Source organism: Phytophthora infestans, genomic scaffold, assembly GCF_000142945.1.
Source record: "Phytophthora infestans T30-4 supercont1.6 genomic scaffold, whole genome shotgun sequence".
Taxonomy (NCBI): Eukaryota; Oomycota; class Peronosporomycetes; order Peronosporales; family Peronosporaceae; genus Phytophthora; species Phytophthora infestans.
The window spans coordinates 3411474-3545954 of NW_003303753.1; the positions used below are offsets into that span (position 1 = coordinate 3411474).

Here is a 134481-nt window from a genome sequence, read left to right on the forward strand (position 1 = left end):
TGATGTGGACATAGATCAGAATTATGTAAACTAGGTCAGATTGCTGTGGATTGAGATCGATTTAATGTGAAAGTCAATTTAAAGTGGATATAGGTCAGATTGTTGTGAAGTGGGTCTGATTTAACGTGGACATAGGTCAGCTTATTGTGAGATCGGCTAGATTAATGTGGACATAGGTCAGATTAATGTGAACATAATCCTCGGTCCGGTTAGCGGGCGGTCCGATTCAAATTGTTCGATGCTGGTCAAATCAAATGGACCATTTACTGCTAAGAGACTCTCTTTGTTAAATACCCCCTCTTGCTCGACATGGGGGCTAAGACAACAATAAAGGAGTAGTGGGAAAAGATACAGTAATAGAAGCAGCACCCCGAATGAAGCGTCAAGGATGCGGTGAAATATCTTTAAGTTAAGAAGCCTACACTACTCAGCTGGAAAAAGAGGGACTGGGATATGGACGCCCCATCGCCTGAAATGGGGGATCGCTTTCGTACACCAGGAGGGGGGCGCCCGTTGAATATGCAGTCATACGAGTATGATGTGTTGGAATAGCACGACAGCTGTTTTTGAGAAGACGGAAAAGTTATATTCGATGATATTATGACGTACTCTCTTACCGAGCCCGAATTCGCAACAAAAAAATCTAGTACAAGACGCACCCGTGTTAGGCGCTTTATGAAGCGATTCAAGCCGAATCCTGCTAGTGCAGCTGCAGAAGGTGATCAAGACCCCGAAAGTGCTGGTCAAAATAGGCCAGTCATGACAGAGGCCACCAACACCACTGTCGTCGACACGAGCGTCGAAGAAATCACGGTGCAGGAAGATTGACAGGGCGATATACACGATTATTGCAGTTCTGAAGCTGAATGCATTGCTGATCTGGCGGTAAACACGACGAGGTGCAAGAGCGTGTCCGTGCCGACCTAACCATCAAATCGTGTAAGTTTTGCTTGCGAAAAACCCCGATATACGCGGCAGCAGATGTTCTTAAAGGATTCCATCTTTATCAGCTTGGCCGTGCAATCAAGATCAAAGCTTACCTGAGCAAAACGTTACCAAGTGAGTCTGTACTTGCTGCCAGCAAAGTCACTCAGTAACCCCTTTGCTTATAATTCGAACCTGCTATTCCAGGGTGTATGCGCTGCAAAAGAGAGAAAAAACGTTTCTGAGAAAGAGATCGCAGTTGAAATTAGCGGACTAGGGATTTTTCCGACATCGACTACCAGGATTATGACGCGGTGACACAAGGCGACCGATGTGGTTAACTTACTGGAGTCGACATTTTCGTTAATCTCATGGACCGATCTTTCGATTGCCGTCTCCCCAGAATATCAAGTCAAGCAGGAAATCTTTTCTTAGGTAAGGCTGAAAGAAATACCCTTTTTCCAGCCAGGTAGAGTTCTCAATGAAGAAAACAATTATTTTGCTAACCGCTCACTAAAACGGGTACTTTATGCTGTAGATGGAGCATCTCGATGTCGCTGGTAAAGGGTCGCTAGGGGACATCACTTTAACTGCTGTGATGCAGGCGTTTTTCGCAGCACGAAGTGTACCTTCTATATGGAGCCTACCAAATGTGCAGTCATGATTGACGGGCGTGTTAGTGCTGACACGAAGCAGCTAACGCATCTATCTGCAGGCCTAACGAATGATATCATCCTGCTGCCTATTAACTGCAATGGCGTACATTGGTGCAGTATTATGGTCAATATTGCGAATGTCGACGTCCAGATGTACGACCCAATGTGTTCTTCCAGTCTGGAGCAAGTTCAAGACGTTGCAAAGGTAATTGTAAGGCTCTTACCAGCCCCGCAATCTCCGCGACTTCGATAACATATCCGATCATTTGACTCGGACCTCGGTATTCAGCTGGACAGCTATAACTGCGGCGTGTTCATTATGCTTTCGTGTGAAATGTTTTGTGGGGCAACGTGCTCAACTATTGATGCCTCATTCACACGTTGTCAGTTGCAATACTTGCGCTATCGCTACATGTTATGCGCATTAAATATACAGTTTAATACTTGCTCATTGAGCATTCAAAGTAAGCGTTAGTGGCAGCTTATCGCATCGCGCTGCATGTCAGTCTTACATAAGTTGATAGAGATGTACATCGCGCTGCATGCCAGTCTTGATCAAATTGATGTTGATGTACCTGCTGGTGTGCTGGCATCGTTCATGTCCTCTTAATCTAACTGCTCGATCTGCCGACCTGCTGTCGCTGGTAATGCTGTTGGTTGTGGCGCTGTCATTGCTAGCCACAATATAGCAGCTATCAGATTAGGCGATCAAAGCGCTCCAATAAGTTAGATCTCTCTCACTGGTGCTCCTCATGCGTCTTACTCGCACTGCTTCACTCGCTGTTGGCAACAACAAGCAACTAGGTAGCCTTTGATATCGCTCGCCAAGCGACTTTCGGGTACTGTGTGATTCACTGTGTGCATTGCACACTGATATCAGCACCGGCTTATCGCTCACAGTACCCGCTGCGTACCGCACTTGATTGCTGCGCTCGTGGCGCATCTGGCTCCAGATCATAGCACCGCGTCCGATACACGTTATACGTTTGCGGTTGGCTATTTTCGCTAGTTTGCTGGTGCTAAATCCGAGTCTACTATCGGCTTTTACTCGCAGAAGCTAACTACGTGGACTACTAGCGGCTTCAATGACAAAGAGGCGGCTAAAAAATTCGACTAGAGTCCTTTCGCAAAATTAAAGAAGTAGCTAAAGACTCCTGCAAGTCATCATGACGAGGCAGTGTTAGTGTTGCCATGTTTGTCAATATAGCTTCAGCCGTTTTAGTGATACCTCTTCACTCTTGAATTATAGCCTAGCTCAATACACGCATGGATTGCTAAATTCAATTTGGCAGCAATTATTCTGCCCTTTTGGGTGTATACCCATCGATAATCACGTCCTGAAGTATCATTCACATGTGGTGTGGCACGTGGATGATGTCAACATCCGTCTTGTGCTGTCTGTCGATTTTGGCAGCTCCACGCTCCGCACTCTTCGTTAGCAGCCTGCAGCGCCCACGCAGCCGCATAAAACTCTGATTTTGCTCCAGCAGAGCGAAAAGATGGTGTGTGTGGCTTACACACAAGCGGTTAAATTGGTCATAGCCATCTCGTGCTGTCTGCTGCTCTTGGTAGCCTCGCCCTCCCTTTCTAAGAAAGAATTTGCAAATACAATTGCGTTTTTGTCATCTTAGAATTTCTAGTCATAACTGCCAGCAGATTTGCATTGATCTCGAATCCACAAAGACAACTGCTCGTACAAGTATATGTAATGTACTATTTCAAATAAGATTAAAGCTGGGTCTCAGTATGCTGCGCATATAGTTGTCGGCAGATTTGTACTTGCTGTCACTATGCTTATGAATACAGGCAGATTGCTACTTACTGCCAGTACACTAGTTAAAGCGTCACTTTAAGGTGCCGGTAGAATTGAACTGGGTCTCGCTATGCTAGCCACCATGCGCATAAATCTGTCGGCAGAATTGTACTTGCCATTAGTATACTTATATATGCTCCTATTATACCTGCTAGCCCGAATGTACTACCCACAGCAATCTATGAGGTTGACTGATCTTCCTGTAGATTTCGCCTCAGTATAGAATTTACCTAGCAGCCCTCAATACAAGAACAAACGTTATGCTTGTTCATGAAGTTGTATGGAAATTTATAGAGACGGATGGCAACCGATACACTAAACTACAAGCCTCAAAGCGGAAACAATTAGTCGGCGCACCTCTTAAAATTGCCGAGTCAGAAGGCGCCCGTCTACGTGAGGCCTGGCTATTTTTCCGTGTCAAGACTCGAAGGAAGATGATGGCTGCTACTTCTGATCCTGGCTTTCCTCCTTGTGACTCCGGCACGGTGGATGAAAGACATAGAATTGTATCAAGAAAGCACACAACGTTCGTCCATGACAAAAGAAACACGGAAACGAACTCCTCATTCGCCAAGTATCAGTTGTACCCTTTAAAATCGACCGATCTTAGAAAGCCCGGGCCCGGTATCTTAGGTAACATTACAGGAAGAACTCGTTCGCCTGATTATTGCGCACAGCCCTGGTAGTTTGAGGGGTGTATAAGACACTGCAATTAAAAGCGTCTGAAAAGGCTGTAATGCTTTCCATATACAAAGACAAGCCCACGACCGCGGATGAGGCCTTCGTCATCGTAGCTCAAAGATTAAATGGCATTGTTTTGTCTATCAGCGGGATAACTTGTTTTGACCTGGGGTCTCTTACGGATGGACCTTCCGACGATTTTGCAGTGTCGAGGGCTAACGCGGACTATTTACGATACCAGGCGGCTACTCAAGACGCACATGATGCAACGACAAAGCTTCTACAACAGAGGATCTCGATAAACCTATTTTACCAGGTGCGATTCGATTTTTCGGAAACGTCCAAGAAATTCCAGCTCCCTAGCTCACTACATTTAAGAAGATAAGCAGCACCATAAATTTCACTGAATCAGATAAGTATGATATGTGTATTGCTCATTAAGAAAGACTTAAAGCGTGTACAACCTTTGTTGGGCGTCCTCTTATCTTGTGGTCCCTTATCCGGAAAGGTTTTTCTATTGGGGGCTTTTCCGTCGAACAACATATCTAGCGCTTGAGCAGCCATGATATACACAAATGAATCCAGGTTGAACATTTTTCTACAACCGCAAAGCCCGTTCTCAGCTGTTACATTCCACCCTAAGGCACAATGTTCTTCTACTTTAAGTTCCTGGTCAGTAATGTTTTAAATCGCGACATCCGTTACCGGAATCGACGAAAAGAAACGCAACGCTGTAAAATATTCACCCCAAGTGAAATTGTAAAAAGGAAATAAGACAAGCATATTTTAGCACTGCGGTAAGAGCCAATAATGTGTTAGCGCCACCCAATTTGACATTCCCACGCATTTCCATTCCGATCATCACTTCTTAGCTTTCTCCGATGCGGCGCAAGCCGCAGTGCACTAACGAAGCGCGCCGACAGGTACAGAACCCTTAAATCCTTACCGTCCTATTATTATATACTATTTTTTTTAAATATAAGCTGTACTTGATACTAGAGCTGCATGAGAAGTGACAGAAGAGCTGGCTTCCAAGTACCGAGTCCACTGCGCACCGCTGTGGCGCTGGGCTAAGGCAGAGGGCAAAATCAGCGAAGCTCAAGTAGCAAGTCCGAAGAAGAGGGTGAAAAGCACAGTCAAGAGAGGCGTATAACTTCGCTTTTCTCTGTTAGAATCACGGTATGTATTTAAAATGATCACTTTGCTTGATGAAGAATTGTTTACTAATTATGTATATCTCCAGTCTTTTAAAATGGTTTACGGATATAAGAAAGAGTGTACGCCCCATGACAAAAATGTTATCAAATTCTTCTAATTCTATGATTGAGTATGAAATAGGTGTAAAAAGTCAGTGTTTGCTGCTAGTGGCTGTCCGCTTAGAGCCGGAGTACCGTAGTGGAAGGTCTGTAGATGCCGCCGTGGCGAGCATACGGAGATTTTGTCTTCGCAACCGTCTTTTAGTGCGTGTTATTACCCACTGAGGCATAAAAAAACGCTCGGAGCTGCAGACAAGCAGTCTCAAAGTGCTTTAGTCTTACATTTTCTTACAGTTTAATTGCTGAAGGAGGTTGCGGACAAATTGTCAAGAGCTATCATCTACAACCTAGAAATGGATGGTCTACTTGCTGGATACTAGGGGCCCGACAAGTATGAGACAGTGTTTAATATTGATCAGACGTCCATTTACATCGACCTGGGGCCAAAACGGACCATTGAATTCGTCGGAGCCAAAAATGTGGATGCTATTCAAGGTAATAATTGCTGTTCACTTATTTTATAATTGTTTTTTATTAGGTGGCATTTTATTTATTTTTCAATTAAAGGAATGTCGGAAAACTCATTTCGTGCTTCGTTATTGCTCTGTGCTTCGGCCACGAATAAAAACGTTTGGCGTTCGTCATTTTTTCGGGAGCACGAAGTGGGCCAGTCCACCAGGAGTTGATGGGTAACCGCAACTATCGCAAGGGAGCTATCCTCACAGTTCAAAAGAAAGCGTATTGTGATGGAGAGCGGATGCTTGGGTGGATAAATGAGGTTTGTCTAAATATTTTTTCTATTTATTTTTTTAATTTGTTTGTATCTGTCCTATTTAGGTGTGGAAACCAAGTGTCACTGCCCCTAGGTTGTTGTTATTGGACTCGCCCAAGACTCACCGAATGAGTTCCGTAAGGAATACTCTCGAAAATGAGAGCTGCACCTCGGTTGAGTGTATTCCACCTGAGATTACAGGTTTTGCTCAGCCCATGGATGGGTCAGTGATGAACGAGCTCAAGAACTTGTGCAGAAGCTACTTCGTCAGCTACCACGCTGTCCGTGATTTTGCCGAAGACGCCCCTGCGCGCTGTAAGCTCGAAACGGAGATCGTAGCTAGAGCATGGAGAGAGGTTCGGATCAAGGTAATTGTGCGAGGGTTCATAAAGGCGGATATCGCGCCCTACGGATCGCGATATGTCGATGAAAGGTTTGTCGCTGAGGCGCCAGACAAGTTCGAAAATATTCGTATAGACGAGGAAGGCAATTGAAGATTAACACAAAATGACTTATTCTTTGAACGGGGTGTCATCCACAAGGTTTTTGTCGTATTAGATTTTTGATCGCGGTACTGTCGTTTCGAATATCTGTAGGTGCTGCTTTCAGCTGTTGCACACGAAATTCTCAAATACTGTGCCCCGGTTTTAAAGAAAAGAAGCGATTCTGGTGCGTGCTGCACTAGTAATGTGAGAGCCGATCTCTCTTCATTTCTCTAAGAACTCTAATAATGGGGTGGCGGGGGGGGGCAGCTGCAAAAGTAGTGGCCAGCATCGATCTAATCTGACTAACTTTGAGAAACTTCAAGAAGAAAGGTTCAAATGAAGCAATCTGAGCATACACCTTTGCTGGTCCAAGTTGGCGGTACTGTAGAGCAATGTTGACAGCAAAATATTTTGTGAAAAGAAAATAGTTTATAAAGTTGCAAACGAAACAAGTAAAGTTTGAATTTGACAGAAAATTACACAGCAAAGTGAAGACATCGTTGACCAAAGTGGCGCAATACCCAAAACGACACTGATAACGCCTCGTAACGCATGTCCCCCATGCGTTCAGCAGCAGCCACTGCGTGCTGACAGGGCAGAGACATTTCTGCAACCAAACGCATGATCATGCAGCCTATGTGACGCCTTGCAGCACGCTCCAGAAGAGCTATTCGCGCCTCTCCCTGCTGCCCCGCGTGGACGCGAAGCAGCGAAATCCTCTTGCGCAAGTGCAAGAGCATTCTTGACCTTTGCTTTGAATACACTGACGCAACCTGTTTGGATAGTAAAATAAGCATTAGAATAAGTCAAACAGCCCCACCTTACATACACTTACCATCAATCGGGTTTTACATTGGCGAGTAGGACGCCAAGCGAAGCAAGACGAGATCTTCATGCTCCGCTACGCGCGCCTCCGTCTGATTATGTGCTGGGGCGCTATCCGCACAGCGACAATCTCTTTGTCGTAAGAAAAGGCTTGGTAGGTGCCTGAGGCCTTCACTTTAGCATAGCTCTCCTCGACAAAAGCAGCATTTTGCTTCATTTTTATGCTGCCGCGCTCCAGGCGGTAGTGCACCAAGCCAGTTCTCGCTGATACGGCACATTGGATCTGCAGATTTGGACCTTTGGACGGGGGTAAAACCAGCGTAGCTCGCTCTCCCTTTTTGGCGTGCCCTTGGCTTCGTATGCAGTGCAACGTTGAAATTGGTTTCACCATAGTACACTACGAAGTCTCCGTCAGCCATATGGGCTCTAAGTTCTTCAGCAAACGCCTTTCTCTTGGTCTTATTGGCTTCATCATTGCAGGTTTGGGGCTCCACGCGGACATGTATACATGGTATACTCATACATTTAGCTTGTGAGTGTACAGAAATACTCAATTGTAATGTAACCTTGTTGTATACCTGCTTCAGCATGACCCGGTTCCGCGTCAGGTTTTTGCTGATGGTGGACAAGCTCAGTCGCATGCCTAAGTCGTGTAGCATCGCGGCTTAGGTGACACGAAAAGAGATATAGGGTGTCTGACATCGCACAGAGACTTAGCGTGGCAGCTTATGACATCAAGTAAAAAAAGAACGACTCTGTATCTGGGTCTCTTCGCTTGCCGATTTTAAAGGCCGTACACGTTTGTACGAGCTATGCGAATGCCGCGGTGCTAATAGGCGCTCAATTAGATGAGTTTTTAGTGCTTGTTAAGGTGATTTGTATCAAATCAGAGGAGAATGTCATCGTATCAGCCCATAAGATCATTGTAACATTTTTCGCGTGCTACACACAATAAAAAAACGTGGGACAGAGAAGTAATACAAATCCAGCAATCCCCGAATTGCCCGAGTTCATTGCGGCTGCTTACGATCTGAGACTAGCAAGAGAGCCGCAGGGTGAAATTGTATCCAAAGGTCCGACAGATCCATAACAATCACCGGGAAACATCTAGTGCTAAGTTTGAAAGTGGCATCTAAGTGGAAAAAAAAATCAGATGCTCGATCGAGTTTCTTGACAAGTAATTTGGTCGTTTAATCCAACAACTAGAGGGTTATCTTCAACTCCTTTACCAATTAATGTCTCTCCATTGACGTCAAGAGCAAATCCAAACGTAGATGATGTAGTTTCAGTGCGGCCATCCCGATAATAGTGCTTGTCAGCGTTTACAGCCATCACGTCGACAAAATCGTTGTCGATTTTTACGTTTGTTCCTGTAGGTTCGTACTACACACTGTACGTTTGGCAGAAGGTTTTAGGGTCGGTCTGCGGCAACCCGAAATCAACAACCATTTTGTGGATTACCACGACCGTCTGGCCTTCGCACACGACGTTTGAGCGCTCAAACGGCTATTTCTTGTAAGCGAAGACTGCTCGGTGCTCTCGCCGACAACCAAGCGCCCTCGGCGAGGGACAGCCGCAGATGAGAGCAGGACACACCACGAGCGCCGGCTCCATCTCGCAAATGTATAACACTGATGGTGTATGTTGTTTTGTGTCAGGGCACTTCCGTTTTACTTTACTTGGGTTAATTTTTCTTTTTTTAAGAAGTTGAATGACAAATTCGGATAAGGCAATTGGGATTCTTGGCCTGTAAAAGGAGGCATGTCCTGTGAAGGCTACATACGATCTGTGAAATTGACGCACTCTATATCAAATGACCATCTTTTTCTGTGATTATCACGCGCTCTCCTGGTTTTGCTTCATCAGAGAAAGAGTGTGTGGGTTTGGTCCACACCCAACCTGTTGAATGGGCCATAAAGCGGGTCGCTCGGCGTCACACTGTATGTCGATGTTACAAGTGCACTGACTATGTGTGTACACGGCGCCTAGTACCTGTGTCTATTGATGGCCTCATCGCTAATCAGCTGACAGCCTACTGGTGGTGAACGGATTGCTTGCCGGGCAATGCCGACAGCTGTTCTGGGAGAGCTCTGCCAAATTAAGACATGTAGTTTTTTTTTAAATTGATAAAACGGGAGTGACTAGGACGAGGACTAAGGAACCCGTCTGCTTGATGTGCTTTCAGTGCGGCTGTTGGTAGGCGATATGTACTTAATGGTATAGAGCACTTTGAGGCTGGTGAACCTGTAATCGACAATACTGAAGGAAATTGCTCTCGTCTTAACTTAAAATACTCTGCGAAACATCGTGCTGTGCGACTCCACGCCAGCACGGATTAGCCTGCAACTTGCTCATGGCCTATTTTGTCTAATCAGCTTATTTGTGGCCCTTAATGATAAGTGTGGCCTTTGTTGTGGAACCTCGTCGTGGAGCGAATGCACAAATGTAAAGGTTAGCTCTGGACGTATACAGAACTGACCTGATTTCCGGTCTGATGTTTGTCTCACCAACAATCAGAGGGAGGATATGAAATGGTGATGAAAGTGGTGAGGCCACGGATGTGGGGTCAGTCAGGAAAATGCGTCAAGGTGTGAACGTGGGTGCCCTAGAGGGAAATAGCGACGCTGGTGAGAAGCTACGTGCACTTGATGTTGATAAATAGGTCGACAGTGAAGCTGACCCGCACTGTCGGGAAAAATGGTGGACAATAACTCCGGAGCTACCGAGACGGACTTGCAGCAGCCTTAACAATTAAAAGGCAGGCTCAATAATAGCAGGACCGCGGTGTCAAGACGTGCAGAGCGAATAATCTGCTACGCTAGGGGGTACAAGTACGTGCGTGCATCGCTCTCGCAGCGGAAGATTGGGTATCGCTGTTCTAAGTATCGGGTAGGCTGCGAATGAAAGATGGAGCGCACGATTGATGTCACGGGCTACACTACCGTAATGACGCATATTTGCGACGGCAACGCCGTTGCAAGCTCCGTCAGAATCGCTGAAGACGAAATGAAAGCACAAAGTGATCTTCTGGCGATTAAGAACGTAGCGTGACCGCCTCGTCAAGGTTGGGAGGAGCTTCGACGTCGGGTTTCAGGCCGTGACAACCCCGACGTTGTACGTAAATTATCTGATCCAAGCGATTCGGTGTGTTCATCAAGCGAGGAGCCAGCACTACTCTGGCAACGTACAGGAATCAATAGCTATCCCATCACTCTCGCTCACATCTGGCGAGGAAACGTCATTCTTCCAGTTTCAGTTTGCGTCGATAAACTACGAGGTGTGACTTAAACCTAGGTGTCTGCTGGGTTGGGCTCACCCAGCATTAGTAGCCTTGATACTCTACCACGGGACGATGCTATTTAACTTTAGCAAGGTTAAACTCTGTAGGCTAGCGCTGAGGTGCGTGGACGCCGCGGATGTGGATGCTTAACGCGGTGCAACGCCGGTAGCTGGCTAAATGCACGCAACCCCCAAATTGCGCCGAGTACAACTGCGCTTCTGGTGCAGATTGTGAGAACGGACTCCGTGAAAAAAAATACCTGGGTATCGCGGGTAGTACGAGGAATGGGATGGGCAGTGGGGTGGCGACAGCAGCTATTCGCGAAGAAATGGGCAATTTTTTGGCAGGATAAAGGTATTTGCGCTCCACGCAAAAATGATACCGTGAATAGCGGGTATTTGATGCTTCTCAAGAAGAAATCTACGTATAACAAGCGTGTTGACACAGATGGCGAAGCCACTGGTGGGAAGGGGCTTCGCATGCAAGCCGCCTCTGTGAAACCCATGCGCACATTTCCATGAAGTACAAGTGGGGCGACGTTTCACCGCTGTTGTCGTCACTGTATGTGACGTATTTCCGGGAGAGCAAGTCACCGTATCTTACGGGAACAGTATCTGGTTCTTGTGCGGGTTGGGTGCCAGCACCGAGACTTTCACCACGTCTTGCCAAAACAAGAGCCGAGGATGACGAGAGCGTTGAACCATCCGCCTACAGCGCTGTAGTCAGTTCTGCTGATTTGCTGCAAAAATGGAGACTTGCTGCGTTTAGGTTCGAGTCTTAGGAAACTACTACTTGTTTGTGAAGAGAAGATTGTTGTCAATTCCAAACCGTATCGGTAAATAAGCCAATACCGGTACTCAGACTACCGGTAAATACTTGAAAGATTGTTTTAATCGACGTACACCACAGCTATTATTGTTTTAACCAATCGCGGACGTTTTTGTCGCTGACTGGCCATGAAACAGCACTATCGACTGCAGCAATGGCGTCGGGTGTGATGCGCGGCGTGCTCAAGCGCAAGCTGCAGATAGAGCAGGAGGGTGCCGCTGTCACCAAGAAGCAGCGCGTGTACAAGGACACAGTCACGGCTGTGGATGTGATGAACAAATTGTTGTCGCCCGATGGAGATGTAGGCTACGACGTGACGGAGGACGAGTGGGAGCAGCTAGTGCAGCTAACGCAGAAGAGCGAGCGCTTCGAGAAGCTCTTCACCTTCCCGGAAGACGAACCTGGCTGGGTCACTACAAAGAGCAAGAAAAAAAAGACACACCTTAACATTGTGGCTGTCGATTGCGAAATGTGCGTCACGCAAGATGAGAGTAATTGTGAGCGCAAGACCAACGCGCTGTGCCGCGTATCCGCAGTGGACGGTGAGCACATGCTGCGAAATATCATCTCAGACTTCATTGTACACCAACCTGAGCCTGGCTTCCACATGGTCGACCCGAAGACGGACATCCACGGCATCACGCCACAGCAGATCGCCAGCTGCAAGATCACTGTGGCTCAGGCGCAGAAGAAGATGCTCAAGTACATTAACAAAGACACCATCGTGGTGGGCCACTCGGTGTACGGCGACTTGGCTAGTATGCGTATCAACCACCGACGCGTCATCGACACGGCGCTCATCTTTCAACGTAAAGACGGCAGTCCGTCCCGTGCGACGCCCGGACTGAAGGATCTCACAAAGTTCTTGCTTGGCTTTGACATGCCCCAGGGCCACGACAGTACTGTCGATGCTCAAGCGTCCATGATGGCCGCCAAATATGCTGCTCGACATGAAACCGGAAGGATCATCCCGTCAGCTCTGGAGCTGCATGGACCTCGTGTTAAGGAAACTCGCGGCGAAGTTGCAAGGACTATGGAACGAACAGAATACACGGGTCCTGCTGTGCTCGTTGCGACAGCCTACCAACCGGGAGAACCTGGTAAACCCGTCCCCGTAAAGATCCCTGTGAATGACGCGTCCTACATTGACATGGCCGCCATCGAGACAACAGCCAGGAAACACAAGAGTGAAGCTATGATCGCACGTTCCTGTCGCTTGCGTTTGCATCGAATTCCGAAGGGTTTGTCCAGTAAAGACATCGAAAAGTGGTTTTATGAGAACACCCACATCGTGCCTACCGCTGTAGAGAAGATTGTCTGGCTGCCGAACCAAAACCGTGGCTCGTGTAACGTGACTTTCTCGACCAACGCTCATGCAGCTCTGGCCTTCGAGAGTGCCCAAGGTCCGAACGGTAAGACCAAGATCACCAACGATTCTATCGGTCGCCCACAGAAAACGATCGCTATCGTCAGCTACATGGGGAAAACATACAAGAATGTGGCACTTGGGGTTCTATAGACTAAGCTAGGAAACCAAGCAACGACCAAATTCATAGTATTGCGGAGACCGGACCATGCTGCTAAAATCCTTGCATGATAAATAGAGATTCATGTTTTCACGTTTCAGCTGTGGCCGGCTTGTTACTTGGAGAATCGAAAGCACCTGAATATGATGCAGTTGAAGCTAGAAGCAGCTTCTTTTTCGTTGCGGCTGCTCGTTTGAAGAATTTAGCGTCCTTTTCAGCAGTGTATCGGCGTTGGTCGTCGATGAACTGCTGCTCTTGCTGAAGCTTGAAAATCTCCCTCCTTTCCTTTTCGATCAGCCAATTCTGTAGTTTTGTTTGCTTCTCGATAGCTTTTCGCGATAATTCAAGTTCCTTTTCGACAGTTATAGCAGGTGTGGCTTGCATGTCGTTTTTCCAGCACTCTCCATTGTTGCTCGTATCGATGCTGGATGAACGACCTCGTACTCGATAAGCAATGTCCATGGGGCCTGGCTGCTTAGCTACCAGTCCAGAAGGTGTGAACGACCCGAATGACCGAAGCTTCACCGCTGCAAAATTGAATCAAAGGTTAGATGCGTAATAAAGGAAATAGGAAGATAACGTGTCTAACGTACGCGGGCGAGGTCTTACAATAGTGCCTCCACTAGATGCCCTGTTACTTGTTGATAGTGGGGAAAGAGATGCACACAATGGCGGAAGGCTAGGACTGGCATGAACCCCCTGGAAGAGTCTCGTATGGATCGCTTTGAGCTCCTCTTCCTCGATTTCGAACCGAAAAAAACGGTCTGAGGCATCTTTCAGCTGATGTACGGTAGTCTCGAAGTGCTGCACATGACTAGAGTAAGTATGATTCTCTTAAACGAGCTCAGGTGAGTGTTTCCACTAACCTGCTTTGCCTGTAGAATTTGTGGGTCGACAGTGGCTTTCAGTGCCATAGTGTTATCTTGTGACGACTGCTGCATTCGAAGCTTGTCGAGTTCTTTTTGCAGTTTGTCGTTCTGGTGCCTAAGCTCAGTGTTTTCGTGAACTAAGCGAACGACTCGACTTTTCAACCCTGTAGAGGATGCATCATCATTCATGACGTGATCATCATTATTGTTACCAGTATCGCCTTCGTCTTCGCCATCATCTTCGTTTGAAGTATTGGGGAGTCGGAGTAGCCTGACAACTTCACGCAACTGCTCAAGTTCTTCTTGCAGTTTTTCCACGTACGCTGGATCGATCTCTCGCTGCTCATTGACACGCACCATAACCATAACCTTCTTTGCTCGATCGGCAAATTTCAGAGTGGAGATGGATTCTTCCACACAGTCTAGAGATGGTGACAACGTCGCAATTATCTTGGTTTTGGTATTGCCTCCCAGACTATCTTGAAGCAGTCTAGTTAGCTTTGAGTCACGATAGGGTACGTGAGCAGACCCGCCTGTTGACTTGCTGGACAACGAGGCGATACATCGTCCAAGAGTGTGTAAGCTTAGGTTAATGTTCGTCATCTCCGAGATGTGGTGTTCTCGCATTTCGGCGCCCGTATTCCATTTCTCAGAGCCAGCAAGATCAACGAGATTGAACTTGGACTTCAGAAAGGTACCATCCTTTCGTCTCTGCTCGAGGAGCAGCTGGAAAACACTGTGACTTCGACTACTTACTTGGTTCATGTGAGTAGAACGCACAGCTCGGTTCTGTTCACCACATTGCAGCAGCTGCAGACAGTCACTGACGCTTCGTACTGCGTATTCGGACAGTCCTTCGACAAATATTCCGTTCTTACGGTCTTCATGAATCTCCAGAGGTGTGTTCATTTGAGTATCGCGCAATAGATCGAAGATGTGTTCATTATAAACTTGTACGAACGAGCAGTACACTGTTGCTTGAGCGTCCGCCTCCATTTGCACAGTAGCTGCAAAAATATCCTTGATAGCACGCGGGATTATACCTGCCTGGCTGTTCTGAAGCCCTGGTCTGTACCGCGATAGGTCCGTCTCAGCACCAAACATCGTGAAAGATTTACCACTGCCAGTTTGCCCGTAAGCGAAAAGTGTCGAGTTAAAACCCTCGAGAAACGATTGAGTGCACTCATGCACCCGCTCATATACTTGCTCTTGTGAAATTGTGTGGTCGAAGACGGCATCGTACGCGCACGTAATTGTGGATTCGGCCGTGCGGACTTCAATGGTCTTACCGTAGAAAACCCACAAGAATTACGATTCAAGCTAGTTCAAAGCCACAAAAACAAGAACGAACCTGGTGATTGGTCGCACGGATGGAGTGAGATCCAGCACATCGCTCTTGAGAAGTCTCGCGCTCAATTAAAGGACGAATGCGTACAAAGACTTGGATGTTCTCAGATGTTCCGCCTCGGCGAACAATAGGAGCATTGGCAGCCTCAGATTTTGATTCTGAAATTGTAGGAGAACCTGTTTCTGGTAAATAACTCTTGTTTGTCATGGCGATGTCGACCTTACTCTTGGTTGCTGACTTTTTCTCCCCTCGTTTCTTTGATCGACCAGACTTAGTAGGGAGTGGCACCGCTTCGCAGTTGATGAGCTCGCAAAAATGCTGGACGCCTGAGTCGGACCACGACTGGCCGCACGGGCACGTGGCTGAAACAAGCTCTCGTAGCTCCGGAATCGTCCTTGGTGTAGCAATCAAGACTAAATTTGTCTTCAAAAGTTGCCTTTACGTATGCCACATCAGCTTAGGCTCAACTGACCATCACTCTTTGATTTCCGTGGCTCCACCAATTCCGCACTGGAGCTTCGCCCAAGTATGACCGAAGGCTTCGCGTGGGACGCCGCGCTGTCGCTCGTGCGATGGCAACGCACGCGACGCGGCTACGAAGGTGATGCCGCCCTGCTACAAACCGGCGTAGCTCTTTTACATCCCGACACTGATGGGAAGTTCGGTCCTCAGTCCGCTCTGAGCCGCGCTGAGCGCACCTTTAACCTATCGTGGCAACGTGTGGCATCCGAGGTGTTGCAGCTCGCCGTGTTCCTGATCACGAAGGCCAAGTGTGACGATCCACAGCAGACCCGCCAAGCGCTGCGCCTGCTGCAATTGGCACTCAACGTCTTCTCTGTCAAAGGCGACGCCCAGCTCGCGACGCTACCACTTAACTCGTGCAATTTGCTGCTCTCGGCGTTGGCCGAGACACTGGAGAAGGTCCAACAGGACGAAGACACTCTACAGACACTACAGGACGTCAAGGCTGTCTTTCGGTTTCTTTTTGGCCTCTCTAGCGAGGATACGACGGCCAGTTTTCAGATGTATCGCCCGCCGACGAACGTGTATGCGAATTTTCTAAAGCAAGCACTGACGGCGGTATTTGAAGCACTAGAGATGCTTGAGAAGAGGGAAGACGAGGAGACGACGCTGCAGCAGAGATTGTTCGTGGACGTGGTGCACACAGCACTGTTCGTGCTCCAGGAGCTGCAGAAGACACAGACGAACAAGAAGAAGGTCTTCATGGCTATTTCTAAGACGTCGTTGAGGGATATTGTAGCACATCGTCATGCTCTTGTGACGCTGCAGAAGCAGAGCGTGTCTGGTGTAGAAGCTGCGATGGCTTTGCTGGACCGCGTCGTGGAGGACGCGCTGTTCGATGCTGAACACATTCGCCAGTATGACGGTGCTATGGTGCACTGCGTCATTTGGAAGAAACATGCCGAAAAGACTGACGCAGAACAAGAAGAACAGGATGACAAGAAGTCGAGAAAGCGACGGAAGGCAGGTGGCGCCAAGGCGTCGACAGGATTGGTCTCCTACCAGAAGAACCTCTTCGACGAGCTGTTGAGCTTGTTGTCAGATAAAGCGGTACAGCTGGACGTGAAGGCTTCTGTTGGTGGCTTGTTTGAGGTACTCGTGCGTGGTTTCGCTACCCGCATCCGGGCTGCTGCCAACTTGAAAATCGAGGATACAAAGACGGATCTGAAGACAAGTCGGAAGCGTGCGGCCATTGTTATTGCTACCACGTCAACTACGTACTCACCATTCAAGTTCTGGTCTGAGCTGTGTGCCGTGGCCTATTCAGCTTTCCAACAGGCGACAGAGAAGAATGAGTTCCTGCCGGTTCTGGTTACCCTGTACAACGCCTTGTTCCGCGCGCTGTGTGAGTGTGATGTGTACCGTGTGACGGAAGACACGGAGGAGCGCGAACAATTTCAAACGATGGAGAAAGTTCTTTCGTCTTTTCTGGATGTGCTCAATGTGGAGCACGGCGACGAAGTTTCAATCGATGCTGATCGAGCTTCAGAGGAGTGTGAGATTGTGTCCAGTGCGGTGCGGTGCTCCCCAAATCTCGTGAACTGCTGCCTCGTGCCAATTTTCGAGCTGCTCGGTGCACAGGCTGTCAGAAGCTACGAAAATGATGGAAATATCCTGGTTGCTGGGGCTTCCAGCAACTCAGTGGTGGAATTGATTCATGCGTATGATTCCATGCGTCTCCTGGATGTGTTTTTGAAGGCTGCTTTCGCGACTCAACGTGCTCATGAAGGCTTGTACAAGCTGTTTGCGCTTCCTTCGTGTGAAGCTAGTCTTCGCAAAGCGTTTATGGCTCTACCACCAGGTCAGATAGACGTACTGTGGAAGTTACTTGTGGAACAGATCGCATCGCTTGCATCAGGCAACAATGGTATTGAGGTGGCTGTAGCGCGCTTGCTCTTTCAGACTTTTGTCCAAGAAATTCATGTGGTACCTCAGAACCGCACTAAGGTCTTGGGGCTTGTATCCCATACGCACGAGAAGCTGCTTTCTGCTTTTGCTGATGAGCTGGGCCAAGACACTGTTTCATTTACAGCATACCAGCGAGAGTTATTCTGCGTGTTTGGAGAATTGCTGATGTTCGACTCTGTGCTAAACGCTTCCGTTCGCGAACAAACATTCGATCAGATGTTTGCCAAGCTTGAAGGTGATCGATTTGGTACGGTGATGGAGCAACTTCTGAGTACCACGTCATCTAGCACCAAGAGGAGGACGACGAAAAGTAGCAAGGCCAAGTCCTCCGATGGCGTGGCAAACAACGTCAGCTCGAGTCATGGGCTTGGTGCTGCGGGAATCGTTAAACTCTGCGTGTACTGGCTACGAAAGATTGGGATGCCGAATGGTGCACCAGATGATAGCGTTCGAAAAGCTCGTAAGGGACGGGAGAAGGTTACTCGTTTGGTTGTGGAGTACGTTATGAGCTGGAAGTGCTGGGAAGCTGTAAGCTTTCATTTGCCAGAACTTATGGCAAATGCGAGCAACGACGACTGTGATCGCTTTTACTGCGAAATGTTGAATGGTTTCATTATCGAAGCGGTATCGGGAGAACGCGATGGATCAGCTAGTCGTATCATTGGCGATGCTGGGTTTTATGAAATTGCAAGTTTACGGAACGTTGCAACCAAGACGCTGACCACCTTGGCAAAACAGTTCGTGGACGAAGTAGAACATGGGTCATTAACGAGCCTGGAGAGGTCTCTTCGTTTTTTCAGCTTCTTGTTGGAACTTCCGGACAGTTACCTGAAGCCTGAGGAATGTGGAGATCTATTGGCAACTGTGTTATCTCTCTACAAGGCAATCAGAACATCGGAAAGTGATACCACTCACAAGTCTGAAGTGTGCCAGGCTTTGTTGACCTGGACTCGGCAACACTTTAAGGCTGTTGGTAAGGAGGTGCACAAGTCGCTGCCAAAACTTGTGGAGCAGCTACATGGCGGAGCTCGCTTCATTTTCTCTCAGCTTGTCGTGGACAATGCTGTTAGCGTTTCTCTCGTTGCGGAAGTGCTTGCATACTATTTGCATATCGGCTCCAATACTGTTGTTGGCGAGCTGCTGAGCAGTGTTTTGAGTGGTACAACTGCAAAGAAAGAGCCTGCAGAGGATTTGAGAAAGTTAGAGTGCGCTGCCATGGTGATGGAGGCACTGGCTGCGTACGTTGGACCTACATCAGGTCGTTCGAAGGAGCAGATCGATTTCATTGACGGCGTTGTCGATGTTGTAACCAGCCAAAAAATGTGGGAGGAAGCAGATAGTCCCCTGTCTTTTAAGGTCCTTACAGCTCTCCTCAAATACCAGTCGGTTCTCCACAAACGAGCCCGCACCAACAAGCATCAGCCAGCGACACTTGCCGATAATCATGTGATGCCATTGCTCGTAAAGCACATCGGAGACTCATTGGCATCTTCGATGAAGCTGGCTGTTGCACCCAGTGACTCCAGTGCTGATATTAAGCTCCAAGAAGCGGCCTGGTCGTTTTTCGCGAGCTTTTGTAAAGAGTATGCTTCATTCCGCGCGTTTGTGACTCCTCTGGAGACGTATGGCTGTCTACTGGCAGTGTCGCTTTCACTGGCTTCGAGCAATCAGCATGGACAAAAGACGGAGCTAGCTTTGCAGACCGTGATAGCCAACGCGAACAAAGATGAATTTCGTCTACTGTTGTCAACGATTGTGCAGGAACTTGTAGCACATGAAGACAAGCGGAAGATGGGTGCACTGCGTGCTCTGTGCTTGCTGCTAAGTGGAGACCGAAAGCTTAACTCATCGCGACGTCAACTTCTGAATGAGCGGAAGGAATCAATCGTTGAGGCCTTGCTTCAGAACTTTGCTGTGCAGTCCATGCAGGTCGATGCAGTAGCATCGTCTGCCTTACTGCGCGTTTGGAACTTGAAAGCCTTTGTGTTGGTTTTCTGCAAGGCTGAGCTGTTCACGTGGAAAACCCACGAGCTTCAGTACGTCTTCACGGGATTCCAACCGCTGATGGCAGCGGTATCATGTTGGCAAGCTGGAACGAACCCGTACGAACCATCAGAACTGCACGAGCTATGGACGCTTTCGTACACTCTGCTGCTGCGTATCGTGCGTAACCACTTCGCGTCACTGGTAAATGGTATTCCCCATCTCGTTCAGGCAGCAAACGCGCTTCTTCAGCTGCTTGTACTGACTTCCGCTAGCTCGAACTATTCGAAGTATTGCTCCGAATGGAGCTCAAACTTGGCACGTTTGTACGGGTACATGAAGGAGCACGACGTCCAACTCCGTAAGCACGTTGTGTATCTCCTGATGGCATTCCTTCTGGGTGTAACACGCGACAAACTGGCTGTGCGATACCAGCAGAAACTGCGCCCCGGCGTCTACGCATTGCTGGACGTGTGCTCACCGTACGAAAAGGAACAGCTTTTCGGCGCGTTGGATTCCACTGGCAAGTCACTACTCAAGACTCTGGACACGAACTATAAGCTCACACATCGCTACGTGGGCAAAGTCTAAGGTAGCAGGTGCGAATTTGTATAAGGCTAAACGGTGCTATCCTCTTTTGTTAGAGCTAAACCAGGTCCCAGCGACTTTCGCCAGTTTGTTGATTGTAGTAATATGTACTACCGCTGGCAGGATCGACACACGGAATCCACGGTGACTCTGATGGCGCTTGCACTCTGGTTTCTACGAGTTGCGGCAGCGCTGTCAAATGCCTGTACGTCGATGAGTTATTTGCGGCGTTAGCTCGACGGCGTAGTCCGTGTATCGACGCTGTGGACGAGGTCGATGCTGTCGATGGGCGGTCGCTGTAGTAATCTCGAGTCGAGAGTCTGTCTATTGTGTCTTCGTAGTCGCTCCAGGGGCTTGATTCGTTGTTTGCGCCGCCGTTACGGTATCGCCTAGCGCGAGCTCTGGCAATTGGCGATGTCGACAGAGACGAATCGATCGAAGACGTCGGTGACGCGGGCGGGCTCGAGGAGTATCCCGAATACGCTGATCGCTGCGGACTTGCAGCACGACGTATAGCAGCCGCGGCAGCCACCGATTTGAACACTGGTTGCAGTACTTCATCGTCGTCCTCGCTGTCGCTGCTAATGAGAGAAGATACGTCGCCATCGTGGTTGTTGTTCGAACGGTTGATCCTATCGGGAGCTGCTGCGACCGAGAGTTGCAACTCTCGACGTTGTCCTTCACGAGCCGCTAACGCATCGGATAGTGCTGATGCAGCAGAAGAGGATGTCGGCCTCCGTGTTCGGTTGATCTTCTTCTCCGTCGAAGCGGACAAAGGTGGGAGCTGAGGACGACACAAATATCATGAAGGTGAGTTGAGATTAACAGATTTCTGCTATCTAATGGCATTCAAACCTTTTTAGGTGCCGGCGGTGCGCGCGTCAAGTCTTCTATCGTCGTTGGAGGAACGCGACCAAGCAAATGCTCGGCTCTCGGAGCATCTATTGAAGTCCTGTCCGCCTGAATCAAAATATATGAACATCGTTAGGAGACGGTAAGCAATAATGTTGCCTAAAAAAGCGTCATACATGCTGCAGAAAGAGCTTGAGAGCGACGAACAGCAAGCTTCCAATATGCGCCATGGCCAAGAAAAATGGAGCGCGCAGCAAGTTCCAATGTACGGTCCCACCCTCCGGGTTGATAGCAGATTCACGTAGCCTCGCGTTGAGCCTTGCACCGATTGCTCCAATGAGCGCGACAAAGCTTGTGGAGTATAACGACATGTTTGCTCGTATCCGCGCCGCGAAGCAGTCACGGTGTGCAACGCTAGCAGCACCCACAAGACAGCAGCATTGACAGGAACAGAGCGACAGCTGGACAAGTGCAGCGAACGAAACACCCAGAGCCGTCAGTATCGGCAGATACACATACGACGTCGTGAGCGAACTGGACAGATACGAGCCGTAGAGCGCAAGTGTGAGCTGCTCGTTGGTCAAGTGATGATCCACGATACCACCGAAGACGAAGAACGTGCAGACGGCACAGAGTACAAACGCCAACTGGTATACGGCACAAATTCGCCTTCGCGTGAGCTCAAGTAGCAACACGATACCCAACGCCGCAAGCACCAAAACAGCTCCCAGCAGATCATCGATAATGTGGACTCGTCGATGGCCCTCGGCCGAATCGAACGTGCTCATGCCGGTGAGCCTTGCCAAACACTCTGAGGCGATTGATTATCCGCTCCAGCGTTTGTGGCTCGAAGGCACAGTCGATTGGTGCTAAAATAGTACGGTAAGACCATCTTGCCCAACACCGAGGGCGTTATGCTCACAATTCGAGCTGGAGGAGACCAAAGATAGAAGAAGAAAATGGGTGGGGGATCACCACTATCGTAGATGAGGAAGACCTGATATGGTTTCTCGAATTTGGAGAATCGTCAGAACACAGTGGATTCGTTTCTGGTGGTCCTGCAGTGAAAGGTCGAGATGCGACCCTCGACCGAAATCTGGATCCGCTATATCTTCATTTCTTGAACTGCTCCGTGGACTGCAATGAAAGTCGAGCTGCTAGTGATTGCGCTCTTAACGCAGCTGATACTGCATTGTCTCGCCACGAAGTTTGATCTACACAACTTCCGTCCGACAGCTCGAGTTGACTTGAGTGAGGTCGTCGAAGCTGCCACAGGAAATGATTTAGTCACTCCGATCATCTGCGCGAGTACTGCGGCGACTGAGTTTCTGGGTTTCAAGTGCTCGTCCAGCTCAAGCTCCAACTCGAGTTCAAGCTCAAAGCCTACAGCAACGGTGTCTCACACTGCAACGTACGACTTGCACGCATTAGCAATTGGGGACTGGGGAGTGGATCTTGGTCTTGGGTCGTGCTGTAACGTCTATCGTAAGACGGGAACTGGGAACAAGGAATACTACAAGGACCAGCAAGCGCAGGTCAATGTCGCGCACCTACTAACGCTGTCGACCAAGAAACTGCAGCCTAAAGCAATCCTGGGCCACGGGTAAGATATCTTGATATTTAATCTCTTGAAACCTGGAAAATTGTAACACTGGTACCTTTTACAGTGACAACTTCTACTGGAATGGATTGGGATCCGACGATGTAAACTATCGCTTCTTGAACTCGTTTGAGACCATGTACTCGGACCCTGCGCTGCTCAATATCAAGTGGTTCAATGTAGCCGGAAACCACGATATCGGTGGCTCCATGTTCATCTGTGGAAAACGAGACAACCAGTTTGTCGAGTGTTCCGGAAAGACCGACTTACTCAAGCAATTGGACGAGAAGTTCACGAGGCAGAGTAAGTACGTAAGTCCAAACAACGACCGCTGGCAGATGCCCGATCGATACTATGTCGAGACTTTGGAAGACCCGGACTCTGAGGTCACTGTCGATGTCTTCAATATCGACACGAACGCAGCAGCTGTTCACGGTGCTCAGCAAACCTGTTGCCAGTGCTACGGCTATAAAATGAAGTACGGTGGCAGTCAAAGCTGCTCGAATGTGGCTCGCGGGGACGATTTGTGTGCCGGAGGTGACACCGACATGTTCGACGCCTGCATGGCTCAGATCGAGGCGTGGCAAGCTGATTCTTTGAAACAATTAGCTCGAGATGCTGCCAAATCGACAGCCACGTGGAAAGTGGTGAATACGCACTACTCGCCTCATTTCCACATGGACCCAACAATGATGGCAGAAGTGAACAGCATTCTCAAGAAAAGTGGCATCCATCTCTTCATGAATGGCCACACCCACGCTGAAAGCCACGAGTTCGGGTCTTTCAACACGCACTTCGTGACGAACGGAGCTGGCGGTGGCATCCAGAGCGAAAGTATCGGCGAACCACCTCCGTACGCCATTGATATCAAGCCAATCTGGCGAGGCGAGAATGCGCCGTACGGCATCTTCGAGCTTTCGTTCGCGGCGAACCAGATGAAGTTGCAGTTCGTGACTTTTGATGACGACTGGGTCTTTGCTTCGAATAAAGGCAACACTGTCAAGGGTGGAGCCAAGTTGGGCCACTGCTGGCTTATTCCCAAGGACGGATCGCTAGGTGAGGCGTGCTAGAGAAATATTTCAACACAATTTCATTTCATCGTACACTTTATGACCGCACGGACATTTTTGATCGTACATAAAATGTACATTTGTATTGTAAGACATAGCCAGGCCAGTATTATCCATGGAGTTCCAGGAGTGCTACTCACTGCTGGCCTCGCGCCCTGCACACGCCCACGAGCACTGTGAAGAGGAGAAGCATGCAGAAGACAAGCCACAGGATGTGGATGCTCTCAAGGAAGACGCAACTGTCGACTCCAACGAGCCGGAGAATCTGTCGCTGCTGAGCGTCCGAGAGCTGGCGCGGACCTTTCACAAGCTGCAGGAGATGCGCGTCCAGATTTATGCCGAATTCAGGCAGTGCGTCATGTAAATACTTCTCGTGCTTGGAACATATTTAACTGGGTTATGTGGTACAGGGGCTTTCTAGTACACCAGAAGACGGAACTCTTCCCTACATTTTGTGCGTCCAATATTTGCAACTTTTTATAATTTGTACTGACAATTTTTTTTGCTGCAGGCTCTGGGATTACAGAGCGGTTTTCGGCGGTTAGCGAGCGGATCAACCACGTGGAAAAGCTGCTGCGAGACAAGAAGCAGCCAGTGATCGCAGACTTAATCCGCAAGATTCAGCTGGAAGAGAAGGAGAAGCTTCTACTGGTGAGATCCATTTAAAAAAAACCTGTTGTGAAATATCGTTGCAGTATTATTGATGTTGCTATTATGTGGTTTGTTGTCAAAGACGTCGGCTGTATTGATCGAGAAGATGCGACTGAGCGACGCGATCAAGCAGCCTGAACCTGATGAGTCTAGTGTTGCCTTCCTAGAGAGATCTGTAGAGACACTCAATAGCAAGCACACCGACTGTGTAGGCCGCCTCAACGAGATTTTAGAGGATCTGGGTGCTGAAAGTGCCGATCTAGAAGACTAACTCAAAAGAGAATCCTCTCATTACGCCTAAATGGTGTGCTTCCGAGGCTTCTTGATAGTGCTGAGGCGACCACGCAGCTCTGCTTCATGTTGCTGCAGTGTTCGCAGTCCCTCTTGTTCGTCCACGTACTCAGGGGCAGGGTCACGGATCCGACAGCGCTCCTCACTCTCATACGCTGCAAACGCAGCTGGGTCCTGTCGACGCATGAGCTCTAACCGAGTCCTTTTAGCGTCCAAATGGAGCTGCATTGTGGAGTTCTGTCGGCGATTAGCACGGTGGAAGCGTTCGGCTTGAGCTTCCTGGTGTTTCTGACACAAAATTTGCATGAAAAACTCGTCCTCACGCTCGGTATTCGTCCGACGAGAGCGTGCGAACACTTCCTGCTGGGCCAGTTTAGTGCACACGGAGATGTCGTACGCGTGCTCGATGTTCTTTCGGATACACAGAGCATCTGCATAAATTGGACGCACACCTTCAGCATAAAGTGTACGCTCCACATTTTGCCACATTTCTCCCAGTTTGAACGTCGGATACTCCTTGGCGACCTCCAGCATCACCTGATCTTGCGGAGAGAGGCTCTCAGTCTCGCAATCGAAAGACACATTGGCCAGGACGGCGTAGATTTTAGACTTCAGGTTCACTTCAGGGTGGATGTGGTGTCTTTCCAAGTTCAAAACGGAGCGAGACGTCTGCTTGTCTTGAGAGAATCCCTGTGCTGCTTTGAGAGCGTCTTTCAGTCGTGCAAAAGCTGGAGACTCGGGTCTACTTGGTGGCAACAAGTCTTCACGTGAAATGTTGGTCTCTGGTGGGATATATAAGGAACTTCTGCAGTGTGCGATCGACTGGAAGGCGCAGTGACGGACATTGGATGAGGCCAAGCTGGTCGTGGACTGTGAAGCTACTAAGTCATTGTCCTTCATAACCTGATCTGTTTTCTTTTCGGCCGCTTCTTCCTCTGCGTAGATGTGAAGTAGCAGTTCATTCGCGCTTGTATTGTAGTTCTCGCCGACTTGATCACAGCGCCACGTTTGGTAAGACGGGATCGCTGCTGGGTGGACAGAAATCTCAGCAAGTGCTGCCAAAGCCTGATGCTTCAGTGCCTTAGGAGCGGCTGCTATGATCGAGAGCAACTTGGGCACTCCGTCGTCGTTTATAAACGCTGTCTCGCTCTCGACATCGCCGACAATACAGGAACGTACTGCGTCTAGAATTCCAATGAGGATATTCTCCTCAAGAACTGGATGAAACTCAAGATACTGGACGAGTGCGTAGATGCCATTGGCACGCCGGAAACGCTCGCGATTTGCTCCATCGTTGCGACACAAACTCGCACACGTGAGGATGGCGTTCCGACGTATTACGAACGTATGACGCGACGGAGGAGTCTCAAAAATGTCCAACGCAGTCTCGATAACTCCAAGTTTACCCATTTCAGCTTGGAGGAACGGGAGGGAGGGCGATACTTGCAGCAGTAACAGCCATGCAGACGCCAACACGTCCTCAGTACCCATGTTAACTTGAAGAAAATCGAGAAGCTTGGCATGTCCACCAATCTCGAAGAAATGCTCAACTACGAACGGAGATACGTGGTTAAGTACACTGAGTGCCGTCCATTGTAACAACTGAAGTTGTGGTGCTGAGTATTTGTGAGAAGAAGACTGGGAAGACACCCTCAAATCTTGTTGGTTGTTGTTCGCAGTTGCATACGACAGCCAGATTTCCACGAATCTGAATTGAACTAGCTCACTTAAATTCGCTTGGTGGTCGCAGGAGATTTGAGCAAGAAGAAACCAGAGCATTTGTTTAAACTCAAAGTCCTCGTCACTGGTTGTCCCGTAGTACTGGTTACTAGCCGTGATGGCTGAAGCTGTTGCGGAGGATTTATCTTGCTGCAATCGTCCAGTTCCCTTGGTAACCGACAGCTCTGCAGATATCGCGTAGGAAAATAGACACGCTGTTAGTCCTGTCGAGTAGAAGAAGTCCAACGAGCGTCGTCTCTTAGCGAGTAATTGTAGGACCATGAGACACTCATTACGCATCTCTTTATCTTGTTGTCGATATCCTCGAGCGAGTAGTAGTTCGAGAACGTGAAGAAGAGCTTGGAACGTGAACTCGTTCCCTAAAAAAAAAGCTGCGTTTCTCAGACGAAAGACTTCCAGCAATTCTTTTCGTGAACCAACTTTAGTGATCGTGGAAATTCTTTCGTGACTTAGTTCCAGCACATTCCATAGAATTTCGAGACAAAGAGGCAAGAGTTCGTCTTGTGGGTCTGTGACGTTCTCGAGAATAAAAACGACGTAGTGGAGAGCGCCACTCACGACGAGAACTTCTGCACAGCGCTGGTAGCTTGAGAGTTCGTATAACAGATCGATCAGAGGAAATAGCAACGCCGACAGCCTCATTTGAATAGGCAGCGCGTTTCCAGTCACCTTGACAATTTCTTCCTCCATGCTGTTGTCGACAAGATTTGATCTGGTTGAGCCAGGTCTATTGACGTTTGGTTCGTCGTGTTCAGATACCGCACCTGAGGTATCACCTTCCCCACGGATAACCTCTGTCTTTACCGCCCTGTTGCTGTTAGTGCCTCGCTGGAGTGTGCTGGGAGCTGATGCTGGTTTCGCAGTGCGAGATGTTGATGGCTCATTCATTCGAGTAATATCTTCTGCCTCCCCTCTAGTCTCGAGAAAAGAAGAGCCTTTGTGGCTAATGGGCGGTGCAGATTGTGGCTTTAGCGGTCGTGCGGCATTGTCTTCATTCTTCGTTGCTGTTTCTTCTCCTTCTACGATACTCTCGTCCAATGCCACTTCTACTTCCCCGTTATCCTCCAAAGGAATGTCATCTACGTCCACTTCCCCATTGCTGAGCAATTCTTCGCTCGGTTGATTGCTAGAGATCTGCACATCGGTACTCATTTGGTCTTCATTGACGTCAGGATCTTGGTCAATTAGTTCAGAATCTTGTGATTGCGATTCCTCTTCTTCTTCACGTTCATCGTCAGGGAACAGATCGTGCATAACGGCAACAATGGCATCAACCGTCCCGGTCTCTTCTAGTACGTTCTGACTGAAAATGCGAGGTGTGAGTCTCAAATCGTCCACCTTCGAGTCAGTTTTGCTGTTCCTCGATTTTGACCCAGGACGAGCCAAACCTGATAGAAAAGTCAGCGCTTTTAAGTGTTTATACCAGCGATTGGTGTCTACTTACACGACCCGGTTGCAAACATCCTGAGTGCCTCTGCTGCTGCAACTTGCACCTCAATGTCCTCAAACGACAAAAGTTCCCCAAGAGTTGGTAACAAATTATAAAAAAGACCTGGATTCGAGATCTCCTCATTCGATTTCTGTCGAATGAACGGCTGTAGCACGGCATCAGTTAACACGACATTTATCCAAGATTATTAACGTAAATCGTCATTACCCTGCCGCATCTCGTGATGGCGAGCACAAGCTGCTCAGCGAATTGCGGCACCCCGTCCACGACTTTGTCACGAAGCAATTGAAGCAGATCACTGACAAGCGGCAATTCCGCTACCTTCCACCTATTTGGAATCTTTAACAAGTCTGATCTCATTGTAAAACACCTCGAAATTAGGCTGAAATACTCACCCGGCCTCGTTCTCGTAGAGGATGTTTTTGGTGAGTGCCAAGTGCCTCGCATGGTTCTTCTGAGTCTGGAGGTCCGCCACAGAAGTAAAAAGCTTGTTGAAACTCTCCCATGAAGAATTGTACGAGAACGTCGCTGGCGGCGTCATGTAGCGACGAGACATTCTACTAGGCTATCTCAAGTCTACGACCTCTCAAGGACCATTTATATTTTTTTATATTTATACTGAGTTTTTATTTACAAAATATTAAAAAGCAACAAATCTAATACCATCAAATTCCAATCCCATCAAATACCAACCAAGTGTATAATTCCAGTCAGTTTTCAGTTCTCGCCGTTAGAGATGGATCGAGCCTTGGAGTCTTCTCGCTTCTCGCTGTTGACGGGGCAAGATCGACGCCAATTGCTTGCCAAGCGAGTGACCACTGCTCACAATTTTATCAATGAAATATGCGCTCGACGAAATAAAGATACTTCGGACATGCAGCTGCCCACTGGAATCCCAGTGCCGTTGTACCCGGGTGAAACGCTGCAGCAGTACACGCGCAAGTTTGAGTATTGGCTGGGACAACGAGCTCAAAGTTTAGCTAAGCTACGCAATGACCCAAGTCGAGAGCGGAATTTTTGGTTTTCATTCGCGTACCAGAGAGCCGAGTCGATTTCCGAGAAAAAGAGAAGCATTCCAAGCAACCCATACAATAATCTATGCTACGAGGAAGAGATTAAAAGAGTGAGGCTCGAGGAGCGTCTACAAGTGGTTACTAGTGGAAGTGCGATGACAAAAGAAGAACTGAGTAGTAACCTCTCGCTTTCAACAGACAGCGTATCTTCACAAGGACCACCTAGAGCCCAGCCTACTTATGATGGATTGGGCTTGCCAGGGAGTCAAACTACCCCAGTTGCACCTCAGAGAAGTAGAAAAGAAGTGCTGGCGCAACGTATACTCCCTCCAGAGAAATTTCTACAGGATATATTGGAACGCAGACAGAATCGCACTCCTCACGAACCGCCGCTGAAACTACGAGAAATACCGGTACCGTTGTATCCGGGAGAAACGCTGCAAGACTATGAAAAAGAATTTCGCTGCTGGGTCTACAAGCACCACGAATCTATCAAATCTCTTCGGTCTCAGCCGATGAAAGAGCGTGGCTTCAGATGTCAGTTCGCTCTCGAGAAAGTAAAAACGAAATCATCTGGGACGAGAACCGGAAACGGCACTTTGTCTGAAATGGATCGCTTCCATGCTCAAAGGACCTACGATGACAAGATGTTATCATCACTGCGTGATACCGCACTGCTATCCACTGCAACTGCAGCTAATCAGTATTACTTTTTACAAAGTGATGGCAATCTGGAGTCTAATACCCGACAAATTGAGAATATGCAAAACACCTCAAACGCAGCAGCGCAATTTGGATCCGAGATACGAGCGCATAGCACAGCTGGTGAAGGTCACTTCCCAGTTGAGAGTAACGGCGAGCAAGTGACAGCTACGTCCTTGCCAGATTCGCTTCCAGATTGGGCAGTTGAGCTCATTGATCGCGTGGAGGGACTTGAAAGACAAGCGATGTTTCTTCAACGAGAAGTCCGTGATCTCCAAACTGCTGCTAGCTCTCAAAGCGACTCGCATGGAGATACGTCGTGTACGAAACCAAGTGACATGAAGAGTGATGCTGGGATGTATCCTGAGCATATTGAGTCCGTGAACAATGAAGCTGATGAGAAGAAGGGTACAAACGACGTGAATCACGTCGTGTATCCCGAAGATATAACACCCTCTACCCACATTTCAACGAAAGACTACTCCGAGATGAGACGATTGGCTAAGGAATATTGTTGCTTGGCCAACCAAGTGACGGTAAATGAGGTGGCGATGGACGATGCGCTTAATTATTTTAAGGAGGCCAATGGAGTTGATGGTTATCAGGCTATCGACAGGCGTAACCGAATTATGACGCTTGTTATCTCGATAAACCAGGAAAAGCGCAAACGATCAGGTGCATTGGTGGATTTACTAATCCACGAATGGTGTGGAGAGGAGGAGAAGTTGCTTTCGATCTTACAAGAAGATTTAGCTACAACTCTCAGCAGCAAGGCCCAACACGATAAACTGGTGGAAATATCGTTGCGACTTGAGGAAAAATACGCCGAGTTGGACAGGTTGGAGGCGCAGTTTAGTGAGCAAGTTCAGTTGGTGAGCACTTTTCCCCCTTCTGTCACGGAAGCCGGAAATGCTCTCAGACTGAAGAAGCTGCGGGAGGTGTCTGGCAAGATATTGGAAGAGCAAACTGAAAGAGATTTGCTGAAGAAGAGTCAACGGGATGTCTTGCTGTGCTTTGTGCGCGGAGATGACCAAGTCCGAAAGATGATGGAAGAGTTATTGCTCCAAACCAGACATTCAAATGCTTGATCTATTACGAAATGTGGGGAACCCAAAGAGCCGAAGCAAGGCGTTGATTTCGTCAAATCTGACAAACTGGCTCATATTTTTTTTTCTTTGTGAGCATTTTTATCATTTTCTTTTTTTTAAAGTTGAATAAAAACCAAGAGAAATATACATTCACAAATCTGAGTAATACTTCAAAGTACAATATTTACAGTTTGCAACCGTCGAAATGCTACTTGACGTACACTTTTTTGCCAGCTTCGTTGACGTAGTACTTGCCTCCACGCGGACCGACGTGAAGTTCTCGCCCGTCGTTGTCGTCTTGGTCCGAATCCACATAGTCGCTGTCGGATGACCAGGCATCGTCTGAAGCAGAGTCTTGGTTCGAGTGACGGACGGGTGTCTTCGCTGCTTTCTTCGCCGTCGCTCGAGGTTGACGTGTCCCCGACTTGTTAGTTTTTCCAGGTTGGCGCTTTGGGTTCTTCTTTGTCGCCAACGGATTCTTCTTTTCCCCACTTTTAGGTCGGTTTACTGGGATCTTTGGTTTCGCGGGTTTAGTGTTCGAGTTCCCGGTATTGTCAGACTGCAACGGCACGGTTGAGGCGGATCGGGCGGCAGCTGCGTGCTTCTTCTTGCTGTGCGAGTGGAATATCTTGGATGCTAAGCGAGAGAAAGGGTTGCGATGCTTCTTCTCACTTGCACGAGGAGAAGACGACGAGTTCTGCACCATTCGACGCTCCGGATCTCGCTTTTTCTCAGGTGACGGAGGAGTTCGGAGCTGATGTGGCACAGGCGACGGAGAGCGATATCTGGATCGAGGAGGACGTCGGAGCTCATTTTTGTCCTTTTCGACATCCCACAAGGGCGGGCGGGCGCCAATATCCAAGCAGTTAAACTGTTCTCGTAAGCTCCTGTATAAATAGTGGCCATTGGCTGCGATCATGGCGTCTTGGAAGCCCTGGTCCTGGGCGTGTTTGGCAATTTGGACCAGTCGATCGTACTCTTTGGCGGAGATTTTGCGTTGCGGTTTGCTTTCTACGTCGGACAGAGACGCACTCTTGGCGTTGATAAGCAACGCGTCTACTTTCTTATGCAGTATTTGGTTGCTAGTTGCCAGCATAAGGCGCAGATTGCTCGGGTGGTTGAGGATTTCTCGCAGCTCCTCGCCCATACGCTGCTCCACCGGCAGGCGCTCGTTAAGCCGGAGCATCACTTCCAGTCCGATATAGTGTGCGGCCTCCAGTTTGTCTTTGTTTACAGCGTCCGAGCCGTCACGACAGGCTTGCTGCTTAGCCGGCATACGCAGGTTATGCGTGTGTAAGGGGATATTGGGCAGAGCGTCCAGCTCGCCTCGGTTGTACATTTTAGCCAGTGAGGACTCGCCGTACTCGGTCAGAGCGACTGAGACCATGGCGATCTCGAGTATCTCGTCTTTGGTGAACATACTACCGCTCTCTAAGGGACCCACGGCGTCCTCGACCCAACGTAGTAGTTCCGCTTTGCTCTTGCTCGTCTTGCGACCCACCTCTCGGGCTAATGACATGTGGTGGTTTTTGAAGTAGTTACGGTACTTACAGAAGCGGTCATGGTCGCTGCTCCGAAGTATCAGTGCACGGCGAGTGTTCTCTGGACTGTAGATATCATCTACGGTAAACTCGGCACGGGCCTCCTCCGAGATTTCCGCTTCCGGCTCCCGTTTGTCATGGGGTTTGGATGCATCTGGACGAGTCTTGCCGTCGGGTGAATGCTGGTGAGAGAGGCGCGAGTGCTTGGACCCCATCTTCGCTACGAGCTGGAAGTGCGGATGTGAAGAACCTGATTCAAAGTATCCTGTAGGCAGATCGCCATGATATCTTGCCGTTATCCTGTCGAAAACAGGATTAAGAATTTTACTCAGGATATTACTTCAAAACAGGATTAAGAATTTTACTCAGGATATTACTTCGAAGTACACAGGATACGACACAGGATAACCATCTTTCATTAAAAACCAGTCCATCATCGAAAGCACATTAAATGCAATTTTTTTTCGCTTTTTGAAAATGTGTCCTTCACTTTACCTGTTTTAAATACTTATTATATAATACTTCTTCAAGCAAACCGAGCACTGAAGTCGGCAGTATCCGACACCGGATGCTGACTAAACGCATAGTGACTGTGGGCGAACTGCGGCAAGAAATATGCCCGCGTTGGGGCAATGCGGCTGCCGTCATCCAGCATTTCGTGGCGATTCCAGTGCCGTTGTATCATGGCGAGACTTTCAATCAATACGCGCACAAATTCGAGCAATGGTTAGCTGAGAGACACGAAAGCTTTATAACGCTACAAAGTGATCCAGCTCGAGAGCGTGACTTCTGGCTCACCCTCGCTTACTTGAGAGTACGAACAATTGACACTGTGAAAGGACAAAGGTGGCACCAGGCTTTGAGTAAAAGATTCCTTGCACACGATGGTGATCGACCACAGTCTGCAGTTGAAACCAAACGAGCAAGCTCAACAGGGCTGACAAACAATCATGAGAGCTCGGAAACGACTCAACGCGCAAATGAAATGGTGCCGCGAGAGGCACAAGCGGACAGGCCGTCATTTACTAAGCCGATTTCGCCACGATCGTTGCTGGCCCAGCGCGTTCTCACCCCAGGTGAAACTGCGGGAAGTAGGCTAAATCAAACCCGTCCCTTGCTGCAGCAGAGTGCTAGTACCGCTGTCAGATTCCAGCTCGAATTTATCAAGCAAACAGATCCTTGGTGACGAGAATCCCGCTACAAGTACTACATGTAGCAATGGTCATTTCGAATCTGGCAGCTTAGAAGGCGAACGTCTCTATTGCGTTGGACAGTTTTACTCATCAACCGCATCTTGGAACTTGAGGATCATGTATTGCAACTCCGACAGGACATTCCTGAGCCAGCAGAGAGTGCAAAGGATGGCAACTCGATGACCGCAACTGATACTTTAAACGAGCCTAGACCTAATTATGAAGAGAAACAGCAATTGACCGACGCTTCCAACCACTTGAGCAGCCAGATTACGACGAATGAGACTGCAGTTAGACGCGCTGGCCCATATCAAAACGATCGTTGAGATCGACGACTTGAAGACTGAGGAATACCAAAGACAAGTCTTGGAACTCGCTGCGTCAATCAACCAGGAGAAAGAGAAGCGTGCGTCCGCTCTCGCCCAATTGATCGTCGCGGAGTTTATTGCGAGAAAGCAAGCGCTACAGTAGTGTCACTCTTACAGGAAGAACCAACGCGAGCTACTCGGAGCAACAGGGCTATGCACGAAAAGTTGGCGGAGATAGCTTCAGAGATCGAGAGAAACAAGAACGAGTTGGATAAAGTGAAGGTACAGCTTGACGACCAGACTCGCTTGGTGAATTCGCTGCCTTCTTCAGCCACTGGGGCGGGAAGAACGCTACGTTTGGAAAAGTCGAGGAGCATGTCTGAAAGGTTGGAGAAGGGAGAAAAACTAGAGCCGTCTTGAAGAGGAACGAAGACAAGTGATGGAACGCTTCGTGAAGAGACATAGGAACCTCCGTATAGAACTTGTTGCGTGATTATTTTTTTTACTGCAGTAGGAGTAACTCTGAAACTTTGAAATTGGGAGTTTCACTCTCAGATTTATGGAGTTTTGTATTTTAATTTCTGTGCCACTTTCTCAAAAATAAAAAAGGTCATTTACTGTACGAAAAAAAAAAAACAATGATGCACCACCAGCCAAGGCATCGCTCCCCGCGCCCCCCGCCCCGTCCACGGGTACATGAGCCCAATCGCGACCTCTTAGCTAAGCGCCTTACCACTGTGAGCGAGCTGCGGCGCGAAATGTTTGACCGATGGACCAAAAAGCCTGCAGGAAGGGTCCAGGCGTCCAAGGCGATTCCAGTGCCGTTACTCGATGGAGAAACCTTGCTACAATACACACGAAAGTTCGAACGGTGGCTTCTGACTAAACATGAGACTTTCGCGTCGCTGCGTGGTGACCCTAGTCGAGAGCGTGGGTTTTGGTTCTCCTTTGCCCATATACGAGCGGATACATGCGGTAATATGGTGGTCGGGAGCAAGGTAGTTTCTCTGAAGCGTGATGCGAAGGAACTTGAACCATTCTATGAATCATCCTCTGACAATTCGAACAAGCGACTTCGCTATAGCGAATCCCCAAGTAATGACCGAGAGAAGTCCTCTTCACAAAGTCTAGAGCGACGTAGTGAGTGGGGAAACACAACCCGCGCTAATCCGACAAAGTCACGCGACAATGAGTTGCATCATGTTGTCAAAGAAGAAGACGAAAGTTCGTCTCGATATGAGTCGGCAATATCTTGTCAAAGTGATGTAAGGCAAAAGAAAAGACATCATAAAGACTCGTTGGAAGAGGGGGAGGTTTCCCCTAAGCAAACCCAGAAAAAATTAGCTACCCGTATCAAAGTGCCAGTGAGTGCACAGGAAGCGTTGAAGTTTCCAAAAGCCGACGTCCAACGTCCATTGGAAACGTATTGGCATCATGAAATTCAGCCGATCGAATTGCAGTTTGAGACAAAGATCGAGATCCGTTCTCACAACACGAAACCCGGAAAGAGCTGTATTACTAGTCGTCCTGCAAAGACTACTATCTCCCCGATATCACCGTTAAATGATGAACATGAAAAGATATATTGTGAGCCGCCCCCTGTTTGGGCGGCGCAGCTTATCAAGCAAGTCCACGATCTTCAAAACCAGGTTGAGCAACTACAAGAAGAAGTCAAGACACTCCGCAAGATTTCTGTGAAACCTTGTTCTAGCTGCGGAGAGTCAGAAGATAAAGACGCGGACACTTTGGAGGCACTTAAGCTGAGCACGATACCTGCAAAAATGGGATCAGCGGCGTTAGCAAAAACATTTTCAGTTGATATTAAAAATGAGGCGCTCGTGAGTGGTGAACACACAGCAGAGACGGAGAATACAACTGGTGTTGAGCAACGGATCCTCGTTCCTAGTGTTGCTGATGGTAGCGTAAAGGATGATCCTGAGAAGCGGAAACTTATGGCGGAATACGACTATATCAACATGCAGATTATGGCGAATCAGACAGCTATCGACGACGCCCTTGTCTACGTGAAGACACTCAAACAAGTCGATGAAGCGAGTGCTGCAGAGCACCACAGTCAGATTATGGAGCTCGTCGTCTCAGTTAATCAGGAAAAGGAAAAACGGGCTTCTGCGCTGGCTGTCTTAATCGTCTATTGCTGGTCAGAACGGCACGAACAGCTGCAGTCTATGCTGGACAAAGATGCTATTGCTTCAACATGCAGCACGGTAAAGCACGAAAAATGGGCTGCAATTTCTTCGCAGATTGAAGAAAAAGACGCCAAGATGAAGAAGCTGGAAGCGCAATTAAATGATGAATTTCAGGCGGTGAAAGCTTCTCATATAGAATCTGACTCAGTTCGGCACTTGAAGTCTCTTCAAGCAGAAAAGGTGGCGCTTGAAGAAGAGCAGCAACAGCTTCTGGTTAGCTTTTTGCAAGATGACGACGAGATCCAAAAACTGGTTAAAAAGCTACTGGCAGAACGCAAGTGTCGGTTGGTATCAACAACATGATAAGTTCACTTTTGAACGGGTACGTACCGTTGTCGAAGTGGCTTCAGACAACTACCAGTACACAATGTACATGTACAGGCCGTGGTCTCGATCAACAAAACAATGTACTGTACTTGTAATAGCATACCGGTACTGTAAAAATGCAAGTACATTTTTGCGTTACAATAGTACAGTAAGTTGCAAAGGGGAACACACGTAAAATTGTTGATCTCTCCCAATTGGCGTGCCTGCGCTCTGCAGCACAAGCCACGACTTCCGGTGTGCTGTCCAAGCGTGTTTTGTCCGTGGAGGCCTTTCGGCGAGAACGACTCGAGCGCTCGAGCGTCTCCCACCTCACTCCCTCGCCGACCAAGGCGATCCCCATTCCTCTGTACCCCGGAGAGTCTCAGCAGCAGTACAGCTACAAGTTCGAGCAATGGCTGATGAAGAAACACATTCATCTCGAGTCAGTACAAAGAGATCCGAAGCACGAACGTAAACTGTGGCTCGCCTTCGCCTTCAACACATTGAACCCGTCGACAACAGAGAGAGTGGCGCCTCAGTGGGTGCCAAAGCGCAGTATTGACGAGGAATACGAGGCTTTCTACCAACGCTCTGCCTCACAAAGCGGCAAACGGTTAAGACGTAACCGATCTATGGACAGCGACAGAAGTGCAAGGAGAGAGAGACCTCCTGCTCCTCGTATTAAAGCGAGAAGAGAACGACAATCGACTAGCTCGAGCCATCTAGATGAAGAGGACACGACGCATGTTCCGCACTCATACTCGAACACTAGACCAATCGACGGACGAGATGAAATCCTAAACTCGTGCCAAATGCCTCCACGTTCTTACTGTTCGCTGAAGGCTTGTTCGCCTGTACCCAAGCCTCCAAGTGATAAAGCAATGCAACCACGAAGTCGAACGGAGATAGTGACAGAAAATTCGACACCTATACGACGTCTAGTGTCTCTATCAACGAGTATATGCAACAAATGAAAGGACCAAAGCAGAATCGACGCACAAATGGCAAGTTAGCCAAGATCCCCATGCCGTTATTCTCAGGTGAAACAATGGACGATTACGAGCATGAACTTGGTCGCTGGCTTCATCATCGACAGCCTTCAGTGCTATCGCTGCGGTTCAAGCCGCTCAAAGAGCGATTATATCGCCATCAATTCGCAAACCAGCGAGTTTTGAATAGGACAGCGTCCGTCAGCGCTAAAGAGCTGCACACACAGGAGACACGGCCACAGTCTTTACTACCAAAAGCTAAGAGTGATGTTCAAGAAGCAAATGAACCCACTGGGTCTCGTGATCAAGCCAAACACAACGCTACAAAGGCTACATCATCAACTGAACTAGCGGCAAAGACGTCGCTGTCTCAGAAAATTCCAGAGATTAAGGCCGCAGAACGTACTTCGCACCAATCTTCATGTGCTCTCTCTCAAACGCGCACAAATAAAAGCGATCAAGTACCAAACGTGAGCCACCATAGTCCAAACACGCCCACACTCGTCCCACCCGCAAGATGCCAAAAAGATATACAAGACAAACCGAGACAAAGGAGACAAAGCCAGAAAAGGAAGACGCTGTGCATGCACCGCATGCAATAGCTGAAATTCCTGTAGAACTACAATGCTCCGACTTAAATCTGATGAAGCCTCAGAGCCATGCGAAGAAACACTGCCAAGCTGGGCATTACTTTAAATAAATAATGTGCTGAAACTCTAAGCCAAAGTTGAGAAGCTACAGATACAAGTTGACCCCTATCCTTGTTGCCACGGCGCTGATCCACTTGACCCCCGAGATACTTTACACGTATCAATTGTCAAAGGTGCAACTTCCATGAGTAATGGAACAGTTTCGAATGACAAAAATGACAACAAGCGCAACGATACTCACACCAAGCGCGAAAAAATGATTGGAAGTGGCGCTGAAGAATTACACGACATGGCGATGCCTTTGTCAGAGACGAAGTAGGGCGAAATTGTCAATGGATGTAAAGAAAAATCTGTTGAGAAGCAACCAACTTGTAAGGATATTTATGAAGAAGCCAATCGAATCCTGGCAGGCGCCGTTCAAGCCCGAGTCGATGAAGACTCCAAGATGCGGCACTTAACAGAAGCGTATAACCATCTGAACATTCAGATTTCGATGAACGAGACGGCTATTGATGACGGTCTTGACTGCATAAAGGCCATCAAAGATGTGGATGAGGCCACTGCGATGGAGCAACACAGTCAAGTAATGGAGCTGGTTGTCTTGATCAACAAGGAAAAGGAGAAGCGTGCTAGTGCACTGGCTGCTTTGATTGTCTACTAGCCGAGCGCCGCCGCTACGCGGCGGTAATTTCGGTTTTACTCCAGATTTTTGCCTTCCCGCCTTCGCTTCGCTTCGGCGAGATAATCAGTCCAAATCCTCTGAGTCCCATATATTCCTAAATCGACTTCTTTAATTTCATAAATCTGCGTTTCATTTACTACAAAATGCTGAGCTCCCAGTAAGCCGTGTAAATATTTCTACCGGTACAAAAGACTGAGCCCCTAGCATCATACTTACCATGCTCATAAACGATTACGCTAGTGATCTTGGCAAAATCTCTTTATTGTTGTTGGCTATCACTGTACCTTAATCTTCCACCCAGAAGCACCTGCACTTCAGTCTAAAATCGCTAAATAATATATTTAGTTTAGCGTCGTGCTCGATTTCACGGGCCGTTTCTAAGGACCTAGATTGCATCAATGCAAAGAATATCTGTCCAGCTTGCATCAAATACCCGCTTGTACTGCCTGGTTAAGCTTGTAATAAACTGACTATTAACCACTTCGCAAACCAAACTCGCTACTTTGAAAGAAAATTAAAAGTGCTACAGTTTGAATATTTAATAAAAATATTCAAGCTGTAGCATTTTTTTATGCCTTGAAGTGTGTTCATTTTGTGCTGATTCAGAATTAGTCATTAGACACTTTAATCTGTGCCTGTTATGGTTATAGCCTTTGATATATAAAACGCAAGACGCCTTGCTGTTGTTGTTGTTGACGGCGGTATTTTTATTTGATACTTAATTGATGATTCCAGGCTCTAAGTTGATTAACGTTTCTTTACGGGCCTACTTATAATAACCATAATTGACACCTCTCACTGTTATCTTACCGCTGCATATAAAACCTTATTCTACGCCCTTGTCGGCAACGCGTCTACCTATTAAGAAGTATCAGAATTTTATTGTCTAAAAAACCGCTTAGGAAACAATGGTCAAGTTCAATTCGCTTACAGTAGTAATTGTCATCAGCACATATAACTTATTTTTGTTCACACGTCAATCTAACACTATCTATCTTTGTGGATCAAGTGACAACGTTTATAAGCACAGTTTTGTTCTTACGGCCAGTCTACACGACCGGCTACTGCTGTACATGTAACATGTACGATTTAGCAATACCAGAAACCCACTCAGATAACTTATTAATGCTAATATTTTTACAGTAAATATATTGAAATTATCATTTTATTCAGTGTAACACGCAGATCCTACTGAGTACAGAGTATTTAGTATACTTAAACCATGTCCTCGGAAACACGCATGCTTACGTGTACGCTAAGCACCCTGCCCTCCGTTTACTGTAGTATTCAAATATCAATAACAACTTGCATTATGAAAAAGTATATAATATTTAAACGATGCCGCCTTCGGATAATGTATAGCCTTGTGCAAATCCCCATATGTAAACTGGGAAACACATGCATTTATTGATGTCAACTACACCATCTAGTTTTAACCAATTGAAGACACCTTCGCGGCGCTCGTCAGCCAGTAGAAATATTTAAATTATTTTATCCAATGATTTGTCCGGAAAAGCGTGACAGGCACGACAATTTAGTGTGACGGACAGACAGGTTGCTGCAGTAGATGTTTAAGACTAGCCGTTCGCCGCCGCTACGCGGCGGAGGTGGCAGGCTGTAGTCCCAGGGGAAATGGGCTCACGCCTTCGCTGCGCTTAAACATGTTTTATGTAAACGTTATGTATTAAATGCATTTGAAATTGAACATTCCTACTCCGAACCAAAGATCTGTCTGTAGACAATATTCTGGGCGTAGACCCCATCCTCCTCCTCCAGCTTTGGGTACTCGACCAGCGCCTTGAATCTTGATCTTGAAGTAACTCGCGACATCGCAACGTACAGCTGCCCGTGGGAGAAGCAAGGCGTAGCAAGATACAGCCCCAAGTGCTGCACCGTTTGTCCTTGCGCCTTGTTAATCGTCATCGCAAAGGCCGGTTGGACAGGAAACTGCTTGCGTCTCAAATGAAACGGAAAGCTCCGAATGTCTCCGTCACTGATGAAAACAATGCGGGGAATCAACACATGTTGCCCTTGTCGCTCACCGGTCATGATTGTGGCGTGGATGACATGTGGCTTGAGGGCCACAATTCGAAGCCGTGTTCCGTTGCACAGCCCTAGATCTGGATTCAGGTTCCGCATCATCATGATAGGCATTCCTACCTTGAGGGTCAGCTTGTGGGGCGGCATTCCACTGATATTCATCGAGTGGAGTACCTCCTGCTCGAAGAAATTGCCATCACCGTCGTCTTGTACAGAATCGGAAGACATGTATTCCCGCGCCTGTCCAGTTAATCGATCGGTCACCGCTTCATTGATGCGGTGCACGATTGCGTTCGTGGTCGTGAGGATCGTTCGGTTAGCGAAATACTCGTCGGTAGCAACCTCGGGGTTATTAATCTCGCCATACATCTCGTCGATGATCCGATCCATGCCTCTTGGAATAACGCCCGGACGAATTTCCTGGTCCTCATCCTCAGGCACAGGTGGATTCTCAATCAGCATATCGCGCGGGATCTTCATGTAATCGTTTCCTAGGGAAGGGTTTACATCATGCCTTCCCTCCCCGACTTGCAGCAGGAACTCGGAGAACGCAGCCATTTCCTTAGCAGTGTCTGCAGTATCAGCTGTGCGCACTCGCATGTTTTCCGTAAGACGGAACGTCTGGAATTGGGGCCACAGCCTAGACGACTTGAGGCAAGCGTCAATTGTCTCGACGGGTGTTCCATTCTTAACGACCGGGAGAATCTGGCGGAAATCTCCCGAAAGTACAAACACTTTCCCCCCAAAAGGCTCGGTATCGTTGTCAAGTATGTCCCGCAGTGTTCGGTCTACTGCCTCGAATGCGTGGCGATGGGCCATAGGTGCTTCGTCCCAAATAATTAAACTTGCATGCTTAATCAACTCCTGAATATGGGAGTTCTTCCTGATACCGCACGTCGAGCTCTCGTTCAATTTCAAAGGGATCTTGAATGTAGAATGAGCTGTCCTACCACCCATGAGCAAGAGCGAGGCAATACCGCTAGACGCCACAGCGATGGCGATTTTCCCCGAGAGTCTGACTTTGGCCAGTATGTTTCGAAGCAGTGTAGATTTTCCAGTACCACCCGGGCCATCGACAAAAAAAAACTTCTTGCCTTCATCCGGGCATTCAACCGCTTCAATAATCTGGTCGTAAGCCACCCGCTGACTTTCGTTTAGCTGATCTTCTGTGCTTACAATTGCCTCCAAAGATGACGCGTCGTATCCAGTCAGCTCACGTCGTAGTAATCCGTTTTGGCGAAGCGCTTCACGAATCAATGTTGGGAACGACCCCAACTGAGGAAGCTCGTCGAAGTCAGCTACCGCATACCCACTCGCTTGAAGTAGTTCTTGAATGCTCATCAGCGTTTCAAATTCGATCAACGCCGACTTAAAGGGGTCCATCAAAGCCTGATGTTTGCGTGCGAAGTCTTGGGAAAGATCCGCGAAAAACCGATCCCATAGAACACCAACATTTGCTGGAGCTGAATACACCAGAATGATGACGAAGAGCTGGCGTAGCTGATACGGCATTTGGAACTCAGCTGCCTCCCTCAAACACGAAACCCACTCGTTATCATTCTCCAAGTAGCCAGCTTCCCGCGCCGCAATTTGGAATGTGGGGCAGACAATCCCGTTAACCGTTCTCAAGTCTTCAAACGATGTTGGACCTCTACGCTGACAGAGCAGTAGCCGAAGATAGAACCGCTCCATGTCTCGAGGAGACACATGAATCATGCGACCAACCGCAGCTTGATACTGTTTCCTGCGAACCCACCTTTTCGGTTGCCCTTTCTCCGGCGCTTTCCAGCAGAACTCTTTAGGGATGTCCTGATACAACATCGTTCTGGCAATATGATTCTGAGGTTCTTCACTCGCACACAACTCAAAGAATCTGGTCAGCATCGTGTGACTACCACGTTCCAAAACCGCCTCCGGGTTTTCCGTTTCGCGGAAGCAAACCGTCTGCCCTGACTCGAGATGAACCGTCAGCTGTGTCACCGCATGGGTTTTCCCCTGAATCGTGAAATCGAGCAGGCGCATGCAAGCTTCCACCGGAGAAATGTAACGGGCGCTCAAGAAACGTAGAATCTCATTTGGTTCTCGACGCGCACTTTGCTGCCCTCCTCGGACTTCTTCCACAGTGAGTATAGCCATGTCGGGTCCTTTGTACACATACTTGTACAGGTATTTAACCGCAGTAATATCCGTGCACACTTCCACATTGATGTGGCAGTTGTACTTCTGGGATAAGTACGGGTTGTACGGTACAACCCACTGGTTGATCGTAGCATTGTCGTATTCTCTGCCTTTGAACTTTAGAACACCTTCTTGCCGTCGACGTCGTCTGTACACTGGATATCCGTTGGCATTGGCTTGTGTAACTTCTGCTAAGGGCTTCGGATATCCTTTGGTGCACTTGCCGTCCTTCATACACGCGCAGGAAGGGTTTGCAGGCCCACATGGACCATGGAGCATGCATGCCATGACCGTATCATACAGCTGAGGGTTTGTATCCTTATCTGGGATCTCAGCGCATACCATCTTGTCTACGATCTCGCGCGTTCGAGGTTTGTCTTCGTCAGCCAGAATAATCAATACGTGAGCGTGGGGGAGCCCTCGTTTTTGAAACTCGACAACGTAAATCCGCGCGCGCACTCGCCCCAGAACGCCTTGGTTTAAATCGTCAAGCGTCGCTTGCAGTTTCTGCTGCCACACGCGAGCCACGATGTCTGGTCGATCTTGAGCTGTCTGAATATCGGAAGGTATCGCTTCAAGAATCTCGTCCCACTTAGGGTTGCACGTTTCCGTCAAGAAGACGTCGGGCCGTCCATACTCCCGAACAATTGCCATCGAATCTTGATACGACTTGTACATGGACCGCGGGCTACCCAGGTGCGAAGCCGGTAGTATGATACGCTTGCCAACCTGATTAAGAAAGTGGGTAGGTCGTCCTCTGTTGCCTCCGTCCTGGTCCGGGTGCACCAATCTGTTCTGGACCCGGTCGTATTCCGACAGCAGCACTTCTCCTTCCGCCAGAGCCAAAGTATCTTCGTTGAGCAAAGCGTCTTGAACACCCCTGTATTGATCGGCGCGAAGTGTTTTCTGATTGTCGGCCACCCAGCGAAGCTGTACTTGCTCACATTTTGCACGCTGATCTACACACCACTGTTGAAATAGACGCCCGCCTTGGTGGAGAGCGGACTGGTCATCCACTTTCTGATGAAGGCGGAACGCGACGTGTTCACGAAGCGACATCGCCTTCTTGTTTCGATACTCAGCACCATTCGCGAACTCGTCTGTGTAGGTCCAGCCCTTCTCTCCATATGGAAGGAGAAGCGGGTATTGGAGTGGATCGTAATCGGCGTGAGTCTCATACAAACGTAGCAGCCTTTGATCGCGTGTAAAGAGCAGAAAATCCCGAGGCTGAGCCAGGTTGCCATCCTCAATGAGAGTCGCAGCCACTTCAGACACAGTGGGGCGGTTATGCGTCCTCGGTCGCGAGGAGTTATCATGCAGACGGAAGACCAAATCTACTGGAGTCTCCGTGTTGTGTTGACGCACTTGCTGCCCAAAGTGGAGGAACCGTTGCGCTAATGGGTTGTGCTCTGCCATCATTTTCTCGATGTCTAGTAGTGCAACACGATCCAGATCCGCGAATATACCAAGACGTCGCTCCGCGCGGCGTTGCATGTCTGGATCCACAATGTAGATCTGCGCAAACTTGGGTGCTACTCGCGCGCCTGTCCGACGGTCTATGTGGGGGAGGAGAGATCCTAGGTAGTGCCCCATAGCCCCTTGAATGCGATATGTGTACACCCCGTGTGTACCCGCAACGCTCTCGTCTTGATGCACATTTTGAAACGATCGGTTTGAGCACGAAGCACCAATCGACGTAAACGCGAAGGCTTGATTGTAGGCACGAATTTGACGGCGGAACTCGGGATCTCCGTACAGCTGAAGAAGTTTTGGTGGCGCGGGGTGCAGTGGAGGCAGCTTTACCCTGCCTGCCAGACAGCATGATATCGTAGACTCGCCTGGCCACTTCCAAGCATTGCAGACCGGACAAACGGTTGTAGCCGGGAGCTTGTGTCGCCCGTTAACCACGTGGTCACCCGTTATCATGGACGCGTCGAAGTCTGCGAGGGAAATAAGAGCGTGGCCATGACGGACGCATTGGCGTCGAGTGCGCACCCGCTCGAGCTCTTGCTGGTGCTCTTCCGCTGTCTGTCGCGCTCGTCGATCCGTATGCTGCTGGCGATTTAGCTCACGTTCCACTTCACGATCCTGTGAAGGCAACTCCGCACGTCTTTCTTCATGGTAAGCTCGGTCCTGCTCCCGTAGTTCCTGGAGCTGTTCCTCGCGTAGCCGAGCTCGACGGACACGTTGGCGCTCTGCACCCTTCTGTCGGGCGATATTACGTTGAGAGAGTGACATATTCGCTCGTCTCGTGCGAGCTCTTTGTGCGTCGCGTGTCCGGTCACGATCTGCCTGAGACAATGTCCTGTTAGCTCGTCTTTCGCGAGCTCGTTTCGCTGCCGACACCGGAACCGCTTCTTGAACTGTAGCTTGTGGTGTGACAGGGACCGTAAATAAAGCTACCCCAGTGGCTCCGTCTTGATACGCCGCCTCCATTTGAGCCGCGAACCGGCGCTGAAATATCACAGGATCGGACTCTTCCGCCTTTTCCTCCCGCTCTTCAGAACGGCCAGCTTGACCTTCCGTCACTTCCATCGTCTCCGAAACTTCTTGGTTCACACTGAGGGCTTGAAGCACTTTGTTTAAGTCGCAGCGCTTCCTCCTGCGCTTGTTCAAACGTCGTTTCCGTGCTTCCTTCTCCTCTTGCGTAGGTGTCGCGTTAATGCGTTCGTTCTCGCGCAGGGCCTCCTCGAGCTCCTCGCGCGTCCTCTTTCGCTTACTCCGAACCATAGCTCTGCGAACACGAAAACGTGACGCGTTAGACAATGTCTAAGAACACCGCACGTAGCAGTAGGTTTTCATAGAGTAGTGTGTGGGGATATGCGTACTACCCGGGATTGCTTGCCCCCATCAAGGTTATCTCCGATCACTTATCCCACAGTCACGGGCCGTGAGGCCCGGAGCGGTTTTAGTTTGCAAATTGTGCAGTCGAATCTTCAGGGTTGGGCCCCCGGATAGTACTGAAGCTTGAGGTGCGATATCCTTTTGCCAAAAGGCGGCCGTTAATTGCAAAGGCTGGTTATTGATAGGCTATTACAGCCCCCATCCCATCTGTCGGTTAAAAGAGGCCGGTTACGGTACCCCTCCTAACCAACTGCACGCACGCAATGTGCGTGCCCATCAATAACCATTAACGACCGGCTCAACTGGTTCGCTGTCGGGTTTGCGGTCAATGGACCAGGTGCCAAATGTGCTCTCGCGCAGAGTGGGCGGTGGGATAAAGCCCCAAGAACCCAAAGGGCTCTGGAGCTAAATCCCCATAGCACGGCTACCTACTTGCAGGATAAAATCCCGCAAGTTATAAGCTACCCCCTAAGCAGCCCCAGGAACCTCGGACCATCTGTGTATGTGTGTCTTGCTAGCTACTAATGCTAACTAACATGCATACACGCAGCGTACCTTGAGTAACGTGGCGTTCCGCGGCTTCCGTTTCGAAAATGGGGGCAAAATAAAAATTTGAACGTTTGCATTTAAGTACGATATGTAGCCCACATACAATGTGTACACCACATATTGCGATTTTAGCCAATCGAGGCCGCCTTCGCTGCGCTCGGCAGCCAGTAGAACGCGCGTATTAGCGTGAGGATTATTAACCTTAGCCCGTTACGGACGTTACAGACAGACAACACACTCCACTAGGGGGGTAAGATTGAAGACACCTTCGCGGCGCTCGTCAGCCAGTAGAAATATTTAAATTATTTTATCCAATGATTTGTCCGGAAAAGCGTGACAGGCACGACAATTTAGTGTGACGGACAGACAGGTTGCTGCAGTAGATGTTTAAGATAATTACAATGGTAAGCAGGACACTTTGGTGTCTCTTTTAAATGAAGAACCGCCAGGAAAAGAAAGAAACAGGACAACACATGGCGATTTGGGGGGGGATTTCTACCCAAATCGAGCAAAAAGACAACGTCTTGGAGACACAGTAGATGCATCTAAGCGAGCAACGCCAGTGGGTCACAGGATTGCCTCCTGACATCTCGGAAGCGGACAAGACTCGCCGTTTCAAAGCACTTCGAAAAATGACGAAGAGGCTGGTGAAAGAAAAATTAGGAAAAGGGAAACTTGGTCGCAAGTGTGACGATATGTCTAAGCGGTTTTTACAAGATGACAAGGACATTCGGAAGTTGGTGACAGAATCTTTGGCGGAATAAAGAGGACTACGGGCATTGTAAAAGGAAACGAGAGACTTGTCAAGATGTCAATGGCGGCCTGGTGTGTCTCACTTAAAGTTTGCCTTAACCCCTTTATTACCGCGAATTCGGGTCACGAGCCACCTTATTTTACGTCGTAACTTACAGCATACAATTATCTAGGAGTTTGTATCAGCCCATCCTTTCCACTCGGCTGATCATTGAGATGGACTATAAGTTATGAAGAGGTTTCGGATGTCTACGTCGTAACACTTACGACGTACCTCAGGATCGCTAGCTTACAAGTTCGCAGATACAACTTAGCCGATCTTATATGATTGGGCTTACAACCCACAAACACAGCTATAACCGAAGCTACACAGCACAGCAATCAAATGAAACTCAACGAAATGCACTAGCATTGCTTAAGACGGTACAAAAGACCCACTATATCTCTTCTTTCTCCTCAGACAGGATTTCCCGGCGAGTCTTCTTTCGTACTCCAGTGGCCTTGGGGGATCGGCGCAGAACGACACGCTTACCCAGGTGACTCGGAATTGACGCGCCACACTCGAAGTCGTTGTGCCACACTTGAAACCACGTTGTATCCGTACCTCTGCGTGCCTTGGGACAGAGGAAGCACTTTGCATCACCCTAAGAGCAGTCTTCGCAGTAGTAAGTAGTGTGGTAGCTTTTCTTCGGCTCACCTCGATACAGAGAGCACACCTTGCAGGAGCGCTGGCGCCGCTTCTGAACGCCCGAAACGATCACCCAGTCACTTAGCTGCTTGTGGACGTGAGAAGTGTTGCGGCGACGCTTGGGCGCAATCGGAGACGGTGTGGGCGCTGCTGTTTTGAAGTCGTCGTCCGTGAGCTGCGTGAGCTGCTTGTGCAGCATCTTGTACCAGTCCACGCGCTTCATAGAGGCGACACCGTCAATGCGACAGGCCTCCTTGTGTGTCAGGTAAGCGTTGTCAAGCGCTAGGTTAAAAAGACCTAAGAACAAGCCCTTTATAATACTTTTGGAACTTAAAAGAAGTCTGGACGGAGAACGTTTGGAGACGGAGTTGGTCGTGCACATCAACTCCGCCCATCCAGCGCTGGTAATCGGTCACCAGTTTAAAACAGCTGAACGTCGCCTGCCCCACCACCTTCAGGTTTCTCTTGATGGTATCTTCGGCCATTGACACCCCAGTGGCCAGGTAGTGCACCGGTTTGCGGTCCCACCAGTGGCATGTAGCCATAGTGGGCACCGCAACAGACCGTGAGAACTTGCATGACGTGCGCTCTACTGTGGCTGGTTGTGTCTTCCGTCGCTCAACGATGTGCTTGTCGAACCCCAGCCTCGACGTCAATATTGCTCCAATCATGTAGATCGACATGGAAAGTAGCTGGACGGCGAGCGCGACGGAGGTGTAGAATCTGTCTACAACAATGATACGAAATCCGGGGTTGTTCTCATCTAACACAGCCTTCAAATTTCGAATTACGGCAGCTGCGCCTGTCTTGTGACCAAATGCCTGACTTGCGCTTTCATGGTTTTGGCGCTTGCCTACATATATCTCGAATCTAAAGTCGTAATTGACAAGATAATGCAAATGTCAGACAGTCAAGAAGCAACTTACGACTTTGCAAAACTTTTAAATAAACAAAGCGCACCTGTGGCAGTAAGCAGACACTGCGTCGCACGTCATGAACATCTTGGTGCCATAGCGATGCGGCTTGTCTGGCATAAACGCTCGAGTACCGTTGCGCTTGGACGTTGGAGGAAGCACACCTTCATCGAATGAAATGATATTAGCCACCGGCCATGCAGTTAGGAATTTCCTTTGAAGAACGTCAACGACAGCTCGCAGCTTCCACAACTTGTCTATCTTGTTTGCTGTCTCATTATTGCAGAAATGAAGGTCCCGTAGGATAGAAGTACAGCGATTTCGAGGGACAAAATTGCCAAACCGCCCCGTAGGAAGCGCGCCGTCGTCAGGCATAGCCCAGTGATCTGAAAACGGATGGGTAGGGCTGAGCATATGAGCTACAAGTAGACCCATGACACAAAGAACTTCGCGCGGTACGTAATCAGGCTCGACTCGGATGCGGCGGCGAGCATCCCTTAGCGTTTGACCTGGTACGCTGCGCCCTTTACGAATAAGCCGGGCGCTTTCTTGACGCGCCTTTTCATCGAGGTGTGATCTTTTGTATCGGTTTATTTCGCTCGTGATGAATGTCCACAGGCTCGTCGGCATGAAAAAAATTAGCAATTCCACTGGTGAGGCCTTCTTAGCACGGAGCGCTTCCACTGGTCTATCCACTTGATCCCTCATACCCTTGAACGCGTTGTTGTCGGTTTCATACTCGGAGGATACAGGGGTCCATGCCATGGAACATAGTGCTTCTTTGCTCATGTCTTCGATAGATAGGGAGCCACCCAAGCAATCAATAAACGCTGCATCCATAAGAGGCGCCTCTTCTTCATCGGGTGACAGGTCATCGTCAACTTGCCTGAGCACAACATCACCATCGTCGTCTGATTCACAGCCATCCGACTCCGAGTCCATGCCCTCGTACTCATCTGCATTGTCCTCGTCCTTCATGACGTTCACATCCTCTTGTAGCAAGCCACAAACTACCTCCGAGTCTGTTTGCGCCACCTCCCCGGTGACGGTATCTCCAACAGCACCATTTTGAAGGACGCATGCCGATACATCCGGGTCTTCCCCTCCAAATATATCGTCTTTGGTATTTGCCGACAGCGCAATACTTATGTCTATCTGCGACAACCTCGTTCTCTCGTCCTCTACGTGCGGGCTTGTGGCGCATAGCGGGCGTTCCGCAGCTAAATCACTTTCCTCGCTCTCGGATCCGAGCGATGTATCAACGGTGTTTGCTGTGAGGGCAACACTTGTGTCAATCTGAGACGCTGCTACCCTCTCACACACCGCAGGATCGTCTGGCTGATCTTCTGCACTCTGACCCTCTTTGGTGTCGCTTGCACTTTCCTCTTCAGCGCCGATGGTGCCCTGTTCAAGCGCATATTGTACTACCGCGTGTTCTCCTGCGCGTACACAGCACAAAACATGTATCAGATACACTGTAGTAGAATAACTACGGAAGTCTTATCCACAAACATGTTCACACCCTCGACGCGTGGTTCCTTTGCATCGTTGGAGGAGTAGTATGAGGGCAAGTTGGACAGCCGCGTTGGCCTCTTTGACGTCCATCCGACACGTACGAGCTGACGCCATAGATGACCGAAGCCCACATCTCGCACGTCGATTGTTGATAGCGCCTCCGCTTGAGCTTTTGACCGCTTGCTTGTTCTGACCGGCATCTTCACTCGAGCCCGCAAATTCTGAACTGGTGGGGTATATCCACCACCCACCAAACGTACGGCCCCCAGATAGTGGGAAAGTGTATCCAACCACCGCCTTTTTCTCCCCTGTCGCGGGCTACCTTGCCAAGCTTATATATTTTTTGCCGCCAAACAGACTTGATTAAAGTATTAGGTCGCCGCGTCTGAGCCATTTCCCGTTTATTTTACAGTTTAAGTCGTAACTTACGCCTTAGTGTTTACTCTACGTTCTAAGTTAAGACGTTGGTAACCAAGGTGTTAAGGCCTGCAACGATGGCACCAATGTTTTGGACGAAGCGGGCATACTACAGCACCACGAGCGTATAGCTTTCTAAATTGCAGGAGCCCCAGTAAACCACACGGCAGCAGTAAATGCTTAGAGATGATCCACAGTTTATGGTTCAGCTCAAAGTACCTACATGTAAGTGACCATGACGGTCATGATCATGATGGGTACCATACTTGTGAGTTTCACCTTCCAAAAGTTGTGATGGGTGCGTAATGGTAACCAATGCTCGGACATTACAATAAAGAAAAGTATATAATGACGGCCTTTGTGATATGAATCAGATCACGATTATATTCCATGCTATGATTGGTCAGATGTTATGGGTACGGAATCAGCTATTCATGTTAGCGCTTTTGCTGTTCTCTACGATAGGTACAAAGTCGATTGTAAAGCGTCCCGCAAGATAATTCCTCCGCTCTTTTAGGTATTGTCGCGTACCGGTTTGACATCATTGTTGAGAAGGCAGCATCAAACACCTTGTAGGCAGTGGGGATTTGAAGGTCGGAGATTCGAGTCACTTCAGCCGGTAGTGCGGTGGTTTCCTTCGCAAGCTGCTCCAGGTACTCCATCACCATACTGACGCGTGGGTGTCTAATTCGATGAGCTGAAATAATATCGTACTGCTTACTTAGCTGTCTGTATGGGCGAATCTTGGCGCCACGATCACAAAAAAAAAACAGAGGCTCCGCATAGTTTTAACATTCGCTCGTACTGGAAACTCCCAGCCTATTGGGACAGCATGATCAAGCTTATTATCATTCCACGGCCATGAACGCCATTCGGATTGGTGTTCACTCGCAATACTGTTGCTGGTAGTAGCAGACTTAACCAATTGCAGATCGCTGATAAGGTTACGAAACTCTGTAGCCATTGTGGACCGTAAATCGCTCATCCGGGTATCCAGATCACGCAGCCAAATTGGAGCAACCCCATTAACCACAAAATGCTGCCGCATTTCAGAAACAACTTGAACTGCAACTTGATTTGGTAGTTTTACGACCATTTCGGACTTAGTGCTATCGATTTTTTTATGAAGGGTGGCGACATCATCTCTTAGCTCTTTCACTTGCTTTGCTACAGAGAGATGTGCGGGAATTCCGGTCGCCTTTGGGCCACTCACCGGTGACGTGCCAATTGCAAGAATCTTCACACCACGCTGGTCGTCGAGAAGCGAATTTGCGGAAAATACGCTTGCTTTAAATATCGGATGCGACGACGATAGCGTGACTCGAAGATAACGTTCGTGGTGGATGAGTGACGCTATCAGAAATGGAAGAGCCGACTGTAAACCGCGTGGATAGTTACTGTAGCCACTCACAATTTCATTTCGGTAATCTATTGTCATTTTTGAAATCATTTCGGGAGGGAAATGTGGAGGCAATGCCCCAAAGCACTCTGAATCGAATGGCAGCCCTGCTATCATTCTTCCACATAGCTGATCAGTTCACTCTTCAAAATGAATGTATCTGTCTTTCAGCTTTCCCAGGCTTTAGCCCATACGCAAGTAGACCGAGACGGGGGTTGGCCCACTTGATTGCCCAAGCGCATACGAGCTACTGCCTTTGCGCAGACTGTGGGTGCCGATGTCCTCCGGTATACAGCCCAGTATACACACTTCTTCCTCGCTCCAAGACTTGATTACACGACGTAGCAAGCGGCCAAAGCGATCCTTTGAGTCACTTCCGAGGAAAAGCTGTTGTTTGCCTCCCTTACCGCGTTCAGGACAGCAAAATAATAGTACAGCGAGCGCGGGAATAGGGCATTGCGATGGGTTGGAGTATACATGCTTGCCAAACTTTTCTGCTCCAGTCTGATCTCCTTTATGACCTTGCTCCTCGACGATGAGACAATCCTCAGACCACTCTATATGTTGCAACATGATTGTATCAATCGAATCCGCCCGGCTCATTAAATTCCACATGCGAACAAAAAATACCTGCCAAATAACACCGTCGGCCAGGCTTAACCTTTCTTTACAGGCTCAAGCTTCATTAGTTTCAGAGCCAGGAGTTCAAATCCGAAACCTTTTAGTTGATGTTTCCCTTCATTGATTTTCATCAGACCCCGCTTCTTTAGATCATTTATACCTTCTCGTGGCCCTCGAGAACCCGGTGAAGCTCTGTGTCAATTAGGGGGAACAACTCAATAAGCTGTGCGCGATAGACGTCCACAAGAGCACTGCGATAGCCCCAAATACACGACGCCGAATAGGGAGGACTTGATGCATCTTGTGCACTCACGTTATCGCGGTCACACACGTGAGTAGGACTACAGATATACCCCAAAAAAACGAGAATAGCTTCTTTAGGGAGCGGAATGAGCATCTTCTTCGTGGTACTGTCGATTGTCTGCGGGAAGTGCAAGGCCAGCCATGCCGTCATGGTGTTCACCTTCGACTGATATGTACCTTTAAGTGCTTAACTTCGTCCGCTTTGACTGAAGCGACTGAGCCACGGAAGCTGAGTACTCAGCGTCTCTCTTTTGCTTGCGCGCCATTTTGCTCTTTTGTTTGTGAAAGGTCGCAATAATGTGTGATGACGGTCGTTATCACAAATGCCGTCAATCTGGCATATTAAGCTCGCACCATAGTGAAATCATACATATTTACTTAGGTTCGCAAACGATTTCAAGCAACTATGATCGTCTCCTATCACACGTCAGTGGCAGAATAAAGTAATTTTATCAAAAATGCAGTAGATGTCTTAGTTGTTCTTCACAACAATAAGAAATAAATGAATATAAAGAAGAGCAATATTAAAAAAATGAGGAATACCTGCTGTATTGTCCTTCAGCACCAGCATTGACACTAGCTATCGTCAGTGTCATCAACATCGAGTCTCATAAGTGTACCTGCATCCCAGAAGTTACGGCTGGCTCGCCAACACGAAGTTCTTCGGTAGGAGGGATGCACGCTGCGGGGTCATGATCAGCTTGCACTGCGAGAACAGCCTTGCAGAGATTGCTGGTGGGGGGAATCGCGACGACGATCGGGTCGTATCGCGGAGTCACGAGCTGGGGGTCCGGACGCTACTGTAGCAGCGCGGTTGCGAAGTCCTCAGCGCAGCGGGTGCGCGTCCGAGTGCACCGACCACGCGACAGTGCGGCCGGCTCGGAAGCAACAGCTTCCAGTTCGAGCGGCTGGAGGGCCTGTGCCTCTTCTGAAGTCAAGCCGGTTCCTGCACCACGAGAAACCTAATTTAGCATTAGGTTACATAGGTAGGTTAGCGCAGCTGCAGCAACCGAAGAGCAACACAGCAGCAACATACCTTGACGTCGGCGCTTTCAAACACCGGGGGGGGGGGGGTGAGCGATGTCAGCGTTGGGTGGTAGGTAGTCACTCGTTACGGGGAACATTTCAACCATCTTGTCAGATAATATCCGCACCGACCTCATTAAGATTTCTTGGTCTTGAAGCTTCTTGCACACGCTGTTGAACGTCTTTAAGTTCTCGACGAGCGCTACAATGCGTCGGTGCGTAGACGGCTTCGGAACCAGGTCGTTGACCGCGTCGACGCGCTTGATAGCGTCGCGGATGCGAACGTACTGCTCCAGCATCATGAAGGTGGAGCTCCACCGAGTAGCATTAGCACGAAATGGTCTTAGACTTGTGTGGTGCCGGAGCTCAGCGCTGTTCTTGATCGTCCGGAGCGCCCTCATTAGCGCGCTCAAAGCCCCACCAGGTCTTCGTGTTCCGCAAAAACGTTTTTGGTGGCCATATTAAATTGATGAGACGCGCGGCCCACCAATGAGATGCAGAGCATGGTTGCCGTCAGGTGATTGGTGGCACAATTGTCACCCACCAACAATCTTAGCGAATCTCCTGATTTGGCAAAAAATCGCCAGAATATTCCGAATATAGGCACAGTGCGAGACAGCAGTGAGATCAGCCTCATCTAAAGGTGCCACCGCTAATTGAACGTAGCAAAGCTGACCGTCCTTCCAGTAGACGATGTACAGTACCACGTAGTACTCTAGAAAGCATGGCTAGCCATCGTTCATGGCCTTAAACATCGGGGGGATTGTATTGGCAATCTCCTTTTCGACAGCTCGCGTAGTTGCAGCACCGTATTTTTTAGAGTCTTCGAAGAGATAGGCTTGAGCCGGGACATTGAGCGAGTTGTTGGGTGGTCCACCTCAGATAGAGGCATGTTTCTGTTCACCACTCATTCCGTCCAGTGGTAGATAATGGCGACCTTGTCGCTCACAAAGCCGAAGAAGTGTAGGTTGCCAGCCAGAGAGCTGGCGTGGGCAAGGGAGTCGGCCTCGTAGTCAGAGTGCTTGTACTTTAAGTGGCTGATTAGGTTGGCGTAGCCACTAGAAGGGAGCTGACGACACACTTTGTTGCAGTAGTTGCACTTAAAGTAGTGGTCTGGTAGAGCTGCAAAGAACACGCGGCAGATGTCAGCGTTCTTGGGCATTGCGTAGGGTAGAAGGGCAAGTAGATTGAGCTAGGAATCAAATTGATAAGTGAAAGGCTAGCAGGACAACTGATCGGGTAGAGCGCTTAGAGTTTAAAATATCCACTGGACATCACAAGCTCAAAACAAATTACTTATCCTCCCTATTCGATATAAGAAACCGAAGCTTTTTGTGACTCCAACTTGATTATAGTATGCTTCTCGCGTGCTAACTTGACTTCACTATGAAAACAATAAATGTCGGTAAATTTATATATTACAACTGGTAGACCAAAAGCAATAATAATAAATGTGGTAGGAAAATAGCAGTGTTTTTAATAATATTTTTGTGTGCACTGAAGGTAACTCCAAAATCGGTAAAGTTTATAGAGTGATAATATCACCTGGTAGACCCTTAATTTAAAAAAAGTTACCTAATATTTTTTTCTAAGATGAAATGATATTATTAAATATCAACTTAGTATTTGCTATTAATAAAACGATATCATATTCTCAAAGGTTGCGTAATCGATTTTAAATCCACCAATCATATGCCGTTAAAGTTCGACCAGCTGAAGTATTACTAATCAACAATGAGTCCGAGACAATTGTGAGAGTGACGCAAAGTTGGTGTGGTGTGTTGGCACTGCTGGTCCCTCCAACACAACTACAACGTCACGACAGTTCTTGTAGCTAGCCAATGGGCTTGCAGCGCCACAATGCGTGCCACAAGAAACAACAAAAAGAGTAGCGGGGTACGAAGCCTCAAGTATACCCCTAGTTACATGAAGTGTGATACGTCAAACTTCGGAATATCTGGTACATGGTATCAGGTTCGTCCGAGACCAACCATTGGCTGATGACATTGCTTTTCTATAGGTGTCTTATAGTTTGTCTATTTAACTCAAGCTTAGCCTACCTATAAATATATGCAGGTTAGAACTTACCTTAAATTGGTCACTTCGCTCAAAGGGGGGCCTGTGAGCTGCCGTGTTTTGAGAGTTTGTATACTCTCGGAAGCCGATCTTCTCTAGCGCATGGTGCTGTGTGACCCCGTCACACTTGGTCGCACTTGTAGCCAACCCACGCCAACGCAGGTAGACTACCTGGACCTCTCTGAAGCTTGTCGCCATTGATAGGAACGACTTCTCCCATTTGAACGACTCACAGTTCCAGTCCGTTCGAGCGTTGGCTGGCATCTCCGGGATGGGGTCCCTGCAGAGCCTGGTGGTGTCGACATCGGTCGAGCAGCTCGAGCGCGTCAATGCGTTTGACGCCTATGAGCAGGGGCTCATCGCACATGTGCGGGAAAACCTGCAGGCTCCAGCGGCGGAAACAAACCCGCCACCCCCGAAGCCAATACGGCTGAAGGTTAAGCCGTATGAAGGGAAGGAAGGTGAGAACCTTCACTTCTGGGTTCGAGAGGTAGAGCTCGCGATGGACGCGGCTCTGATCTCGACCGAGCTGCTCCGTGTTGCTTTTGCACTCTCCAACCTTGGCGGTCGTGCTAAGCGTTGGGTGTACACGCGGGAGGCGACATCGCCTGAATGTTTCACATCCTGGACTCAGTTGTGCGAACAACTCCGAGCCGCGTTTCCACGGCGAACTACGAGCACCGGCAGCGTTTGCACTTCCTCTCATGCAAGCAAGGAAGGCGCGACCTGCACGAGTACGTTAAAGAGATAAGGGAGCTCACGGCGTTTCTAGTGGGAAACCCACTCCGCGAGCACGTCAAGATGACTGCGCTCACAAACGGCCTTCGAGTGAGCCTGTCGCGCACTCAGCTGTTCCGGGTGCAGTCAAGCGCTCTCGAAGCGGCGATTCAAGTGGCTCATTGGGAAGAATACAGCCATCTCCAGGCGCGCACGCCGGCCTCAGCATGGGCAAGTAATTCCGTGTCGAATCCCTGTCGAGCAAACCCCAACGAACCAGGTCCCATGGAGCTCAGGTCCGCCGAGCAGCGCGACATTCTCGGCTTCGGCTGCAAGAAGCTGGGCTAATTCAAGCGCGACTGCCCCGCGGAGCAACACCGCAGGCGGACTTGTATCAAGCCCGTCCTTAAGGGTCGCTGGCTTCTGCGACCCTTGAGGACGGGCTTGATACAAGTTCCCGGGGACTGGGGAACGCCGGAGACCAGTAGGGGCGGGCGCCCTACTAGGGAAGAATTAGGTCTTCGTTAGGGGTGCGCGGGTGGCGTGTACCACTGGGACTTAGCCCCTGAGAGTCTTCGTACTCTCGAATCGGCGAACAACAGTGGCGGGCTGCTCGTAGGACACGGATATGTACGAAGATACGATCACCATACCCAGGTTCATATCGTATGAATCCAGGTCGAGAACAGTAAGCTGTTCTAGGCTGTCAAAGTCCTAAAACTTGACGGCCAGATTCACTTGAACGTTGAGGACAGTGACGACCTTCCCGTCGGCCAGTCGCATTGACACCGTCCCATTGCCCTTGCTTTCTCTCGAAATATCGAACAGCTTGTTGCTATTACGAGCAACCGTCTGGCGGCGTGCGAAATACTTCGACCCTGGCTCGAGAAGCACGATCCCAGGATCGACTGGCGAGGCAAGGCAATGGGTACCAGCCGCCCTGCGAAGTCCGACAGAACATTTGTGAGTCATGTTCCCACTTCTGTCAGGACCCGGGGCACCTGCAAGGGCTGCTAGAGTACCGAAGCATCCAGCAGATGCTTAAGAGTCGTCAACGTATATTACGACTCCGAGGACGCTTCAATGATGGTGGCGGCGCTAACGGGCGCTGGCCAAGTGGGTAACTTAGGTCCACAAGCTGGAAACATAGTTCCACAGACAGCTGCAGCTGTCACGAACGCTGGTAATAGCGTGTACCAGGTGAATAACAGAGAGGATGCCGCTGACAGCATCGAAGCCAGTCTCCAAGAGGCCCCTGCCCTGGCCCTGCCGGACCAGACGAAGCCGTTCAGCGTCGTCTGCGATACCTCCGACTATGTCATGCATTGCTGCAGGCCGACACGGCTGGACATGAACGAGTCATCTCGTCCCAGGCAGCTCAAAGCCGCCGAACAGAGCTACTCTGTCCACGGCAAGGAGCACCTGGCAATGGAGTATGCCCTTGTGAAGTTTCGGGCTCATCTGCTGGGCTCTCGGCTGTGATCTACACAGACCACGCATCCTTAAAAACGGCGACGAATTCGCCTCAAATCTCCCAACGGATGGCAAGGTGGCTGTTCTTCTTCGCGGAGTACAACATCCGCGTTGAGTACCAGCCGGGCAAGCTCAACGTGCTTGCGGACGCCCTCTCTCGGCGTCCGGACTATGAGTTGGCCCACATCACGCGGGTGACAACGGATCTATATGATCGGATACGCGTGGTATCGGGACGATGAGGCTGTCGCGCCAATTGCCAACTTCCTCGCAGCAGGAACGAGCGCGAAGTCTGCTTGGCTTTCGTCGCGACAGCGCTCCTAGCTCCGTCGATATGAGTTGAAGGATGGCCTCCTCTAACACCGGGTGGAGCCTAGTGAACCGCCACGGGTGGTCGTAATCAACGACGAGGATCTGAAGTTCGACATCCTCGCGGAGGCGCACAATGCACCCTCCAGCGTCCGCTTGGGCCTCGAGAAGACCTTCCTGTCAGTTGCTTAGGCTCTCTGTGGACCCACATTGACAAGTAAGTCGCACGGTTCGTGAAGACATGTCAGCGGGTAAAACGCGCAGGGCAAGCTTCGGCTCCACTACAGAGCCTGCCCGTTTCGGCTGACGGCTTGAAGTCGATGAGTCTTGACTTAATCTTTGGGCTTCCCGCCGACGGACATGGCAACACCGGGATGTTGGTGCTCGTGTGTCGGCTGAGCAAGATGGTACGTCTTGCTCCAGTACCCGTTACCGTCACAGGCGAACAGACCGCGAGACTGCTCGTCGATGGCGTTGTCCCCTTTAACGGTCTTTTGGAGACGATTGTCTCGGACCGAGGCCCGCGGCTCACGGCTGCGTTTTGGAAAACGCTGTTCCCTTTACTGGGCACTCGTGTGCAGATGTCCACTGCGGACCATCCGCAGACAGACGGCCAGACAAAGCGCGTCAATCGAGTGCTCGAGGACACTCTGCGCAGTGTGTGTGCGACAGCACCGCGTACGTGGTCGACGCAGCTTCCAGTTGTTGAGTTTGCGCTCAACAACGCGGTGCACGCTCCCACGGGTCTCACGCCGTTCTACTTGAATGGCTTTCGTCACTTCAGAGTGCCTCTCACTCTTCGAGGAGACACTGCATCCTCTATTCTAAGTGAGGAAGATGCTAGGAAAGTTCTTTCCTCCCAGGTCTCAGATGTGAGACCGGTTTCGCTGCGGAAACAAGTGAAATCCTTTGTGGATACCAAGCTGCGTGTTATCAGCAGGGTCCGCAATGCCATGGCGGCGGCTCAGAACAGACAAAATGCGTACTCTGACAAACATGGAAGGGGAAACTTAACTGTGTTTAAGGTGAATGAATTAGTGTTATAAGACACGAGGAGTCTACCGCTAGACACTGTCAGCTCTGTCAGCAGCAAAAAGCTGAAGCACCGCTTCATTGGGCCGTTCGTGGACCTGGCCAGACATGGTGCATCGTACACCATCGACCTGCCTATGTCAATGACGACGCACCCGACGTCTACAGTGGACGTCTTAAGTGGCTTCATGATCCGCAGGAGCTGCTGACTCGAAGTCCCACCTTGGCCCAGCGCCTCGAAGCGAGGGTCGGCCACAGACGGCGTCGGAGGAGGCACCCAAGCCTCGGACCGACAGCAAATCTGCGGTCGAGACCGTAGGCCGGAGAGGCCCCGTACGAACGGACCCCAGAGCCATACGTCGAGTACGTCGGGTACGCACCATACGCGTACGACTGGGAGTGCGCCGAATGTGGATCCGGACGTGGCAGCAGAGCCTCGATATGTCGGATCATGCGGAAGGCCTCGTCGAGATCGGGCAAAAAGGCCCGCCGGTCCACCCGCAGATGCAGGCTCGAGACCTCCCGCTCCAACAGGTCCAGGCGGCCCGCAAGACGAGCGAGCGCGCCCTGAATGCCCGCCTGGGCGGCAGCATCACCGCGAGTCCCAAGGCCAAGTGCAATCTCAAGCACGAGGACGCGTTGACAAAAGCGGTCAACCTCAGGGTCCTGCGTCGGACCCGCCGGAGAAGCACTCGGACGAGAGTAGCGTTGCGGAGGCGCCGAGTACTCGTACTCGTACGAGGGCACCTACGCCCCTGCTTCACCGGAACGGAGAAGTCAACTACCACGTGAAGGGGATTCTCTAGGAGCAACGGCGTCGCGGTAAGCGACAGCTCCTCGCGAAGTGGAGGGGTTTCGTCCACTCCAGGAACTTGTGGGAGCCAATTGAACGGCTCCTAACAGACTGCACGAAGGCTGTCGCAATCTGGGAACAGAGGCGGCGGCAGCTTCATAAGTAGTCCAGGGCTACTTGCCCGAACGGGGTACGGACGCTGACGACCCTCGCTCATCGTGAGCGCTAGAAGCCGCGCGCTTCAGAATGTTCCTTGGCAGCATGCGCTTGCTGACCAAGTGAGCGACCGGACACGAAGATCATGCTGGTCCAGGATGTGGGACAGTAGCTGATCTTCATGGAGTTCCCGAAACTCCGAGGGTGAGTACTTGAGAGACTCATCCACGCCCAGAACACGTCATCACACGAGTTCCAGTTCGGACCGATCTCAGGAAGAACCCAGGGGTAGCCCCAGAGAGGGTAGATACCACCCCGGTTCTCGGGCTTCTTACGACAAGTCGTAAAGTCCTTCAGAGGGATTCGGTGCGGCGCGAGAAGCACGCACCGGGCCGCCTCCAAATTGTCCGGCGGACAACTGCTCCTGTTGGACCAGGGCACGTTCGAAAACGCCCTTAGAAGTAGGGTCACCGACAAGGCCACGAGGAGCGATGAAGATTAGGTCAGCCCCAGAGCTCTCCTCGGGAGGCCAAAACCCTCTTGAGTTGATGGCAGCTCCCTGATTGACGGGTGCCACCAACGGACCCTCACGCATGCCGGGAAGCTTGGATGTCGTCCTGCAGCTGGCCGAGGTCGTTAGTGATCTCCCGAGGCTCGCGAAAACCACCCTCCTCCTTCTCGTTTTCTTCATCCCAGGAACGGAAGAGAATTTGCCTTATATTGGTCTCTTCGCTCAAAATGGGGCCTGTGAGCTGCCGTGTTTTGAGAGTTTGTATACTCTCGGAAGCCGACTTCCTCTAGCGCAAGGTGCTGTGTGACCCCGTCTAAAAAAGGGTCGATCGTAATCTTTTCGTGATATACTTTAGAAATCTTGAAACTTCCACTTTGACAAAATTTGAGTTAGGCGAAGGCACATCTGCGACGTTTAATCGGAACAAAGACAACACAGATGCAGGCGCTTGTACCAGCACCGATAGTGAAGATCTAACTCCCGCAGCGCCTCCATCCCCTCCTTCCATACGTCATAGCTACTATCGAGCTCACAATTTGAGGCCGGCAAGCTCAACCCATGGAAGAGAAGTTGCAGATGTTGACTCAACACTCGGTGAAGCTAATACAAGCTCGGGATGAGTTCGCCTCAATACTCGCCGAAGCGTAAGGTGATGCAACACGCCTAGCAGCTGCAGTTGAGGTTGTCACTTTGGTCAGAGGTTACATGATGTCAAACATCTCGATGCCGGAGGAGTGTTACAATATAATGCTTGATAAGCACTAGCTAGTCAGAGCTAGAATTGTAGCACGTTAATCTATATGTTGTAATGTAAAATCAAGCAGCTTTATTTTATTTCATCAGTGTTGTAAGCAGAGCTTTGTCCGTAGCATTCACAGCTCGATCGAGTGTGTTGGATCGAGTTGTCACGTCAGGCAGTGAAAGAATCATTTTAAAGAATTCTGAGTCTCATGGCAGCAACATCATTACGTGTGACAGCAGCTCTGGAAAAGCTGATGCTATCTCTCAGCATCGCATACGCCTATAAATACACAGCACGCCACACGACGTTCCGTCTGGTTGTTTTGGAGAGTCAAGCCATACTGCGCTAATTTCTAGCAGCGACTCGATGAGCTGCATAGAAGAATTATTTCAGTTTCGCAGAAATGGTGCCACAGTCACTTCATAAGTATCTGCCATTGTCGCCCGATACGAGCCGCGACACAAAGGCTCATAGCAGTAGGGGGCAACGGTGGGTGGATCTTGACGGTAGTTTATGCGCACCATGATTATAGTGGTTGTTGTTCAAGTGAACGGGCATAACAGCGTAATGGTAAATTAGAATGTATTAACTCACGTTATTTTTAGCATCATGAAGCTCTCAAGCAACATTATAAGCAACATAGTAAACAGCATACTGAGCAATACATCAGTACAAACAACAAACCAGGTGAGCTTTGGCGTGCCTCTAGGAAAGAACGCGATGATCTCGTTCGTGGTACCTTTGGGGTGATTAAATTTCCGAATTGTTGCTGACACTGCTGGATTCCTTTCGTTTCATCTTCTCCGCTTCGACTACCGCTTCAAGCTTTGTCACTAGGTGCTAAGGAGTGACGAAGCTGTAGCCGTAGCCATCGGCGCATATTTACGAGCGCTGACAGCGCGCAGAACGCGCTCCCATGAAGTCGTCGTCCATGACGACTACATAGTTTGCTATCAGCTCGCTAGTGTGGCATCTGCCGTTAGTATTTGGACTTCAGTAGTCGGGATAGACATGGCACGCGCTTGTCGGGAAGTACAATGACTGCCAGTTTATGTGGCTTCGAGGATGCCGCCAAGCGAGCTTTTTTTTTTAATTCTCTCGTTGTGTTTAGGGCTTAGGTTGGGAGAACCTAAGCACGTATGTCTGGCTTTGCTTCAGCGCCTTTTTTTAGAGCTTAGCGGCTTTTGTATGGATCATGGGTTTTTAATGTTCGGAGGTCCACAGTCTTAGATGGCGCCTTAGATGACTCACATTTGGCTGGAGGCGACTCCATTGTTTGCGGCCATGCCTGTGTCAGTGTCTGCGCCGTCGTTGTTGGCCCCGACTTAGAACACCCGTTGGGGTTCAGCATAGATTCTGTTGTGGCTTTAGACAGAGGTGTGTGTATAGCCGCAGCAGAAGAAAACTGGCTATTCTCTTCTTCTTCAAGCTATACATTAGATCGGCGGGAGTAATTTCAGATGCACTTTCACTTGCTGAATCGTCGCTATCGTCGCCCGACGCTGATTCGGAATCCGCCGTTTTCTGCGATAATGTGGTGCCCATTTCTCGCATACCCTTGCGTACTACCTCCCGCCATAACTGTATTGCCATGTAGAATTTTAGGCTAGATAGTTGAGATCGATAATCCAACACAGGCTCAAATGCAGCTTTCGTGTAGCAGTAGTTTACTTCAGAAGACAGAACGTCAACGTTCGCACGCTCACGGCGCCGCATTTTTACGTAAATCCGAGCTTTGACAGGCAAGATGTGCTGCTTTTTTCCTCCAGCGGGACTGGCCCTCCTGCTCCCAGCCTTGAGCCGCTTGCTCCATTTGTGTTGCTTCAAGGAACTCCTTTTTTGCTTCAGCGCCGTGTGTTGTTTTGTGTGTTGCTTCTACCTTGTGCGTTTCTACCGTTACTTCGTCGTAGACTAAGCATTGAGTTACGTCGCTATGCAAGGATGACTCGGGTGTATCTTTCAGTTTGTCTTGAACTGACTGCAACAGCGCTATTCCACAGCTGAAGGCTTTATCGAGCTTCGCCATTTCTTTCATGCTCCAACGTGGCCGAATACTCGAAACCGGCATTTTTCCAAACTGGTGTTCTTGAGCGGCGATATACATCAGGTGCTGGCAAGGTAGATGGTGGGTGCAGTAGAATAAGCAGGACCAGCTCCACGCAAAGTCGTTACACTGGGAAACGTTTCCTTGTGTGCCTTTTTCCCATTGACCCACGTCAGCTAGTCGTTTAGCAAATATGTTCTGGGCAAAATCACCATAAAATAATCCCACTAGTCCCACCCTTTCGCTAGCGTGTCGTTGCACATGTGTTTCGCTAAAAGAGAAAGAAACGTGGGGAGCTGAACTTGTTGGCGATTAGTAGTCGAGTGTTTGCGCATAGCAGCGATCTGTAGTCGAATAACCGTTGGTGTGCCAATAGGTCACTAATCGTGAAGTCAAATGCGGTTTCTTGCCAAGGAGCCGCTTTAGCTGAACCCATTTAGACTTGATTCGGTTGGTCGTCGTATTCCGAGCGGTGAAATGTTTTTCCGCGAGCGAGATATGCTCACATGGAACTAAATGTTTTCTTGTTTTCTTGAAAATACTCCAGCAGGTTGGAGCACTTTTCTTACACCTCCGAGTAAGCACGTCTACTTCAGCGTCAAACTTAGCCAATGAGTTGTTGGAGACACCGGTAGTAAATAACATAATAGGTAACACAGTAAACAGCATAACAAGCAACACAGAAGACAACACAACATTAAAAAACCTTACCAATAAATCTGTTTTGCAAAGGCAGTCTCCAACGCATATCTTTGATCCATCTTCCGAACATATTTGAGACCTCGGCAGACCTTTCACCAATACGCAAATGAGTGAAATTGACACAGAAGTATCTTAGCGCCCGGGAAAGCTTTCTCGAGAACCCGCCCTTCGGCAAAGTCGTTATCGATGACGACAGCTATGGGCCCTGCGCCAAGGTGGGTTCTTCCGCTTGAAAACCTCGATGATGTACTCCATCGTAGCTACCTTCTGATCATGAGCAAGAAAACCTGCGACTGGAATTCCTCTTCCTGTCGCTGATGTTGCAGCAAGACTGCCAAAATATCTGTGACACATTTAGGTAAGAACTTTCATGGTATCTGCATCAGAGCTAAAACCAATTGAGTTTAACATACCTAAGTGATACCCCTAGGTTGTTGGTTCCATGTGGTCAGTTCATGACTAAGCTGTCTCCTCTAGTTCTGGAAGCATGACTCCTGATTTGACGATTGCATCGCATTGATACAAGTGATCTCAAGCTGATCCTGGATGAGAAGTACATCATTACCACTACTCATCAAACTGCCCAGATTAACCTTGGATCTCTCAATACTTGATTCGCTGAGCACTTATCGCACAATATTTCTTGTCAGCTGAGGTGTAAGCACCATATCTGTATCCGAAATCATATCAAATTTATCGTAAAGTTTGACTTAAAACGTCAGTAAAAAATTTCAGCTGCAAGTGGCCTAATAGTAGCACCACCGAACTTGTCCGACAAGTATCGATTAATATCAGCCGTGCGACGCTTCATCCCGGTCAGACCAAGCTCTTGGCGATCTTGCGGGGTGAGTGCTATCGTCTTCGCCCCACGATGCGAATCGTAGATAGTTTTATTGGTCTTGTAGTTGTGTAGCGATGTCTGTGAATCAATCAGATATTAATATCTCTTAGATACAGGGTAATTGGTCTGAGACTCACCTCCGCTCCCGGTGCAACGATCACTTCCCATGTGGCTTGACCATCCACGACGACTCAGAGCGTATGAGGAAACCTGCTTCACATCCGGTAAATCGTAGTCTCGGCGGCCTTCGCCGCGTGATTCTTGCGACGATCCGTGAGTGCACTATATCTACTTAGAACGATGTGTCATCTTTAATGGAAGCTGTGCAATTCTACAATAAAGCATACATTTAGACATAATGTAAAAAATATATATTATCGATCAATGCTTCCATATACCTGTTGTACTTGGCCCGGGTTTCCGAGCTTCTTACCCGGTAGCACAAGTAATTCCTCGCAGCGTAATCCGCCAGTACGTAATTGAGCTCACTCCAGTCTTTAATGACTTTCTTCGGTTGTTCCGTTACATAATTTGTAACTGATGTGTGGGACTTCTTCATGGTTTCCCGAGATTGCCAAGTTTTCGCTCGACGTGTAGGCTTGCGAGCTGTGTGGACTTGCGCAATCGGCTTAGAAACGGAATCAATGCTTTAACGAGTCTTCTTAGCTGTCGGGTCTGTAATCATTTCTGGTTTGTCGATCTGGAAATATTTTTTATTTGGTGTGTGTTTTTATCAAATATCGAGCCTTTAACAATGAAGCAAAAATATTTGTAGCAACATATGAAGCAACATATACAACAACGCGTAGGCAGCATAGTGAGCAACATTTGCAGCAACGTAATCAACAGCATACGCAGTAATGTAAGTGTAAACGTACGCAAAGAGATTTCCTGGTTGGTTTCATTGAGGTTGCCATTTTGCTGTACAGTTCCGCCCGCGTCACGACTCGCAGTACTGACATCCGCTATACCGCTTTCGACAGTAGTTTCCGTGGCATCATCGATTGCCTCAACGTGCACCTGTCCAGAGACCGGCTCCAAGTCGCCTTGAGCAGCTGTATGCCTCTTGGCAGCCTCTTTCTCGGCATCAACGCGCGAAGCTTTCTCGGCCTCGTCTTGCGCAGATTGTAGTACTGGGGATCTCTTTGAGATCATCATTCAGTCTTTCGTCAGGATCGCGCTCCGGGATTATAATCCTCAACATTGACATCGTCCACTGCAAAGCCTTGGGTAGCAAAACGTAGTCGATGGGCTTACGCGGCATTTGGCGCTTCAATCAAACAATATTCGATTTAGTAATTCAAAACAGAGAAATGGTTTGTTATTTAGCCTGCATTTTCACTTTCAAATTACAATTACAAGGAGCCTTCTCCGTAGCCGCACTTGCAGGTGAGCTCGATTTCGTCGGACCAGGAAAAACAAAACTTGCCTCGCAAGCTGTGGAGCAAAACGCAGTACAAACAGCTTAGCAACATGTGACATATGATTGATCAATAGATAGTAAAGTACCTGTTGCAGCTTTGGTAATTGGACTAGCTTGTGCGCTCGTGTCGAACGGCTTTAAGTGGGAAATATCATAAAATATTATCTAGTATCTAATATTATCTAAATATCTATGCCAAATTTAAAATATTATGTTAGCTTTTGAAAAACTGAGCTTGTATTAATATTTGATATACTACATGTAGAGCATGTACTATCAAAAAATATCATATGATAATGATTAGCCCCTGGGTCCATCCCAACTTCTGTTGCATATATTATGTCGCATGTTAGCTGCTGATACTTTACCTACATGTACAGACTGTCTGTCTGACAGTGTCTGATACACCGACGGAGAAATCAGGGCCTCTAATACAGAAGTCCCCCTGAATAAGCGTAGCATGCACTTCAAATACCCGATAACAGGGATCGTAGGTACAATTGCCAAATCACCGGATCTAATCGATTACCCTATGCAAATTTATCAGGCGACCACCCCCTACGCTTATTGAGGGGGCTTCTGTAAACTTAGCCTACAGTCTGTAGGCTCTCTCACATAATCATTTGATTATGTGCCAACACCAAATTTCAGCTCGTCTTAGTTCATGTAGTATTAAAACATGGTTCTTAATTTTATTAAGACGAGCTGAAACTTGTGTTGGCACATAATCATAAAGATCAGCCCGCAGCCCACTTGATTACTGTATGTGCCTACTCTTTCAGCCGCACAACATATAGTCGTGCACCTCCGATTCGACAGGGCGGACCATATCAACAGTGCCAGGGCATAAGTGCACAGCGTTAAGCAAAAAACAAATCGCAAATCCAGTGCACTGATAGTTTATTTGTTAATTCAGTACAAAATATACGCCAATCTTCTGCATAATCTTGGCGTCAGACGCGCGAATCGCGGGCGCGCAACAGCGCTTCCGGTCGCGATAGGAGTTCGGCAAGGTGGCAACTGCCGCGGACCGCTTAAGAATACTCTGGACGGTAGTGCGCTTTACTGCTTGGGGGGTGTTCAAGCGCTCCGTTGCCCAACGAGCAAGTTCGGAGTGAGAGCATGTAGGATCTGCTCGCACAAAGACTGCTTTTGTGTGACATGTAGGAGGAAGGGCGATGTTCCATTGTCTTTGGCGGTAAAAATCAAAGTCTGTGTTTGTATGAAGACGTCCGATCCAAAATTTAAAATCAGATCGATGCGGCGTGTCATCCCTCGGCGAGGAGGGGAAAACCGTTGAGGTTAATTGCGAGGGTGGTGATGGGCAAAGGTAATTGCGCATCCGATTCGCGTAATCATAAAATCTGGCAGGGTATCGACTGATACCGGTGTCGAATTGGAGGTGCACGACTGTAATCAGTTTGGCAAGACTCTTGTCATCTGATACACGGTAATACATGTACATGTACACTGATACAGACCACCAGAACGAGAGCGTGTGATATACTTTTAAGTGTACAAGCATTAAGGCACTTGACTGTTTCAACTCGAAAATGATTGATTCATCGCATGTTTCAGTGAGGCAGAACTTCTGCCTCTTTGAATCCAAAGGATTGGGGGATGGGTAATGCTTCTCGTTTTCTAATCCGTCAGCCTGGTGGTCCAGCCACTTTCACAATTCAATTTCCATTGCAGGGTATCATGCTTTCTGTCGTTGCTGTCTCCGCGTTGGTCGTCTCCTCTGTCGCCGCTGGATCGGTCGACATAGGGAAGAACGGTCAAGTCTCCATTGATTCGCTTTTGGTCGGCGAATTCTACCGACCTTCGAGCGACATCGTCACCGGGTATGCCGACTCGACCTCGCCCGTCCCGTTCCGTCGATCTCCGTGTCCTGGTCTCAACGCGCTCGCCAACCATGGTCACATCCCGCGCAGTGGCAAGAACATCACACACGAGGACCTGCGCGCGGCTCTTATGTCGGTGTTCAACTTTGACAGTGGCTTGACCCAGGTTCTACTGAACCAATTGCCTGCCACCTTCTCCCTCGACATTATTTCGCGCCACAACGTGCTTGAGCACGACGCGTCCCTTGTGCACAACGACGAATACTTCGGTGGTGACCCGATCAATATCAACGAGACGATGGTGGAGAATCTGCTGGGTCGCTCGCTGGACGGCAAATCGCTCGGTATAACTGAGGTCGGAGAGACCCGTAGGGACCGTCTGGCGGAGTGTCGTGCCAACAATCCGGAGTGCGTCTTCGGCTCTAACCAGACCACGTTCTCGTATCTGGAGGCTGCTGTGTTCATCGTCGGCTGCGGTGGCAACGTCAACGAGTCGGTCACTGTTGAAGCTGCACACTCGTTCGTGTGGGATGAACGCATTCCGGACAACTATGTTGCCTCGGCGGTTCCTGTTTCGTTCAGCTACATGCAATCTGTGACGGCGAAGCTGCTAAAGTTCGCTTAAGAGCTTTGACAGTTAATGGGCAGAAGTCAATTAAATAACTCCTGATCCTTCTACATGTTGCGTAGTGTTCTCACCCAGTTTTACTTTCGTATTGGAATAAATACGAGTGCTAGATATTGCCAAGCACAAGAAAACATCGTCACGCTGTCGCTCCAGCAAACGTTTCGCTGTGCTCTCGACAGCTAAATTGGGGATTGGAACACTGGACATCATCGCACTCGACGGCTGCCCTGTTTTGTTCTTTTCTAGCAGCTGTCCCGCAATTTTTTTTTTTCAGCACACTCATCGCGGAAGGCCTTTTCAGCACTTGGCCTCTTCTTTACTGGCATATTTTTTATAAAAGACAAAACTCGTTCTTCTTCGCGGTCCATCGCTTAACAAGAATTGCTGCAACTGCCTTGTTCCGTTTCCTCTTCTCGACGTGTATGCAAGCACGCAACTCATCAAGCTGGGTGCGTAGCTCTGAGCTGCTGATTTCAGAATACTTAGTGTTTTCCGTTAAGTAAGCCACCGAGCGCGCTCGTTTGTCACGACTTCGTCGTTCAGGCGATTGTACTTCTCTATCAATTCATTTATCACCCAATCGTTCTTGGCCAATGGGACGTCGAAAACGTCAGTGTTGCACACGTTCGCTGGCGTAAAGATCACTAAAGGCTCTTCCTTTCCTGGTTTTCATTGACAGAGTGCAGCGAAGATCCGATGATGTTGAAGGGACCTGCGTCGTGTCTGGTTCAAAACTCAACGTGGTGCTTTGATCACGTCGCACCAGCTTCTGTAAGCTAATTACTTCGTCGCCTCGATGTTTTAGACGACTCATCATCGTGTGAGTCCACTTCCTAACACACTGCCGACAGCAGCAGCCATCTGTTGGATGTTGATGCTTCCACCATGAGCAAGAGGCTTCCGTTCTTGGGGCGATATTGTTGATGATGTAGAAACATTGGTGGGTTTGTTTGAAATGGGGTTGCTTTGACGTGAGCCAGACGACGTTCTACTCATGGATGCTTGAGAAGTGAATGGTTCACTACACACGTCCTTGTTTGGTTCTCGAATTGAGGACGTTTTTGTGTTCTGCAATTCGCCGGCTCAAAAGGTCGTGAGAAGATCTAGCAATCTTGGTGACAAGTTTTCGTTTCTTCAACTGAAACAACTTTTGCTGATCAGCAGCCTGGGGGTGTGATACAGGGCGATGCTGATTGTAAAGCCCCGCAGCACTTGAGAACGATTTCGCGCACCTCCTACAGCCATGGATTCTGCTCGTTGTTTTGATGGCATTGCGCTCTCCTTTCTGATAGCACAGGAGCGCTTTGTTGTTATGTTGATGAAGCGCAAACGAGGTGGCAAGGACTTTGCCGCATCTGGTGCAGGTTCGGTCCCTCTCGTCATCCGCCACTCAAAATAGAGGCAACTCCTCGGTTGCATTCGCTGTGTCGCTTACAAATTGGGAGGTCGTGTCGGTGGTGAGTAGAAGAACCTCCATGGCTTGGGTGTCAGAGCATGTTCGAAGCTGACTTCTGTTAGTCATTTGCTTTTTGTTCTACTGCACTTCTTGCACGTGTCAGTTGTATATTGTCGCTCGCCGACGAAGCTACTACATGTAGAGACTGTAACAAATTCCACAACGTTGTAGTAACCTCTGGAAGGTGCTAGGGCGTGACACCAGCTTGAGAGCGATAGAAGATCATAACCTGGTTGCATGCTTAAGTAATAAAAGCTCCGGCTCGCCAATAAAATAACTCGGCCAAATAATTCATCAATCTGCTCAAAAACTGTTAAAGGCAAGTGTCCCGTGGCTGTGAGTGCTACTTTCTAGCGATTTCTTTTGTCACGAGAGCTTGAATCTGACGACTTGACTTCATTATCCTAATGATTATCTTCCGACGCTCCGTCTTGAGGGATGCTGTCGAGGCCTGCTCTAATCGAATTTTGCTCGATAGTTCACGAGCCTCTCTCTCGCCCACAGCACTGTCGCTCTCCTTTGCATTTAAGGGCAATGAGCTAAGGGACCGCAGTTGCTTCTGCAATCGTGCCAGCCCCTTATCTTTTTCTGCGAGTTTCGCAGCAACACCTGCACATTTTTCATGCAAATCCTCTAGTTCGTCGGACTCACCCGACGTTGCTATCTTTTGCAGGTCCTCCTTTAGCTTCGCCAGTGTCTTTGTACGAGTGCGTACGATTATCGTAACAATAGCGGCATCCCGCTTATCTTTTTGCCTTTTAATGGCATCCCGAAGCTCATAAATTTGGCTTCGCAGTTTATCCGAGTTGGTTTTGTCTTCTTCACTTACCAACTCCATATCTTTGACCATAATTTCCTCCTCTTTTTGTTTACTCAACACATCGTCGTTGAGTTCATTGAATGCATTGATCAAGAGCGTCAGTTCAGTCGGTGACTTCAATTCAAAGTCATCACCAGGATCGGCGTTCGGTTCATCCAAATCCCCCGTGGTGTCTGGGCCCTCTTGGCTCAAGTCGCTATCAGTGGGCGTAATTTCACGCTTCTCGATTGGGTTTCCGTGAAATTCTTAGTTAGTTCCTTGTTCTCTTTCTCTTCAGACCGAATAGGCTTCGCTTCGGTCTCGATGTCGACGTCTTCCGTAAGGTCAATAAATGTCGGGGATAAGTCACCAGAGGACGACGAGAAACCGCCATAACGCGAGCAATTTCTGCCACTAAATGTGTTCTGGCGTGGTAGGCGAGATAGGATACTCTCGAGTTTCTGTATACGCCTGTTCAAATCATCCCACTTGCGGTCACAATTTTTGCAGCTGTCCTCACTGCTAAGCCTTTGGTCTCTGTATCCTTTGTAAATTTTCGAGACTTGATGACGTGCATCATAAAATCTCGAAGAGCCCGCCTTAAAGGTAGCTGAAGCTGAGCTATTGTAGCTCTTAGTTGAGGCTGAGCTGTTGTAGCTCTTGGGTTCACCTTGGTATGACGAGTTCCGTTCAGGACTGCGAGGACGTGAAGTTGAATGCTGGTACCTCTCCTGCTCATTTCTCTTACATTGCCGTTCGGGCGATTTGGAGCGTGAGCGTTGCTGAGTTGAAGCTGATCTAGGATGTGACTGCCCGTATTTCATTTGCACACGCCATCGAGCGTATCCGCAGCGATAATTTCGCTCTCGCATGACATCCTCTCGAAGCGACGATAAAGTTACATTCCTCTGGGCCAACCAGAACTCAAATTTCTGCTGGTAATCCCCAGAATTTTCATTGGAAGCTAAAGGAACAGGGATGGGCATGTTCCGGGTACCTGAAGCCTTGGTCCACGGTGACTTGGGGTTCAGCAACAGTCGATGATACGTCTCCAAGGACATGACTTTTTCGGCCAACAGTCGACGACGACGGGTTTCTGGGGCTTCGACTGTGTAGTGCGAAGGCGGCGATCGAGATCTTTCGCGACGTGGTGATAATTCTCCTCCGGGAGGAGGCGATCGGGATCGGTTTCGGTAACAGGACGACGAACGCCAACGCCGAGGCGACTGAGATCTGGCGGCGTATCGCCCAGCAACAACTGGGGATGGAGATCGATGATAGCGTGCGGGAGACGAAGAATCCCAATGTTGCGGTGAGCGCGATCTCCAAGTAGACCTCGAGAGGTTTGCCGAGCGTAGCGACGTCGATGATCGGCCATCGCGTATCTTGCGAGCTTTAGTTACAAAAATTGCTTTGAGGTCTCGACTAAGTGCGATTTTGACAAAATTTGCAACAAACACACTTTTTTTCTTACGCTTTGCTTATCTTGTTGCCTATGATCCTGAAGCAGTCATTGTCTGGGCGCTGTTGACTTCGCGTTTAAGATCCCCGACGTTCCGTTCAAGTTGATCCATGCGATCCGTCAGTGTTTTGGCCCAATTGCGCATGCACTTGTTGCAGCAGCATCCGTCCTCGTTCATGACGTCGCCGTCGTGCTCTTCAGAGTCGTCTGTAGCGTTCGACTCGGCTTCCGACAACTCTGCTGGGCCCGTATCAGGTTCAGTGTCAGCCGAGTGATGTTCAATGACATTCACTCTGGAAGTTGCAGCTGCAGGACTATTGCTTGCATCTGCACTTGGTGGCGACGCAACCACTGAACTTGTTGTCACTATTGCCGATGAGGTGTCTGCGCTCGATGAAGTTTGCCGTTGAGAAGTTGTCGGTGTTGACGCTTGGGATGCCATCGATACTGCTGGAACAGCGGAAATAAACGAAAACCTTGGGGACTTTTCAACTGGACTGAGAACTGAAGGAAACGTGACTGACGGCAGCTGTGGGCGTGATGCTTCTTGACTGGCCCGCGGCCCTGAACTACTCGACTCCACCGTTTTCCTGGTACCCAGTCTGTGCGCCATTGGTACAGCCGACGACGGTAACGAGAACGTTGCTGGCTTCACAACGGGGTTCGGTAGTGAAGCAGACGTCGCTGATGTTGATGCACGCATCCGTTGCGAGCCCGTAGATACTGCCGAGGCTGCTGAAGACGACGTTGCTGGTCCTGGCACTGAAGACGGACGTGACGCTTCTTGACTAGTCGAACTATCTGATAGTCTTGGCCTGGTAGCGTTTTTATTCCTTTCTGCCATTCCTTGAGTGCGAGACGTCGATGGATGTTTTGTTGTTGTCTTTGGAGCAAAAATTGCAGCTGGGGATGGCACTAATGCCTTTTCGCGTTTTATTGATGGGGCCGTCGCTGAGGGTGACGGCAATGGCCGAGCTGGCATAGTCTCTGGAATCAACGTTGTGGATGTTGAGAAGCGGACGGATTTGCCTGGCGAAGACGTAGTTGCCGTTCTTGTCGAAGGTCCGGTAGTTGTTGGCACCGAACTCGTCCTAGCCGCCACAGGAACAGCCTTCAAAGGTGGATTGGCTTTGGTAATTGGACTTGTTCTTGCTGTTGTGGGAACTTGCGCATTGGGTGTAGCTGTCGAACTCGCTCTTGCTGCTGTATGAACCCCCTTAGACGACGCAATAGCTGTAGGAACCGGACCCGCTCTCACTGTGGATGCTCGTACTGGTGCATTGGACGTAGGCGCCGAAGTCGGTCTTGTAGCCACGGAAACACGTACTGCAGGAGTGTCGGTTGTTGGCACCAAACGCGCAGTTGATGCAGTCGCAGCCGTAGTCGTTGTTTGTCCCAGGTTTGACCCAGACGAGGGTCGATTCGACTCCACCAAAGTTGGTTCTTGTTTCACTTGCGGTTCAGCAGACAAGCAATTCGACGGACCGCCTGGTGTCATGCTGATACGGGGCCTTTGTTCCACTTGTGTCCGTGTTCGCTTAGTGCTCGGTTCTACGCTTGTGACCGGCGTCTTCCGCCCACTACTGTCCGCTGGTCTCTGAGAATTAATAGCTGAACTTGGTCGCTTTAAAGCACCGCGAGGTGTCGTGTTCTGAGACTCAGCACTCGTCCGGGCGTCTTGGGCTCCAGCGACAGTTGATGACTGCGGTCTGTTAGCTCGCAGGTAAGCAAACGCTATTCGAAGTCTCCGTTCCCTGGCAGGATTGTCCTTCATTACCTCTTTCGACTCGCTGTAGCTCTTCGCCCACGTCCAAAACCGATGATCGTAAAGCCCCATGGACTCACCAGGAAGCAGCGGCACAGGAATGGCAACTAGCGTGTTGCCATCAGTGGCATTGGCACCATTCTGCTCGATCTCCTTCTGGAAAGCAGCCAGCTCTAGCAATCGTCTCTCCAGCAACTGAGAGCGCGTCTTGTTAATCAACAGATGAGGGTTTTCAGGTGGGGCGAGCGAGGCCGGCGGAGATCTCGATCTATCTCGTCGGTCGGGAGACAAAGAGCGGTCTCGTTGAGGTAGGCTGACCGCAGTAGGCACACTTCCTCTCTGCATCGGTTTGTTGCGACTGTACCCACCAGTAGGTGTGATTGGGCGACCTCTCTCTAAGTTTTCTCGAGTGCTTCGCGACGACGATCTAGATCTACTTCTAGAGCGAGAGTGTGTCCTCTGACTTGTTGGCGATCGCACTGGAGCGTTCGACTGCGCAGGTTCCGTCAGATCGGACGCTCCTGCTCTTGCATACGCGAACGTATGCCACAACGAGCGCTCTTTGGCTGGATTATCACGTAGTGAGGACAGCGACATCTTTCGTGAGTCGAGCCAGCGCTCAAACTTCTGCGTATACTGCGCCATGGTTTCACCAGGCCAGAGGAGGACTGGGATCCGTACCATTGTCTCATGAGGCCGCTTGAGAGAGTCCTCGCGTATGAGGCCATTGCGAAGTTTGCACATCTCGGCCCGAAATGCTTTCACCGAGACTACTCGTCTGGCGAGCAAGTGCTTGCGAAGATTGTCGATATGCGACCTGGATTGATCGTGAGGAGACGGCGATCTACGCGGGACGGGCCTGTCGCTGCGCTGTGGGGACAAAGGTCGGTTCTTCATGTACCACTCGTAGTTCTCGGGTGATCTTGACCGCGACCGCGTCCAACGCTGAGCATCGCCACTGTACTGGCGGTGAGCAGCACCCGGCGACGGTCGCGGGTCCTGCCGAGGTCGCAGCTCCACACTACGCTGTGGTGGCCAGTTACCGTATACCCAAGAACTCTCAGGCGCAGCAGAGTATCCCCGCGCCATTTGATAGTTTCGGTCCGGCACTGCTGCCGGTCTGGCTGTAATAATACGTCCTCTTTCTGGTGAAGGGTTCCGTTCGTAAACGTATCTCGGAGACACACTCCTGTCTTCTCTTTGAAGCGGCAGTTGATGTGACCCAATAAAGCGTCTGTTGCGAGGAGGAGATCGCGAGGGCGACCTGGAACGTGAATAGTAAGGAGCGCCTCGCGGTGGAGACGATGGCGACCCGGAACGCGAATGATAACGAGGAGGGGACGATGGCCTCCGTTGCACGTTGCTGTTGGGTCTCGCTACTCGCGTCTGTGCGAACTGAAGTCGGCAGTTCCGTTCAGTCGCGGGGTCATCGCGCATAGATACAAGCGACAGTCGCCTCGCTGTCAACCAGTGTACGAATTCGCGTTCATATTGCTCCAAATTCTCGCCCGGCCAAAGTGGCACAGGAATCTCCCTCGGCGAGTGTCGACTAGGCCCGCGCAGCTCTTGCCAATATGCATTCACAGACAACACGCGTGTGGCCAACAGCTCGCGATAGGTCATAGGTCCACACTGGGAGGGGGGTCTCGAACTCTTCTGGATGTAACAATGGTACCAGTACCGGTACCAGCTGCACTTCGACTTTTTTCTACAGTTTGTATTCTCGTCGTAGAAAAGAGTGAAAAAAAGTATGCTCTCTAATTCTTGATTTCGTCGAAACCATTCGATCGATAGAGTTGGTATTGATTGAAGCGTATTCCTTTTTCATTCACTTGGTGTTCGTAGCGAATAAAAACTAATTTGCTGTCATCATTCCAATCATTTTTTTCACTTCGCAAAAAATCGTTTCAGTTTGTTCGCTGATACGCAAATTAGCCGAGTCTCCCGAAAGTGCATCGAGTATCGATGGCAACTGAGGGGGCGGGTTCGAATCCTCCGGGCCCCGTGGCTGCGCAGGGGCCCCTGAACGTGCTGCTCCCCGTTCGACGTGTACTAGGGATGTTGCAGCGCCATGAGCGGCTGAGTGAACAGCCTGCGCCCGTGGGCCCTCCCAAACCGCACAATCAACACCAAGAAAACCAAAATGGCAACAAAGAGACCGCCACCATTCGGAACGAAGAAATCGTGACCGAGCCCCCTCCCACCCAGCCGGATGGGGCTAGCCAGGAGCATACCCTCGACCATGTGGGGAACACCAGCGAGGAGTCGTGTTCGAAGTGTGGCAAAGGTTTCTCATCCAGCGCGAGTCTCCGCACCCACCTGACCAATGTGTATCCTTGCGATGAACCAAGACCGGCGATGGTGCCAAAAGAGGCTCGGTTCGAGTCCAAGGCCTGCTATAAGTGTGGCAAAACCTTTGCAAGCTGGCAAGGACTGCGGGGCCACCTTAACCGCATCAAGCCTTGCGACCAGGAAAAGTCGGCTCCTGCACCTACGACACGTCGACGACCGGCGGCGTCGAAAACATGCGTCAAATGTGGCAAAACGTTCTCGAGTCCGCAGAGTCTTCGCATTCACATGAACCGAGTGAAACCGTGTGACCAGGACTTGTCAGCTCCTACGACGCCACCAGCAACATCATCCCCCACTATCCCACTCATGATGAACACCGAAGACGTGCAAAAGGAAGCTGAACGGAAGGCAAGGGCCAGGTTCCAGGCTCGCAAAGCCTATCTAAAGAAACGTGGTCGACTGGATGAGCTTGGAGACCCTCCATCGCCGTTTAACCTATCTAGAAACTATCAAAAAGGAGCGAGGGATGCTGCACCGAAGCCAGACCTTAAACGACAGGCATCAGATGCCTTATCGCAAGAGGGTGACGATGTGGAGACGTCAAACATTGAGCCTCAATCTGAGGCGAAGAAACAACGCGTGCATGAAGAACAACCTCGAGAAGAAGAGCCAGTGGACTCTCCCTCCGATGTATCGAGGATGACGACCGAAGCCAAGGTGCCTGCGCCCTCGAGCCCAGAAGCCCCAACGAACACAGTGACTGCCGAAGGGAGCTTCGTGCATCGCTCGAACAAGAGTCACGGTGGTGATCTTCTTGCAGGTGGATGCAGTTGCCCACCGTGTGTTCGTAGATGGGCAAGGAAGCTCACGAACCGGATGCAACAACTCGAAGATGAGGTGGTGATGTTACGCCAGAAAAAAACCACCGGCAATGAGAGTGCCACATCTACTGATAACGTATTGACCAATTCGTCAAACGCGCAGGTGGCGTCGTCTGAAGGTCATTCGCGCTCTCTAGAAAACAATAGTGACGCTGCTGCTAGTCGCTCTGAGGCACAACCTGCGATTTCTAGCTCGCTGGCGAGCTCCTCCAACATTACGATCACTTCACGACGACCAGAGGGAAGCGTTGGCACAAGAACAGACCAGCGTCGCGAAGATCCATCACGTGCTGATGGCCAGCAGCAGAGTCCAATTGCATCTGACTGGCAAATACTTGGCTCTGAAAATGGAAGGTTGATGGATGTCTATACCCACATAAACGACCAAATCTTGATGAACGAGAAGGTCGTTGAAGAAGAATCCAATGGCCACGCTCAATTTCTCGTATCATCCAATCCGGATTTCAGCAGACAAGTCGACGAACTGCGGATATCCATCAGCACGGAGAAGACGAAACGTGAAATCACTGTGGCAGCTCTCATTGCTCGCGAGTGGAGACCCCGTCGCGATGAGGTTAAGGCACTACTTGAAAACAGTCCAGCACATAATTCACCCCTTGACGAGCAAGCTTTTCACGCAAAATGGTCCCAAATCTCAAACGACGTGTCCGCAAAGGACGAAGTCATCGCAGAGTTGGAGAAGCGAATGGACTCGCTCGGTGAATCCGGTGCAAGCAGCCGCTCCAGGTACGCAGAGATGGGCGAACTTTCCAGCAAAATGGCCGCTGAATATGCTGCTAAGATGGCACTGGAGAGCGAGCGTGAGGGTGTTTATGCGGGTCTAGTGAAATCCAGCACTCGGATTTGTTCGCTAGTCAAGAATGCTCTACTATAGCAGCGAAATTCTCAAATCGTAATTTTTTTTCTCAACGAAATTCTAAACGTAGTTGTAAAGTACATACTACCTCCGTTCTGAAGAAGATAACCATTTCAAATTATATTACAGCCTACCCAACAAAATACCCTCTCTATGCCGATCTTTTTTGGATTTCGAATCTCCCGCGCTTTCCCGACCAGGCTCCCGCTACTTTGTAAGCTGGCACCTGGGGGAGATCACAGACAGTGAGCGCCAGGCCGTCTGGGAGACCTTACTGCTTCGCAGCGTGGGAGAAGTGGTCAAACATGGAGAGATCGTTCGGGTTGCAGCGTACTTCCGTGTGGGCCGCCAAGTTGTCGAACGAATTTGGAGGCGTGGAATCAATTCGATGGGAGATCGAGTAGCAGCCGTGGTCAAGTCAAGGAAGAGCGCATGTGGTAGGAAGAAGGTGGATCGAGCTGAGCTGTGCGAGAGAATCGCTGCAGTTCCTGTCAATGAGCGCGAAAACCAGCATCTGCTTCAGCGCGCGTCCAGCATGAGCTGCTATTTGGTTCAGCAGCTGATTAAGGAAGGCTAGATACGGCGTGCGCTCAGACAGACCCACGCACAAGTTGGCGCGCCTCCGGCACAAGGACAAGCAAGTACGAGCTGGCACTCTCCCTACGTCACTGCCTTGTGACGCTATCTCACTCGCCAATGCTAACGCGTACATGCTGTTTCTTGCAGCGAGCAGCCCCCCACCGCCTACCGCTGAAGTTCCAGATGCCCCACTGAGCGCCCCTTCAGAATGTGGCGATGTAGTTGCCGTCTTAGATCCGTTTTTGTATCTGTAGTTGCACGGCGGAGCATGAACGCCTGTGCCTTGCTTAGTTTCTCACTGTCAGCTCTCCTAGCTAGCCAGCCTCTCACAAATTAATAAACGCTCAAATGAACGAGGCGGAGCGCTGCGCAGAAAAAAAACAAATAGTTATCTTTTTCCGAGACGAGTTTCTCGACAGTACTCCTGGTACTATCTAAACAGTCGTAGTACAGCTCGTAGTAGTAGTGCTTGTACTTGTAGCACTTGTAAAGTACTACTAATAAGTCTCGAGCATAGTACTAGAATAATTACCAACCGCGAAATTGTATACTTTATCACAACGCTTCGATTTCCCCAACAAAACCTACGCGCACGGAAGCCGCCAGATGTCAATAATATTATTCATGCCATCAGACCACAAGCTGCGTACAACACGTAACATCCAATTTTCAGTGTCTCTCTCTGTTTCTCTGTCGCGTGGCAAACGGGTTGTCTGGATACGTGTAATGAATGTGCCGTCTTGAACGCGGGGTTGGCACCATTTCTTGCTCGCCTTGCCCCAATAAATAAATAAATGACGCTAACAGTGGTGTATGGCAAGAAATTCAGGTACAGCCGGAATCGGACTGGCCCACTTTTCACGGAAATCTCATGCGTCATGCTTTCCTCCCGCCAATTCTTGTACCGGTACTCTAACCGCCCGTTATGAGAAGTACTTTTGCTTGATGTACGGGTAGTAAACAATGATAGCCACAAGAAACACTGCCATGCGATCAAGCACGCCGCACGTTCGGCTTCCCTCGGGAAAATAGAACGCAGAGGTCGATACTTTTGCCATTCGTCGAACATGTGCCATCCACAGACGACACCACTGTCCCAATGCGATGGCACAGAACAACACAATGACTTCCACAGTGTTGAAATCCGAGCCACCAGAGCCCAAACGGACAGCCACAATGATGATAGCACCACACATCAACGAAATAATCGGTGCTTCCACATCTTTCGTGGTAGCTTCAGACTTGAGCACCGGATGACGACACCATTTGAAAACCTGTGGCCGGTGCAGCTGCAACTCCTTGGCGAGACAATCCCCCACGTCTGCAGCTAGCACCACGAGCACGAAAAGCGCGAGTTGATTCCTGAACGATTGGTTCATTGTCTGGTCTATCAGGTCCGCGAACGCGATGAGCGGCGACACAATACACACAAGACCGAGCACGTCACACAGCACGAGCAGCAGACTCTGCATCACGACTTTGCTCGTCACGACACGGAACACGATGATGACGATAGCGCCAGCTAAAATAATGAACAGAGGGTCCACCTGTGCGTCAGAGGCGATGACATCTACCTGCAACTTCAAGTACGCGTTCATACTGGCCACAAGAACGCACGCCTGGTACACTAGGAGCACGACGGCGTCCGCCCCTGAAGGCGCTAATGAGCTGCAGAAAATAGACACAAACGCGGCTTCCACAGACGCACCGACCATCATTCTCCAGCCCGAAGCGGGGTTCTTGCTGTCAAATACTGTGCTTTCCACGGCGTACCCCAGCGCGACGCTCACGGCGGCACCAATTGTCGCCAATAAAAACGCGGCGAGGTACCAACGCCCGCTGCATATCCTGTCCGCCAGTGGTGCGATGGCAAAGCTCTTCGCGCGCATGGCCTCGTTTAATAAACGCGCGTAGTTCTCCCTGGGATCCTGTCTCCTAAGCGGCTGGTCCTCCAGAGCGCGCAATCGCCTGGCCTCCTCGTCCTCTGTCTGTTGTGCCTGTATAAGTAGTATTTGATGTGTCTGTTCTCCCGTGTTATCAATCGCTTCTGTCGTTACTGGTGCATCCTCGTGTAGATTCACGGCTAGAAGAAGCCGCTGGCGGATGCGGAAGGCCAACCAACTCCACTCGACGGCACCGACAGCCAGAAGTAGCTGTCCAATGAAGAGCAGTAGGTAGGCGTCCCCCACCTCCACGAGCGTCACGACGCCCGCAGGAAGCACCACGTATGTTATCACGGAGAAGAGCGTCGCGAGTGTGTGCGACGAGCTCGCAGCGTGGCATGGCGGCAGCCGCTCCTGCAGCTCCATTATTGCTAGGGCGAAAGAATGAGCGACTGGGAAGGGATCTCTGTTTTGTTTTTTGTACATAGGGTTGTGCCTAAAGGTTTTATCTAAAAGGAATAGCCTGAACTGACGATCCAATTGGTGGAAATCATGATTGGACGAAACGGGCTACTGACTCGTTCCATTTTGCGTTGACGAAAAACTGTTTACCGGACGATCAAGCCGGAAGTCTTTTTCTTTTATTTTCGCTCAAAGCCAGCTTGTTTAAGCATTATTAATACATGTATTATACATGTATACTGCTGTCAATGATCAAGTTTGACCTGCAATACGCTCAGTCTTCCGACTGTGCGAGTGCATGTACTGGTACATGTAAAAGCTGACGCTACAGGTACCACCAGCAGTGTTTTTTCTTCGAGAAAAATTCGTACTGCGATAGCCAGCCATCATTACTGGCAAAACTGTAATTTATTGCTGCTCCTTTTGCACGAGTCGAGTCGTGCCGCACGACGTGTTGAAGCGGTGCTGCAGTGGGGTACATGTAGTTGTCATCGCTCTCATAGATCTGTACCACAAAACCCTATCCCTATGCGAAGCCTGGCATCACGGAGTTGTACTCCAAATTGATTTGAGACCCAGTTTCCTGCTCTTCATTTATCGTTTAATTTGTTTGTAAAGCGGCCTTCATTTTTTCAAAAAATGAAATTTGGAAGTAGTATTCGTACACTTCGAGTTATTATCCACCGATTAATCCAAATTGTCAGCGCGCACAAATACTGGTTCGCTGTGGTAAGGCTGCATCAAAAGTCGAGCTATATGGAGTAAGCTGTAGATACGAAAGTACCCATTCTCTCTGAAGTCAGCCTTTGGGATTTAGCTTTTTTTAAGCCTGAAGCTTCTGGCACAATCTTCAGTTCGACTGTAAACACCACTAATGATTCTGACAAGCCAGAGCGAATCTCAAAGAATCAGAATGGCAATATGGTAAGACAAGGTACGCAAAAAAAAATTCTTGCAGATCGAGCTGCGATGCAGCTAATAATAGTCTCCATCGCTGTGGTCGTGGTGCACATGCGTGGCTGAATTTTTTTTTCATCGGGAACCGAATGACACGGCCTTTCGATTTTAAGAAAAAGCTTGAATGACCTAACCCTATTCAATTTTAATCGAGGTGAACAGAGCCAGGCTAGGAGATTAAAATGCCATGTCCCTCCCCCATTGCTTGACTTGCCCCCTCGACGAGGGAGCTTCGGCCGTGTTCGTATTCGCTGTATCCCTCTCCTCGAAACGTGAGGGCGGCCAGCTCAGTTGGAAGCTCGCCGCCCAGTCCGAGCGGCGGTGCATGGAGCCTTCGGACACCAGCTACAGCTCGCACTCCCGACGCCCGCAAGAGCCGTCAATTCCGAGCAAGACGTCCTCGTCCAGCAACAGGCTCTTCGTTTTCTGTGCCACCCTCGCGGCGGCCGCGCTGCTGGTCGCTTTTATCTTCTACTCTATCCATGAGGGTCACTCCCGCAACTCCGTCTACTTGCTGCAAGGCTGTCTGGCCATCGCCTTGCTCGAGAAGAGCTGGTGGCATTACCGCATTCGACAGCGGTTCTTGGCTCCACTGGAGGCGTCCGTGGCGGCGCTATTCGGCGGCACGGACCCCGAAAGACCGCGACAGAGCTCAAGCGAGTACGACCGCGAACTACGAGAGAGAATGGAACCCCAGACGTACGCGGTAACCAAATTCACAGACAGAAACATGAAGGATGTACGAGGCGCGACAGTAATAGTGGCACTGGTAGCGGCGTCTGTCGTCGCTGCAATTGGCACCATTATCGCATTGCTTACAGAAGACACCGTACTAGTGTGTGCTGCAGTCGGCTGCTTCACTGGCGTGCTGTCCGCTTGCTTCGCTCCGACGCCAAGCGACGGCGTCGCCATTCTGGTTCACCAGGGTGCACTCACCGTGACAGCTATGAACACTATGATCGCACACTACACGGGATCTGAGACACAAATGGCCATTTTAGACTACTTGTTCGTGGCTCTAGCGGGATGGGTCATCATCGTCATCGCGCGTATCGTTGCGTCCAAGAAACTCCTGGAGTGCTTCCTCATGGTGGCATTGGATACCGTCGCTCTGCTTCACGTGACAGTCATTATGATGGAAGTAGTGGACTTTGTCGAGCACCCGCTAGCAAACAATCTTCCGGGCGAATTGGCATCTTTCTTCGTTACAATTGCCTGCGCAGAAGTGGGTCACTATCTGTTCGACTTAGTGACGACAGAGTGGCTGTCTTGTTGTTTCCCGCGTTGAAGACACAGCTCCCCACGAACGTATGGGGCGGCAGACTTTATCTGTGTCGGTAATATTTCGGTGCTGCAGGCATGCCTTGGATGCATGCTGCGCCTGCTCGATACCGATGTCAGTACGTGAAACGTGGAGGCTCTGCATGAAGCGGCGGCGCTGTCGCAATTGGCGCGCTCATACATGAGTCGGATCCACGAGACAGCCATGGCGCCTCCGTGGAACCGCACGACGTTCACCAACTGGAACAACGGCATCATGGAGCTAATGAACCCATTCCTCGTCGGATGGATTGTGTTCCACCCGTACGCCAAGACGATCTTGGAGGCAGAAGGCGGCTATTAAGCTAGTTTAGATGTTAGGAGAAAGAGGCTGGTAGTGATAAATATTTATTGAGGTGGGTACTTTGTTAAAAGTTGTCATAGAACTTTATTTCAACTCCAATACGGAGCGTAGCACAGCTTCTACGACGACTCCACGACTTGTGTCCACCCACCTCCGCCATTTTCTTCTTTTTCAACAGAAGTGTCTGCAAGCTTTTTACTTTCGGTTACGTTCTGAACACGCTGTTCCCGCTCTTTTGCTCGTAGTTTTTCAGCAGCATTGAAGACGCCTATGTGGCAGTCCACTATCAGTCAGTGGACTGCTCTTACAAATATCGTCAGCTACACCGCACGCACCATTGGTTTGTTTCTTGCAGTTAAAGCATCGTGACGTTTTCTTGAAGTTCTTCAGCGCGCACGATTCGCAAAAGAAGTGACCGCAACTGTAACCACAAACCGGACAAGCGTTAGAGCGGAAATTAAAAGGCGCGTGCATCTCGATGGCCCTCCACGTACATTGTCTCAATAGCATTCCGGAAAGGTCCACGGCAGATTGTGCATGCAAACTGCTCATCCTCTTTCTTCTTCATCGCAGCTTTATCTTCGTCTTCACTTTCTTCATCGGGGTCTAATCCAAGTAGCAAATAGTCATCGATCTGTGACAAGAACATCACACATGCAAACAATGTCTATATGCACGCACCACGCCCCTCTTGCAGCCGCTTTTGACGCTTCTTTTCCTTCTCTGCGTACTCTTTCTCGATCTGCCATCCACTCTTGTAGTCGCCACGGTCGTGGAGGAATTTGCAGCTGTCACCGTAGCCGCAGAATCCCGTTTCCTTGTAATCCTTGCACACGTCAGGCTGGTAGTCGAACCGCGAGATGGCGCGTGCCCAGGTCTGCGCTCGGATGGGGCCTTGCGTGCTGCAGAAAGAAAAACTCACAGGTTATACTCATGATGTCGGTAGCTTTACTGCTTCCAGAAGACACGTACCCTGTGTATTTGTTCATGCCGACCTGGGATTCCTTCTTGGTGATGTAACTCTTGTAGGCAGCTTGGCCACGATACACTTTTCCACTATCGGCATCAGCACTGCCATCCTGATTCGCCTTAATACTTCTCTCCATTATGGCACGCGCATCACTACGACAGATACAGCACTTAACATTATTCAAAATGCCATAGACATGGTTGAGACTCTCAACGCATAACGCACCGATCCTTCTCCGTATCGATCTGAGTCTCGTAGGTGGCATCTCCCGCGTACTGCTGCGGCACAACCTCGCGTTCGGACTCAATCAGTCGTGTCTGCACCACATTCTTGGCCTTCTTCACGCCTCCAGTCTATAATTGCAGTTTTGCAAAAGTTAGTGGACGCAGTGGATCAGACTTGTGGTGGGCGTCCTACCGAGAAGGTGTTGATCGCGCGGCGGTCTGTTGACACAGCCACCACCGGCACGTCCCCGCTGACATCGCGTTCGCCCTCATTGTGCTCGTCTTCGTCCTCGGCCACGCGTCGGCGCTTGTTCTTCTTGGGCTTCGCGCTGCGAAACATGCTCGATGAGCTGAGAAATTCCTAGCCGTTTGATCAATCGGTTTTGAAAGGTGAGGTATGTCACAGACGCCGACATAGTGACTCACAGTGTCTGTAGGTTTCTTGCCTACTACATGTAGGAAGCGAAGGCGAAAGGAGAAGAACACTTCGGTTGCAGCAAAGAAATAGCGCCGTGAATTTAAGAGGTTATTCGTTTTGTTTATTACTTCTCAATCCCTACGCCGAAGAAGTGCAGAGGCGTTGGGATCTTCCCGAGGCTATTAAATCTTGGACGTTTACAGGGCACTGTTCTGCTCGAGCAGGGGCTCAAGGTTGCCGGCCTTGTGCAGCTTCTGCACGTCCGAGTTGCCACCGATAGACTTGCCACCCACAAATACGTTGGGGACGGTGCTCTGGCCCGTAATCTGTTCCAGGGCGTCCTGCTGCTCGCTGCCTCCTGCGACCTGGTCCAGCTCCACGACATCGTACTTGGCACCGAGCTGCGTCAGTAGCGTCTTGGTCTTGGTGCAGTACGGGCAGTAGCTCTTGCTGTAGACCACCACGGGGGTAGACGAGATCTTGGCTTCCACGGTTTCCTTGGCGCTGACCATCTTGAACTGCTTGTGTTACTTGTTGGCTCCAAAGCTAATCTAAATCTGGAGGCTTTTAAGCGGTTTTGAGCAGACTCTGAATTTCAGAGTGCCGAAAACCACCAGCCAGCCAATCGACGCGCCACAAATGGTCTCGTTTCAAAATTACCACATCAGATTGGACAAAACAATATGTCACATTTGATTGTATCACACGACAGCTTTTCACGTGGTCGGACATAGGTGTCGGAGAACTTCTGCGAAAATCGTTGATCACCACCATGGAGCTTTTTCTCACCCGAATTTCCGTCAAATGCCTCCGCCCTACAATTTATCACAGCTAGAAACTATAATAATGTACGTGTCATCGGTAAACTCTCATAGTTGCGCTTAGTGTTATTCGTGAGAATGTATTAAGTTAAAGTTTGCCGTGGACGGTGCCATGCCGAATCTGTCCGGAACACTTAACTCCGGGAAGTGATGGCGTAGCAGCACCTTGGATAGAGCGTTGTGGTGGATACAGTGGTGCACTGCAAAGGCCAGTTCTCGACCGAATGTGGACTGGAAGTCGAGCTCGCGGCCGTCCGCGGACAGCATGAAGGCAGCATGAACTGGCCGCGCCAAGTCCTTCTGTGGTAGGGTGCGAAGCGTCTTCTCCAGTTGCTCAATCTGCTTGATAGCCGCATGGCGGTCCTTCTCCACGGGTGTGTGGCGGTCACGGATATCATAACGCACCATATTAGAATCGCTCCCCTGCTGTTGGGCGGCCAGGAGCTCGAGTGGCTTCCGTAAATGGTCCAGCGAGTGCCGCGTGTGTTGGCCCAAAGATCCCTCGACGAGAGGGCTGTGAAAGGTGTACACAACGTCGTCCACGCTGCGGAGAAAGGCCTTATGCTGGTCCAGTATGGCTAGAACGCAAACTGGGGCCCCAGTGATGCCCTTCCCCATGGAGCTCACGTGGGTGACTTGTAGTGCACGGGGGGCGGCGCGGGCGGCGACGTAGAGAAATCGGAGCATGCCTGTGTCCTTCTGAAATGAAAAGAAAGATATCTTGAATCCAAGCAGGTTAATTGCGATACCGGTGGAGGATGATAAAATGGCTTACCGGTCCTTTTAAATAAAACGGTATTACTCTACTGAATCCATACCGGTACAGTACTGTATTACTTTTACCTCAAATGTTACAAAATGCTGATTATTTAACAAAAAAATAATCAGGTACAGGTCCATGTGTGTACCGGTATTGATAAGAAATCGCAATTGGCAAAAAAAATACCACTTTCGTGAAGACAACATTCTAGTGTAGCACTGTTCAGGCCTACTACACTCCTGGACACAATTTTACGGCCACCTCGTCGAGTGCCCATAACTCAGTCATTTTTTATTATTTGACGATGCGGTTTTCATACAAGTTGCAAAACATGCTTGAAAATAGCTAGTGTCAACAGACCCATCCGCATTTTTTTACTATAGCAGATCATATGGAGAACACCGTGTAGTCGTCACGATCTTACATTTCAAAATTCTCCATCAATATCGATCAAGCAGAGGTGCGAGTGCAACACGTTACATATAATACTATTATGTACACCCCGATGCAACTACTTTGAGCTCTAGATCCCTAGTGTCCATTTAATCGCCCACAGAAACTCAGCACATACAAATTTCTAGTCAGCCAAAATGACACATGTTTTTTCTTATATAAGTTTTTGTATTGGGCCGATGGTGGCCGTAAATTGTGTTCTGCCTGACAAATCTCTTTTTTGTATGTGAGCCTCCCTGTAACGTGCAAAACCGCGAGCGGTAGCACATCCTAGCTATTTTGAAGCATGTTTTGCAACTTGTGTGAAAACCGCACCGTCAAATAATAAAAATTGACTGAGTTATGGGCACTTGACGAGGTGGCCGTATAATTGTGTCCAGGAGTGTAGGACAATGAGCTGATAGTACCGTGTGGCTCAGATAGTGCTGTCGTTTCAGTTGATTAACCTCCGTTAGCAAACCTCTTTGTTAACAGCATCCCAATACCTCCGGCACCTTCTTCAACATTCGTTTGCCTACGTTAACCACCGCCATTACAAATTTTAAGTATAAAACTGTAGCACGCATCTTTGAAGTTGAGACCGCAACGAGGTCCGAGCGGCGCGGACCTTGACCATGCTTGCGACGGGTTTCATAGCTTCAAGGACGTCTCGATTTTGGCCTTTAGCGCAAAGGCTTTGGGAGAAGGAGGCCTCACTTTCGAACGCGATGGACGAACGTATCGCTGAGCCTCCGAGGCTGGGTTTGCACCACCAAGCGCCTGACCAAGCACAACAATCACCTGTGAAGATGAATCAAGCTCACCGGTTGCTTCTTCATCCAGGCGACGCTTACACTCAAGTTTGATAGCAACGTCTAATCCTGCTTTTGAAACTCCGTCGCACGTGCGGCGGTCCCCGCACTACCAGTTACGCAGTGCATTTAAAACACCTCCGGCTCGTACGGCGCGTCGAATGCCGACAACTTCTCAGCAGCGGCAGCCGCATCAGCATCAGCAGCAAGAAGGCATGATCAATGTTAGATCTCTGCAAGCCCGTCCGCGGAAGAAGAACCGGTCTAGTCTTGATTACCGCTTCAATATTGACCATGTAAGAGCAGAGCACGCGTTGCACTCCAACAACAATCACAGCTCGACAGCGAGAGGCCACTCCGACTCAAGTTCATCATTGCAAAGCTCTCCTCTTCATCGAGATCCAGCTTCGGAGCTAGCTGACACCTACCGTGGTTTATGCGCACCCGGTATACGATTCGAATCCAATCCACCTCGGCTTTTTACGACTAAGCGGCAACACAGACCAGTTCTGTGGATATTTGTTGATCTATTCGCTCACCCGAATCATTGGTACCTGTCGGACGCCGAGCTCCAAAACCGACACGCGGCATTCGCATTCTGCAAAGAATGCAAGCTTTCGATATATTTTGTGACTTCGAATCAAAAGGTGCTTCCTCACATGACAAAATATCACGAAGCTGAGATGACCGAGTACGAAGAGCAAGAACGTCAAGCACAACACGCTCGGTTAGCCCGCACCCTGACTTCGGCATTCGATGAAGCAGGTGAAAACCATCGTACAATTACTTCCGAACAGCAGGAGCATGTGAACATGCTACTGGCACGATGGATTGCTGCGCATTTTCGTCCACTGATTTTAATCGAGGACGAAGGATTTCTAGAATTTGTGGCGTATGTCACACTTAATCTTGGAAATGTGATCTTGAGTGTTCCAAAGCGAACTCAATTGCGAGGTTACATCGTCATTTTTGCCGGAGATTTAAGAGCCGAAGTCCGCGGCGATATTACGAAATCCTGTCTCTACTTCTCAATGACAAGTGATATCTGGACAGCCCGTAACGCCCGTAGCTATATTTCAGTCACAATTCATTATGTGAATGATATGTTTGAGCCCCGAAATTGGACGCTTGAAGTGATCGAGCTACCTGGAATTCATACAGGCGAAATACTAGCTGCGAAGCTGAAAGAGGTGATCGACAAATGGGATCTTTCTCTGGATAATTGTACGCGATTTGTTCATGACTCTGGGTCCAACATCGTAAAAGCCGCGGAGCTTCTGGGGTTTGAAAACACATCCTGCTTAGCACACGATATTCATCTTGTTGTTTCAGGAGCATTGTCGAAGACAAAGAAGTCTTCGGAGACGGAAACGCCAGATTGGACATCGATTGTGGACGAAGAGTCGGATTCAACCACGATCGTGTACGAATGTGACAACGACTTGAACGAAAATGAGAGATGGATCGATTTCGAGATTTAACAATTGATGAAGTTCTCGAATTTGCTGACACAGTACTGCTGGACCTGGAGAAAAGCGCGATGGAAATCATGCGCGATATCGTCCAATCTTTCCAAACCCTGTCGACGTATTTTAGAAGATCTGCTAAGGCGCACAATCGTCTTGCTGAGATTCAGCAGAAAAAAGGTGACAAGAACACGGCTGTCGTCAACATGATCATCGACTGCCCTACTCGATGGAACAGCTGCCTGGCCATGATGCAACGAAGCGTTAAGCTTCAAGGCACGTTGGACTCTTTCTTTCAGTATTTGTATTCTGAGGAAGGCCGCATGGAGTTTAAAGACACCTGCAATAAGTTGTCAAAGCCCAAACACAGGGATTGGTTGGCGATTGATTGTATGTATGCTTTGTTAAAGCCATTTGAGACGGTGTCAACACTACTCGGGGCCCAACTTTACCCGACACTGCCACTTGTGATGTCGAGTATTGATGCTGTACAGGCTGTTCTCGAGAATAAGTGCCTCATTGACAGTAAGCTAAACGCCGCTGGCAACGAAGCATACGTCGACGAGGTCCGTGTTGTGATGAAAGAGTGTCAGAGCATTGTCCTTCGAGTCTTCAGAGGCCGATTCGACAAGCTGGAGACTACTAACCTTGACTGGATTGGATACTTGGATCCCCGCGTAGCAAAGACAATGAGTCACGTGAAGCCGGAAAAGCTAGCAGAAACTCGCCAAAAGGTTTTGGAAGCCGTCGTCAATACGGCTGACAATGTTACTTTATCAGCATTCAATACAGAAAGCTCGTCACGAGAGCTATTGGCAAGCCCAGAGCCAGTGCTGAATCGAATGTTTGGATACAGCGAGTCTGAAGACAATTCGCCAGTGGAGAAGAAATGTGCTGATGAAATTGTCAAGTACCTGGATATTGCAAAAGCGCTGATCGTACCGAAAAGGCCCCAGGACTTTGATACGCTTGCGTGGTGGTCAGTCAATCGAGCAGCATACCCCAGCATCAGTAAGCTGGCGAGGAAGTGGCTTGGTGCTGTCGCGACTAGTGTGCCATCCGAGAGGGCATTTTCAACAAGCGGTAACATCATTACTGCCAAACGGAGCTCATTGGCGCCTGAGCTCGTTCGTGATCTCGTTTTTATTGCAGATAATTTGCACCGGATGAAGAAGATATATGCTAGTTCTACCTGATGTGTATGCAAGTAAGAACGCGCAAAAATTCCGAAGACATCGATTAATCTAGCGCCTAGATAAGCAATGTGTTACGATTTTCCGTTTTGAACTTCGTTGGCTCTCACGCTGCTCAGTCTCCACACCGCTTCGAACCCAAGCAAGCATGACAGCCGTTGTTTTCGCTGTATGTGAATCAACTGATGAAAAATCTACACGACAAAATCTTCGCAGGTGCTTTCTGCTTCAAAGCTGACATCGAGTGCTTGTTTGACCGATACATTTTTCGTTGTTATAAATGTAGCGACGGCATTTTACTAGTAGTAGTTGGCTAGCGTTGTTTTTGTAGACGCTTGCCTTCTTAGCTTGGCTTCGCGAAGTGGCACGCTCCGCGATTTAGGCCATCGACGCGTAGCTTTTGTAGTCCTGTTTTAGTAGTGCATTTAAGCCTTCTGTGCAATGCTGTGTAGAATCAGCGGCATTTCCTTGGTTGGTTTGACAGATGCAAACACTGAGACCTCTCACGCCAGCGCTATATCTTCAATGACATTCTTGGTCAGCGATTAATGTGTCGGGACCTCACCGTGTTTCTCAACGCACTGCTAATTTACGACCTACAGCTGAAGGAAGTTGATTCAGTAAAGTATGCCGCCCATTTCATCTTTATAGAGGAGCTAAGCGTCGATCTTCTGGTCTTGGCTCTCTGAGCGTAGCGCTCATAAATCATGACATCTCACAGCTGCGTGTATTAGTGCAGCGTCTACTCCATATCGTAAATTATCTACTCACATTTGTCTTGCCCATGCGGATGCAGTGTGAATAAACTTCTCTACGGCGAGTTAGACTTCCTCTAGCTACGTCTGCACCGCCTCGTTCTTTGCGAAGCACACATAATCCGACTGCTTAACCGTAAGCCTCCCGTGCAATCGAAGTGCACGCTGTAACGGGCCAGGTATTTACTCCGTTACTTGCTTACACTATAGTGTTGAGGAAGGTCGCAATAGGACGACTGAGTCTTAGGTTTAAGGAAAAATCAACTCTGACTTTATTGTAGGACCAAGGCCACAGCCCTGGCCACTCAAATACACGTCATAGTCCAATTGGCTAATAATGGGTCTGGCTCCCCATATATCAGCCAATGGCATGACAGCATTTCAGCACACGCTAGTCGTGTGCTGATGCACCTACTTATGTAAAGAAATCTACCTACTTATGTAATGGAGGGGCCCCTTACATTACCCCCCTCTTAAAGTTGCACTTACGCAACATAAGCGCTGATGAAGAACATTGGAGAAGACTGCTGGAACGGCGGAGACAGCGGCGACAGCGGCGACACTCGCGACATCAAGCCACTGGCGTATCAACAAGAGACACCACGCTCGGCAGCGAGCGTGCCGAGCGAGAAGCCATCTCAGACAACAGCTTGGAGGCCACCGTCGCTGGCGCAGGTGTCGACACACGTGGACTTCGAGGCGCCAGGTGAGGTTCTGGTGGAGTGAAGCTTGGACCTTTGAAATTGTCCTGAGGCGCATCAAAATCTCTGCGACGTCGTGTCCGAGCGGGTAATGGAGCATGCTCACGCGCAGTACGCGTGAGTTCGATTCCCACGGAGATCAAACTCCCGCGACAAGTGCACGAGCAAGTGTTTTTGCAAGGAAACGCTGGCACGATGATCACCACAGACGCAAAGACTGAGCGCCGACTGGAGACTTCCTTGTGCTTGGAAGATACGCTCATCGTGGAACGTCCACGATGTTCTAGCAGACACGAGGATCACGAAGACAGCGCACGAGGTACTTGAGACCGCGAATACGGGGACGACAACCACTTCACTCAGTTGACTGAGCGACGATGTGCGACTGCACAGCGTACGGAGAAGTATCCTGTAGACTCAGGCGACTGCGACGTCGGAATATAGGTGACCTGCGAGCTGGGGTTTCACTCGTCGTCGTGGAACCTCGCGTCACTCACGCAAGCACTCACTCACTCGCTCTCACTCACTCACTCACTCACTCACTCACTCACTCACTCACTCACTTGTTCACTCGGCTTACTCACCGAGTGGCTCAGCGGTACAGTGCCGAGTTCTCGTGTAGCTGGTCACTGGTTCCATCCGGCGTCAACTCCAGTTTTCTTCTTAATCATCACGGCGAGTGCCTCCGTGTACCCGCGGAGGCTGGTCGCCTTCTTCACCGCGGATATCAGCACCCGGCTCACTCACGCTTCGGAACGTGAGAGCTTCTCGTATTCGTTCACGATGTCGGGAACGTCTTCCCGCAAACGACTGCGCGGCTCCCAAGTATCTTCACCTGGGGGGGAGTCCCAGCCAACGCACGCGATAGTGTTGTTCCTTGTCCCGCAGGGCGCGACCCTGTGGAAACGCTTCAGTGTGACCGTCACGGGTACCATGACACTGGCGAAAGTCGTGGTCGACGATTCGCTCAACGATCCAGCGCTGAGCGCCCGAAGAGTCGATAAAAGGAGGAGGACCATCTCGCTGGAAAGTTGCCGCGTCACTCGAGGACAAATCAGCGTCCGGGATCTCGGACGGATGGTATCTCTTTAAACGTCCGACGTAGAACGTCGGATGTAGCCGTAGTGTCGAAGATATATCCAGAGTGTAAGCGTCATCAATGGTCTTGATCACCGTAAACGGCCCAATAAAGCGCGGCGCGAGTTTGTTCGCGCCGAGGTTGGTAGCCGCAGAGTTTCTGATACCTTCAGTCGACAGGAGCACTCGTTCGCCTGTCGTAAACGTGGCTGTGTTCTTGCGGCCAGCCTTATCAGCGTTCTCCTTTTGCTTGTCCACTGCGTCCTGCAGTGCGTCACGAACATAGCGGGTGACCGCTTGGCGCTGTAGTACGAAGTCGGAGACGACTGCGGAGTCGATTGGTCGCGCCGCATGCTTCGGCGCGTAGTTAGCTGGCGCAAGTGGGATCGATGCGGAGCGTGTCACTGCGTTGACCGACGTGGGAATAGGGGATACACTCGAGATATCATTAGCAACCGGTGTATGTACCGGCTGACCCAGTACCGGTGTAGCCGCCGGAGACATCGCAGATGGAGTAGACGGCTTGTCGGCAGCTTCTTCCCCACCCAGAGGGGAGACACACGGCGCTGTGGGATGGCCCACGGCGAGGAGAGCAGGGACACGCGGGTGTCGCGCGTTATTAACGAAGAAGGGCGTCAGCCCAGTCGACGCGTGTACCGCGTTGTTCAGAGCGAACTCGGCCAGTGGCAGAAACGAGCTCCAGCTGGAGAACGACGTCGCGTAGCTTCGAAGGACGTCTTCGAGGACGCGATTTACGCGCTCCGTCTGGCCGTCCGTTTCCGGATGGGCTGCAGTGGATATCATTAGCTTCGAGCCCAGTAGCTCGAAGAGCTTTGACCAGAAGGCCGACGTGAAGCGCGGGTCGCGGTCGGAGACGATAGATTCGGGAAGGCCATGATGCCGGAAGACAGCATCGAGGAAGTGCACCGCGGTATCTGCCGCGGTGATCGCATCCGACACCGGAATCAGGTGAACCATCTTGCTGAAGCGGTCTACGAATACCAAGACACCTGATCGTCCTTTAGCATCGGGTGGGAGCCCGAAGATGAAGTCCATCGACACCGAGCGCCAGGCCTCGGTGGCCACTGGTAGAGGGCGCAAGGGAGCCTGCGAAGACGCGGCAGGTTTCACGCGCTGGCAGGTCTCGCAGGTGCGCACCCACTTACGCACCCACTTGTACAGGTGTGGCCAATAAAAGTCGCGTGACACAGCGGCAAATGTCTTCTCGCGACAGAGATGAGGACTCTTCATCCGCTGTCCCTCAGCGATGCATGATCGGTGTACACCGCGAAGGTGTCCTCACCCAACAAGTACACTCTGAACTTGATCAGAGCGTAGCGCATCGCAAGGAGCTCCTTGTCGTGAACAGGGTAGTTGCGCTCCGCCGGCTTCATCTGCCTAGACTGGTAGCTTACGACACGCTCTCGATCTTCTTCATCGAATTGCATCAGCGCACAGCCGATGGCGAAATCGCTCGCGTCGCAGACGACGTGAAACGGCTTCGAGTCATCCGGGAGCGCGAGGATTGGGGCATCGGCGAGACTCTTCTTCACCGAGTCGAAGGCGGCTTGATGTGCGGAAGTCCACGACCACGACACATCTTTCTTCAACAACGAAGAGATCGGCTGGATCATCCGGCGTAATTCTTCGTGTACTTGTGGAGATAATTGCGAGACCAGCCACTGACGCAGTTCAGTGGGATTCTGTGGCGTAGACCACGCACATATCGACGACACTTTCTCGGGGTCAGCGCGGACGCCGTTCTTGCTCACAAAGCAGCCAAGCACCGGAATCTCCGGCGCGCAGAATATACACTTCTTCAAGTTGGCATACAGCTTGTTTTCGCGCATCACTTGGAAGACTTGCCTCAGATGCTTCAAGTGGACTTCAAGCGCGCTGAGGCCTCCCTCAGCGCGACTGTGTACGAAGATGTCATCGAAATAACTCGGTGCGAAATCGCGGAGCGGGCGCATCACATGGGATACCATGCGATTGAGTGTGGCGGGAGCATTCTTCAACCCTTGCGGTATAACAAGCCACTCCCAGAGCATACCACTAGGAGTGCTTACCGCGGTGAGCGGTATATCGCTCAGCCTCATTCGGATTTGGTAGAACCCATCGGTCAAGTCGATGGCGCTGAAGACCTCACTACCCGACATTGCGTCGAGCACCATGTCCTTCCGAGGAATCGGCGTCTGGGCAGAGATGGTAACGTCGTTCAGCTTGTTGAAGGCATGGACGATGCGCCATCCGCCCGTGGCTTTCTTCACACAGAAGGTCGAACTGGAGTGCGGCGATGTGCTCTCACGCACATGACCCGCCTTGCGGCGGCTCTCGAAGAAGTCATCGATAGCTTGGACCTGATCTCGCGGGAGCGGCCACTGCCGCGTCACACAATACTTCGAGCCGGGCGCGAGATCGATGTCGTGGCGAATTCCTCGGTCAGCTGGCAACTCAGCTGGGATCTTATCCGGAAATACATCTTCATATTCGCGGGCGGTCTCGTAGACTGGATTGCCGGATTCGCGTAGCGCGTCCCAAGACTGCGCTGCGAAGCGCTCCTCGCGGGCCGACTTCGGCTCAGCGCTCTTTGGGCGCGAGGGAGCGTCGCCGTCACTGACTGCATTCAATTCGAGCGACGCCGAATCGGCGTCGGTGATCAGGCAAACCTGTTTGATTTCATCGTCCTTGAGGCCGCGAAGGAAGTTCTTCCAGGAGAGACCTGGAAGTCGAGTGATCGACCCTGCCTCGCCAGGCGGGTTTGCAAGCTCGAGTGTTCGTCGGCGGCCAGAGGTACCCTCCACATACTCAAGCACGCAGACCGACTCCGTCGGTGAGCTGTCACTTGGTACGGGCTCTCGGCGAGGTTTCAGCCGACGCCGCTTCGACTTCCTCTTTCGCCGCCTCGAGTGCGAACTCGAGGATGATGAGTCGCTCTCGCTGGACGAGATGTCACCCCCCTAGAGCGGGAGCCCCTGCTCGACCGCGGTAGTGTTCAGCGGGAGCGTCAACTGCTCGACCACCGGCTCAATTGACGGGAGCCCCTGCTCGACCGCCATCTCGTTCGTCTGCGGGAGCCTCTGCTCGACCGCCATCTCGTTCGTCTGCGGGAGCCCCTGCTCGACCGCCATCTCATTCGTCTGCAGGAGCCCCTGCTCGACCGCCGTCTCGTACATCTGCGGGAGCCCCTGCTCGACCGCCAGATGGTCTTCATCCCCGCGTCGCCGCGGGGACTCGTCAGTTAACAGCACTGCGCAAGCCGTGCAGAGAGGGCCATCGCTCACTCTGTGCACAACGTGCGTCGTGGATGACCGGTCCACGACGGTGACGTGAGGCCAATCCTTTTGGGCGACCAGGAGGTGCGTGAACACCTCGCTCACATCATAATCACTGCGGCGCTTGACCGACCGGGCCAACCAGTCAATCTCTGGTTGATAGCGCGTAAGCCACGGCATACCCAGGATGCAGTCAAACGCGTAATTCATCTCAATGACGAGGAAGTCGTCGTTGCTTCGGAAACCGTCGAACGTGTACGGAAGGGTAATCTCGCGCCGCGCGACGCGGCGTGATTTCCCATCGGCCAACTTGACAGCGACCTCCCCTCTACCTTTGCGGACAGTGATGTCCGACGGGAGTACCGACAAGCACGACGCGCGGAAGAAGTTGTTGGTCACTCCTGAATCAAGGAGCGCTTGCAGAGGTCGCCGGGCACCGGCGACATGAAGACTGACAATGATCAATCTTGAATCGCTCGGCGTGGTGGTGGCATGAAAGTGTGCATGCAGCACAGGAGGGCTAGGAGGTTGGGCTGCCACCGGGGGACCCGGACCTCCATTCCAGCCAGTAGGGCGCCCCGCACCTACTGACCCTGGCCGTTTTTTGGCTGGTCAGAACTCACGGGCTCGACATCGACATGCGCAAGCACTAGAGCTGGCGCGCGGCACTCCGCCGCGCGATGACCGACCTTCCGACAGCGGAAGCAGGTGAGAGAACGATTGTTCCGATCACCGCTCCGACGCGCTGCATAACGCTGACGATTGCTCGTCGCATCGATAGCGTCGATGTCCATGGGCTCGGGCGCAGAATCCCGAGCAGAAGCAGGTAGCGCGTGAGCGTATGACGCTGCAACCACGTAGTCCTCGCGTAGGGCGAGGGCGAATGCCTCTTCGAGCGTAGAGGGGTCCGATCTTGTAAGGCAGTAGCGCGTCATGCCTTCGCGCATACCGAGCATGAATACATGAACCTGAGAGGCCATATCGATCGGCTTAGACACGATGCACGACGCGAGGTGTCGCGTCTTCTGGACGTAGTCGCGCATAGCCATCGTGCCTTGCCGAAGGGCGAAGAAGTCTGCCCGAATTCGGGATTCATCTTGCGGCGGCTCGAACGCGAGCCGAAGGTCACTCTGGAGGGTATCCAGAGTGGGGAAGACGTTGGGATCGACAACCAACTTGCCGAGAGCCCATTCCTTGGCTTTCCCAGACAACCGCGAGAGGAGGAAATGGACGTTCGCGGAAGGCGCCTCGATCAACCTCGAGGCGATGGCGATGTCGATCTCTCGAAACCAGCGATTCAGCGGAAGTCGATCTTCTCCGGCACCGGAGTAGGTGGACGTCTCTAGCTTCACGACGTCATTCGTGGAGATACGCGAGGGAGTTGACACTCGCCGATTCGCATCGGCGAGCTCGCGTTCCATGAATTCTTGTGCCGCAACGCGCTGCTCGTCGGGCGTCGCTGAGCGCAGCAGCGACGTGACGACGGCTTCTCCGGACACCGCCGCGAGGCGGTGGAGAGCTTCCCACTCGATCCGAGTGAGATGGAGAAAGGCAGCGTGGTCGAGGTCTTGGCTCATGTCGAACTTGGTCGTTGGAAGGACTACAAAGTGCTACCAGGTTTAACGGGCCAGGTATTTACTCCGTTACTTGCTTACACTATAGTGTTGAGGAAGGTCGCAATAGGACGACTGAGTCTTAGGTTTAAGGAAAAATCAACTCTGACTTTATTTTAGGACCAAGGCCACAGCCCTGGCCACTCAAATACACGTCATAGTCCAATTGGCTAATAATGGGTCTGGCTCCCCATATATCAGCCAATGGCATGACAGCATTTCAGCACACGCTAGTCGTGTGCTGATGCACCTACTTATGTAAAGAAATCTACCTACTTATGTAATGGAGGGGCCCATTACACACGCAGTCTGCTGAATCCGCCGATCTCATTGTCTTGTATCTGTGTGTGTTATCCTCGTCGTCGCAGTTGGTCTTGAGCTGTCACTGGTGCTACAGGTACGACTTTAAAAGCTTCTTCTCGTGCTTGAGCGCGGCGCATTTGCACTTCGAGGTAGGAGCTCACCTTTTTTACTTCAAATGTGAACCACATTCATGGAGGTAAACGCAAGTTTGAGGGCAGGTAATAAAACCTACGTGGAGGTGTGGAGGTTCAGTAGGTTTCGAATTTACGACGGCAGCTCTAGGCTCAGATGAGCAAAAGTCAGTTCCTTTTCTTTCACTTTTAATCTCCTTCCAACCCCCCTCAGCCACTTCGACCTACCAGTCGCAAGCAACACGATGGACATTCATTGGCTACTAAACGCAGCAGACAACGATATTGGGGATTAGGAGCATGACACAGACTACGAGTCGGAGGGAGTTATGATGGAGTCACACAGCAACCCTGCGCTAGAGGAAGTTGGCTTCCGAGAGTATACAAACTCTCAGTGAAGGACAGCTCACAGGTCCCGAAGTGTCCAATTTCAGGTAAGTTGTAAACTGAATTTATTTATAGGTAGGCTAAACTTGAGTTAAGTATACAAACTATAAGTCACCTTTAGAAAAGCTATGTCGTCAGCCAATGGTTGGCATCGGACGACCCTGGTTCCGTGTACCAGATATCCCAAAGTGTGACGTGTCACACTTCATGTAACTAGGGGTACACTTGGGGCAGCGTACCCCGTTACATTCTCCCCCACTTAGATTCGGTTTACCGACCAATCAGAATGAGGGAGTGTGCGTCACAAACTCTCATTCTCAAAGTCGAAATAGATCGACTTGGCTGCGCATACGCGGCGGAGGCTCACTATCCAGTTAAAGCCTCGAGCAGCGGTTGAGCCTGTCTCCACATCGACCTTTAGCATGCCCCGCGGCACCGCGAAGAGCAGTGTGAAAACACGCTTCAATACTGCTGCCGAAGAGGCGCAAGCCAAGAGCACTAAGCCTCACGGCAAAGGCTCTGCACTCAAAGAGGCTTCTAAGGTGGCCTCGGAGGCAATCGGCTCATCTGGTGACGCGGCTGCGAGCAAGCGCCGCAGTCCTTCACCCTCGGTCTCGCCAGACAACCGGTCGAGCCCACGGTTCGCTGACGTAAGTTTGATTCGGGCAGTGAGGACAAGGCCGAGTCCGGGAGCATCCTGTGGGCTCCGTTGGAGGGCACACTCCAGTGCCCAGCGAGCACGACGACGACAGCGTGCACTCGCTCGCTAGTGATCACGGTGATCACAGTCCCAGGATGTCTGTGTGCTCTTAAAGTCCTGCCGTCAAGGCTAAGGGCTCGCCCGAATCTGGCGACGACGAGGGGGAAAAACCTCTCAAGCATCTCTCGCTCGCCGAGGGTCTTGCACGTGCTAAGGCCGCCAAAGTTGAAGCCGTCAAGCCCTCTAAGAACCGTACGCCTTCGAAGCCTCCACTCCGCAAGGAGAAGGAGACTGGGTACTCCTATCGGAACCTCTTCGGCTCCTCAGATGAAGAGGAGGAGGAGGAGGGGGAAGAGGAAGACGATGCTATTCCTGAGCCACGAGAGATCACTAACGACCTCGAGCAGCAGCAGGAGACCTTCCAAGCTGCCCAGCAAACGCGTGGGGTCCGGTGGTGGCACCCGTCACCCAGGGAGCTGCCATCAACTCAAGTGGGCATTGGTCTTCCGAGGAGAGCTCTGGGGCTGACCTCTTCCTGGATATTCTCTTCGCTCCTCGTGGCCTTGTTGGTGGCCACACTTCTAAGGACGTTTACTAACGTACCCTGATCCAAAAGGAGCGGTTGTTTGTCGACAACTTGGAGGCGGCCTGGTGCGGGCTTCTCGCGCCGCACCGAATCCCTCTAAAGGACTTCACGGCATGTCGTAAGAAGCCCGAGAACCGGGGTGGCCTCTACCCTCTCTGGGGCTACCCCTGGGCTCTTCCCGAGAGCTGTCCCAACTGGAACTCATGTGAGGACATGTTCTAAGCGTTATTTGAGTCTCTCAAGTACTCACCCTCGAAGTTACGGGAGCTCCATGAAGATCAGCTGCTGTCCCGCATCCTGATCTTCGAGTCCGATTCGTCCACTCGGTCAGCAAGTGCATGCTTCCAAGGGACATTATGAAGCACGCAGCTTCTTGCGCTCACGATGAGCGCGGGTACGGAATGTCGTCAGCGTCCGTACCCCGTTCGGGCAAGAAGCCCCGGGATACTTATGAAGCTGCCGCCGCTTCTATTCCCAGATTGCGACAGCCTTCGGGAAGTCAATCAGGAGCCGTCTAATCGGCTCCCACGACTTCTCAGAATGAGCATAATCCCTCCACTTCACGAGGAGCTGTCGCTTACCGCGACGCCGTTGCTCCTGAAACATCCGCTCCCCGTGCTAGTGGACTTCTCCGTTCCGGTCAAGCATGCTCTCGTACGAGTACGAGTACTCGGCGCCTCCGGAACGCTACTCTCGTCCGAGTGCTTCTCCTGCGGGTCCGACGCAGGGCCCTGAGATTGACCGCCTCCGTCAACGCGTCCTCGTGCTTGATAATGCACTTGGTCTTGAAACTGGCGGTGATGCTGCCGCCCCGGCCAGGAGTCAGGGCGTGCTCGCTCGTGCTCGGGCCGCCTGGACCCGTTGGAGAGGGAGGTCTCGAGCCTGCATCTGCGGGTGGACCGGCGGGCCTCTTCGTCCGATCTTGACGAGGCCTTCCTTATGATCCGACATATCGAGGCTCTGCTGCCACGTCCGGAGCCGCATTCGGCGCCCTCCCAGTCGTACGCGTACGGTGCGTACCCGACGTACTCGACGTACTCGGCGTATGGCTCTGGGGTCCGCTCGTACGTGGCCCCTCCGGCGAACGGTCTCGACCTCAGCCTTGTTGCTCAGACCGAGGCTTGGGTGCCTGCTCCGACGTCCTCGTCGACGTCTGGGGCTGGTCCTCGCTTCGAGGGGTTAGGCCAAGGTGGGTCTGCGAGTCAGCAACCCCCTGCGGATCATGATACCGCTGAAGACGTCCAACGTAGAACGCCGGATGCGTCGTCATTGACTTGGTCAGGCCGATGGTGTACGACGCACCATGCATGGCCAGGACTGCGAACGGTCCAATGAAGCGGTGCTTCAGCTTGTTGCAGCCGACAGAGCTGACAGTGTCAAGAGGTAGGTTTCTCGTGTCTAGTAACACTAAGTCCCCCACTTTAAATATACTTAAGTTTCCTCTTCCATGTTTGTCTGAGTACTCCTTTTGTCTATCCTGGGCCGCTGCCATGGCATCGCGGACCCTGCTGACAGCTCAGCTTGGTATCCATAAAGGATTCCACTTGTTTCCGCAGCGAAACTGGTCTCACACCCGAGACCTAGGAGGAAAGGGCTTTCTGAGCCTCTCCCCCTCTTAGAATAGAGGAGTCAGTGTCTCCTCGAAGAGTGAGAGGCACTCTGGGGTGACGGAAGCCGTTCAAGTAGAACGATGTGAACCCCGTGGACGCGTGCACCGCGTTGTTGAGCGCAAACGCAACAGCTGGAAGCTGCGTCGACCACGTACGTGGTGCTGCCGCGCACACACTGCGCAGGGTGTCCTCGAGCACTCGATTGACGCGCTCTGTCTGGCCGTCTGTCTGTGGATGATCCACAGTGGACATATGCAGACGAGTTCCCAGTAAAGGAAACAGCGTTTTCCAAAAACGCAGCCATGAACCGCGGGTCTCGGTCCGAGACAACCGTCTCCGGGAGACCGTGATAGCGGAACACGCCATCGACGAACAACCTTGCGGTTTGTTCGCCCGTAACAGTAACGGGAACCGGAGCAAGATGTACCATCTTGCTCGGCCGACACACGAACACCATAACTTCGGTGTTGCCGTGTCCGTCGGCGGAAAGCCCAAAGATGAAGTCAAGGCTCATCGACTTCCAACAGTCAGCCGGTACGGGCAGGCTCTGTAGTGGAGCCGAAGAGTGCTCTGCGGGTTTGACCCGCTGACATTTTTAACATGTCTTCACGTATCGGGCGACCCATGGGTCCACCAGAAGGCCTGAGAGACCGACAGAAAGGTCTTCTCGCGGACCAAGTGGCCGCTGGAGGGCGCTTCGTGCGCCTCCGCGAGGATGTCAAACTTCAGATCCTCGTCGTTGGGTACGACCACCCTTGGAGGTTCATTGGGCTCCACCCGGTAGTAGAGGAGGTCATCCTTCAGCTCATATCGGTGGAGCCGTGAGCACTGTCGCGACGAGAACCAGTCGGACTTCGCGCTCGCTCCTGCCGTGAAGAACTGGACGATAGGCACGACAGCCTCATCGTCCCGATACGCCATGCGTATCCGATCATATAGATCCGTTGTCACCCGTGTGATGTGGGCCAACTCGTAGTCAGGACGCCGAGAGAGGGCGTCCGCAAGCACGTTGAGCTTGCCCGGCTTGTATTCGACGCGGAACTTGTACTCCGCGAAGAAGGACAGCCACCTCGCCATCCTTTGGGAGAGGTGAGGCGAGTTAGTCGCCGTCCTCAAGGGAGCGTGGTCTGTGAAGATCGCAATGAAATATGCCCTTGTCGTGGACAGGGTAGTTCCGTTCGGCGGATTTGAGCTGCCTGGACTGGAACGAGATGACTCGTTCATGTCCAGCCGTGTCGGCCTGCAGCAATGCACACCCGATGGCGTAGTCGGAGGCATCGCAGACGACGCTAAACGGCTTCGTCTCGTCCGGCAGGGCCAGAACAGGGGCCTCTCGGAGACTGGCCTTGATGCTGTCAAAGGCATCCTGGTGCTCTTGCTCCCAGTGCCAGTCGACGTCCTTTTGAAGGAGGCCCGACAAGGGCTTAGCAAAGCCCGCGTACCCCGCGCTGTACTTGTGAAGGTAGTTGGCCAATCCCAACCACTTTCGGATATTCTTCTGGGATCGGGGCGTTGGCCATACTGCTATGGCCTTGACCTTGTCTGGGTCAGCCCGAACGCCCACGTTCCTTACGAAGCAACCGAGAACTTTAATCTCTGGTGACGCGAAAACGCACTTGTCGATGTTGGCGTAGAGCTTGTTTGCTCGCATTACGCCCAACACTCGACGGAGGTGTTCTAGATGCTCCTCCATGGTCGTCTTGCCTCCCTCGGCACGGCTATGGACGAATATGCCGTCGAAGTACGTCTGTACGAAGGTACGCAAAGGGCGGAGCAATTGCGTCACCAGGCGATTGAACGTCGCCGGGACGTTAGACAAGCCCTGCGGCTTGACGAGCCACTCCCAAAGCATGCCGCTTGGAGTGCTCACCGCGGTGAGCGGGATGTCGCTCTCTCGCATCAGGATCTGGTAGTATACGTCTACCAAATCCAGCGCACTGTACACGGCCATGTTGTTTAACAACACATCCTTTCGTGGGTTTGGTGTTTGGGCCGGCACCGTCGCGTTGTTCAGCTTTTATAAGCATGGGCTAGACGCCACTTTCCGCTCGGCTTCTGAACGCAGTTGGCGTCGAGTGCGGGGATTTCGACTCTCGCACCATGCCTGCCTTTGCTTTCGCGGCAAAGAAGGCATCAATGACCTCGCACTGTTCGCGCGAGAGAGGCCATTGCCTCGTGACACAATACTTTGTGCCAGGCACGAGATCAATCTCATGCCGCACACTCGATCCGGTGGGAGTTGGGTCGGTGGGTGTTTGTTCACCACGTCCGCATACTCCGTCACCAAAGGATACACCGGATCCTTGGGGTTCTTAAGGATCTCAGAACCCAAGCGCGTCTGACGCTGCTTTTTATGGTCTTCCAGGACGTTCTCGTCCAAGACAGAGAAGGAGTTCAGCTCCTCCCGAGTGGTCTCAGGTCTCCTGAGCACCATCTCGGCAACTTTTCTAGCCTTGAGGTTGGCCAGCAAAGACTCGACCGTCATTTCCTCGAGGTTCAGTATCTCTGCAACCTCTGGCAACGGTTCCAAGTGAGCACCAGATATCTTGACGGGTAAACCGGTCTCGTCATCGAAGATGTGATAGCACTCTTCCACCGGCCTTGTCGGAGGAGCCCGGGCCCTGGACTCCGAGTCGCTTGAAGCGAGGCGATCTGAACGAAGTTCGGATCCGACTTGTGGCGGCAGTGGCGTCGTCGTCGACGGCGACCGTGACGTGGAGCTTTGCTACCCACGTTTGGGGATGTCGGCGCTCCGACATCCGAGGCACTCGTGGCCTCGTGTGGTACTATGGTACCCACACAGGAAGCGTGTTCGACGCCTTCTTCTTCAGTTAAGGTCTGGGCGACCGTGTGTGAAACTCTGTTACCCACCTTGAACACAATATTATCAGTGTTCGTGACAGCTGCAGCTGTCTGCGGAGCTAAGTTACCCGCTTGTGGACCTAAGTAACCCACTTGGCCGGCGCCTCCTCTGGGCGCTGCCACCATCGAAACATCCGTGGAGTCGTCATATTCGTCGACGACTCCCAAGCATCTGCCGGATGCTTTGGTACCCTGGCAACCCTTGTGGGCGCCCCGGGTCCTGACAGAGGTGGGAACATGACTCACCAATGCTCTGTCGGACTGCGCAGGGCGGCGAACACTGATTGCCTTGCCTCGCCAGTCGATCTAGGGCTCGTGCTTCACAAGCCAGGGCATGCCCAGGATCATATCATATGGATCCATATCGAGAACAGTGAGCTGTTCGAGGCTATCAAAGTCTTCAAACTTGACGGCTAGATCCACTTGGACGTTGGGGACAGTGACGACCTTCCCATCGGCCATCCGCACTGACACCGTCCCGTTGCCCTTGCTTTCTCTCAATGCATCGGACAACTTGTTGCTATTACGAGCAACCGTCTGGCGGCGTGCGAAATTCTTCGACGCCCCAGAATCGATCAAGATCCTAAAGGGATGATCATATCCCCGTACACATCCGTGTAATACGAGCAACCCGCCGCTGCTCTTCGCCGATTCGAGAGTGCGAAGACTCTCAAGGGCTAAGTCCCCGTGGTACGAGCCATCCGCGCACCCATCACGAAGACTTAGTTCTTCCCCAGTAGGGCGCCCCGCCCCTACTGGTTCCCGGCGTTCCCCTGTCCCCGAGATCCTGGCTTCTGCCAGCGACTTTTGAGGACGGGCTGGGGAAAGACCGTCTGCGGAGTCTTTCCGCGGGACAGTCGCGCTTGAAGTGGCCCATATTCCCGCAGCCAAAGTAGCGGATGTCACGCTGCTCGGCGGACCCGAGTTTCATGGGAACTGGTCTGTTGGGGCTCGCTCGACCGGGAGTCGACAAGGAACTCCCAGGCCACGCTGATGCCGGCGTACGCGCCTGGCGATGGCTGTGCTCTTCCTGAAGAGCCACTTGGAACGCCTCTTCAAGGGTGTTTGACTGCACCAGGAGCAGCTGAGTGCGCGCGGGGCCTACTCGAAGGCCGTCCATGAACACAGTCATCTTGATGTGTTCGCTGAGTGGGTTCTCACTAGGGACGCCGTGAGTTCCCGTATCTCTTGCACGTACTCGTGCAGCTCACGCCTCCCTTGCTTGCACGAGAGGAAGCGCGAGCGCTGGCGGTACTCGTAGTTCGCCGGGAGGAACGCGGCTCGGAGCTGTTCACACAGCTGAGCCCAGGATGTAAAACATCCAGGGGATGTTGCCTTCCGTGTGTACACCCAGCTCTTAGCACGGCCGCTAAGGTTGGAGAGTGCAAAAACAACACGAAGTTGCTCGGTCGAGATCAGAGCCGCGTCCATCGCGAGCTCTACTTCTCGGACCCAGAAGTGAAGGCTCTCGCCTTCCTTCCCTTCATACGGCTTAACCTTCAGCCGTATTGGCTTCGGGTGAGGCGGATTCGCTTCCGCCGCCGGGGCCTGCATGTTCTCCCGCACATGCGCGATGAGCCCCCTGCTCGTACGCGTCAAACGCATTGACGCGCTCGAGCGGCTCGGCCGGTGTTGACACCACCAGGCTCTGCAGGGCCTCCATCCCGAAGATGCCTGCCATCTTCCGATCCGACTCGAACTGTGAGTCGTTCATATGGGAGAAGTCGTTCCTGTCCATAAAACGAGCTTCGGAGAGGTTCAGGTAGTCTACCCGCGGTGGCGTGGATTAACTACGAGTGCTGCCAAGTGTGATGGGGTCACACAGCACCTTGCGCTAGAGGAAGTTAGCTTCCGAGAGTATACAACCATTCAGTGAACGGCAGTTCACAGGTCCCCTCTTTATCAAAAGGGAGCGAAGTGACCTATGTAAGGTAGAATTTAAACTGAGTATATTTATAGGTAGATAAAGCTTGGGCTTATAACAAACTATAAGTCACCTATAGAAATGCAATGTCACCAGCCAATGGTTGGCTTTAGACAACCTTGGTACCTTGTACCAAATATCCCGGAGTATGACGTGTCACACTTCATGTAACTAGGGGTACAGTAAGGGCTACGTACCCCGTTACAAGGTGCTTCCACGTGCGACCTCATCCCAGGCCATCCGTTGACGCGAGCTCCGAGCACTAGCTGCGCAAGCTGCCGCCAGTCCTAGCCAGCGCAAATTACTCCGGCAATACGACTTATTTCTCCTCGTTAACGTTTGCACATAGATCTCTTGCAACAACCGCCTTAAGACTTGTGTCCGTCTGCAAGCGTAGACTACAAATTTAGCTGTTGTTCCACACCGATATACCGGCTCGACTACATTTAAAGGCCCCAACTTGGGTAGTACCGGTACATGTACTGTGCGTGGTACAGTCTTATGCAAATAATATCAAATGGAGGCACAGTGTGGTGTGCTAAAAATATTTCCAGTTAGCAACAAAGACCACGCACCAGACTTGATCATTTACCTATTGTTGCCGCTTACCTGCTGTCGTTGCTGCAAGCGTGACGAGCATGCTTGTACATGTATGTACGGTATAATAAGCCAAGTACGTGTACAGTACATGTACCCATTACATGTACCCTCGCCACCGCGACAAGCAGAAATGGGTGCGGCCACGGTACTATTCCGAAGTTCTGTACCTGCACGATGCAAATCAACTGAAAACAGCCGAGTTGGCCCGAATAGCTTCAGGTCTGAGACTCTCCCACCGAGAATCCATCGTCCCTGAATCTGAACCCACACGCTAAACTTAGCGCTGGGGAGCACATGGCCCAGGAAATACTAGTAATTGGACATCAAGCGGTTCGTTCGCAGCACGCAAGAGCAACGGCAACAACTAGTCACAAATTACAAAATTTGATCCAGTTTAGTCCAACTCATCATGTGCGCCAATCCCAGCGAGACTATTTCAAATCACTGAGTGCATCGTGGATCACAAGGCTTTTGTAAGCTCTTCTACTGTCTCTTTTTTATTGTTGATTACAGTATGGGCAATTCAATTTCCGCTGCGGGTAGGTTTAAAAACGAGGTTTTATCTCGTGGGAAGGACGTCGCCAAAGCTTACTTTACGTTTTACCAAAATAAGCATGAGGTTTTTTTATGCAATTTTTCCGCGGCCGTTCGCTGGCATTCGCCTCACTCGCGTAAACCCGGAGAAACAGCAAGTCCCAAGTCCTCAGCGAACGCGATCATGAGCCTCCGTGGACGACCCAGCAACAATGGCGGTGCCGCCAACCCACGTCTCTCCAACTCTCTGCACCGCTGCGCCATCGCTTTGTGCTCGAATCAGGCCGTCGCTGAGGGCGTGTGCTCCATGCATTTGTCTCGTAACGGGCGCGTGAGCGGGGGTCAGAACGCCGTCATGGACAGCCGCGCCATGGGCGTCCGCGGCCCACCTTCGTCCTCTGCGGGCATGGGCGACGGTATGGCTGACGACAGATACTACCGTGCAAGCGCACACGCCGCCATGCAGCCTCGCGCCGGTCCTTCCACAAAGAAGCACAAGCCATCGCCCGCCGAGCCTGTGAATCGCTACGCAATGGAAAACTCGGGCTCCAGCGGTGGCGGCTTGACACGTGAGAGTCTGAACGAAATGGTCAACCAGATGCAGTACTCAAAGAACTCGAGTATGTCCGCCTACGAGAACGACCCGTACGTGTCCGCACAGGCCTCAAACAGCGCCAACGGCTCAAACCGCTCCGAATCAGACGGCTCTGTGGACGAGACCAACCTTCGTCGTGAGCGCAACCGCATTGCCGCACGTAAAAGTCGTCAGCGCAAACTTGACCGTATTTCTAACCTCGAGGACGAGAAGATGCGTCTCGAGCAGCACCGCGACATGCTCGTACAGGAAATTCGCAGTCTGGAGAAGAAGGATTCAGGTGCCGCGTCGAACGTGGTGCTCACCATTACGGACAAGGAATACCAGCAGCTACAGAATAAGCGTCTGCAGATCATCAAGCACGTGGAGGAGGCGTACAACTCCGGTGACATTCTGTCGACGGTTAAGTACTTCCGCGATGACTCGATCGTCAGCGGCCCCCAGAACTCCTCGGTGCATCTGCGTGGCAAGGACGCATTGGTGTTGGACTATCTTTGCACGAACTACTTGTTCGGTGACGTGCGTCTGCACCACGCCAAGGTAGACTGCGGTGGTCCACGTAGCCAGCACTTTCGCGTGCATTGGGCGTTATCGGGCACGATCAAGAGTGCCGGCGTCAGCATGAACAAGGAGTTCCTCGAGCTGATTGAAAGTGTCAAGGGCCGCCGCGTCACCATCGAGGGTGTCAGCAACTTCTCGTTCAGCGGAGACAAGATCGTGTACGTGCACCGCACGGCAGACCAGGCCAAGTTTCTGTCGGCTCTTGTCAATCTGAGCAAACGGTAAGCGGGAAACAGAGAGCTGGTGGAGCGATCAGCGTAGCGACCTTCTAGCGGACAGTAGTGATGAATGCATACTTGCCATATATATGTGTATTTTTTTGCCTACTTTCTCGCATTGTAGCGCTCGTCCGATAGATCACCTTACTTACAGCTCCTCCTTGGCTGTGCGTTTACCAGCAGTGTTCTCCTGTCCGTCGCACGTAATGGCTTTGCGTTGAGGGAGACTGTAGAGATCGCGCAAGTAATCGAACACCTCGGAGCAGTTGCTTTCCTGTGTTTTAAGAGGTCAGGCGAGTGTGTGTAAAGGAGAAAGCAATTGATACGAGACAGGATAAGCTTAACGAACCTGGTAGAGCTGACAGGACCCCAGAGCGAAGGGCTCTACGTGGCGGATAAACTCTCGCGTACGCGCTGTAACAAGAAAGAAAACTACAAGTCAGAACACGTGATGTCGTCGAAAGACGAGAGCGAGGACGTACACACGCCTGGGAACTCTCGGAAGAAGCGGTCGTGAAGCAGACCCATGCGGTGAAAGTACACGAGTTTGCGGTACCTGTATTCATCACCATTACGTCACTATTACTGTAGCTAAGAGCAAATCCATAAAGCACAACAATCGCAGACCAGTGTAGCAGGCGCTGCTAATCGTGGTCGAATTTGCGGTCCCAGAGCTTGTCGTCGTGCGAGTGGCACGCAACGTGCTGTGGTGAGACGCCAGGTGGCAATGAAAACTCCTCCACCGCTCTATAAGGCACGTAGCGTAAGAAGAAGATCTCACGATAACTCGTGGATGGCAAAGCAGACAAACCTAAGCGAGTCCATCATCTGCGGCGTGGCGTACTCTGCGTAGAGCGTATTGAAGAGCGAGGCTTCGGTGTTCATCTCGGTCAGCAGTACCATCTTGTAGAAGTACACTATCGTGGCGAAGAGCATGGTCGCCGAGATGAGGAGCGACAGATTTCGAGCCCATCGTGCGCGAGGTTAGATTTCAAGTCACCAATAGTCACCTCTTGAAATCGCTGTGCTGAGCATCGCATTCTACAGGGCAACAAGGTCATTTCAGGCAATGTCTTGGTCAGTATTTTTCTGCATCACCACGAGTTCTTGACACTGTAGCAGCAGCTACTATCACGCTGTCCGCACTGTCAAGAATGATGAACTTCATGTCTTGAAGTTTATGATAAGGGGACGAACTTCAAGTTCATGTCATGCAGCGGACGAACTTTATAACAGAAACTGCATTGCGATCAAAAACGAAGGTTGCTGGAAGTATAAAATGACACATTTCCGAAGGATAAAATACATGCCAGCGAGTGAGTTATCACTTTGAGATCGAAAAAACCGGGAACGAAGGGACGCAGTGTCCCTGCCACTCGTTCGTACTGTAGGCGAATCGCTGGACTTGTTGTAGCCCGACACGAGACGAGGTTCATCAATTCGAGCATGTGGATTGAAGCTTTCACTGTGGCTAGCCTAGCCTATTGTTGCGTGGATGCAGTTCAGTGGATTTTGAGCTGCAGCAAAGGTGCTGCACTATTGTCCACCTACCGGCATGCTGTAGAGTCTACAGTGAAGACTGCAAACACTATAATATTCCGGTTGCTTGGGTGCACCTTCAAATGCATTGCTTACACGATGCGTATTCACAAAGCTCAAACCTGTTTGCAACTGGCTCCGACAACTACAGAGTTAACAATAATGACCAGAGTGCAGCAATAAAGACTTCGCCGAAGCCGATTGCGATTGATTCAACACTGCAGAATCTGCAGACTGCAACTTGCAGCTTGCAGTTGTTGCAAGTTCAACACGACGTGACGACTTCTGATCCAATTGTCGAGTTTAGCTCAGCGACTTGGCCAGGCTAAATTCAGTGATTGGCTAAATGCCGCATCAAAACCGCTCTTAGCACAGCCCTATTCGCCCTTGCGGGTCTGACGGCAGATGCACAGACGGCACACAGCAACCACTCGCCCAGCTCGGACTCGTACGCGCCTGCATCGCGTTCGCCCCATATGCAAGCCAGCGGAGAAGCCCAGCAGCAGTCCAAGCCCAGCAGCCTCCCGCCACAGCCACCTACAACTTCACCATCCGCCCCGCCCACTCCAGCCCCGCTCGTCCGCAAGAATAGCGCTGACGACCTGGTCGCCGAACTAGCGGCGTCGCCCCCTGTCCACACGCCGTCTGACGCGCGCCTATTATATCGCGAGTGGCGCACTGGATCGCACGTGGGTGCCGACCTTGCTCGCTTGGAAACTGGCGAACTCAGTAGCAGCCTCAGCAGTAACAACAGCATGAGCAGCGAGGACGTGCTCAGCCGCTCGCCGTTTGGCGTCTACGGCCGCTCGCCCAATGCGCTCCCACGCATTTCCGAGCGCCTCGAAAATCTACCTCTACGCGCCAATGCGTCACCACCCGCTCCCGTTGCTGCGCATGACGCGGACGCGCGCGCGCGTCTCCTTTCTCAGAAGATTGCCGCCATGGACGCGGCCCAACCTGGAGCTGCGGCGATGGTAAAATCCCAGTCCGGATCTTACGGCTCTGTCGAGTCTAGCGAACCAATTGCCGGTATTAAGAAGGCGCAGAGTTATCAGGCGCTGGCCGAGCTGGAGAAGAAAGGATACTTCCCCGTAGCTCCCAAGCCGTCGGCACTGGGCGTACAACGAGGACTTAAGGACTCGGTGGTCAACGACATGTGCCGCGCTGTTGTCAAACACATGGTGGGTGACGTGTACGTGTCAGCGTCCGGCTCCTACGGCCAGCGCAAGGTACTGAACCACCTGTACGAGCCCGTGTTCGCCTCGGTTCAAGCTCACTTCCGTCGTCTGCCTGCAAGATACGCGCTGTCGGTGAATCCGGATGACGTGCCCATGCACATGCGTTTGCTTGCGCAGAATCAGCGCGACCCGACGGCTATCGCTGTCAATGCTCAGCTGAAAAAAGACGACAACGGAGAGTACGTTTGCTACATGTAGTTTTGTGTATTACGGCTATTCTACGAGAGAGTTAACGTGTGTGCGTGTTATCGACAGGATCGTGCCTAATGTATGCGAAGTGGTGGTGGTGTCATTGGACCGAGAAAACATCCTGGATGCCATTACACGCGCGCTGACCACGATGAAGGGCAATATTCTGGACGCTGACGTCATGACGACGGCGGACGGCACTCTACTGGATCGCTTTGTAGTCAAGGGATCATTTATGAGCGAGGAACGACAGGAAGAGCTGCGAACGAACATCGAACAGAATCTCCTCAGACTTAGTATGGACGAAGAGCCGCGTCCAAGCGCCACCAGCTCGCAGGGCTCAGGGTTCAACGAGAGCGTCAGTCTCGCGGAGAAACTGGGTGTGTTACAAATGGTGGACAAGAACGAGATCAAGGCGGAATGGAAATTGGATCTCAACGAGGTGCGGCTGGAGAAGGCGGTGGGCAGCGGGCGGTCTGGAAGTACGTACAGTGCCTGGTGGCGAGGTACGCATGTGGCCGCCAAGGTCGTCGACTCATCCGCAAACACTCAGGCCGTCGGTGAGGAGTTGCTGAACGAATTCCATCGCGAGGTGGCAGTTGTCAGCAAACTACGCCATCCGAACATTGTCTTGTTCCTCGGAGCGGCCATCAACCCGCCCCGTTACTGCTTAGGTACGTCCTGCTACTGTGTGTAGGAGGTGTATTAATTGCGCTGGTCTCTGACTGGCTGTACGTTCTTGTTTGCAGTATTTGAATTTATGGAGAATGGCACGTTGACGGATCTGATCCGTGCACGTCGAGCGCCCATTGATTTCTTTCGTCTCGTAGCAGAGATGGCGATGGTACGTTGGATACCGACACCCTCACTTTAATCGGCTACGAGGTTCTAATGCGTTAGTGACTTGTAGGGAATGAACTACCTTCACTTGTGCTCTATTATGCATCGAGACCTCAAGTCTGGTAACGTCCTCATCGATTCGCACGGCACTGCCAAGATTTCCGACTTTGGTCTTAGTTGTGTGCTCGAGATCGGCAGCTCCTCCGACCTCACGGCTGAAACAGGAACGTACAGGTGGATGGCACCCGAAGTCATCCGTCACGAGCCCTACTCTAGCAAAGCAGACGTCTACAGCTTCGGCATTGTGTTATGGGAGCTGCTGGCAAGAGACCAGCCTTTCCGTGGTTTGACGCCAATTCAAGGTACGCGCGCCGTTCTGTGAATATGAAATAAAGACGTTTTCTAACCGGCATCCCTTGTATCTGTCACTACAGCCGCTTTCGCTGTTGCTCGCCAGCAAATGCGTCCTGCGCTGCCTCGCCAGACGCCACAGAAGATTGGGGAGCTGATTGAGCACTGCTGGCATCACGACCCAGCTCGTCGTCCCGACTTTGGGGCCATCCTGGAGGCTCTGCCGTTGGTGAAGAAGTCGCTGAAAAAACGCGACTTTAAGAATATGGGGATACTGTATGTTGCCCCATAAAACGATCTAGACGGAGCAAGTTCTCCTCGTAGTTTTTTTTATCCCTCTAATGGTAAACTAGAAAAGTATTAGCTCGACCTCGTCGTTATGCCAACGAGTGTGTTGGTTCTTCAAATACCTCAACTTGTTAGCTATTTTGTGCTGTTGTGGCGTCCGTTTCGATGTCATGCCACAGTTCTATTGACGAAGCAATGGGCTGCTGTACTGCGTGCTGTGGTTGTGCTGTCCTGACGCAGCTTGTTGCGGTCGGGTGTTTACTTGCAGTCATTCCGACAGCGTACCTCTCGTACGACTATTATCTTAAGCCATGGGCCGAGGATCACTATGACGAAGCTGTGCAGAACATGGCTTCACGTGCCGCTAGTGCAGCCAACGATATCGACACTTCTGGACTCTCTTGTGGTGATTGCTTGGGCGTCAACTTGGATTACCCGATCTCGGGACTCAACACAGACTACTCATCTTTTCAAATCTCTGTCATGAATGACGCCGGCAAATATCTTTCTGCTGTGACGTCATCGGGTGTTGCTATTGCAGGAATCGCAAGCTTCGCTTCTGCCATAGTTGGGATGTTGGCATCGGCTAGTGCAATGCCTTCCACGAACGGTGGCCTCTTCGAGCTGTTGCAGATGATTGCTCAGGGCCAGTTCATCACGTTGCTGGGATGGTAGAATTTTAACGGGGTCGTATACAGGTCAGGCCTGATTATTGGGTCAGGTTCCATTTCCAACAGGATCCTCCTACATAAGAAGAAGAATCGAGCAGTGAAGAAGATGACGAGGCTGTAGATGTCGACAGTGATGATGACAACGAGGGCGTCTCTGGTACTAGCAGCGAAGAGGACGCTGCTGCTACGAATTTGGGCGCAGATGTGATCAGCAATGACAGTGATGCCGATGAATGCGACACTGAAGCCGACCAACCTCGTGCCGCGCAGACCATCGTGGTCTAAGCATTTTAACCCAACTGCTTAGCTTCATATCTTTCACTTCAATATGTAGCTTAGCAATTGGTCCTGTGTTTGGTAGGGCCGTCAGGAAACCCGCCTGACCCAATTATCAGGCCCTACCCGTAAACGACCCCAAAAATAGCTAACCGCTGGGATCAATGAACCTTGAAGGGGTACCGCAGTTCTTCATCGAATTCTGCACCAAATTTGCGTGGACGAACCTGCATGTTTTCCCTACAAAGACGAAAGCAACTGGTAACGTGACAACGAGGCACCGTCAGTTGTCGAGTGGCGGGACGGATTTGAGCTTGAACGGCGTGACACGCTATGCCCAGACTCTGGGTGTCGAACCGGACAACCTTTTTTACTACACTCTTCTGGCTCTGTTGGTGGTGTGTGGGTTGGTGATACTCCTCTACACTATCGCTCGAATAGCACTCTACCTGTTTAAGAAAGAGGATAGACCGCTGGTACAGATGCTAAACAACCGGGTCGTCTGGGTGAGCATTCAGCTATTGCTGCTGCTTCAGTACTCGTTAGCTATGATATCGTGCTTTCAGATTTCGTTTTCTGTTCGAACCAGTCAATCGACTGGCGGGTTGATCTTGGCAGCGATCATCCTCGTGACATCCTGCTTAGGTTTTGCATTGTTTGGCGTTTTCATCCTCTCACGCTACAAACACGAGCTCGCTGACCACGGAACGGAGGGACATGAGAAGAAACCATTTAACCACCGCTATGGGTGTTTTTACCAGGATTTCACGAAAGAGAATCGTTTCTTCTTCCTGGCGAAGATGACATTGGATGTCGCGTCGGGCGCTGTGGTGGGTGCAGGGAACAGACCTATGGTGCAGCTTGGCCTGCTCGTAGCTTTTAATGCCGTGTTCGTCATCTCAATGGCTTTCCGACGCCCTTACTTGCTGCGAGTATTCTACGTGATCGGCTTGCTTACCTCGTACTTGCGTATTGTCATGCTCATGCCAGTACGCTTTTACTCACGCTCGTTTTGGTCTCATCTGAGTTGGTGCCACAGCGGATCCGCGATTTGATCTCGCAGATCATCATTTGTGTTAATGCTCTCGTGTTGCTGTGTCTCTTCGCGCGGGCGGGTTATACGGCGGTGAAAGCGCTGACAAAGTGGCTCCAGAACCGCAAGCCTGGTGTCAACGAACTTGACGACGTCGATGAGTTGCTCCCAAATGAGAACGCTGTCGGCACGAATGAACATCGCCGTGTATCCTTGCAACACCAGCCGCAATCACCGCCCGCAGATGGCACGCCGCCGAGCGCGCAGGCGTATCACCAGACAACCGACAAGTTCGCCTCCGGTCATTGGGAGGTTGCGAGTCGCAGCGATCGGCACGTCGTATAAGCGTGAAGTGGAAAGACCGAAGCCAACACTAGGTAAGGTCAAGAAGCAGAGACCACAAAATAGTGATAGTGCATGCACAGACCGGGTTAACCCTTCCAGTAATAACTTACACGACAATTGAGACTCTCCATGAATCATGATGGCATCAAATGTTCAAGTGTTCAAATCTTGTTCGCGCTTGGCTACACGTGATGGCCTACCTCTGGAACTCATCATGGGATTTGAGTGTTTCACCTCGCCACCGTGGCGGCCACGCGACTCGCGAAAACTGGCTGTCGCTGGAGCGTAGTCGACAACACACTTCGTCACAATCGATCAAGCGCCATGGCTGGCAGGCTCCTGTCTCCATACCCACCCCTGGTGATGGCAGACAGTGAGCGCGACAGACTTGAGTTTCTCGCGCACCGCCTCATCCACAAGGCCCTCGAAGAGTACGACGCCCATCGACAAAATGGCTCCAAAGTGGATGCCGAGAGCTGGAAAGTCGCCCGCAAAAGCGATCAACTCACCATGTACAAGCGAGCGGATCCCGGTGCATTGTACCAATCACCAGAGGCGCGTCAACCGGCCACAGCAATTCGGTCACAGGCGGAGAGCGTTAGTATCATTGAAAACTCAATCACACAAGGACGTCCTCGCCAGAAAATGCCGATACTACTGCAAGTGGGGGCGATTCAAGGCTCGCTTAATTAGGTTATGTATGGCACTATCGCAGTGGACGGTCAGGCGATGATGCTCAAGACGGCGTACACAGACGACACGTTGCTGGACGGTGAAACACTGTGTCAATTACGTGGACCTTCAGCTACTCATCCGTTCCGGTTTCTAGGCGTAAAATGGATTGTTAAAGGTACTCCACATGCACCTTTGGTACGACCACGCGACTCGGTTTTCCTTGAAGGCATAGGGATATTAACACGCGAGGATAAGAACGAACGTGTAGGGTACCACCTAATGCATTCCGTTAGTATCCCCGGATACGGCCCTCTGGAAGACCGCAAGATCGTTCGTGGACAGATATCGTCGTGTATCTTGTATACGGAATCACCAGATTCTCCTGGTGTGGACGTGTTCATGAAGGCGCGCTTTGACCCCAACGGCAACGTGTCGGAGAGCGTTGCAACGCAATCAGCAGCTCTCGCCCTTATGTATGGAGCCAAAATCGGCGTCTGTGCTCAGAACAAGAAACTTTCGTGGCTACTACGCTCTAGTCCGGACTCGCCCGTCCATCGACCTTCGAGATCGATGAGTCTAACTCGACAACGTAGCTGTCCAATCTGCGCCAAAAGTTTCAGCATGTTCAGTGGTACGGTCGAATGTGAAATGTGCTCAACCGTCGTTTGCTCCGGGTGTTCAGCGAAGAAGAAGCTGGGCTTTGCCCGATCTGGCAGCAAGCAGGTGGTGCTACGCCCCGTCGCCTTTTGCACTAGTTGCCTCACACACGCTCGTCGGTTGAATGTCTTTGACGCAGCTCGACAAGAAGTGCTGGCGGGCTTTGACGAAACAAACGCGTCAATATGCACCACCGCCGTATCCAAAGAGTCTACTAGTAACGTTCGACCAGATTTGCTCGGGAACGTGCACAATTGTCGTCGACGTGACTTGCAAGGACCGAAGAAAGCGCCGGCAATATCGAAAAGCCTACCGCCAGATATTACTAGACATTGTAGTGAAAGTGTCTTGACGAAGAAAGATGATCAGCCCCGTCGTCCGCGTGTGAATACGTGGGGAAACGGTGATGTGGAGTCTCCAACCGCGACGAACCGTTGGGTTCGCCTTGAGCGCGAGATGGCCAAGTCCACGCAGATCAACGAGGTGGACGAGTTTGGAGAGATCACAATTCTCGAAAGCTCACTAATTAAAGTAGACGACCCTCGTGACCAGCGTAGCTGTTCGTATCCGACAGCTAGCCCAGCTGCCCCCACGCGAGCATCTGCACAAGAAGATTTCATGGCTCGCATCATCGCCATGCGCAACGCAGCAGAAGATGCGTACCGGACTACACGCAAGACTGCGCAGGAGTTCGAGCTGCTCTCCAAAGCTCACAAACGTTTCAGTCACGACCAGGAAACTCTCGCTATCCGGTAATGAATCGACATTGGTGCTGACAGGCAGACTTGAACAATTGATTGTACCGTCGTACCGCCGCTTCAGAGTTAACTGCGCCCTTAGCGAAAGGTTTTTCGTAGAACTCTGAAGTAGTCAGAAGAGGAAACGGAGATTGATGAAATGCTGAATACAGTCGACTATGAACTACTTACGTTGACTATAAAACTGGAAGGGATCCGCAAGGACGGACTGAGTTGCTCTTGACTGCTGACAGCCGCAGCCATGTGGCGTGCGTACTTGACCAACGTTGTACAAGCTGCGCCATGTAGGACGTTAAGGAGCCCTTTGATTCCGCTCAGAAACGAATTCACCCTGAGGGTATCAGCTTAAGGACTCGACTTGCATCATGAGCTGGCTGCAGACACACGAGGTGGCTATTCCGTTCTACGAGATACGCGCAGGCAAGCAGGTTTTTGCCATTCAAGTGCAGGAACGACCTCTTCGACAAGAGCAACTGGCGAGCAACTGGTCTAACATAACGAGCTCAAGCTCGCAATGTTTGCTGGACGAAGACGGTGAGAACAGCAGTGTGACTGGCAATACCTCTGGGGTTTGCGTCGCAGCGATGCGGTCGTATTCTCAATTCCGCAAGCTTTGGCGAGACCTGATCCGCGCTACGAAGACCCCATCGACTGCGTCCTTATCGCGCTCCAACAGTGCCGATCTGGCCCGCAGTGGACATTCGTCGAACTGCCGGCTGGCGAATTCCTTTCACTCTTTGTCCATTGATGGCGAGTCCTCGTCTTCCTGTCGATGTCGCAACTGGAACTGCACATTCCGCAATCTCCACTACTTTCTCAAGACTTATCCGTTCCCGTCAAAGCTCCTGATCAAGCGTCATACCGCCTCTGTGCTGGATACCCGTCGTCAAGGCCTAGAGCTCTTTATCACGACTGTACGAGGACTCTTCGATACTTTCCCTCGCCCGTTTCTTCAAAGTATTGACGAGTTGGGTACCTGTCAAGTGATGAAGGCTCTGAACGCATTCTTTGATATCAACGCGGAACACCACGTCAACTTGCTCCCTCAAAGTTTGAGTCAAAGAACGCTGAAGATTCCACCATTGAAATGTGCTGAACGTGGTCGATGCAGATCGGTTAGCGACAATACCACGTGCTTCAGCAGCAGCACTGTGAGTGGCAGGAGCATACGGAGCAGCAACAACGCGCACGCGGAAGAAGACCCTCTCTGTAACTCTGGGGTCGACTATTATCTCCGCGAGGACGATTTAATTCCCAACACCCAGAAAACCAGCAACCCAGATTTCGAACCGCAAGAACAACTCAAAGTGAATGAAAAGGTTGATCAGACCTTGGACAAGTGTCCGACTTCTCCTCATCAAGCCGGGAACTCTCCGAAGAACTCAACGGGTCGCAGATCTCGATACTATCGAGGCATGAGTATCAGAAGCCACACTGCTTTCCTGGCTCGCAATCCGACCATGCCGTATCGTAGGGGTTCCGCTACATCCATGGTGGTGACCCCGCAGACGTTACTGCCAGGTCTTCCGAAACTGAAGCTACCTAACGCGGAAGTATCTTCGATCCGCTCGTTCCTTGAGGAGTTCCGGGATCATCTGCTATTAGACTCACAAGCTCTTGGAAACTCATCAACACCCATCGAATGGAACGAGGATCGACAGTGGGAGCTGGCGTTGTATGTGGCGAGTCAAATCGGTCACGCTTATGCGGTCGAGTCGATTTTGTACCGTGGCACGAGTCCGAATGTAGTGATGGAGGATGGGCTGTCGAGTTTGCATGCAGCCTGTCGTGGTGGTCACCGGAGTATTGTTGCCATGCTGCTAACTCACGGAGCTGACACAAACATCACGGACCCCAACGGCGTATCACCTTTGCTAGCTGCCGTACAACTGGGAGACCTTGAGATCGTGGAGATGCTTGTGGAATATGGCGCAGACGTTAATTTGTGCAACAAGGACAATGTGTCTGCGGTGCACGTGGCGGTTGCTAGTCAAACGTTTCCTGTTCTTCAGCTGCTACTCGAGTGCGACGCCTTTGTCAACACTACAAACACTTTCAATGGCAAAACACCTCTGCATCTTGCAGCTCAGACCGGTAGTCTACCGACGTGTAAGCTGCTGCTGAACTACGGAGCTAACATCCACCACAAGACGACAAGAGGACTGGATGTTGTGGCGCTTGCGAAGACGCATGGTCACGAGAATATTGCAAGGTTCTGCCTCCTTTCTTACAGCAACCAGAAGCACGAACAGGCGCAAGCAACGCATACCGCTGATGAAGTTCAGTTCGTCTGTGAAGATGGATACGCATACGCCGTCTTGTAAATCTTGTAAAAAGCCTCAATGGAAAGGCTCAGTACATGAATGTCAAAAGTACTTGATAAAGAAAAGTTTTGATTTGACAAATAACTATTTTTTTCTTCAGTTTCAAAACTTATTTTCTTATTTTTAAATAGCTAGAGACCGTTTTGCAGCAATATGAGCAAGATGGATAGGAGAAGGAGTGCCAACACCAACGGAGGTCATGGCGGAGGAGCAACAGCGTCCATCAACAGCGAGTGCTGGGACTCGGTGTCGTATCTAGAAAGTGCTTTTCATCATGGATTTATGCGGCTGCGACTCAGAACGGGCGAGTTCGTGTACAATGAAGATTCACGACTCACACGCGAGTTGGACGAATTCTGCGATGTGGATTCGATGCACACACCCAAAGGTCCAGTTATTCTATTAGGCGAGAGTGGCATGGGGAAGAGCGCGTTCCTGGCCAATTGGCTGGTGCGTCGAAAGAAAATGTTTCAGAATTGGCAATCTTCATATCCCGAATTTATTTTCTCTCACGTCGTGGGTTGCTCACGGCAATCGTGTTCCGTATCGAATTTACTTGAGCGTATTCTTCGAGAGATTAAGGAATATTTCGAGCTGAACAAAGAGATTCCGGACGTGGAGGAGCGACTGAGCTGGCAGTTCCCTCGCTTTCTAGAAGCAGCATCGAAGAAAGGGCGCGTCATTCTCGTAGTCGACGGACTGCATCGACTTCACACCAACAATGGGGAGAGCATTTTGAAGTGGGTTCCTCTAGCTTTCCCTCCAAACGTTCGTATCATTTTCTCGGGGACACTTAATTACCCGACTTCGAAGTTGTCCCACGTTCTTAACGTCGGCACACTTACCGTACCTCGTGATGATGACGAATGTGTTGTAGGAGGTGATTACTACGAAAAGACGAGTCTCAGTGCGCAGATGATTGAGCGAATAAAAATGGAGGCGGGTCGTCGCAATTGGAAGCTCATTCATGTGCTCCCTCTAGCTGAAGAGGATCGAAGACGGATAGTGAAGAGGTTTATCTCTAAGAGTCGCGATATTAGCTATCGCGATAACAGTGGCTCGCTACAAAGAGCAGGTTTACAACTCTTCGAGATCCAGCAAAACGCCATTGTCGGGGTACCCATGAGCTCTAGTCCGCACTTTTTAAAGAACTTTCTGACCTGTTTACTGTGGGCTGTGAAGGAGGGGTTCAATATTCACACGGTATTCGAAAGCTGGTTAGGTGCAGACAGTGTGGCTCAGTTGCTGGAATCTGTGCTTCGTAGCATGGAGATTGGCTATACACCGGACCAAAGCTCGACTGATGACGCGATGCAATTCCTGTTAGAGTTTGACGGCGAAGATACTGCTGTCAATACTGCAAGCTCTGTATCCAGCCGTAAATCGTCGATTATTAGTCGAGACTCTGGAAGGAGAAATTCTCAACACCAGAGTGATAACCGGACAAAGATTGAGCTTGCACGTGCTGCTGCAGAGGCCGCCGTTCGGGAGGCTAGTGACTCTCTTGATGACGATCCTTTGAATCCAGAAATGAAACGCGTCAAAAGTGTTCATGAAACCAAAGAAGTGTTGGTCAACATGGTACGCAACGAGAGGTCGAGCTCTGCATCTTCGACAACACAAAGAGGAACAACACTGTCAAAGGAACCGCCTTCACCTGGAAAGGGGTCACCTACAAATGCTCTGCTTGAAGCTGCAGAGCACAGATTAAAGCGTTTTCCCACGGAGCCTCGAGCTGGGGCTAATAAACTGGGCAGCCGACTCGATTATCTGACGGGTGGACGAAGAGTTGCCCCGCTTGGAGATGTTTTGGGTCGAGCGTTGTGTCTCTTGTACGTGAGTCGTCATGGATTATTGCTAAACGAGCTGCGATTCATCTTGAACGCCGTTGTAACTGAGGTGCGTGGTGTAAAACGCCCTCGAAAAGATGACGCAGCCACTGGATTCGGCCACAGAGCTAGCATAGGACAGGAAAAACTAACCGCGTTCTCTGAAGACGAATGGCAAGTTCTCTTGCGAGCATTGCGCACACTGGGTGTGCTTTTCGTACAGGAGGTTCTGGTGTTACCGATGTGCAAGGATATCTTGCGCGACGTCATTTGGTGGCGGTATATCGGCAGTGAACGCGCTGAGCAACAGTATCACCAGTGGCTCATTCGTTTCTTTCGTATCCATCCCACCACTTTTCGTCGTGTTGAAGAGCTTCCGTGGCACCTTAAACGCTGCTATCAGTGGGATGCTTTACGTCAGGTATTGGTCAACTTACCCATGTTCCAGTTACTGTACACAGCCAGCTACAAGGGCGAGCTTTTCGGGTACTGGAAGGTGCTCACCGATGGTCCATTGCTCAATTACGGTGCAGCTACCAATGCATCCGACCCACCAGTGTATGTGACGCCCTTCGACGTCGTCAAAGAGTACGGGAAGAGTATTGATGACTGGTATCGTAGTGCTCGCCCCACGACGAAAAGGTTCACGGCTATTGTGCAGCAAATCACGCGCTTCATGTACGAGTTTTGCCTCTCGTATCAGCGGCCATTGCCCCAATTCATGCACGCCCCGTTCGACCTTAAGCGACTTTACTTGGATGGATTCTTGTTTGCTGAGAACTTGCCACATGTACAAACAGTTGCCAGTGCAACTGGAGGTGCTGCATCTGCCTTGCCATCCACAGGAGCTTCGAGCTTCGGTGGGATGTCTGCAATGACAAATACACCCACTGCGTCATCTGCACTACTTACTGCGTTGGACAATTTCCCACCGCAAGTAAACACTTTGAGTGTGGGGACGGCAGGGTCGTCTACTAGAGACAAGGACGCGTTTAAGAACTGTTTCTTTTTCTATCAGCGGTGGATCTGGATACAGTTTCCGTGGCTCGCACTTGGTCGTGACATTATTGTTCGAGATCCAGTTGTACAGAACCCAATTCTGGAAAAGGCAAATGGCGCCAATGTCAGCGATAATAGTCCCGGGTTGACTGCAACGACAGTGCAACCCTCTTCATCAAACGCTTTGATCCCACTGAACTCAGCTCGTGGACACTCTGGGGATGCGATTGACGAAGAAGTCAGACGACGCGACAGTGAAGGAGTTGCAGCGAAGACGACGGCAATGACCCCATCGCAGTCAATAACGCGATCTGGATTATTTGATGCACGGTTTTGGGATGTCAAAAAGAGTATGTTTGACCCAACCACTCGTCGGCCTCGAGGTGCAATGACAATTTCGCAACTCGCTTCAGTGAAGAACGCAAGTGTCTTGATGACGTCAACACCAACATCATTTGCCAACCAGACTTTGGGTGTGATATCTCCCGAAAATCTTTTCCGCAAGAAAAGCGCATACACAACAGTGAAAAGTGTTCTACGATCATCTGTTAGCCGTCTTCCCAGTGCAACTTTGAAATCTTCGGCTTCGTTGCCAACGCTTCCCGAACAACGGCAACTTGCACAAAATGCGACTGCAACCTCGAATAACCGCATAGAGAATACAGGCCAGAGTGATCCAGAGTCACCATGCGCAGTGTCACCCATTCCGCTTGTTGGTCCCAATGGAAAGCCAAATCTGCCATCAAAAGAGTTCAAACTGGAAAGCATTTCTAGCACAGAGGACTTGATGACAATTGCCACTTCTTTTGGTCTTCCAGCACATTTCCAGGACTATCCGCAGTCCGAATGGGACTTAAAACAGTCGTACAACCATCGTGTGGTGCTCAAACTGCAGGCATTGTACGATACCGTAAAAGCTGAAGTTGCGCAAAAGCAAAAGTATCTGCAAGATGTCAAACGGAAAACCCGCGAAACGTCACGCCGCTACGAATTGACAATGCGCGAGTGTGACATGGCAAAACACGCAGCCGAAGAGATGAGTTCTCGCCTTGCAAAACTGGAACAGGTGATGAAAAACATCGACCAGCAGGAGAAAACGCATCGCAAGCTCATTCGCGGATGCGAGTTGTTTCCCGCTTGTGCCCCCGCACATTTTGAAGCCAATAAGAAAGAGTTGCGTCTGTTGCAGATGCAACTCAAGGACTTGCAAGATGAGAAAAAGGTGCTGTATACGAAGAAGACCCATTTGCAGAATGAAGAACTACCCATTCTGCGCAAAGCTGTGGAAAAGAGTAAGCAATTGCTCTCTGCAGTAGTGGACAAACTGGAGCGTGCACGCGAGAAAGTTGCGCACGATCAGGCTTCGTCCGTCAAGTTGTATCAGCGACGACTGGAGATGATTGAAAGTGTGCGCTCAGCGAGTGGCAAAGGCGCCAGCGCCACAACAGAGGAAGAAGCGCGAAGACAAGCTCGACAATCATTCAGCGCCACAACAAGGTCACTTGCTACCAAAGTTGCATTGCAGCAGTGTGAGTCCATGTGCGACAAGATTCAGAAAGCCACCGGGTTTTCCAAAATGGAGCTCATTTTCCAGAAATTTTCACGTCGTGAGGAACTCAACGCGAGTTTTGAGGAGCAAGCCAAACTCTATGAGGCTCGTCTGAAACAAATCAAACTGAACCAGGCGGAGTTGGAGGAGCAGCTGCACTCTCTCGAGCTATCGCAGGCTACGGCTACAACGGAAGATCCACGGATCCTAGAACAGAAACTACGCGCTGCCGAAGTAGAACTCGCACGTACAGAGTACACCCAGGCGAGTCTCCTCACCAGCTCCAAAGAGGTGATAACCGGGGCCGCGAGAATTGTAAAACTTATGGGCATCACGAACTGCAACGACCCATACCAAAATGCTATACCGGCCTCTCGACTATGGCCACCACCCGTAGGTTACGAAGGCGAGAGGAGCCTCACGTCTGAGTTTGAAACACTGGAATCTCCTGCCATCACTGTACTTTTACAGCTTTGCCAAGATCGAGCGACGTTGATGATGGATGCGGTTCGTTCACGAAGCTTGCGGTGTTTCCCTAAGTTCGACGCTGACGAATTGTATGCTTTGCGTGTAGATTGAGGGCGCAAGAAGCGATCCGGACGTCAATTTCTCGCTGGTAAGGCTGCAAGAGCACGAACATTTGTGTGTTGGTCTGGTCTTGACACTTTCTGTTGCTGGGGGACTTGCAGATCTCAGAGTCGACGTCACGACCTCGGCGTCGGACTGTGCGTGGAGGTGACGAGAAGAACACTACACGGTCCAGTCGCTACCGTCGCCCACTGCAGCTCAGTAGTGTGGCGGAAAAGAGCAAAGAAAAGGAGAAAGATAAGGACCGAGCGGGCTTCGACCGTGGTGCCGTGCCGCCAGTTGCTGCGGCTGCCGGTGCTGTCATGGCCACGATGTCGACACAACCCAGTACACCGGAGCTGGGGGAGGGTGACCAGGAGCCAGGAGAAGATATGGAGGTGCTATCAAGAGAGACAATCAAAGCCTCCAGCAGGAACAAACTGGCACAGCGGAAGCGAGGCAACATGTAAATGTATTATAAAATGGACTTAAGAACAGCGATTGTTAAGTGGGGGGTTTTCATTTCCTTGGAACTGCAGTACATCACATTCTCCTGTGCTGATTTTTTTTTATTTCCAGTATCTACATCCTCTAACTTCTTCTCTCTTTGAACGCGAAGCCTGGCCTTCTCAACCCGTTCAGCAGCACTCACTTTTTTTTTAAATCGCGCTCGCTCTTGAGCAAGCTCCTCGGCGACCTTATCAACGACGTCAGAAAAAGTCTGCATCCGTTCTTGAGCGATCTCCTCTGCGATTTTATCTGAAATCGAAAGTACATGTTTCTCCTCTTCGCTGCTGTCACTGTCCACGTTGTCAGAATCATCCAAGTCCTCCTCGTCCTCGTCCACGATGCCATAATCGTCGAGGTCTTCATCAACAGCCAGCAATTCGGGCCCATGCCCTTCAGCGTGATAACGCATTCGTATTTTCGCGTCTGAGAAATCATTTCTCAAAGCATGCTTAGCACATACTTGTCTTTTGGAAATCCACAAATTATGAACCCCAGCATGAGGTCTGTAGCGTGCATTGTATGTTGTCAGCATAGATTTAACTACATTTGCTTTATGGTATCCGTGACTTGTCCCCAAGGATCTGACCCACCTGAAATTATTTACTACTCACGATGTGTAGCCAAATTTCCAAGCGTAGCTCCCTTCCCAATCACGGATCTTGGCAAGTGGAATCTCAACCCATTTGCCAAGCTCGGTGAATTCTAGAGTGTTGTTCTGACTCGCGCCCTTAGTGAGAGGGCCAAGTCGCAACAGGTACAGCCCAAACTTGTTCAGATCTACTGTGCGATCCTCGCCTCGATGTAGACGTAGCAACGCCCTCAGCCTGAACGCGAAGATCCGATCTTCACTCTCTTCATTGATGACTTCCTTCTTCTTCTTTTCAGTCTTGTTCTTCTTTGCTTTTTTCCTGCTTCTGTCCGTGACTTGTCATTTTCCCTTTGTCCGGGTCTCGTCGTCGGGACAACACAGCGCTTGTTGTTGCGGAGCCTGGTAGGTTTCAACTAGCTCTTGGAGTTTCTGTACGTTCAGCACGCTAATCTCACCATGATGGTTGCGAGCCGAAGCTTCAGCCATTGCAAACTCGTTGCCGAACTGGCAGTTGTAAATGGCGATGGGAGGACCGATCCGAAATACTCCCTGAAATTGAGCGGGGCTACTGACAGTGTACCAGTAGATGACAGCGTAACTATTGTCCTTCTCAACCATGTATGACATTGCAAGAATCTATTCTAAGCCACTATGTCGTCGATATTGCTCTGGTGTCGCGACGTCGTTCGCCACCACCGCAGGATCCTCCCGCAGCGGGTTAGGAATCACCCCCCGCATCATTAGCCCCGCAACAACCTTGGTGACCATGATCCGAATAGCAAAAACAGAGAATAAGGAGTCAACACCAAATGGGCATGCCACCAACCACGCAACCATCCACACTGCGTGGTACAAACAATTGCCGTTGCCTGGGACGTTGACAAAGCTGTACTTAAAGTCTGGAGGGACGGAAGCACACCCTTCTCCAATGCGTCGTGAGCCACTTCGTTCTCTTTATCGGCTTTCATCAGTTCCCCCTAAGCAGTCGCACTAGTATACAACGCCCAGTCTCCACGTTCAGCCTGTAATCCAATAATCCTGCCTCCATTTTCCTGAAAGGCCCCGTGAATTGCCATTGGAGAGCCCGAGCTGAGTGATGGTCGCTCCTCGGCTACGCCGAGTGGTGACCATTGTGATGAAGGAAGTAGTCGTAACAACAGTAAGTTGCAGGGACTGAAAGTCCAGCAGGGGAGAAAACCGAGTGCTGCTGCTTGCTCTTGACGGCGCAAGTTGTCGAGTGTGTAGCAGCACACGGAAAAACCCCGGTAACATATATTGGTAGGATTAGCAGTAGGATGGGCTGGTGGCTCGCCAGCCAATGGTCCGTCGAAGTCCGGCTTCTGGACGCGAGCATCGCGTCCTGGAGGCACCTGAGCCTCAGGTTTGAGCTGGACGCAGTCCTGGCTCTTCCTCCACACTTTACACTCCCACTTGATCTAGTCGAAGCGCAGCTTCAACATGATCACCTTGTAGAGCTCACCACGATGTCCTTGGCATCTTCTAGCTGCGCTGCAGCCCGACGCTTCGTCCTTGGTAGCGCTCTTCCTCCTTCTTGTCCTTCGTATGCATGAACTGGTAGTAGTAGCTTGCATTCACGCATGGCGATGATGTTTGGCTCCAACTGAACGAGCTGAGCCTTGCTGACGGTCGATGCGCAGCACCTTCATCCCATCACGGCAATGTTCGAACTTGTCCTTCGGCAATGGCTTCGTCATCGCGTCGGCGATCATGTCGTCGGTGCCAACATGGCGAATCCGTAGCTGCTCGTCCTCCACGAGGTGGCGCACCAAGTGGAACTTGTTCATAATGTGCTTGTTCTTGCTGTGCTTGCCAGGCTTGGCAGTCAGATAGATGCACGACTTGTTATCGCCGATAATCTCCGGAGTCGCGAACTCCCAGCATAGGTCTTCACAGAGTCCACGTAGCCACTGTAGATCTCTAATGCCTTCATTCATGGCAATATACTCTGCTTCCGTTGTGCTCTCGGGCGCTTAAATCTCTTGCTTTCTTGATTCGTAAGAAACCACGTTACCATTGAACGCAACGTTCACGCAACCGCTAACACCTCTTTCGCGTTCCATCAGGGTTCACATAGACCGTTAGATCCGCCATCTGCGTGTTAAACACGCTCCAGCCTGGACGCTTGTTTCCCCAATTAACATGTCCCATCACTAAGCCGTGGTCTTGAGTACCACTCAGGTAGCGTAGCACCCTCTTTCCCATAGCGTAGTGTGTGTGGTCAAAGCAGGACAGGTACTTGCTGAGATTACGCACAGCGTGCGCAATGTCCGGCCTTGAGGCTGAGACCAGATATTGTAGTGCACCAACGAGCTCTCGGTACGGGGGCGGGGAGTCATCTTTCGCATTTGTGACCACCTCAGCGCGCAGCGCTTCCGGTGTTGCAACCGCGTTGCAACCCTCCATGTGAAATCGCTTTAGCACCTCCGTAATATGTTGCCGCTAACAAAATACCGCATGTCGACGCTCGCTGTCGATCAGTATCTCCACGCCTAGTAGATACTTGACTGGTCCGAGAGATGTGAGTTCATACTCCTCACTGAGTTGCTTAGCAACCTTAGCGCAAAGGTCACTAGGGCCGAGGAGCAGTAGGTCGTCGACGTACACCGTGAGCAACATGGTGACTTCTCCTCCCACTTTCCTGGCGTAGAGTCCGTAGCCAGAGTCGGGGCGCTCGAGTCCGATCTTCGTCAGGAGCTTGTGCAATGTCTTGTTCCAAACGCGAGGCGCTTGCTTTAGCCCATACAAACTCTTCTGTAGCTTGCATACGTAGCGCGTAGAGTCTTCTCCGAAGCCTGGAGGCTGCTCCATGTAGACCTCCTCGTCGAGATCACCGTACAAGAACGCGGTTTTGACGTCGAACTGCAAGATGGCCCATCCGCGTTGCAGCGCGTATACGATCACGCATCTGATCGTCTCAAATCTGATAACAGGTGCGTATGTTTCACTGTAGTCGATACCCATGCGTTGTAGAAAGCCTCTGATCACTAGTCGAGCTTTATATCGCTTAATCCGGCCCGTAGAGTCTCTCTTGAGCGCGTACACCCACTTGCACGAAATGACACGCTTGCCCTTGGCCTCCGTGCGTCGCACGAGCACCCAAGTTTCGTGCTGCTGCTGTGAGTCCATCTCAACTTGCATCGCTGCTTTCCACTCCTTCCACTTCTTTGACCTTGCCGCATGCTTGTGACTAATGGGGGTCTGCACATCCTCGACGTTCTGCTTCGTCACATTCGTCACTACGTAGTCCTTGAGTCGGGCGGATGGTTGTCGCTTCCGCTTCGGTCGCGACGTAGCTGCACTGTCGTCTGGCGACGACTTCTGCGTCGTGCATGGCTCCCAGTTCTCGTCTTCGTGAGCATCACGTCGACTGTCCTTGGCCTTCGAGGCTCCCACTCGATTTGCACATGCTTTCGCCTTATTCTTGCCTTTTGTGTTCTTCCGCTTGGAACCTCCCACTGAAGCTGCTGGCTTCTTAGCGTCCTCGCTTGGTAGCTGTGGGTCATCACTTCGAGTCGCAGACTCGGCTTCAACTTCAACACCTTGGTCCTGGCTCTTACCAGCAGTAGCCAGCTTCGCCATTTCCGCTGCTCGCTTTTCTGCAAGCTCTGCAGGAAGCTGCAGGTACGTAGACATTGTCGTCCGGATCGGCACGATCGGGATCTCCGCAGGTAAGTCGTAGTCTCCATAAGCGTAGGTGTTTGCAAGAAGTTGCTCAATATACACAGTGTTCACCGTGTACTTCTCATGTGCCTTCATGTTTCCATCTCTGCACGTCGTCACTGATCCTGTGCGCAGGTTCATCAGCTTATAGCCCTTGGTCTTCTCGCTGTAGCCAAGTAGTAAGCACATCTGCGTCCTTGGAGTGAGCTTCTCCTTTCTCTGCCGAGAATCATCAGGGATGTGCGCGTGCACCAAGCACCCCCACGTGCGCAGCACGCTGAGGTCTGGCCGCTCTCCGTACAGGGCCTCGTACGGGGACTGCTGGTCCTTCAACACCGGCGTCGGCGTCTTGTTGAGCGTCTCAATTGCATGTAGGAAGGCTTCTCCCCATAATGAAACAGGCATTTGCGTAGCTTGTAACATAGATCTCACATGCCGCATGGCGGTCTGGTTCGTGCGCTCCACGATAGCGTTCTCCTGCGGGCTGTAGGGATTGGATGAACGCGTGTCGATGCCGAGGTCCTTGCAGAAGGTCTCGAGCTGCATGTTGACGAACTCGCCACCACCATCGGAGAACAGCATCTTGATGGTCGCCTTCGGGAACTGGTTCTGGATCCAGCGAATCTGCTTCTTAATTTAGCTCCGTGGCTGCGTCTTTGTAGGCTAATAGATATCCCCACTTGTATCTCGTAGCTTCGTCGATAATCAATAGAAACTGGTTTGATTTCGATATTGTATCCACTCCAACACTGCATAGGTCGATACAAAGCTTGTGCAAGGGCTTTGCAGAGCGAGACGGCTTGCGCTTGTAGCTCATGCGCTTGTAGCTCATGCGCTTTGTCTTTGACTCTAAGCATGGAATGCATTCATAGAGAGCAAAATTCTTCGACTGCATTTTGATGCCAAAGTTATAGTTTCCTGCCATAGTCTTGATAGTCTCCATGTTTACGTGGCCCATGCGGCTGTGCAGCAATGTCATGGGGTTCTCAGCTTCACTGGCCTTGACGCTCATCACGTTCTTGCTCTGACGTGGCGTCCACATGCGGTACATCCCGCGGATGTACTTGAAGCGCAGCTTCAATGTGTCCTTGACCAGCCACGTAGTCTTCTGATCATGCGAGACGCGCACCTTGAAGTTTCCTTTGAATTGCATGTAGGTCTGCGAGATCAGGTTGTAGGCAGCCGACTTGGCGTAGCTCACGTCATCAAGGAGGCGCTCCTCGATCTTGCCCGTGTGCTCGTTCAGCACTTGCATACTGTGCCCACAGTTGCGCGCTCGGTTGTGCCGTTGCCGAAGACTAGCTCTGCAGCTGAGTCTTCGTGTAGCTCCGTAAACAAGGTAAGGTCGCTCGAGACGTTGGTCTGCGCGCCGCTATCCAACACCCACTCCACCATGTCCTGGTCCTTGTCCTTGTCCTTGTAGTTGAAGTTGTCACGCACCGCGAGTACATGCTCTTGTCCTTCAGCTTGAGTCGGTGCAGCCGACTTGGCTGTCTTCACACTAACCACATCGATCATCCTGCGCGGCGGGTTGCTCGAGTTGTTGTTGTTGTTATTGTTGCCACGCTGGCGGCACTCAGGATCGCCACTCCAATGTCCTTGCTCTCCGCACGTGTTGCACTTCGTCTTCGCCTTTCGCTTGGCGATGTCATCCCTCGCACTGGATGATCTCTTGCTCTTCTGCCGCTTGTTCCGCCCACGCGGCGATGAGCTGCGGCTGCGACGAGTGTTTCGGTTGTTGTTGCCTCGTGCTTGGCTGCTGCTCGAGTTTCGACGTCCTCTTCCGGCGTTGTGTCCGTCGCCACGGCCACCAACAAATGCAACATCTCGCTGGACGGCACGTCCACCTCCACCACGTCCTTGCTGTAGTTCAGTCTCTTGGCGTGAGTGGTCAGCGAGTCGAAGGCGCTCGATCGCTTGCTCCCACGTAATGGACTCATCACGTCCAATACGTACTTCATGTTCGTTTACCACCGCTGGGTACACACCCACTGTATTTGACAATAGGATAGAGACGGCTTCCTGCTCAGGCAGCTGCTTGTTCGCGCGGCGAAGTCTCTGTTGGTAGTCGTCGATGTCACGAATGTAATCGTCAAGTCGTTCGTCACGTTGCAGGCGACGATTCAGCATATCTCGCTTGAGAAACACGCTGTTTACGCCAGGATGGTTATCAAAATGATCTTCCAGTGTACGCCACAGTAGGATAGGATCAGCACGTTGAATAACACTTGTAAATCGCATCTGTAGCTCTTGACTAAGTCCCGTCGTAAGTTCACGTTGAGCAACACGCAGTCGTTGCTTGAAACAGCCGCGCTGTCCCTTCGTTACGTTGGTCTGCCATCGTTTCGCGCTCCATGATGGGGTCCAAGAGGTGTGCGACGTCGAGAATGGAGCAAATCTCGACGCGCCACGTCTGGTAGTTGGTATCGATAAGTCTTGCGTTCAACTGCACGTGTCCGCTCTGGTTCATGCACCGCGTGCATCTGTGGTCTCCAACCATGGGTTCGTCCGTAGCGGAGTCGGTCCCGGCCTCGGTCTGGACTGGCTGCGCTGCAGCCTCGGACGCTCTTGGGTTTCTTGGCGGCTCGCTCTGACGCGTGCTGGCGTCGGCGGTAAGTTCCTCTGTGCTTGGGTTTCCTCGGCGGGGCCCGTACGGCGTCGGCACTCGCTGCGGTTGTGCTCGAGCCGCTGAGAGTTCTTGAATGAGCTGCCTTTGTGGGCGTCGGGTAGATGCTTCCACTGGAATGTTCTGCACTTGCTGCTGATTGGTCAGTGTAGTCATAACGGTACCAAATTGGGCCAATAAGAGCTCGAGTTGTTGCTCAACTCGGGTTGATGACGCTTGTGACGTCGCATGTGCCTCGTCTGATGTTGTCTCGTCTGCTCTTGCAGGCAACTGCAACTCGTCGGACGCGCGCGAGCTCTGCGTACTCCGGACTGGGCTTCCAGCTCTCCTTCTTGGGCTGATAACCTGAGTGATGGTCGCTCCTCGGCTACGCCGAGTGGTGACCATTGTGATGAAGGAAGTAGTCGTAACAACAGTAAGTTGCAGGGACTGAAAGTCCAGCAGGGGAGAAAACCGAGTGCTGCTGCTTGCTCTTGACGGCGCAAGTTGTCGAGTGTGTAGCAGCACACGGAAAAACCCCGGTAACATATATTGGTAGGATTAGCAGTAGGATGGGGCTGGTGGCTCGCCAGCCAATGGTCCGTCGAAGTCCGGCTTCTGGACGCGAGCATCGCGTCCTGGAGGCACCTGAGCCTCAGGTTTGAGCTGGACGCAGTCCTGGCTCTTCCTCCACACTTCACACAGCGCCTTTCTTCTTCTTCGCCAGGAAGAGCTGCAGGTTCTTGGCGTCGCATGTGATCGTCGATGCGTTCTCCTCCTTGACCGCCTTCTTTAACGCGGAAACCGACGCACTCTCGTCTATGTCCACCTCGAATGCGCTTCCCGCCACACCAACAATCGCGCAGAAGGGGTCACCATATCTCTGAGTCTGGTACGAGAGCATACGCTTTTCTAACCAAAAATAAACACTTTTTTTTTTTGGTGAGCGGTAGACATAATTTGACACGACCAAACACTTATGCCTCGAACTGACCGAAATTCACGTTTTGCTCTTACAAAATGAGGTCAAAATAACATGAGATTTGTATTTTGAGTGACTCACTAAAAAGGACCAAAACGGCAAATTTGGTCGGAAATACACAATAGCGCTTCGCGTAGTAGCGCTTCTGCGCTGCACTCTTGGTCTTGCTCAGGTGAGTATACCTCCATCTTTGTTTATTATTAATTTTATATTTTTCAATGGACAAAAGTTAAAAAGCTGGTAGTCCTAGGCAAGCTTTGGCACATACAACACAGCGATAAAAGTC

General features: G+C 50.8%; 28 protein-coding genes and 1 pseudogene across 28 annotated transcripts; 17 read left to right on the forward strand and 12 right to left on the reverse strand.

Moving 5' to 3' along the window:
* Positions 1-11791: 11791 nt before the first annotated feature.
* Positions 11792-13039, forward strand: PITG_04887 (uncharacterized protein; the record flags this gene model as incomplete). The annotated part of the gene is made up of 2 exons (XM_002905544.1): positions 11792-12518; positions 12615-13039. The coding sequence occupies 2 exons, from the start codon at positions 11792-11794 to the stop codon at positions 13037-13039; spliced, it is 1152 nt and encodes a 383-aa protein (XP_002905590.1).
* A 97-nt stretch (positions 13040-13136) lies between these two features.
* On the reverse strand, positions 13137-15470 carry PITG_04888 (kinesin-like protein; the record flags this gene model as incomplete). The annotated part of the gene is made up of 4 exons (XM_002905545.1): positions 13137-13573; positions 13640-13850; positions 13913-15199; positions 15267-15470. The coding sequence occupies 4 exons, from the start codon at positions 15468-15470 to the stop codon at positions 13137-13139; spliced, it is 2139 nt and encodes a 712-aa protein (XP_002905591.1).
* A 321-nt stretch (positions 15471-15791) lies between these two features.
* Positions 15792-20267, forward strand: PITG_04889 (uncharacterized protein; the record flags this gene model as incomplete). Its single annotated transcript, XM_002905546.1, has 3 exons — positions 15792-16658; positions 16719-17358; positions 17428-20267. The coding sequence occupies 3 exons, from the start codon at positions 15792-15794 to the stop codon at positions 20265-20267; spliced, it is 4347 nt and encodes a 1448-aa protein (XP_002905592.1).
* Positions 20268-20322: 55 nt separating this feature from the next.
* On the reverse strand, positions 20323-21904 carry PITG_04890 (uncharacterized protein; the record flags this gene model as incomplete). The annotated part of the gene is made up of 4 exons (XM_002905547.1): positions 20323-20431; positions 20474-21018; positions 21120-21188; positions 21293-21904. The coding sequence occupies 4 exons, from the start codon at positions 21902-21904 to the stop codon at positions 20323-20325; spliced, it is 1335 nt and encodes a 444-aa protein (XP_002905593.1).
* Positions 21905-22258: 354 nt separating this feature from the next.
* On the forward strand, positions 22259-23786 carry PITG_04891 (uncharacterized protein; the record flags this gene model as incomplete). Its single annotated transcript, XM_002905548.1, has 2 exons — positions 22259-22719; positions 22784-23786. 2 exons carry the CDS (start codon positions 22259-22261, stop codon positions 23784-23786), a joined length of 1464 nt encoding a protein of 487 aa, XP_002905594.1.
* Positions 23787-23901: 115 nt separating this feature from the next.
* Positions 23902-24739, forward strand: PITG_04892 (uncharacterized protein; the record flags this gene model as incomplete). The annotated part of the gene is made up of 4 exons (XM_002905549.1): positions 23902-24137; positions 24197-24240; positions 24298-24437; positions 24520-24739. 4 exons carry the CDS (start codon positions 23902-23904, stop codon positions 24706-24708), a joined length of 609 nt encoding a protein of 202 aa, XP_002905595.1.
* Positions 24735-28474, reverse strand: PITG_04893 (uncharacterized protein; the record flags this gene model as incomplete). The annotated part of the gene is made up of 5 exons (XM_002905550.1): positions 24735-26632; positions 27233-27856; positions 27913-28063; positions 28126-28246; positions 28314-28474. 5 exons carry the CDS (start codon positions 28472-28474, stop codon positions 24735-24737), a joined length of 2955 nt encoding a protein of 984 aa, XP_002905596.1.
* Positions 28475-28792: 318 nt separating this feature from the next.
* Positions 28793-30617, forward strand: PITG_04894 (uncharacterized protein; the record flags this gene model as incomplete). The annotated part of the gene is made up of 3 exons (XM_002905551.1): positions 28793-29081; positions 29715-30505; positions 30594-30617. The coding sequence occupies 3 exons, from the start codon at positions 28793-28795 to the stop codon at positions 30615-30617; spliced, it is 1104 nt and encodes a 367-aa protein (XP_002905597.1).
* A 312-nt stretch (positions 30618-30929) lies between these two features.
* On the reverse strand, positions 30930-32513 carry PITG_04895 (uncharacterized protein; the record flags this gene model as incomplete). The annotated part of the gene is made up of 2 exons (XM_002905552.1): positions 30930-31041; positions 31288-32513. The coding sequence occupies 2 exons, from the start codon at positions 32475-32477 to the stop codon at positions 30930-30932; spliced, it is 1302 nt and encodes a 433-aa protein (XP_002905598.1).
* Positions 32514-34951: 2438 nt separating this feature from the next.
* PITG_04896 (uncharacterized protein) lies at positions 34952-38576 on the forward strand (the record flags this gene model as incomplete). Its single annotated transcript, XM_002905553.1, has 6 exons — positions 34952-35028; positions 35286-35921; positions 36133-36254; positions 36514-36814; positions 37156-37667; positions 38326-38576. 6 exons carry the CDS (start codon positions 34952-34954, stop codon positions 38574-38576), a joined length of 1899 nt encoding a protein of 632 aa, XP_002905599.1.
* Positions 38577-40307: 1731 nt separating this feature from the next.
* On the reverse strand, positions 40308-45545 carry PITG_22750 (helitron helicase-like protein; the record flags this gene model as incomplete). The annotated part of the gene is made up of 1 exon (XM_002905554.1): positions 40308-45545. One exon carries the CDS (start codon positions 45543-45545, stop codon positions 40308-40310), a length of 5238 nt encoding a protein of 1745 aa, XP_002905600.1.
* Positions 45546-52077: 6532 nt separating this feature from the next.
* PITG_04899 (uncharacterized protein) lies at positions 52078-52969 on the reverse strand (the record flags this gene model as incomplete). The annotated part of the gene is made up of 2 exons (XM_002905555.1): positions 52078-52281; positions 52676-52969. The coding sequence occupies 2 exons, from the start codon at positions 52967-52969 to the stop codon at positions 52078-52080; spliced, it is 498 nt and encodes a 165-aa protein (XP_002905601.1).
* A 15014-nt stretch (positions 52970-67983) lies between these two features.
* PITG_04900 (uncharacterized protein) lies at positions 67984-69182 on the forward strand (the record flags this gene model as incomplete). The annotated part of the gene is made up of 2 exons (XM_002905556.1): positions 67984-67993; positions 68330-69182. 2 exons carry the CDS (start codon positions 67984-67986, stop codon positions 69130-69132), a joined length of 813 nt encoding a protein of 270 aa, XP_002905602.1.
* A 3186-nt stretch (positions 69183-72368) lies between these two features.
* PITG_04901 (uncharacterized protein) lies at positions 72369-72723 on the forward strand (the record flags this gene model as incomplete). The annotated part of the gene is made up of 2 exons (XM_002905557.1): positions 72369-72405; positions 72470-72723. The coding sequence occupies 2 exons, from the start codon at positions 72369-72371 to the stop codon at positions 72721-72723; spliced, it is 291 nt and encodes a 96-aa protein (XP_002905603.1).
* Positions 72724-76975: 4252 nt separating this feature from the next.
* Positions 76976-78685, forward strand: PITG_04902 (uncharacterized protein; the record flags this gene model as incomplete). Its single annotated transcript, XM_002905558.1, has 2 exons — positions 76976-77866; positions 78092-78685. 2 exons carry the CDS (start codon positions 76976-76978, stop codon positions 78683-78685), a joined length of 1485 nt encoding a protein of 494 aa, XP_002905604.1.
* A 1484-nt stretch (positions 78686-80169) lies between these two features.
* On the reverse strand, positions 80170-81555 carry PITG_04903 (uncharacterized protein; the record flags this gene model as incomplete). Its single annotated transcript, XM_002905559.1, has 1 exon — positions 80170-81555. The coding sequence occupies one exon, from the start codon at positions 81553-81555 to the stop codon at positions 80170-80172; it is 1386 nt and encodes a 461-aa protein (XP_002905605.1).
* A 1318-nt stretch (positions 81556-82873) lies between these two features.
* Positions 82874-83798, forward strand: PITG_04904 (uncharacterized protein; the record flags this gene model as incomplete). The annotated part of the gene is made up of 2 exons (XM_002905560.1): positions 82874-83638; positions 83718-83798. The coding sequence occupies 2 exons, from the start codon at positions 82874-82876 to the stop codon at positions 83796-83798; spliced, it is 846 nt and encodes a 281-aa protein (XP_002905606.1).
* Positions 83799-84091: 293 nt separating this feature from the next.
* On the reverse strand, positions 84092-85725 carry PITG_04905 (uncharacterized protein; the record flags this gene model as incomplete). Its single annotated transcript, XM_002905561.1, has 7 exons — positions 84092-84165; positions 84508-84593; positions 84667-84778; positions 84854-85074; positions 85145-85294; positions 85368-85495; positions 85560-85725. The coding sequence occupies 7 exons, from the start codon at positions 85704-85706 to the stop codon at positions 84092-84094; spliced, it is 918 nt and encodes a 305-aa protein (XP_002905607.1).
* Positions 85726-85852: 127 nt separating this feature from the next.
* On the reverse strand, positions 85853-86331 carry PITG_04906 (glutaredoxin; the record flags this gene model as incomplete). The annotated part of the gene is made up of 1 exon (XM_002905562.1): positions 85853-86331. One exon carries the CDS (start codon positions 86294-86296, stop codon positions 85982-85984), a length of 315 nt encoding a protein of 104 aa, XP_002905608.1.
* A 340-nt stretch (positions 86332-86671) lies between these two features.
* On the reverse strand, positions 86672-87323 carry PITG_04907 (uncharacterized protein; the record flags this gene model as incomplete). Its single annotated transcript, XM_002905563.1, has 1 exon — positions 86672-87323. One exon carries the CDS (start codon positions 87290-87292, stop codon positions 86672-86674), a length of 621 nt encoding a protein of 206 aa, XP_002905609.1.
* Positions 87324-107893: 20570 nt separating this feature from the next.
* On the forward strand, positions 107894-109707 carry PITG_04908 (uncharacterized protein; the record flags this gene model as incomplete). Its single annotated transcript, XM_002905564.1, has 2 exons — positions 107894-107937; positions 108306-109707. The coding sequence occupies 2 exons, from the start codon at positions 107894-107896 to the stop codon at positions 109705-109707; spliced, it is 1446 nt and encodes a 481-aa protein (XP_002905610.1).
* Positions 109708-110040: 333 nt separating this feature from the next.
* Positions 110041-110636, reverse strand: PITG_04909 (uncharacterized protein; the record flags this gene model as incomplete). The annotated part of the gene is made up of 3 exons (XM_002905565.1): positions 110041-110114; positions 110183-110256; positions 110512-110636. The coding sequence occupies 3 exons, from the start codon at positions 110634-110636 to the stop codon at positions 110041-110043; spliced, it is 273 nt and encodes a 90-aa protein (XP_002905611.1).
* A 1079-nt stretch (positions 110637-111715) lies between these two features.
* PITG_04910 (serine/threonine protein kinase) lies at positions 111716-114226 on the forward strand (the record flags this gene model as incomplete). Its single annotated transcript, XM_002905566.1, has 5 exons — positions 111716-112656; positions 112733-113340; positions 113416-113510; positions 113577-113868; positions 113941-114226. 5 exons carry the CDS (start codon positions 111716-111718, stop codon positions 114147-114149), a joined length of 2145 nt encoding a protein of 714 aa, XP_002905612.1.
* A 114-nt stretch (positions 114227-114340) lies between these two features.
* Positions 114341-114782, forward strand: PITG_04911 (uncharacterized protein; the record flags this gene model as incomplete). The annotated part of the gene is made up of 2 exons (XM_002905567.1): positions 114341-114720; positions 114770-114782. 2 exons carry the CDS (start codon positions 114341-114343, stop codon positions 114780-114782), a joined length of 393 nt encoding a protein of 130 aa, XP_002905613.1.
* Positions 114783-115256: 474 nt separating this feature from the next.
* On the forward strand, positions 115257-116470 carry PITG_04912 (uncharacterized protein; the record flags this gene model as incomplete). Its single annotated transcript, XM_002905568.1, has 2 exons — positions 115257-116066; positions 116132-116470. 2 exons carry the CDS (start codon positions 115257-115259, stop codon positions 116468-116470), a joined length of 1149 nt encoding a protein of 382 aa, XP_002905614.1.
* A 324-nt stretch (positions 116471-116794) lies between these two features.
* Positions 116795-118558, forward strand: PITG_04913 (uncharacterized protein; the record flags this gene model as incomplete). The annotated part of the gene is made up of 2 exons (XM_002905569.1): positions 116795-117002; positions 117414-118558. 2 exons carry the CDS (start codon positions 116795-116797, stop codon positions 118556-118558), a joined length of 1353 nt encoding a protein of 450 aa, XP_002905615.1.
* A 367-nt stretch (positions 118559-118925) lies between these two features.
* On the forward strand, positions 118926-120884 carry PITG_04914 (uncharacterized protein; the record flags this gene model as incomplete). The annotated part of the gene is made up of 3 exons (XM_002905570.1): positions 118926-119543; positions 119940-120753; positions 120841-120884. The coding sequence occupies 3 exons, from the start codon at positions 118926-118928 to the stop codon at positions 120882-120884; spliced, it is 1476 nt and encodes a 491-aa protein (XP_002905616.1).
* A 162-nt stretch (positions 120885-121046) lies between these two features.
* PITG_04915 (uncharacterized protein) lies at positions 121047-125757 on the forward strand (the record flags this gene model as incomplete). Its single annotated transcript, XM_002905571.1, has 8 exons — positions 121047-121706; positions 121782-122212; positions 122282-122456; positions 122586-122790; positions 122842-123856; positions 123956-124383; positions 124462-125689; positions 125733-125757. 8 exons carry the CDS (start codon positions 121047-121049, stop codon positions 125755-125757), a joined length of 4167 nt encoding a protein of 1388 aa, XP_002905617.1.
* An 8159-nt stretch (positions 125758-133916) lies between these two features.
* Positions 133917-134081, reverse strand: PITG_22751 (annotated as a pseudogene; the record flags this gene model as incomplete).
* Between the last annotated feature and the right edge of the window lie 400 nt (positions 134082-134481).